This window comes from Megascapheus bottae, chromosome 6 (genome assembly GCF_031878675.1).
Source record: "Megascapheus bottae isolate mThoBot1 chromosome 6, mThoBot2.hap1, whole genome shotgun sequence".
NCBI classification, from domain to species: domain Eukaryota; kingdom Metazoa; phylum Chordata; class Mammalia; order Rodentia; family Geomyidae; genus Megascapheus; species Megascapheus bottae.
This window is the reverse complement of record NC_143514.1, coordinates 73,312,291-73,448,821: the sequence shown is the minus strand read 5'-3', so window position 1 is coordinate 73,448,821 and position 136,531 is coordinate 73,312,291. Positions and strand designations below refer to the sequence as shown.

The 136,531-nt window shown below is 50.2% G+C and overlaps 3 protein-coding genes and 1 pseudogene across 4 annotated transcripts; 2 read left to right on the top strand and 2 right to left on the bottom strand.

The window, feature by feature from the left end:
- Window positions 1-2,118: 2,118 nt before the first annotated feature.
- Window positions 2,119-10,149, bottom strand: LOC150062403 (aflatoxin B1 aldehyde reductase member 2-like). Its single transcript, XM_090335699.1, has 7 exons — window positions 9,825-10,149; window positions 7,210-7,397; window positions 6,915-7,019; window positions 5,252-5,348; window positions 4,916-5,015; window positions 4,437-4,566; window positions 2,119-2,536 (listed from the first exon to the last, which is right to left on the bottom strand). Exons 1-7 carry the CDS (start codon window positions 10,147-10,149, stop codon window positions 2,375-2,377), a joined length of 1,107 nt encoding a protein of 368 aa, XP_090191825.1. The 3' UTR covers window positions 2,119-2,374.
- A 4,967-nt stretch (window positions 10,150-15,116) lies between these two features.
- Window positions 15,117-26,625, top strand: Slc66a1 (solute carrier family 66 member 1). The gene is made up of 7 exons (XM_090335698.1): window positions 15,117-15,294; window positions 21,388-21,517; window positions 22,564-22,651; window positions 23,407-23,603; window positions 23,680-23,772; window positions 24,252-24,437; window positions 25,812-26,625. The coding sequence occupies exons 1-7, from the start codon at window positions 15,131-15,133 to the stop codon at window positions 25,881-25,883; spliced, it is 930 nt and encodes a 309-aa protein (XP_090191824.1). The 5' UTR covers window positions 15,117-15,130; the 3' UTR covers window positions 25,884-26,625.
- A 3,031-nt stretch (window positions 26,626-29,656) lies between these two features.
- Window positions 29,657-132,184, bottom strand: Capzb (capping actin protein of muscle Z-line subunit beta). Of its 2 annotated transcripts, XM_090335696.1 has the most exons (10): window positions 132,029-132,184; window positions 83,618-83,707; window positions 58,878-58,999; window positions 54,524-54,637; window positions 38,250-38,391; window positions 37,788-37,904; window positions 33,064-33,129; window positions 32,448-32,524; window positions 31,151-31,263; window positions 29,831-29,918 (listed from the first exon to the last, which is right to left on the bottom strand). In XM_090335696.1, exons 1-9 carry the CDS (start codon window positions 132,116-132,118, stop codon window positions 31,161-31,163), a joined length of 921 nt encoding a protein of 306 aa, XP_090191822.1. In that variant the 5' UTR covers window positions 132,119-132,184; the 3' UTR covers window positions 29,831-29,918; window positions 31,151-31,160. The 2 variants fall into 2 exon arrangements, with proteins under 2 accessions (XP_090191823.1, XP_090191822.1); XM_090335697.1 differs by lacking the exon at window positions 31,151-31,263 and having other exon boundaries at window positions 29,657-29,918; window positions 132,029-132,163.
- On the top strand, window positions 79,655-79,839 carry LOC150062401 (small ribosomal subunit protein uS14 pseudogene; annotated as a pseudogene).
- Window positions 132,185-136,531: the final 4,347 nt, after the last annotated feature.

Genomic DNA, 136,531 nt, shown 5'->3' with positions numbered 1-136,531 from the left:
ACAAAGCCCTAGGTCCAATTCCACAGTACCATATACACAGAAAAAGCTGGAAGTGGTGCTGTGGCTTAAGTGCCAGAGTGCCAGCTAAAGAACAGTGCCCAAGTTCTGAGTTCGAGCCCACACTGTACTAGTACTGCCACACACAAAAAAGTGTGTAAAGGGGCTGGGAATGTAGGCTAGTGATAGAGTGTTCGCCTTGCATTCACAAAGCCCTAGGTCCAATTCCACAGTACCATATACACAGAAAAAGCTGGAAGTGGTGCTGTGGCTTAAGTGCCAGAGTGCCAGCTAAAGAACAGTGCCCAAGTTCTGAGTTCAAGCCCACACTGTACTAGTACTGCCACACACAAAAAAGTGTGTAAAGGGGCTGGGAATGTAGGCTAGTGATAGAGTGTTCGCCTTGCATTCACAAAGCCCTAGGTCCAATTCCACAGTACCATATACACAGAAAAAGCTGGAAGTGGTGCTGTGGCTTAAGTGCCAGAGTGCCAGCTAAAGAACAGTGCCCAAGTTCTGAGTTCGAGCCCACACTGTACTAGTACTGCCACACACAAAAAAGTGTGTAAAGGGGCTGGGAATGTAGGCTAGTGATAGAGTGTTCGCCTTGCATTCACAAAGCCCTAGGTCCAATTCCACAGTACCATATACACAGAAAAAGCTGGAAGTGGTGCTGTGGCTTAAGTGCCAGAGTGCTAGCCTTGAGCTAGAGTGTCCAAGGACAGGGCCAACCCTTGAGTTGAAGCCCCAGAAGTGGCAAAAAAAAAAAAACTTTGCAAAGATGCCAACAGATATTAGTATATTAATTTTTTTTCATGTGGTACGAAGGAATGGAACTCGGGTCTTCATGATGCTAGGTAAGCACTCTAGGCTAAACTCTGGACCCTTGTATATTAATATTTTCCTGACTCATAAACGAAATAATCTAGAGGAACTTCAAATAACACACCAACAGGGAGATAATGTGTTATTGTATACTTTGCCGGAATGGCAGCCATTTAACACACTAATTCAGAGTAATGCAGCCAATTGGCCACTTTTACTCAAGCTTCGAGGTTCAATGACCTCACAATTACTGTGACATACATACATTTATTTATTTGTTTGTTTGTTTATTTATTTGCCCAGACTGGGTATAGCGAGAAAGAACTGCATTCATCCTTGGAGGAAGAGTATTTCCTCCTCTGATGGTTGCAGTTCTGTGTCTATTGCTGCCTTTTGCAGGCTCTGGAGTGCAGGCAGCTTGTCTGTATTTATGGAAGCAATTCCAGGCACTGCTGAGCACTTACAAGCAGCGGGTCAAAGCTTTTGTACTCTGCTCAAAAAGTTGTTCATGCTGCCCGGCACCAGAGGCTCATGCTGGTAACCCTAGCTGCTCAGGAGGCTGAGATCTGAGGATCCCAGATCCCAACTGGGCAGGAAAGTCAATGAGACCGTGATCTCCAGTTAACCACCAAGTGGAGCTGTGGTTGAAGTGGCAGAGTGCCAGTTACCAGTGAAGAACAGAATCCAGGTGCTGAGTTCACACCCAGGTACAAACAGAAAAAATGCAAATGTACCTCTGCATGACGACATGCGGCCACTCAAATGCTCTCATATTAATTTTACTCCCAAGCCTCAAGAACTCTCCATCCACAAGCCACAGTGAGATCACTTTCCATTAAATACCAGAGAGAATCTGCCCTCACCGCATCAATAAGCAATGCTACTTTCTCAGTTTCTTGTCTCTATTTCCTCCCTTAAGGCACTGTATAGATCAGCACAGAACCATTATTCCAACAGCAACAGTGAGTCAAAGACAAAGGGACAATTACCTAATTCCATTCTAATCACTGAATTTTCATTTTTCAGCAGTTGTCTCATCTCTGAACCTTCAGTGAGGTGATGTTGAATTTGAGAAAATCTACTGCAAGATGTCCAGTGCGTTTCTCCTACTGTGTAGCACTGTGAATTAGGGAGACTGACAACAAGGAAGGAGAGACCCTTGGGGAGGGCGGTGTGCTCCTGAGACCCTCCCACACAATCTTTGCATTCTGGAGCCCAGCTCATGGTTCTACCCCTTTCTTGTGGGTACCCTGGAAGGGTAAGAAACAGGTGGTGAGAATCAGAGAAGAGAAGATATGGTTTACCCCAGGCCCAGGCAGAGGCAGGTCAGGTGTTTGCTTTATTTGGACAGGAAATGCTGGTGTTGGACTTAGTCCCAGTCTTTCTACATTTTGAAGGCAGCTGGGAGCAGGGTCCAAATCTAGAAAAGTACTGTCTGGATAGACACAGAAAAAAAGGGAAAAGAAAGGAAAAGAAAAGATGCTAAATCAGTGTAAGGCAAAGTGTGACCAGAGTGAGAGAATCGGAGAGGCAGCCTGAAGCACGTCATCACCTAGCGGAAGTAGTTGGGACACACATGGGCAACCAGGTGCCAGGCTCGATCAAAGGCTTCCACGACAGCTGGCTCCAGGGGCCCTTGCTCTGTGGCTGCCAAGTTCTGGTCCAGCTGCTCTGGGCTGGACATGCCCAGGATGACTGCATCCCCGTGAGCGGCCTGTATGGGGAAAATAGCCAGATTTCAACCTGTTTCTGCTGCTCAGTGGCTCCGGTTACCTGCCCTGCTGGCCCAGCCCCAGCAAGATCCTCAATCTGTATTTGTATCCTGAGATCCTACATGAATGTTCACCTTGTTCTCCCGTCGGCCCCATCCCCTGATCATCGGCACGGACCTCAGTGACATCTGCCACCCTCTTTAACCTGAGACCAATCTTCACCATGGTCAGAGGAGAGAAAAGCTGTGCTGAGCTGGGAACCATTTGCCGAGCATCATGCACACGGCAGACACTGTGCGACTATCTAAGGCTGAAGTAAGAGAAGCTCCACCAGGAAGATACAGGCCACTGAGAGAAAAGAACACCCATGCTGGGTGCTGCCGGCTCACTCCTGTAGTCCTAGTCACTCAGGAATCTGAGATCTGCGGATCACAGTTCAAAGCTAGCCTGTGCAGGAAAGTCTGTGAGACTCTTATGTCCAATTAACCACCAGAAAACCAATGATGAGGTGGCTCAAAGTGGTAGAGTGCTAGACCTGAGCAAAAAGAGCTCAGGGACAGCTCCCTGGCCCGAGTTCAAGCCCATGACTGACAAAAAAAAGGAAAAAAAAAAGGAATATCCAGATCCCACTAGAGCAGTGAGCCATGGGTTTTAGGTTTAATCCTATAAAATGTTTAGATTTTTGTGCTCTTAATAGCTGTATAAACTCCAGCTTTTTCATCAATAAGAGATGATTGTAACTCCCGAGTTACAATTGCACCACAGTGCCACTTCTGGTTTTCTGATGGTTAACTGGAGATAAGAGTCTCATGGACTTCCATGCCCAAGCTGGCTTTGAACCTCAATCCTCAAATCTTAGCCTCCTGAGGAGCTAGGATTATAGGCATGAGCCACCAATGCCTGCCTTAAAGTCCATATTTTGTTGTTGTTGTTGTTGTTGTTTTTGCCAGTCCTAGGCCTTGAACTCAGAACCTGGACACTGTGCTTGGACTTTCTCAAGGCTAGAGCTCTATTACTTGAGCCATAGCACCACTTCTGGCTTTTATTTCTATGTATGTTGTTCCGAGGAATAGAACCTGGGTCTTTGTGCTGTGAAGCCTCAATTAATTTTGAAGTTTGATGAACTTCAGTAAAAAGTTATTATAAGCAGACCCCACCAGAAAGTTATCCAGACTCACCCCTAGAAGGTCACTCTGAACTAATTCTAAACCAGCAGAGATGGCAGCTTCAAAGGAAATAGTAAATTCTAGACAACTCCCTGGGTAAAAGCCAACCGTAGTGATGAAAGGCTCCGGGATAAGATAACCATTGTGATATCCTGACTAGCTGCCTTGCAGCTCGGCATGTACCCCTAGCATGAGCCAATTAATTCATAAAACATCAACCCTTTGAGCTAACCAAACACTTCCAGCCAAATACCTGCCCACCACTAGCTGCACAAATCAACTTTGAGTATTGTTCTTTGATTTTTCCCGTGGTGTGTCATGATTTGCTCAAACTTGTGACTAAAATTCCAAAACTCTATAAAAACCCTGTACAAAAAGTAGTCAGGACTCTCAATTTAGACCCACTGTGTCTGGGTTGGTTGTGAGTCCAGGCTCAAGCTTGCAATAAAGACTCTTATGCTCTTACATCGGATTCGGCTCCTTGGTGGTCTTTGGGGACCCAGAAATCTGGGCACAACAGTGCTTGCTAGGCAAACACTCTATCACTAGGCTAAAGTCCTGGCCCAAGTCCATGTTTTTAAGACTCATTCTGCACCTGCTACTTCAATACCATCAAGGATCAATGGAAAGGGTGGCTATACAAAGTTCAAGAGAAATATCAGAAGATAACGCTATCTAACAGTCACTATGAGCCTCTTAGAAGGGCAGAAGTTAGCACCCAGTATGGCAAGGCTACCTGCAGCAGGGAGTGGTGGTATATCCACTGCAAAGCAGCCGAGGTCATGCTGGGGGCACTGGAGCCATAGGTGGCCTGCAGGGCCTTCTCCACCAGAGCGATGGCCTTGAAGTGGTCCTCCTTCCAGAAGCTGAGCAGGGAGAGAGAGTTTTTATAGGGATTAAGACCTTGGGTGTCACCAAATTGCTGAGTAGGACTGGTGGAGCCACCCCAAGTTCTTCTGCATGGACTAATATCCTTTCTAGCAAAGCATCTCCTCCTCTAAAGGGCCAGAACCAAGTAGGCTGCCGGCCCCTTCGAGGTGATGTTCTTTTACTTAGTGAAACACAGCGGCTAGCATTGGAGCAAGATTCAGCCAGCACTCCCATCCCAGCAGCAGAATCCTCAGAGGAAAGCTACACCTAGGCAGACTGGAGCTCATTTCACAATAAAGGGGACTCTGCACAGCACCCAGGAGGATGCAGAGCACTGGGGCTCACCGGTTCCTGTAAGTCTCTGCCCAGCTATTCCCGAAGAAGCGGCCCTCGGGCTTCTTGCTGTCCTTGTCCTCGTACTTGTACTTGCCTGTCAGAAGGCCACCTGTGGAGGGTTGGCATCAGAACCCTGCTCAGATCTGTAAGATGCTGGATCCTTCACAGGTCTGGGCTAGGGAAGGGGATCCCCAGGAGGCACAGGGGATTCAGCCCAGCTTCTGGGCAAAGCTCTACCCCTTGCTTCCCAGGGCTATTCCTTCACCAGGCCAGAATTGCTCCCTCCCTCCCAAATCTCCCCACCCATGCCTGCCCGACCAGGGGCTGTGTCCATGCAGCCCATACCAGCCAAAGGGTTGTAGGCGTAGAATCTCAGGCCAAAGTGTCTGAGGCAGGGGAAGAGCTCTGTTTCCACCTGTCGAGTGGTGGCGTTGTACATGCCCTGCAGGGAGGACAGGGTGGACGTGTAAGGGGAAGAGAACCACTCCATCTTTCTCTTTCATAAACAACAACAAAAATTAACAAAACCCAATGACTTTAAGATTTTTTATTGTTGTTGTTTTTTCCAGTCCTGGGCTTGAACTCAAGGCCTGAGCTCTGTCCCTAAGCCTCTCTGTGTTCAAGGTCAACACTCTACCACTTGAGCCACAGTGCCGCTCTCAGCTTTTTTCTGCTTATGTGGTACTATGGAATTGAACCCAGGGTGTCATGCATGCTAGGCAAGCACTCTACCACTAAGATACATTCCCAGTCCTAGATTATGGGAGGCTTAAAGGATCCTTTCGCCTCCATCTTCCAAGTGGTTGACACTATAGGGCCCCACCACTGTACCTGACAGTCTTCTCTTTTGATGTCTGTGCTGAGATCTCAGGATTGCAGTTCAAAGTCAGCCCAGGCACTAATGTCCTTGAGACTCTTATCTCCAATTAACCACTAGAAAACTGGAAGTGGCTCTGTGGCTCAAGGGGTAGGGCAGTAGCCTTGAGCTGAAGAGCTTAGGGACAGAGTCCAGGCAGAGAGTACAAGCCTCATGATCAACCAAAAAAAAAATGAAAGAAAGGAAGGAAGTGCAAGCAAAAGGGGGCGGGAGCTAGGGGCATAGCTCAAATGGTAAAACACCTGTCTAATAAGTACAAAGCCCCGAGTTCAAACTCTAATACTACCCTAAATAAATCCATACTAGCCCAGGACTTCAGCAGTTACTTGTAGTACAGAGTGGGGATGGGGAGGAAGTATCTGGGCCCCAGGAAGGGAAACTGGCCTGGATTCTCATTCTACAAAGTGGGTATAGAGGCTCCATCTACCGGCAAGACACTGACTTACAACCATTAGCCAGTCTAGAAAAAATTTCTGTCATGGAAAACTATTACAGTAACACAGGAGACTAGGGGAAAGTGAAGGAAGGGGTGACGGTGTCCAAAGTGTGCATGCTGTGACTTATGAAATGGTAGCTCCTCTGTATGACATCTGAATAATAACAATAAAATTGTACTTTACATAATATAGGCAACAAGGCTGGATTAGTGGAGCCCTTGGCTAGCATTAGCATGCAGTATGCCCCAGTAAGTTCCAGTAACAAAGAAATAAACCAGAGAGAAAGAAAAACATAATCTAACAATAAAGACAAGTACAATAACCATAGTGTATCACAAGACCTTTCTGAGTACAAGAACGTAACACTCAGAGAACTGGAAGCATCTAGGGCTGGGCTTTCCTGGGAAGAGATGATGGAGTGAGCCCTAAGCACTTCCCCCAGGGACGCAGAGGGCAGATCCAGGCTGAGGTGCAAGTAAGGAGCAAAGCTGTGCACTCAGGCAGCAAGTGGGCAGCTGCCTGCTGGCCAGGATGAAGAACTTTGTCCTCCTCTGAGGTTACCTGGGGGCCGTGCACAGGCTCTGATCAGAGGGGTGGCTGCTCTGTAGAGGGCACAGGATGCAGGCTGGGGAAAAGATCAGCAAAGTTCCAGAGTCCAAGGCCTACGCTTCCTGGCACCCCAGTTATGCCTTACCTGATACACGGTGGGCATAACCCAGCCATTGCTCTTGCAGAGGGCACAGATCTCTGCCACCTCCCAGGAGGCATAATTGGAGAGGCCAAGCTCCACAAACTTGCCCTGCAGGGGAGAGGTGTGGTCACAACCTTGAACAACCAAGGATTCCAGGCAGAGGAGGTGGGAGTGGAGACCCTGGGCTGAGGTGTTCCCAGCTCTGCCCTGGGTGCTCTGCTCCCTCACTCTGCTGGTAGTGTGAGGATGGGAAAAGCAGAGATCTCTCCCTCCCGAAGCTCAGGAGACCCTTTCTCACCTCCTGGTGCAGCTGGTGGCAGGCCCGCAGTGTCTCCTCCACGGGGGTGCTGTGGTCAGGTGCATGTAAGTAGAAGATGTCCACTCTAGAGCACTGCAGCCGCTTCAGTGAGGTCTCCAGCTGGGACCGCAGACTGTCAGCCTTCAGGGAATTTCCCTCCCAAGGGTTAGCCTTGGTGGCAATTTTTACTTGGAGGAAAAATTTAATGATTAGAAGACATATTAGGGCTACTTACTGGCCATGTGACCCTGGTTAAATTACTTAATTTCCCTGAACCTCTATTTCTATAAAATGACAGTGACAAGAACAGAATTGACTGGGTGAAGGTACATCAGGCCTGTAATCCTAGCTACTCAAGAGGCTGATAACTGAGGGCTATAATTCAAAGCCAGCTTGGGCAGAACAAGAGACTTTTATCTCCAATAAATCACTCAAAACCAGAAGTGGTGCTGTGGCTCAAGTGGTGGAGGCAAGAGACATAAGCACAAAGAGGCTCAAGGACAGGCCTTGAGTTCAAGCCCCAGGATTGGCAAAAGGAGAGAGAGAGAGAGAGAGAGAGAGAGAGAGAGAGAGAGAGAGAGAGAGAGAGAGAGAGAGAGAGAGAGAGAGACAGACAGACAGACAGACAGACAGACAGACAGACAGAGACAGAGAGACAGAAAATAAAAAACAAACAAAAAATGGAACTGTACCGAGACAGAAGTCACAGATTTAAATAATGTCTTCAGTGTCAGTTTTCAACACTTACCTCAGTTCCAACCACCATCTTTTGTCATAAAACTGCTAGCTGTGCCCTCCAAGAGCAAACCCCGAGTATCAGGACTTCTACCTGACACCAACTTGCCTCCAGGACATCACCCACAGAAGGCCCGAGAGAGGCCTGAGCCTAACTTTCAAACCAGGGAAGCTTTTAGTAGGAGACTTGGCCCAAGCTGTCTTAGCCAACAGAAGACAGGTAAAGTCACAGAGATAGGACTCTGCTCCAATTCTGAGTTTTCAGAGTGTAGGCAGGTTGCCATAGAACCCGATACAGGAGAAGGATGCACACAGCTCATCCCACAGGCTCCCCAACACCATCCTACTTGCTGTGGACTTGATTGTTCCCGGGTTTTGTCAGAGTCTGAATGGGCTGGCTAGTCTCCTTGGCTGTAGCTCACAGAAGGAACTCAAGAGGGCAGGCCTGCAAGGGGTTGTTCTAACAATGCAGGAAAGGATGCAGGCATCTGACTATGGGCCCTGGCAGTGTCTGAGTTAGAGGCAACTGAGCAAGAGCAGTAGAGTCCCTCCCAGACTCCAGCCTGTACACGCACCCCTCCACTGCAGAGACGCAGGCCCCATGGGAACAGGTGTTCCACCATTCACATGACCTGAGAGTGAGTTAAGACAGCCTTGCCTGTCCCCACAGAGTACAGTTGATGGAGAATGGACTCTGCACTGCTCCTGCAACTCAGATCAGTGTCCTCTCATCATGTGAAGATGGGAAAGAAGTCCATAGTCCCTTCCCGATGGCTCCCAGGCTTTCTTGTGTGAACTTTACCTTGGGTCTGATCGAAGGACTATGGCTCTCTCCACTCAAAGGAAGCAGGGGAGGGTTGAAGAAAAAGTAAATCTGAAACAAAATCTGGCAGCCATGTTTCCCTTTTCACCTGCCACTCAGACCCACCATGTGGTGAATGCAAGACTTGGAGGACTTCTCTACAGATACTGGATGGCAAAGAGGAACAAAGTAACAGGTGACAGCTCCCTCTGGTCCTCTTAAGCCATACCTGCTCCAGTGGGCTCTCCTGCCATACATCACACTGTGTAATGCCAAGTCATGTCTTTGTGCAGGTATGGCCCTACACTCTAAGGCCTATTCTTTTTCTTCTACCTTCCAGCAAACTACTATCAATTCTTTATGACCCAGCTTTGGTCACTGTGCTGCGACTCGCAGCTCCAGTCTTCCCTACCAGACTGAGTTTGTTGGTATTAGATGCTTTTCCTCGCACAGTGCCACGACAAAGCCTGGCACAGAGCAGACACAAAGGTCTTGTCCCATGTCTTCCTATGGCATCCCCAGAGCATTGCAGAGACTTAGTGGTACTTTTTTTTTTGGGGGGGTGCCTATCCTGGGGGCTTGAACTTGGGGCCTGGGTGCTGTCCTTGAGCTTCCTTGCTCAAGGCTAGTGCTCTACTCACTGGAATCCCAGCTCTTACGGTCCTTAGTACTTAGCTGGTGATAAAAGTCTTAAGGACATTTCTGCCCGGACTGGCTTTGAACCGTGATCCTCAGATCGCAGCCTATGGTGTAGCACGGAGTGACAGGTGTGAGGCACCGGTGCCTGGCTCCCAGAGGTACTGTGAAGTCTAGAAACCGGGCTCTTACAGACCAAGGTGAGAAAAAGGTGCCAGGGAGGGAGGGGTCGGGCGCAAGGCGTGCGGGAGGGGGGGCGCCTGGCAGAGGTGTGTTTGAGAGCTAGTGCGCGCGCGCGAGCAGGAGGTGGCAGCGAAGGGTGAGCGCAGGCTGCCGAGGGGGAAGGGGTGGGGAGGGCACCGTCCCGCTGGGCCGGCTCGCCGACGGGGAGGGCGGGTCAAGGTCCCCGGGGCCCGACCGCAGGCGCACGGGCGGCCGTTACCTGTGCAGTCGCCGCTGCCCAGCCCGAGCCCCAGGCCGCCCAGGATGCTCTCGGAGCGGCCGTCGCAGTACATGAAGGCCGTGTCCAGCTCCGTGTGGCCGCGCTCGAGGAAGGCGCGCACCGACGCCGCGCTGGCGGGCGCGTCCATGCGGCGCCCCATCTCCATGGTGCCCAGGATCGTGGCGGGCCGGGCCGGGGCGGCCGAGGCGGCCTGCTGCGGCTGAAGCCCAGACATGGCGAAGCGGTTCGGAGAGCCTGACCGGCCGGGACTCCGAGCACAGCGGACCGCGGCGCGGTTCACCGCTCGTGAAGCAGCGCGCAGCATGGGTACTGCGCATGCGTGCCGGGCGCCGCCACCAGGCGTCCCGCCCACGGATCGGGGGCGGAGCCAGGGATGTAAGGGAGTGAGGTCAAAGAGCAAAGCGCGGCCCGGCGCACACGTGCGGAGCTCTGGCCACGCCTCCAGGGGCCTCCCGCTGAGTCGGCGGCGCGGGGGGCGGAGCCCCGCGGCCCGGGGGCGGGGCGGCGGATCTCGGTCAGCTGACCGCGGCGGGGGACTCAACCCAGAAGCGCGGTTCGCGGAGGGTCTTGGCGCGGTGAGAGTGCGGTGGGCTGGCGACAGACCCGGGGCTGGGGGTCGGGGCCGCCGGAGCTTTCTGCCGCGTCCTCCTGCACCTTCTTCCCACCTCTGCACTGTCCGGGACCCACGTCCCCTCCCGGGGCATGAGATTGTGGGGCGCCCTGCCTGGCCGGGATCGGAGAGCTCAGGGGGTCCCGGGCCTTCCGGGGCAGCCCGTCCGGCGCCTGGGATCTGGGTCCTCTTTGCACCGTGGGTCCCCAACCACGAACGCTGGTCTAGTGAGGGCTTTGTTTTCCTCGGGGCGGGCGAGATGCGGGGCCTCCCCACGCCGGCCCGCGTCCGCCCCGTCATGACCCCTCCGAGCCGGCGGTGCCGCCTGTCTGAGTCACCGGGAGGGAAGGCCTGGAGTGGCTGGATTCCTTCCCCAAGCCGGACGTCCCGGCACACTCTCCGCAGACCTGTGAGGCGGGACCCCTGAGCACTGGCTCCGAGGCCGGGCGCAGCGCCTGGCTTCCTCCTGTGTGCAGGGGGGGGTGGGGGGTCTGTTAGACGTGGGGGGACAGCCGGCGTCCTGGGTCTCGTCCAGTCTGCACTTAACTGGAGGTCACTGTGTGTTTGGGACCCTGGAGGGCTTCTGCCGTCCCCGAATCTCACAAAGCGTCCTGTGATCCCTTAGCTAGGTTATCTCCTTTAACTCTGCAAGCCAGGTCTTGGAGGTGAGGGCCTGCTTGCGTCATTTCCTTCGTGGGTGGATGGAGGCTTCAGACCTGCTTCAGGGCTCCTGACTAACAGGCAACCAGCAGGTTAGCTTGTCTCCTCAGTCCTAGGCCCTGTGTATTTGCAAGTTTCCTTTTCCTTTTTTCTTTTTTGGTATGGCTCTTGCTTCCACTGTGTCCTGCTGTCCCCCCAACATTTTTTTGGTGTGTGTATGTGGTTGTGGGGCTTAAACTCAGGGCCTGGACAGTCACCTTGTGCTCAAGGCTAGCACTCTACCACTTGAACTACAGAGCCACTTTGGCTCTTTTGAGTAGTTTATTGGAGATAAGAATCTGCCCAGTCTAGCTTTGAACCACAATCCTCAGATCTCAGCCTCCTGAGTAGCTAGGATTACAGGCATGAGCCACTGCACCTGGCTTCTCCAACATTTTCTAAACCTTTACTGTGCAGCTGATGTACCTAGAGCCTTTATGTGTCCAACCTGGGTGGGGGGAGGGGTAAGGAGAGAAGAGCCTGTTTAAAGAGCAGTGGTAGCTAAGGTCTTTGGTAGCCTTCTCCAGGTGTGGGACCTAGGGGAGGGGAGGAGGGCAGCAAGTTCTGTCCAGCTGACACTTGCAAGGGCCCTGGGAGAGGGCAAATTAGAACTGGGTCAAATATCTCTTTACTAGGCCTGGATATTCCTGGAGGGCATGGGGGAGACAGCCATGTGCAGACTACCAGGGACCCCCAAAATAATGCTGAAGGCTTGGAGCCAGGAGAGCAGATGAGGAAGTCAAGGATTTTGGACTTTAGTCAGTAGACCCAGGTGGCCTGTTTGGGTGGGAAGCAGCTCCTTGGCTTCACTTGGAATCAAGGAGAGGAGCTGGATGTGCCAGAATCCTTTAAGAAGCTGGAGGAGGGGCCAGGAGTGTAGTCTAGTGGTAGAGAGCCAGGAGTGTAGTCTAGTGTTAGAGAGCTTGGCTAGCATGCATGAAGTCCCAAGTTTGATTCCTCAGTACCACATGCACAGAAAAAAGTCAGAAATGGTGCTGTGGCTCAAGTGGTAGAGCTCTAGCCTTGAGAAAGCCCAAGAACAATGGTCAGGCCCTGAGTTCAAGCCCTAGGACTGTGAAAAAAAAAAAAAAGCTGGAGGAGCTGCTTAAACTTAGAATCCTTGTTTATCTCATTTCCTCACTAACCTGACAAAGAAGGGGTACATGATCAACCATACTGGGATGGCCAAGGCATTGGCTCTCATCTTCTCAACAGTCACTACCACCTGGGTCAGACACTGGGCTAAAAGCTTTATTTTATTTATTTTTAGTGCCTGACGTGGGGGTGAACTCAGGCCCTGGGCATTGTCCCCTAGAGCCTTTTTTTTTTTTTGCTTAAGAGGAGCACTCTATCAACAAAGCCACAGCTCCACTTCCTGCCTCTTGGTGGTTAATTGAAGATAAAATATCTCAAGGACTTCCTTGCATAGGCTGGCTTCAACCTTGATCCCCAGATCTCAGATCCTTGAGTAGCTGGGATTACAAAGCCACCAGTGCCCAGCTAAGAGCTTTATCATATGCATTTCCCTAGGCAGAAATATCATTATTTCGGTTTTATTCACAGACTCAGACAGGCTATCTCCCTTGCCAAAGCCCACTCAGCCTCATTTGTAAAATGGGGACAGTGTTCTTCACCTTGCTGGGGATTTGATGATAGGGACAGCGTGTGTACATGTGCAGACCTGCAGTGGTTTGCTCAAAATCTATGAGAGGAGGAGGTCAAATTAGGGGGTGGCTGCAAAGTAACAAAGGACATACTGAAGTACAGTTCTTACCTGCGTCGTGTGTGAATTGGGGCAGCTTTGAGTATACTCCCCATCTGGGGTCCAGGAGGAAGGAGCTGGATGTGCCAGGGAGAAATGTCCAGGAAGAGCTTTGGATGCCCTGGAGATTCTGCAGTGATCTGGGCATACAGTGCCCACGTCCAGGGCCTCTGTGGGTCATATTAGGGCTAAGCGCCTCAGCTTCCTATGCTTTCACAGGAGCTGAAAAGCTTCCTGTCTCTCCCTCATAGCTGCCACTTCAGCACTTCCATGGCTCCAGCCAGGGCATAACTTTGTGAGGAACTCAGTCCTCCCTCCTCCCCCTCCCCCAGGCACAAGTGGGGACCAAAGTGGCTGGAGCAAGTCCTGGCCTGCTGGAGGAAACCCCCTCTTAGCACAGGGAGAAAGGGGAGGCCAGCTTTGTGCTTGGCCAGAAGCTAGGCAGCTGTGCCAGACCTAGAGAGGTTGTTCACTCCACCCCCACCCCTCACCTCCCCATGGAGACAGAAGTACCTGAGGCTGGGGCATGGCTGTGAGCAGGGATTTGCAGCTCCCTCCTGGGTGTCACTTTGCCTTCCTGTCAGGTGACAACCCCTCCCTCCCCCCAGCAGATCACTTCCTATTCTAGTCTCAGGTTCCTCTCTAGTGTCTCTGCTTCCCAGAGTCCAGGAGAAGATGGGGCTTGTGAATGCATTCCAGGGGCTTGGTACAGAGCTGGTGGAGTGCACTAGTCAGGGGGTAGTGATTCTTGGGGATGAAGATGGTGCCAGCCTGGCTCTCTTTCTCTCTCCTCTCTAGGTGGTCACCTACGCAGTGGCTGCTATCCCCTGTCAATGTGCCTAGGCTCTGGCAGGGTCCTTCTGCCTGCCCCCAGGAAGAGCCATCTTCTGACTAGGTAAAGTGGGTTTTTTTTTTTTGCCAGTCCTGGGCTTCAGCTCAGGGCCTGAGCACTGTCCTTGGACTTTCTCAAGGTTAGAGCTCTACCACTTGAGCCTCAGCACCACTTCTGGCTTTTTTCTATGTATGTGGTACTGAGGAATCGAACCGGGGTCTTCGTGCATGCTAGGCAAGCACTTTAACCACTAGGCCAAAGTCCCGGCCCCCATCTTCTGACTAGGAAAGTGGCTCTGGACTCTTTGCTAAAGACATTCCACCTGAGCTGGGAATGTGGCTTAGTGGTAGAGGGCTTACCTAACATGCACCAAGCCCTGGATTCAATTACTCAGTACCATATAAACAAACAAACAAAAAAGACTGGAAGTAGCACTGTGGCTCAAGTAGTAGAGTGCAAGCCTTGAGTAAAAAACTCAGGGACAATATCACGCCCTTCAAGGTGCAGGATTGGCAACAACTTAAAAAAAGAAAAAGACATTCCACCTGCTTTGTGAGCTCCTAGAAGAATGCTGGCTCCAGAATCTGAATTGGGCAGCCCTGGGGATCCTGTGTGCCAGGAAGTCCCCCTTCCAGTGAGAGCCTCCCAGAATAATAACACTGACAGCAAGAACCAAGCTGGTCACTCAGGATTTAGAACAAAAGATGACTTTGACACCCAGATGATGTGGCTCTCACCTGTTGATCTAGCTACTCAGGAGGCTGAGATCTGAGGATCACAGTTTGAAGCCAGCCACGGCAGGAAGGACTGTGACTCCTATCAACAGTTAACCACCAAAAGCCAGAAGTAGAGCTGTGGCTCAAGTGGTAGAGTACTAGCCTTGAGCACAAAAGCCCAGGGACAGTGCCAAGGCCCTGAGTTCAAGGACACACACATACTCACGATGACGTTGAGGGCCAATCTCATTACTCAGTGACACAGCAGCTACACGAGGGAGGCTATGGTTACCTGCATGGTTCTGATGACCAGGCCCAGGCACTTGAGGCTGAATGACGGCCCAAAGCTAAGTGATAACCAGTGGGGAAGCTGAATGTCCCTGCCCCTGGGGTTGGCCCAAACTCCTTTGGATCTGTGTACTTGGAAGCAGATTTGGTCCCTGTGGGCTAGGACTAAGTCTTGTCCGGTCCAGTAGCTAGGCCAGTGCCTGGTGATGAGGGTGAGGTGAGATCAAGCCAGAATGACCATGGGTAGGAGCTTGGACTCCTAGGGCTGAAGGCCTCCTCTCTTTCTCCCTGTAGAAGGAACCCTCACCTGGCTCAGTACACCAGCACCTTCCTCCCACACAGTCCTCTGCGCTGGGCTGAGACGCTCTCTCTGCAGCCATGGTCTGGAAAAAACTGGGTGCTGGCAACTTCTCCAGATGCCCCAATGGCTCCAGCCTGTGGATCTGGGATGTGTTTGGCGAATGTGCCCAGGACGGCTGGGATCAGGCCAGTGTGTTCCTGGGCTTGGTCTCCATCCTCTGTTTTGCCGCCTCTACTTTCCCGTGAGTACCACTGGGTGCAGGAGCAGGGAGGGGAGCAGGGTGGTGGTCAAGGCTCCAGGGGGGACCTTGGGCCTACATAGGCTCTGGGCCATGTGGCTCCAGACTCCAGTCACTGACTTCTGGTCCACTCAAGGTTGGGCAGGTAGGGGGGAGGGTGCTGTATGGACTCAGCACATGCCAGACTTCCTGCCGGCAACTTGATATGGAAATCATAACTTTTGCTACAGTTTATTAAGTGCCCACTATGTCTCTGGCTTGGAACTACACACGGGCCTACTTTTACTTTCTTGGATCCTTACTGCAGCCTCCCTGAAACAGAGCCAGCTCCTTTTCCTGCTCTGTAGATGAGACAAGTCTGGAATTGTTAAATAACTTGCTCTAATCGGGCACTGGGGGCTCACACCTGTAACCCTAGCTACTTAGGAGATTGAGATCTGAGGATCATGGTTCAAGGTGTTCAGGTAGGAAAGTCCATGAGACTCTTATTTCCAGTTAAACACCAAAACAAAACCCTGAAAGTAGAGCTGTGGCTCAAACTGTAGAGCATGAAAGTATCCAGGCCCTGAGTTCAATCCCCATGACCAACAAAATAAAACCTTGCTGTAGCTTGCGTGGGCTGTAAGGAAGGGGTAGAGGAGTGGGAGGGCTGAGATGTGTCAGACATGGCTTCCGTCCTCCAAACCCAAGGAGAGTCCGGGGTGGACACACAACAGTGTCCACTGAAGAGGGAGCCACAAGGACTTCTTGCAGAGTGGTATAGAGCTCCACCACCTACAAGCTGTTCTCTGCTCTGTGCCTCAGTTTCCTCATCTGTAAATACTACTCCCATCCAGGGATGCTGAGAGCACAGCAGGAAGGAGGAGTGAAAAGGACCTGGTTCCAGGATCTTTGTACAGTGTGTACAGAAGCCTGCATTCTCCATGCTGAGGTCTTGTTCTGTGAAGCAGGGACGAGGGACCTGCTTCTGCCTCTGGGAGGATGCAGTCAAAGGGCTGTGGGCTGGGGCCCCCAACTGGCCAGACCTATTGGGGGAAGCTGCTGTGTTGCTGGACCAGACTCTCTCTGTCCTGTCTGTTCTCCACTGTTCAGAGTGTGTTCTGAGGTGCTTATCTTGTGGGATAATGATAAAGGTTTAATCTAGGACTTAGACCTTGTTTTCTTTTTCTTTTTTCTTTTTTGTCTTTGGAGGCCTGAACTCTGGGGCTGGGCGCTGTCCCTGAGCTCTTCAGCTAAAGGATACTGCCCTACCCCTGGAGCCACAGCCCCACTTTTTCTAGTGATTAATAGGAGAGAAAAGTCTCTTTTTCTTTAGTGACCAGGCAGACTTTGAACCTCGATCTTCAGATCTCAGCCTCCTGAGTAGGTAGGATTACAGGCGTGAGTCACCGAGCCTAGACTGGACATTGTTTTCTTGAGAAATAATTTACACAGGGTACAAGGAACCCACACTGTTCAACTTAATGGTTTTAATTTATCCTGAGTTGTTCATTTTAGAGGGGAAAAAGCTCGAAAGCTCACAAAGAAACCTTTACTGGCTCATGCCTGTAATCTAGCTACTCAGGGGGCTAAGGTCTGAGAATTGTGGTTCAAAGCCAGCCCAGGTAGGAAAAGTCCTTGAGGCTCATTTCCAAAGAACCACCAGAAAACTAGAATTGGAGCTGTGTCTCAAAGTAGTAGAGCTTTAGCCTTGATCAAAAGATCTCAGCCATAGCACCCAGGCCCTGAGGTCAAGCCCCAGGCAAAAAAAGAAAAAGAAAAAAACAAAACAACAACAACAAAAAAACCCCTGTATTCTGACTGGTACCTTTGTCTATAAATTGGCCTATCTAGGACATTATATGACTTTTTTTTTTTTTTTTTTTTTTTTTTTTTTTTTTAACCAGTTCAGGGCTGAACACTGTCTTTGGGCTTTCTCAGAGCTAGAGCTCCATCACTGGAGACACAGCACCACTTCCAGCTTTTTTTCTATGTATATGATACCAAGGAATGGAACCCTGGTCTTCATGCATGCTAGGCAAGCACATTACCTCTAGGCCAAACTCCCAGCCCCTGCGTGATCTTTTTTTTTTTGGGGGGGGGGGGGGCGGGGTCATGGGGCCTGAACTGGTCCTGGGCACTGTCCCTGAGCTCTTCAGTTCAAAGCTACTACCTTGCCTCTTGAAGCACAGCCCACTTCCCATTTTCTACTGATTAATTGGAGATAAGAGTCTCAGGTTCTTTAGTGCCTAGGCTGGCTTTGAACCAAGATTCTCAGATCTCAGCCTCCTGAGTAGCTAGGATTACAGGCGTGAGCCACTGAGTCCCCTGCATGATTCTTTTTTTTTGGGGGGGGGGTCACGGGCTTGAACCCCACCTGGGTGCTATCCCTGAGCTCTTCAGCTCAAAGCTACCACCCTATCTCTGAGCTCTTCAGCTTAAGGTTACTACTACCCTACCCTAGAGCCAAGCCCCACATCCAGTTTTCTAGAGGTTAATTGGAGATAAGAGTCTCAGGTTCTTTTGTACCCTGTTGGCTTTGAACCTTGATCCTCAGATTTCAGCCTCCTGAGTAGCTAGGATTATAGGCTTGAGCCATTGCGTTTGGCTTCCCTGCCAAATGTGGAGATTGAACTCAAGGTCTGGGCATTGTCCTTGGACACTTTTTGCTCAAGGATAGCACTCTGCTACTTGAGCCACAACACTACTTCCAGCCTTTTCTATTTATGTGGTACTGAGGAATCGAACCCAGGGATTTGTGCATGATAGGCGAGAACTCTACCACTAGGATACGCTCACAGACCCCCTGCATGATTTTTTTTTTTTTGGTGGGTCATAGGTGCTTCCCTGAGCTCTTCAGCTCAAGGCCATAGCCCTACCCTTGAGCCAAGCCCCACTTCCCATTTTTTTCTAGAGGTTAATTGGAGATAAGAGTCTCAGGTCCTTTTGTGCCCGAGCTGGCTTTGAACCTTGATCTTCAGATCTCAGCCTCCTGAATAGCTAGGATTACAGGTGTGAGCCATTGAACCCAACTTTGCATGATTCTTATAAATGGAATCTGTGACTTTTGTGACTAGCTTCTTTTATTTAATATAATGGTTTTAAGATTCATACATGATCTAGGCACTTGTGTCCTGTGCCTGTAATCCTAGGAGACTGACTTCTGAGGATTGTAGTTCGAAACTAGCCTGGGTGAAAAAACTCAGGGACAGCACCCAGGCCCTGAGTTCAAGCCCCAAGACCAACAAAAAAATAGGAAGTGCCATTGTGGCTCAGGAGGTAGCGCAGTAGCCTTGAGCTGAAGAGCTCAGGGACAGCGCCCAGGCCCAGTGTTCAAGCCTGATGACCAGCAAAATAAATAATATTTTTTTTTGAGACAGGGTCTTGCATATAGTCCAGACTAGGTTCTCCTGTCTCATCCTGTCAGCTACTAGAATTACAGGTGTGCTATGTGTGGTCTTTTGAGGAACTGCCAGGCTGTTTTTCACATTAGTCATGTCCTTTACTCTCCTCTAGCAGGGTATGTGCTTCACATTCCTTCTGATCCCCTCGAACACTTGCTGCCTTTTTAAATTTTGAAATAGTTGTTTGTGTGGATGGGAAAAGGTGTTTTGTGGCTCTGTCTTCCTGTGAATCACGAAGCTGAGCAGCATTTCATGTGCTGTGGCCTTGTGTATTTTTCCTTTGTCTACTTTTTTTTTTTTGGCCAGATCTGGGGCTTGAACTCAGGGCCTGAGCACTGTCCTTGGACTTTCTCAAGGATAGAGCTCTACCACTTGAGCCACAGCACCATTGCTGGCTTTTTTTCTGTGTATGTGGTACTGAATAATTCATGTATTCTAGGCAAGCACTCTACTACTAGGCCAAACTCTCAGCCTACTTTCAATTGAATTTTTTTTTATTGTTGAGTCATGACAGCTCTTTGTATATTTTAGACACAGCATCCTCTTGTGATAGCTATATGACTTGCAGAATATTTTCTGTTATTTTGTGGGTTCTTTTCATTTTCTTCCCTTTTTTTTTTGACTTAAACTCTGGGCCTGGACGTTGTCCTTGAGCTCTTCAGCTTAAGGCTACGGCTACCACCCTACCCTTGAGCCAAGCCCCACTTCCCGTTTTCTAGAGATTAATTAGAAATAGTCTTTTTTTTTTTTTTTTTTTTTTTTTTTTTTTTTGTGGGTCATCGGGCTTGAACTCAGCCTGGGCACTGTCCTTAAGTTCTTCAGCTCAAGTCTACTCCCCTATCCCTTGGCCTGGGCACTGTCCCTGAGCTCTTCAGCTCTATGCTGTGCCCTACCCTTGAGCCAAGTCTCACTTCTCACTTCTAGTTTTCTAGAGGTTAATTGGAGAAAAGAGTCTCAGGTCTTTTTGTGCCCTGGCTGGCTTTGAACCTTGATTCACAGATCTCAGCCTGGACTAGCTAGGATTACCAGTGTGAGCCACAGTGCCTGGCTTCAAGAGTCTTTTCTAGAGATTAATTAGAGATAAGAGTCTCAAGTCCTTTTGTGCCTAGGCTGGCTTTGAACTGGGATCCTCAAATCTCAGCCTCCTGAGCAGCTAGGATTATAGGCATACACCACCTCGCCAGGTGAGCCTCAGGCATTTGCTCCAAATCGCCTTGTTCCAGGTGGCCAGACAGAACCCAAGTAATAGCGAGGGCAGCTGGCTGCCCACTCCTCCCTAGGACTCGGTGTCCCCTGCGAGGGACATTTGCCTCCTCAGGGCTTGCGGCATGCCAGGCCTCTGCAGGTCACTGAGTCCAGAAGGGACAGGACTGCTGGTGTTCAGAGAGGAGAGAGGAAGATGATACCTGCAGAGCCCAGATGGAGGAAGGCCCATTGGAGGAAATGTCTCCTGAGGTGTGGGAGACGAGGAGAAGTGTCTGGGGGCCCAGGGAGGGGCAGGTGGTTATACAGGGTCCAGCCAGGAGGAAGGGAAAGCAGCCGGGGCAGGGTGGGGTGAGGGGGGCGCCGAGCCTTCGATGCCGAGCATCAAAGGATTCGGATCCTTCTTGAAGAACTGGTACAAGTTTTGACAGTTTCTGGCAAGCTTGGGGGTATTAGAAAGGAGAAGGATCGTGGCTTTGGGGGGGAACCCTTGCATGGAAGCTGGGAAGTAGGTGCAGCTGAGGTGGACACAGAAGAGGAGGTGGGACAGTTGTGTAAAGAGCCCAGGTGATACATGGTACTCTTAGGCTGGCCTTGAACTCATGATCTTTCTGTCTCAGGCTTCTGATTGCCGTGTGTACCATCACACCCAATTTCATGACTTTTTTTTTTCTTCTTCAGTATTGGGGTTTGGACTCATGGGTCTTGTGCTTGCTAGGCAGATGCTTCACCACTGAACCATTCCACCAGCTCTTCCCTTTGTTTTGTGCTGGTGATTTTTGAGATAAGGTCTTGCTTCTTGATTAGGCCTGGGCCTATGTTGGGCTTCCCCTCGTTGCTGGGATGTGCATAGCTGTGTGGTTGTGGGGAGGGGTCTTTTGAACTTTCCTGCCTGGGTTAACCTTAAACTGACAGCCTCTTGATTTCTGACTGCTAGGTTTACAGGCATGAATCCTTAGTGTCCGGCTGTCCCTGAATTCTTTTGCTCAAGGCTAGCACTCTACCACTTGAGCCATACCTCGACTTTCAGCCTTGGTGGTTAAGTAGAGATAAAAGTCTCATGAACTTTTCTGACCAGGCTGGCTTTGAACCTTGATCCTCAGATCTCAGCCTCTGGAGTAGCTAGGATTATAGACGTGAACCACCTGAGTGCTTCATGGACTTTTTAAACAGTTCTAAGAGCCCCGAAGCTGAGCAGGCTGTGGCTGTGCCTTTCTCCTCACCAGTGGCCTCTTTATTTGTAGCAGGGCCACGCCTCGGGGCTACTGATGCTACCACCCTCACCCGAACTCCTAAAAATAGGAAGCCAGGAAATGACACAAAACTAGGACTGTCGTGGGCACAGAAAGGCCTTCCTTAGGGACAGGCTCCCAGACCATCTGCTGTCTATCACGGCCACTGTTCTATGGTTCTTATCTGAGGAAGGTTCCCTTGGGGTGGCTTCATAGTCCCAGGTTCTGATGTTCATTTCCCCCTCTCCCCCCGCTCCCCCAATCCCTCTCTCCCACAGTCAGTACATCAAGGCCTGCAGGACAGGCAACATGGACCAGGCGCTGTCCCTGTGGTTCCTCCTGGGCTGGATTGGCGGAGACTCCTGCAACCTCATTGGCTCCTTCCTTGCTAACCAGCTGCCCCTGCAGGTGAGTGGCGTGGAGGCCAGTGGACAGCTACCACAGCCTTCAGAGTAGCCAGCAGGAGAGGCGAGGCTCCAGATTGCTCACCTGGGGCCTCACACTTCCAGTGTGACAGGAGGCAAACCACGAACCCCTGTCCAAGCCGCAGTTTCTCCATTGCAGTACAAGCACATCAACCCACTGTGTTCTTTCACTTTGAAGGGGGCTGTGAGCGCTTGTTTTCAGGGTATGGAACCTGGGTGCAGGGCCCTGGAGGAGGAAATGAGTTTTTTCCTTCGGATCCTCAGATGGCCTCATTCTCCAGGAAGGCCCTGTCCCCAGTGAGATTGGAAAGTCCTGCCTGCCGTGCCTTGGGGTTCATGGAACCATCATGGAGCCTTGAGTGCCGTTTTGTCCTGACTGGTGGTGCTAGCTGCACATTCCTCGGCTGGATGCCCTATCAGACCACTTGTCCCCCTGTGGGTTCCTTTCAGCTAGGAAGTAGGACCCCTCCACGCTCAGAGAGTGTGATGACTGGGTCAGCTGGCACAGGTCCCCTGGCCCCTCAGCCAGAATGTGGTGCCATCTAACCCGTGGTCCTGGATGGAGCCAGGGATGGCAGCCAGCACCTGGGCCTCTTTTCTTTTTTGCCAGTTGTGGGGCTTGAACTCTGAGCCTGGGTGCTGCCCCTGAGCTCTTGAGCTCAAGGGTAGTGCTCTACCACCTGAACCACTGTGCCACTTCTGGTTTTTCAGGTAGTTAATTGGAGATAAGCATTTCGCAGGCTCTCCCCCCCCCCCCAATCCTGGGGTTTGAACTCAGCCTGGGCACTGTCCTTGGACACTTTTTGCTCAAGGCTAGCATCCTGCCACTGGAACCATGGCCCCATTTCCAGAACCCATGGCTTTGTGCATGTGAGGCGAGCACTGTACCACTAGGCCAAACTCCCAGCCCCTTTCACAGGTTTTTGTGCTTGGGCTGGCTTTGAACCACGGTCTTCAGATCTCAGCCTTCTGACTAGCTAGGATTACAGGTGCAAGCCACCAGTGCCTGGCTCCTCTTTTCTCTTGCAGACCTACACAGCAGTGTATTACGTCCTGGCCGATGTGGTGATGCTGGCCTTGTACTTCCATTACAAGTTCAAGAAACGCCCCTCGCTGTGTGAGTAGGGGGAAGCCTCTCTGGGTCAGGCTCTCTGCTGGCAGTTGTGGGGAGGGAGGCTTAAAAATTGGGAGGAGCTGGGCGCGGTGGCTCATGCCTACAAGCCTAGCTACTCAGGAGGCTGAGATCTGAGGACTGAAGTTCAAAGCCACCCTGGCCACTAAAGAACAAGAGACTCTTATCTGTAATCTCTAGAAAATGGGAAGTGGGGCTGTGGCTGAAGGGGTAGGGCAGTAGCCTTGAGCTGAAGAGCTCAGGGACTGCACCTAGGCCCAGAGTTCAAGCCCCATGACCCACAAAAACAAAACAAAACAAAAAAACTTGGGAGGAAACAAGTTTCCCAGCTGGGTGGTAAACCAAACCTTGGAAAGGCTTTCTCTAAACGCAGGGCCCTGGATAGTGCCTAGCAGGCAGTGAGTTCATCCCAGCTCAGACCACAAGGGGGCTCCACTCACTGCGCTGTCCTTCACCTCTGTGCCTGGCTGGAGAAGCAGGGGCTGAGTCTCACTGGCTACACAGGAGCCTATCGAGGGAATTCAATCAGCATTTCTGGCTTTGGAGCCTCTGTCCTGGCCCCACTGCCCACAGTGATTCAGCTTGGACACCCAGGTGAAGGGCACTGTTGTGGGATTGAAGCTCAGAGAGGTTGGGTCACTTGTCCAAGGCCACACAGCAGTAAGGCTTAGGTAAGGCTTGGGGCTCTAATCCCAGTCTACTGCCATTTAGATACCCAACCTTAGTCTCTCTCCACCCAGTATCTGCGCCCATCAATTCTGTGCTCCTGTTCTTCGCGGGAACAGTGTGCCTTGTGCCTCTGGTCAGCAACACCGGCCCTGTGGCTGTGTCCAGGGAAGGCTTCCGGGGGCGGACACTCCTGTCTGTGGAGCCAGGCAGTTCGGGGCAGTGCGGCTCTCCCCACAGCCCTCCCTGCACGGTCACGTTCCCGTTGGTGGTACGTGGGGGGATAGCGGGGTGGGACCTCCCTGCACGTGGCCCTCCCAGCCCTGAGTGCGCTTGCGCCCCCCCAGCCCTTCACGAAGCAGGAGATCATTGGCTTCGTCATCGGCTCCATCTCCAGCGTGCTGTACCTGCTCTCCCGGCTGCCCCAGATCCGGACCAACGTGAGCCTAGAGCCCGCGGTGGGCCGGGTGGGGTGGAAAGTGGACCCCTCTTTCCAAGCCAGATCCTGCCTCTGGAAACGTCTTGGTCGTGTTTGCCAGCCAGGCTGCATGAGCCCTGCCATGTGTCTAGGAGTCAGAGGTCCGGGGTTCAGGGGTCAGATGAGGAGGTGAAGGATGGGGATGGGGCTTGCTGGGCACTGGGAGTCTGTGAGGGGAGCTTGTTCTTGAGAGCCTGCAGGCAGGTTCTAGGAGAAAGGTTTGCAGTGAGGATGGAGGGCCAGGCCCTGAATGGGGTTGGGTGGTGCGTGTCAGGCCTGTGTCATATGTAATATGCAGTCACACACAGGTATAACCCTGAGTGACAAGAGCCATCCTTTGTTTGTTTGTTTTGTGGGGGCAGGAAGGGGCAGAGGAGTCTCACTGGATAGGGACTGCAGATGAGCTGTCTCGGTCTTTGACCAGACCCCTTCCACCCCCAGTTCATACGGAAGTCTACCCAGGGGATCTCATACTTGCTGTTTGCCTTGGTGATGCTGGGAAACACACTGTACGGGCTGAGTGTGCTGCTCAAGAACCCCGAGGACGGCGAGAGCGAGGGCAGCTACCTGCTGCACCACCTGCCCTGGCTGGTGGGCAGCCTGGGTGTACTGCTGCTGGACACCATTGTATCCTTCAGAGTGGGCAGCACTGACCAGCAGATGGGAAGCCTCTGCCTGTATGTGCCTCAGCATCCACCAACTCCTCCAGCCTCTTGTCCACACACCCATCTATCTGTCCACATAGCCATCCATCCATCCACCCATCTATCCACCCAAACTTCCACCCATCCACCCAGCCATTCATCCATCTATCCACCTATCTGTCCATCGGCCCATCCATCTATCTACATACCCACCTACCCACCTACCCAATCTCCCATCCACCCATCCATTCACCCATCCATCCATCCACCCATCTATCCACCCAAACTTCCACCCATCCACCCATCCACCCAGCCATTCATCCATCTATCCACCTATCTGTCCATCGGCCCATCCATCTATCTACATACCCACCTACCCACCTACCCAATCTCCCATCCACCCATCCATTCACCCATCCATCCATCCACCCATCCATCCATCCATCCATCCATCCACATATCTATTTATAAGCCCATCCATCCATCTACATACCCAGCTATCCACACACCCACCTATCCACCCATCCATTTATCCTTCATCATCTAATCCCTCTATTTATTCACCTATCCATCCAACTTCCCACCTGTTTATCCATCCATTTCTCTATCACCTACCCATCCATCCATCCATCCATCCATCCATTCATTCATTCATTCATTTATCCTTCCATCCAAACTCCCTACCCATTCACCATCCATTCATCGACCTATCATTCATCTCCTACCTATCCACTTATCCAGCCAACTTCCCATCAGTCCCTCTACCTATCTCCCAACTTCCCACCCATCCATCCATCATCTATTCATTTGTCCACCCATTCATCCATCTTATCTAAGAGCATCCACTTCCTATGTGCCAGCACCACCTGGTATCTTGGCTTATCCATCAGTGAGGAGGGCCCAAATGCCCAAGCTTACCTGGGGAAGGCTTAGGTCCAGCTGGGAGTCAGACAGGACACATGGAATTCTCTCTATGCTTTTGTATTTTCATGTGAATTGACAGTCACCGTGTCACTGGGGCAGGGACTCCTGGGCAGTGGCCCAGTGCTCCATAAGTGGTCACTCAGCATCTAGGCAGGACACTATTCAGATCTCATTGGGAGAAAGCAAACATGGCCATAATTTGAGCAGTTGCTGAGTCCCCACCTGCGTAGTGAGAGGAAGATTTAAGCCGCAGTAGCCTGGGTGACAAAGTAAAGGTGGGACCCTCGGGGTGGAGGGACAGCTAGAGTAAGGCTAGGAGGTTGAGGCTGGCCCCCCACAGGTGGAGGGGTGGGAGAGCTGGAGGGCAGGAAGGCCCCCTCCCTCCCCACTCCTAACCCTGTGTGCTTTGTATGGCCTTAACCTGGCCCCTCAGATCTCCATTCAGTTCCTGCTATACAGAAACAGCCCTGCCTCGCCCGAGCATGAACCCCTCCTCCACAGCTGAGCTCCTGGCTGAGTCCTGGACAGTGGGGACCCCCCAAACCTGGCTGCCTCCTGCCTCGCCACAGCCCTCCAGACTGATCAGATGGACTCAGACACAGGAAGGCCTCCAAGGACAAGCCTCTCCAGGGAGCCTGGCAGGACCCCAGGGCGCCCTCTCTGCTACCTCATTCCACCTGCACGTCCTGGGGGCTGGGCCCCTGCCACCACCCAATCCAGACTGTCCCATGGCTCCACACAAACTAGTAAATGGCACCTCCCAGCCCCGAGCCTGCTTCCACTGCTCCTTCCTGGGGTGCTGGCATCCATCTGTGGGTGGACAGCAAGGATCCTGTGTCTACCTGGAGGCCTCGACGGGAGAGGACAGAGTAGCCCCAGTGTGTCATATAGCTCAGCCCAAGTTAGCTCTGGCGGTGCTGGGGGAGAGTGGGGGGGGGGGTTGGCCTCCTGGCGGAGGTGACTGAAGGGGAAAGAGATGGGTGCGGCTTGGCCCTGAACTTAGCTTTCTGGGCCTCGGCTTCTGTGGTCTCCAGACCCTGTTCTGCCCAGTCTCCAGTCTGTGTTTGTGGTATCTGTGCTGTCTTATTCCTTGCTGGCCTGGTCTCGACTCCACGTGCTTCCCTGTAGGACCAGGAACCAGGCCTGTCTCCTGCCCTCAGGACCTTCTGGGTGGCAGAGCCCATTCCTTCCCAGCCTTTCAGGCTTAGTCCACTGCCAGTCAGGACCAATGCCAGGGGAGGGGCTCGCTGCCCTGTGTGTGGTGCTCAGCCTGGGAGGGTCTGGGCACTGAGTGCCAAACCTGGACACTGTCCTCAGCCTGTGCATCCTGTGGGGCCCTGTCTGGCCTCAAAATATAGGCATGCTGATTAAATGAGATATGAGTATGGGCTTATGTACTTCCTGGCTTGGGACCCGAGGGTAAGGCCACAGTAGCTTGAAGTGGGTTACCCATAAGGCAGCTGCCAGTAGAGAACGGGCTAGGTGGCCTGATGTGGCCCTACCACAGCACTGGGCCACGCTGGCTGTGGTAGGTCCACAGGCATCTCTGGTGTCTTTCCCATCTCCTTGGCTCATCTGTCTTGGTCTTGGCAGCAAGACGCCTGTTTCAGTGTGGCCTCAAGGCCTAAAGTGTGGATGGTTTGGTTTCAGGTCCAGGTTCAACTACAGAAACAGAACTCTATGCCTGGAGCCCTCGTTCAAGGTGGGGTGGGGAGCAGAAGCCGGCCTAGGCAGCTCCAGAGGGGCCTGTTATGATGGCTTACATAGGCATTTGAGACATGCAATCCAGGCTGGTCTCAAATTCAGCCTCCTGGGGCCAGGAGTGTGGCCTACTGGTAGAGTGCTTGCCTAGCATGCATGAAGACCCGGGTTCAATTCCTCGGCACTACATACATAGAAAAAAGCCAGAAGTGGTGCTGAGGCTCAAGTGGTAGAGCTCTAGCCTTGAAAAAGTCCAAGGATAGTGCTCAGGCCCTGAGTTCAAGCACTGGACTGGCAAAAAAAATCCAGCTGGGTGCAGTGGCTCACGCCTGTAATTCTAGCTACTCAGGAGGCTGAGATCTGAGGATCATGGTTCAAATTCAGCCCGGGCACAAAGTCCATGAGACTCATCTCCAGTTAACCACCCAAAAGTGGGGCTGTGACTCGAGGAGTAGGGTGGTAGCCTTGAGCTGAAGGGCTCAGAGACAATGCCCAGGCCCAGAGTTCAAGTCCCACGACCACCACCACCAAAAATCCCTGCTCAGTGCCTGGCCTGGAACCCAGAAGACACAGGCTTTGCCTCTCTCAAGTCCCAGGGTCAGGGTGTGGGGCAGGGGAAGCTGACTGCCAGGCTGGTGGGGCATCTCCAACAAGGCAGAAGGCTGAGGCCCAGCAACCCAGTTGGCCTGTGGGCAACTTCTCTCAGGCCCTCCCAGGACAACCAAGACATAACAGCCTCCAGTTCCCTCCTCCTCCAGGAGGGGGCGCAGAGACCCTCCCATGGCACTTTTGCCTCTGCTAGAGGCCCAAGCTACCCAGGATACTGAAATTGGAGGATTACTGTTTGAAGCCAGCTTACATAAGAAAGTGAGGGTTTTTGGGGGTTTTTTTTGGGGGGGGGGTGGTTGTGGGGCTTGAACTCTGGGCCTGGCAGTTGTCCCCGAGTTCTTTAGCTCAAGGCTACCACCTTACCCCTTGAGCTACAGTGCCACTACTGGTTTCCTGGTAGTTAATTGGAGTCTCACAGACTTTAGTGCCCTGACTGGCTGAGTCTTGATCCTCAAATCTCAGCCTCCTAAGTAGCTCGGATTACAGGCGGGAGCCACCACGCACAGCATACAGGTCCTAGTTTATGTTTTTGCATGAGGCAGATGACTCCAGAGGCAGGGGTATATCTCAGGGCTAAGAGTGCAGGCTTAGCTGTTGGGAGTTCACACCAACACCCGCATTCAAATTTCACAAGTGGGTACCAGGAACTGGCTGGACACAAGGACAGCGGCCAGAGCTGGTGGGGTGAGTCCAGGCAGCTTTATTGTGCTCACCTGCCTACTGGCCTCTCTGGATTGTGTGGGTGCAGCGGCAGCCTCTGGGCCCAGCAGCTGGCAGCAGGCACACAGGGCAGGGCTCGGTTTTCCTTTCAGTCCCTGCTTGCCAGAAGTACCTTGGAAAAGTCCTCAGGAAAAGAGAAGGTGTCAGGGCTGCCCTGGACAGAGCCAGTGAGTCTCAGGAGAGAATTAGCCTATAGGGGTGGGGAAGGCCACACAGAAGATGGGACCAAAAAATGAGATGTGCCTGGCACTATAGCTCATGCCTGTAATCCTAGTGACTTGGGAGGTGAAGCTACGTGGCCCGAGGTCCGAGGCATAAAGGGACTAGGTGCCTGGCTCGAGTGGTAGAGTGCTTGCTGTGCTGGCTACAAACCACAGTGCCAAACACAATTATGAGACAGCACCTGCCTATCACCACGCACAAGGCCTTGAAATGGCAGTGGGGGGAAGCAAAGCAAACCTCTTCCTGGTCCTGGCAGGGCTGCAAAGGCTGGGAAGCCCTCACCCCAGCTGGCTGCAGTCCTGGCAGCTCCTGTCCCACGTTGGCCAAGTGTGGGGCTGCAGGGAGAGTTTCCCTCACAACAGGTGGCAGGTCTCGCAGGTAGGTGATGAGCCAAGGTCACGCTGTGTGGGGAGGGAAGGGTAGGCAAGAAAGAACACGAGGCTGGCACTTACTGTGTCCCAGTTTCTTTTTATTTCTTTTTATTCTTTTTTTTCCTTTTTTTTTTTAAGTATGGAGGCTCAAGTATAAGATGTAGATTTTTTTTTTGTTTAAGCTTTACAAAAAAAAAAAACAAAATAAAACAAAAAACTCCTTTTGCATTCCATAAAAATTGACAGAAAAGCACCTGGCCAAAAGAGCAGACAGTCGTCGGCCCCCCTCACTGCGGCCTCCGGGCCAGGCCCCTGCTCAGGGCAGGGCTGAGGGTGCCCCTCTTCCTCCAGAGCGGTCCCTGGCCCCCAGCCCCAACCCCAAGCAACTCCCAAACACACGTGGAACCACATTTCCAGTTTTCGTCTTTCACACACCACAGTTATTTCATAAATTTTTTTGTTTTACATTTTTTACACCAATGTAACAAAAAGGTGAGAGGGAGGGTGCTGACGATGTATTTATGCCTGTAAATGGGGGGAGCCCAGACACACACACGCGCGCGCACACACACACTCACACGCACACACACACACTGCGTTTTTATGGGGACATGGAGTTTCGGTAGCAAAACGTGGTGAGAAGCAGGCCCGGAGCTGGAGGAGGGGCTATGGGTTTATTCTGGGGAGGGGTGGCGCTGTGCGGTTGTTGATGCAGTTGTTATGTGACTGGGAGGAGGGGGGGAGGGCCATGGGAAGGGAGCAGAAAACGAGTTTTCTAAGGAAGGAATCTAGCGAGTGCGTGGCGTGTCCGGCTGGCGCGAGCAGAGGTTTAACACTGCTGCTTTCTCTTCAAAGCCTCCACCAGGTCGTTCTTCAGCGCTTCTTGTTTTGATTTGTCTGCAAAAGTCTGCACAGACCTGTGAGGAGGGAGGAGGGCAGGCGAGTGAGAACTGGGCGAGGCACCCTGCCACGCTGCAAGAGATCTGCTCGTGGCAGCCTCCGGGCCCACCATGGCTGTGGCGTGGGCCCTAAGCCACGCGGTACAGAGAAGCACTACTTGGTCAACAGCCCCTGCCCGCTATCCTCTCCCACCTTCTCCTGCGCAACCTGTCTCACCCAGGGCCTGGCTCCTCATCACACAAGGCCCGCCCGGCAGGCCTGTGCCCGCGTCTGCCGGGCTGCAATGTCGGGGCCACAAGCACAGGCTGCGCTTCCTGTGGGCAGCTCTATCGGCGTGCTCATCAGCCCAGAAAATTCGCTCAGCCTGGACCCAAACGGGGCAGCCCCTGTGCCAAGACCTGGAGTGAGCCGAGATGGTAGAAATACCATGTGTAATATCTAGACGCAGCACCTTCCTCCAATCTACCTCGTCAGCATCCTGGGATTCCTCATCATTCACTTTGTGAACTTAGCCGTGAGCTTGCTAAAGTGTTGGATCATGTTTAGACAGTCTATCAGCAGAGGCGCGAGGAGGCCGGCGAGGGCCTCAAGCTTGATTCATGGTGTAGAAGAGGAGAGCACCAGAAAGAAGAGGGGGAAGAAGCCAGGGGCAACCCCAACTTGGATTCCATTTACCAAGTCCTAGAAGCGGACCCCACCCAGGCTGTTACAGATCTCTGCCCCATCAGGCCCTTGGCTCTGTTCCAAAAAGCAGCTTCCCGCCCATCTCCAGGGATGCTGACGGCTCTCCTCCATCTGTGTGTGTCACAGATGGAGCTCAAATCATGATCCTTAGCCATTGTCAATAAGCAAAGACTGTTTTCCTTTCCACCCGCGTGGCCCTCGGAGGACAGCTGCAGCTCGTTAGGGGGAAGGGGTGCTGTCCCCACAGCATGGACGCTGCCGGGGGGTGAGCACACACAAGCAACCCCGTGGGGGTGGGAGTGTTAGCGCCCTGGCCGGGGCTTCATCGGAGCCAAAGCCCAAACCAGGTATCATCCCCCAGTGCCAAGCACACACTCCACACACGCGTCCGTGTCTGTTACGTGGGGCTGAGGTGACACGTTAATGTGGCTTCTCTACCAGCCACGAGCAGGACAGGGTTAGTGGCGGTTTAAATGGGCACACAGCAGCCACTGGCCAGCATGGTGCCGGCAGGTTGGTGAGTCCTGTTTAGTGGGGGGGGCCTTGCGCCCCGCAGGCGGGGTACCTGGATCGGCTTAGTTATCAGGCTGGATGTAGACCTGGCGCTGGGTGAGCACCTGCGAGAGCTCCCTCTGCAGCTGCTTAAACTTGTGGTTGTCGGGGAGCGCGTCAAGAGATCTACAGAGCGTCCAGAGGACGGAGCGGGAGAAGAGAACAGCGAGGCACAGCCTGACTGCCGGGGCAGAAGAAGCGGTCTACGCTGGTGGTCCTGGTTCTCAGGGATGCCCACCCTAGACCCCAGCAGCTGGCAGGGGCTGAGGCTGGTGTGGGGGGGGGCAGTGTGTGGTGCAGCAGACCCCCCCCACCATGCAGGCCCTGCATGAGGCCCACAGGGCCCTTAGCTGATAAGGGCCAGGGAAGGGGGAGTTAAGGGGCCACCACCACCTCATTTTCAACCTCCTATCTGTCTCCTACACCAATTCACAAGCCAAGGCGACCCCAAATCTGGGCCTTGCCTGTCTGGTCCTGTCCTGAGGTCTGGGTTAGGGAATGGCACCAGGGGCCCCGGCTGCCAAAGGACAGCAACACGCTGGGGCTTCAACAACAGGGCTGGGCTGCAGGATGAGGGAAGCTGAGTGGCCTGGGGTCACTGAGCTCAGAGGCTGACCCTGCTCTGCTTCTCCTGCCCACCAGGACACCATGGGCCGTCACCCACTTTAGCCTCTGCTTGGGGGACATGCAGAACCCAAAGCACAAAATGGCTGGGTGGAACTAACCACCATAGCAGAGGGCAGAGTGGGGCCACAGCACTCCGCTGCTCTGGAGCCTCTGCCAATCAAAGGCCAAGCTCCCATGGGGCAGGGTACTCCCAGACCCCGAAACCAAAGGGTGGGAAGGGTGCCACAGGAAGAGGGGGTGGGTACCAGAGGCTGTGGAGATGAGCGAGTGAAGGAACCCTAAACTACTGAGAATACAAACTACAAATACTAAGTGCTACATCTTGTAAAACTCACATGGCAAGCCTCAGATGTGTGGGGGGGAGGTCACAGAGCCCCATTTAAAGAGTGAAGCTGAGTGGGCCGGGAGTTTGGCCTAGTGGTAGAGTGCCTGCCTAGCATGCACAAAGACCCGAGTTTGATTCCTTGGTACCGCCTACATAAAAATGCCAGAAATGGTGCCGTGGCTCAACTGGTAGTCTAGCCTTGAGAAGCCCAAGGACAGTGCCCAAGCCCTGAGTTCAAGGCCCAAGACTGGCAAAAAAATAAATAAAAAAAAAAAAAAAGATGAAGCTGAGGCGCTTGGACAGAGCCAGGTTTCAAGTTCCTTTTTGGTTCCAGAACTTTGGATTTTTGGTACCTTACCTCAGCCCGTTGACAATATCCTTTGTTTTTCCAAAGTAGATCTCATTCAGCGTACTTCTGATTTTATTTTCCATATCCTGGAAAGGGAGGCCAGTCAGTGAGGAGGGCAAACAGGGGTCCTGGGGCCCACACCCACCTGCCGCCAGCCACCCTGCAGTCCCAGCTGTGGCCACACGGAGGAGACACGTGATTGTTCCTCGCAGCCCAGGCCCCCATGTACAATTTGTGCTGAGCCTTTCCTATGGTCCCTAGGCATGAAGAAAGCCAACACCAAAGGATGGCGGCCAACTCTGAGCGTTACTGGGAGCTGGTCTAAACCACATCACTACCCTCAGCCCGCCACCAACTCTGTGAACAGTTCTGTGAAACCAGAGGACACTTCCCGATTCCCAACTGCGGTGATGGGCAAGGCCTCAGCCCCAGCTCAAGCTGCCAAGGCACGCCAGGCCCGGGACCTGCTTCCGGCTCCACTCCAGTCTCTGTTCACACCGGGTGCGCTGGGGCAGACAGGACTTGACGCTTGCAGAGGGGGCGGTGCCCAGAGCCACACACGGCGGCTTCCTGGGTTGCAGAGGTGCAGTGTGAAGCTGAGCACTGAGTCCTGGGGCCTACTCACCTCTACCAGGCGCCCGATATTGGCTATGTGTGGAGAGCAGTCGCTTACAGTTTCATCTTTCTCCATCTGGTAAAAAACAAAACAAAACAAAACAAAAAACAAACCCAAAAGCTTCACTAAGTCAGAGAAGGCAGCAGCTTCCAGAGAACATGGCCTTTGCTAACAACTGCGGTCCCTACTGGTGGCACGTGGGGCAGGTGCAGCAAGGACACGAAATAATCCAAGTTTCAGGTCACCAACAGCCCAAGGCCTCTTTTCCAGGGCACTCTGCAGGGCCCTGGGGAAGCCGCTGTGTACCTTGTGGGGAGGGACGGCCATCCTTCGCAGAGGAGAAGACTGGGGCCAGGGCCATGAGTGACTGACTGCATGGCACACAGGCAGCCGGGGGCGGGGGGAGTGGAGGAGGGGGGCAGGAGACCCTCAGGAGATGGCACCCTAAGCCCAGGCAAGTCAGCTCTACTCCCGAGGGGGGACATAACAGCCATACCTAACATGGTTCCAGGGATCCTGGGGAATCCCCGTTTTAAAATGTAGTTCTTTGACAAAATCCTTCCTTCCTCCCCCCCTCCCCTCCTCCTCACCAGTACTAGAGGTTAAACTCAGGGCCTCACACGCTGGCTGGAACTTTTCTTTCAGGGCTGGCCCTTCTGCCACTTCAGCTACCCTTCACTTCCTAAATGGAGACTTTATTTTTTAGGAGCGATCCGCCTGTTTTCAAGGGCACCTAGTGCTCACATTACTAAGTCATTGTTGAGATACAATGCTGACACGGGGAAGTAGAAGAATCAGAAGGAAGGCTGGGTGTGGAGGTGCACAGCTGTAAGCTCAGACTGGGGAGCCCAGGCAGGAGTGCTTCCAGGTTGGAGACAGCTTAGACAGGCCAGCGCGGGCTAGTGAGATCATTCCGAGTAACAGCAAAAAGGAAGTGCAAAGAGAAAACCATTATCAGTATGGCCAGAGGCCAGAGCTCAAAATGAGTACAGGCTGGAAGACAAAGCAGAGACTGGGTCGCCATGTGCAGACAGGAGGAAGGAGCCAGGGACAGAGGCTCACCACCCTGGTAAGTGATGTCCGGTGAACTGTCTAGTGCCTGAATCAAGAGGCACCTTCCAACAAAGAGGTGGGAGCTCAGGGACCCCTGGAAGGAGAGAGGCTGGGAGGCAGAGGGGTAGGGGGGTAGGAGGACAGGGAATTTGAGCCCAGGTAAAAGGCTGAGCAGGAGACAGGCCAGGAGCAGGGAGCAGAGAGCCTGGCACCCAGAGGCAGTTTCCATGGTCCCTTTCCCCACACCCCAGCTCCCCTCCGCACCTGGGCAGGGTCCGCTTGCTGGCAATGCTGACCCACCAGAAACAGAACTATTTTTGTAATGCATATATTATTACATCCTTATAAAAGTGGCTGCCAGGAGTAAAACATTTTTATGTTCTGTGGCCACACTGATGTTCCGTAAGGTGGTTCCAATGAGTCTGGAGTCGGCTCAGCCCTGTGTCCCCAGCGGCTGGGATGGAGAGGACGGGGCCAGTCTTCAAGGGGAGGCAGTCTCCCCTGCCGCAAGGCAGCATTTCAAAGCCCTGTGTCTGCTCCCCACCCAGGAGCCAGAAGAGCTGTGGCCAGTGCAGGCCTTTGCTCCCTTGTGTGTGAACTAAGGTACAAATAAGGCAGAGCACTGCCTGGTAGACTGACGGCCTGTCCCTCCTGCCAACACGGCCAGTCCCGAGCCCTTTCATTCCTGGAGGGCTCCTTTACTGTGTTGTAGGCACAAGGCCAGGTTAGGCCAGGATAGAGCAACTGCTGCCACGCAAGAAGTAAAACAGCTTCAAGAAAGGTGGGATTCTTCAGTGCAGGTGAAGTGTGAAACTGTGTGACAACAACAGTGTACAAGAGCACTACGGAAGGGACACCAACTTCAAAAACAGACTTCGTCAACTCAGTGAAGGTTTATCCGGGGAGACTCTAGACTTCTCCTGCAGCTGGATTCCGTCCACACTCTTCACCAGAAAAGCCAAGGACAAACCACCATCCAGGGAGCAGAAGAGGGGGCCCTGCCCAGCTGCACCTGCCTTCTGCCTAGCACTCCTGGCCCCTTTCTCTCCTTCAGGAAGGGCAGCTCTCGCCAGCCTTCCTTCTGGGTCACAGGGGGCCCCGTTCTTAGGGGCCTTGTTTTTCTGGCTCACAGGCCCCCTGGCCCTGCCCACCTTGGAGTCTTGCCCACCTGAAAGGAACCACGGGCTTTGTCTCCTGAGGTGGAGCTGTGGCTCAAATGATAGAGCGCTGGCCTTGAGCAAAAACAGCTCAGGGACAATGCCCAGCCACTGAGTTCAAGTCCCAGGACTGGCCTGACCTATCTGCCTGCTCGGAGCGGGGCCTGTCAGCCACCGGCCTGACGCGCCCGCCCCCCCTCCACCTTCATGGCTAAATATTTAGAATCTGTAAAGAATATCACACCCACATCTGCAGGGCCTCCCCTCCCGAGCCCCCAGATGGTTCCAGGCCCCTGTGCTCTGCTTCTTCGCACACCTCTGCTGCCAGCCAGCAGAAACAACCTCTCTGTGCGGCCTTTCCGCAGTGGGCGCTTGGCAGGGGTGCCAGCCGTCTCCACTCGCTCCACCACCTTCTGGGGGGGGCCTCCACAGCAACCTGCCAATGGCACTCCAAACAGCCCCCACCCTGGCAGAGGAAGAGGGAGGTTCCCCGTCCTCCCTCCCAGCCCCCCGAAGCTGCAGGCCAAGTCAAAACACTTTATCTCCTCCTGGGCTTCCTAACTCCTGTGTCAAGGACAACCTCAGGCAGGGGTAGCCAGAGGCCGCGAGGGTGGGCCGGATGGAGAAGGGAGATCGTGGCAGGGTGTGTCCCGCTAGTGTGTGTGTGTGTGGGGGGGGGGAGCAGGCGTCCATTGCCAGGACCTGGAGGTCGCTCTCTGCACCTGGGCGGGGGAGGAGTAGGCAGGCAAGCCTCTCTGGATGCCGCTGCTGTTGGGGTGCATGCCTGGGGCCACACACAGGCAAGGCCCCCTGGGAGGGCGGGAAGAGCCTGTCCTGGCTGAGCCCACAGCTGGCAAGAACAGTGCTCAACAGCGGGCTGAGGCAGATGGCCCCCGTACACAGCACTTCTGGCCACTGTTGGGGGGGGGGGTGGGAGGGCTAGGAGGTCACAGGAACACCCATGCTGCCCCCAAGCTCTGACCACCCGGCCTCTGCATGTCTCCCAACCCCTCCGGCCCTTCCCTTCTTCTCACTCCACTGTCAGCGTGTCTGCCCCTCCCGGCTTACAGGGGCCCAGGCCAGGCCAGCCGCATCTCCGTGCCTGTCTCCCTTCTGCGAGAAATCCCGCAACTAAATATGGTGGGATAAAAAGAGCGGGCATTGCTGCCTGACAAATCTGGGTTCCAATCTTGAAACTGACTTACTGGTCAAGTCATCACTTAACCAGAGCCTGGGCCCCACCTGTCAGATGGGCAGCGCCGCTCTTCCCGGCCCACAGCCAGCCGTACAACGCTGTATCCCACGCATCCCGCATTCGCTCTCCTTTTCTGGAGGCCCTTCATCTTCCTCCCAAGTCAAACCAGGCATTTTTCCAGGGCTCACCTGGGACCTGTAGCGAAGCCCCTCAACCCTGATTTCCTCTGCTGGCTTAGAAGCCATGTACCATTAATGTAGAGCCATCCATCTCACAGGGCCCTGGGTCCTCAGTGCTACCGTTAGCTGGGTGAGGGCCCAGCCTCAAGAGTAATGGCAGAAGCCCCAGGAGCACAAGGCAACACAAATTAGGTCCTCGGCCCCTGCCAAGGTGTGATGAGGACGGCTGTTCACCTGGCCTGTGCTTGGCTTAGCAGGGCCTCGTGAACCGGCTCTGGAGGTGGGCTGGCAGCTCTCACTGAAACTATTAGGAAGGCGGAGGATTAAGTATTTGTGCAGGTCCCTGTCTACCGGGTGGAATTAGCAGTTTCAAGTGGCCAGGATGCAGGCAGCTGCCTCCAGAAGCAGGCGTGGGGGTTCCCAGCCATGCTGTGCGGGGCTGGGATGCCAGCATGGACAGGCTGGATGGATCTGGTTGCTGAAGGGCAAGGGTTGGCAGGCCTGTTCTGTCTCCAGCAAAGGTCTTTTGTCTACTCAGCAGGATTGGGCTCTGGCCTGGGGTGAGGCTTACACTCTCACCGCCCTACATTTTAACCACATTTAGAACTTCCTGAAGGATTTTATTCGACGGTACATCTTGCTGGGCACTGATGGCTTACACCTGCAATCCTAGCTACTCAGGAAGGTTCAATCTGAGGAGCTCATTTTGAATGCAGTCAGTGCAGGAAAGGTTGGGAGACTCTTACCTCCAATTACCCACCAAAGAGCCTACAGTGGAGTTCTGGCTCAAGTGGTAGAGTACCAGTCCTGAGCTCAGGGACAGTACCCAGGCTCTTGAGTTCAAGCCCAGTGACCAACACATACAGGCATACGTATGTATGTATGTACGTACGTACGTACGCACGCACGCACACACACACACCCCTGGTTGAACCTGGCCATACAGATGGCAAACTCTTATAGCACAGCATGAGCATGGAATGCTCATGAGCCCCCGTGAGGGATAGGACACCCGGCGTGTGTGCTGGCTGGGAAACAACAGGAATGCCGTGAGGCCTTGGACAGTTTGCCTCCGGGCGGGGTAAACTGCAGAGGTGAGCCCTGGGCTGGTGCCGTGGGCCTCTGCTGCTGGCTGAGTGGAAACCGCACCTGTCTGGTGAGGCTGCCTCCGAGGTTCATGGTGCCCGAGCCAGATTTGTTGGTCTGCAGCCACAGCATCACCGTGGAGGTCAACTTGTAATGGGCAGTGCGGCCACTGGACTTCTCCTGAGGGGGATACAATGGAGATCAGAACTTGGGGTCCACCTCAGCCGAGGAGGCTCCTGGGCCTCAGGTGGCCTCTTCAATCTGCAGTCAATCTATCTGCCCCCTTCAAGTCATCACCACAACACCTCCTCCCCTGCAAAACCCCAGAGCTTTTTCATAGGGGTGGAACCTCGACTGTGTGCATCAAGTTCTTTGGGGTTTGGCGGGGTCAGTGGTGAGCACAGCCTTGACTCATCTTTACCCCAAGGGCCTCAGGGATGTGCGGGGTGCCACTCAGCAGGGTCTGTGCCCCTCAGGGGACATGTGGAGGGTCAGAGCTGCACCGTGGGGCATGGGAGACCGTACCTGTACCTCCACCACGTGAATGGAGTCCCAGCAGCCTTTGATCTTCTTTGATCCATCTCCAGCCTTCTTTATGAGAATTACTCCAGCAAAGCCATGATCCAGATCCCAGAGGTAGACAGACGAGACGCCCCCTTCAAAATACCTGCGGGAGACAAGCCCACATGCCCATCAGATGTTAAGTCAACTTGGGACTCGGGCCCCAGGCTACTATTCAGCAACACTGCACACCCACAGGACATATCTGGATGACTGTCTAGGACTAAAGACCAATTGGGGCCACAACAGCCGGCTCATCCTTGGCTGGGAGAGAGTGTGGTACCATCTTGTTTAAGAAGAAAATGTGGACTTAGGGAATCATCAACTTGAGTTTGACCTTTGAGTCCCTGGCTTTGGCTAGCTTAACTAAAGCTCTCTGAACTTTGGCAAGCTCCAGATAAGGATCTAGCACTATAGGACCCACCACAGACAACTGATGGAAGCCATGGCGTCCAGTAATAATCGATGACTGTTCAGTATTTAGCTTTTGGGGAAGCTATCTGACAGGACAAAGGGGAAAATACACAACACGCCCCCTTCTTGCAGACCAGGACTCCTGTGGTGCTATCAAGTGACTAGCAATAAAAACCCAAGCCAGAAATGAAGAAGGATGGGGCCAGGAGTTCGGTAGAGTCCTGCCTACCATGCACAGAGCCCTGGGCTTGATTCCTGGGTACCACAGACACAGAAAAAGCTGGAAGTGGTGCTGTGGCTTAAGTGGTAGAGCGCTAACCTTGAGAAAGTCCAAGGACAGTGCTCACGCCCTGTATAAGCCCCAGGACTGGCAATAAAGAAAAGAAAAAAAAAAAAAAAAGAAATGAAGGGCTAAGCTTGGCAATATGGAAAAGTTCCTAGTTATGACTGAATGGGAGAGGGAAAGGAAAGGCCAGGAGCACAAAAGTCAGTTTATACCTCAACCCATGTTGACAAACAGAGGCTACAGAGCCGAGGCCTCTGAAGTGGTCTCAAACTGGTAACAACTTGGGACCAGCAGTCTCCAAGAGAAAGAAAACCTGCTACTAGCACAGCAGGGCTGCCATGGAACAGGGCAGGAGGGCGGGTACCCTGTGCATAGGGCCTCACTGCTGACATTCCAGAAGGGCAGCTGCAGGGGCACTGTGGACATCGGACATTCGTGGGCCAGTGCCAACTGGCCCTGTGGCAAATTCTGTTCATGGTACACTGACTCAGCTATGATTTGCTAAAAGTGAACCACCAGGGGCTAGTTGTATAAACTTGGGCCCATGAGGATGACATACGAGCTGTAAGGAAGTAGATACTAGGGCCAGGATTGTGGCCTAGAGGTAGAGTGTCTGCCTACCGTGCATGAAGTCCTGGGTTTGACTCCTCAGTACCACATATACAGAAAAGGCCAGAAATGGTGCTGTGACTCAAGTGGTAGAGAATTAAGTGTAAGAAATCTCAGGGACAGCGGCCGGGAATCTGGCCCCGTGGTAGAAATGATTGCCTAGCATGCACGAAGACCCTGGTTCGATTCCTTGGTACCATATACACAGAAAAAGCCAGAGGTGGTGCTGTGGCCATTCTTCCTTGAGCCATAGTGCCACTTCTGTTTTTTTTTCTGGTGATTAATCAGAGGTAAGAGTCTCACCCTGTAATCCTGGGTACCCAGGAGGCTGAGATCTGAGGACCAAGGTTCAAAGCTAAACCAGGCACTAAAGCCTGTGAGACTCTTATCTCCAATTAACCACCAGAAAGTGGTGCTGTAGCTCCAAGTAATAGAGTGCTGGTCTTGAGCGTAGCTCCACAAGGGGGGAAAACCTGCCTTACATCTACCTTAAACCTGTATTTCTTGGTGTGCTAGGACAGGGCTGGGGCTGTGGGAAGCAAGCCTGAAGCCCAGAGCATTTTCTCTCTCGGTGTCCTGCAGTTCAGGAGCCATGGTGTAGTTCCTGTCTGGGGAGCTGGGCTACTGGGAAAAGGCAGGGTTCAGGCTGCCTGGAGAAGAACCTGGAGAAGGCTGGGGGTTCACGGCCCTTGTGAACACCACTGGAGACCACTTCGGATGTGCCAATGGCCTAGGGCTGGTCTCTTCCCTTACGGGTCTGTTTTCTCCAGAGAAACAAAACAACCGCGTGTATGTTTTCTCCAGTGGAACTGGCTGTTACCATGCCAACGCCCCACCCTGTGGCCCTGCTCCCGCTCGGCAGCTTCCTTCTGGCATCCTCAGCTTCCCCTGTGGCCACACCGATCACGTCTCGAGTTTCGAAACGCTGCAAATGAAGGAGGTTCCAACTGCAAGCTAAATGTGAACTCCTTGTGGGTCACTGATCTGCTTCCCAAAATTGAAAAACTTACCGCGAGAGCATAAAAAGAGGGCAATTTAAAAATCAGCCGCAATGCCATAAACCCACATATCCCATAAACCGGAGCTTTCCAAAGTCCTTTCCAGCCCTCGTCCAGACGCCTACATTTTATATGACCCTAGCACGGCAGCAGGGCTGGGTCACGCTGGGCTCTTCACTTGGCACCTGGTCACGAGCACTTTTCTGTGGAGCCCTGTCTATAGCAGCTGGTACAATATTCCACCAGGCAGCATCCTCATTTTTCATGGAGATGCGATGGTGGCAGAGCAGGGGCGCTGCTGCCGGCCCTCACCCGACTGCGTTCTGTATCTGCGTGAACCGGGGTGTGCCCTGGTAAGGTGGGGCAGACATGCCGGGACTTGGTCTCCTCAGGTGTGGCCCAAAGGCCACAACAGTTCAAGAATGGACTTGATTCCAGGCACGGAGAAGGACCTCCAGAGGTGTCAGCGGCCACAAGTCTTCACGTGAAAGCCCAAGACAAAGGAGAGAGGCCAAGCCACTCGAAAGGCTGCTCTGCCCTCTCTCCAAACGTCAGGCACACTGGCACTCACTGTCAGGACAGCTCCTGGATCAGTCAGGCGTGGTGACTGTGGGGTGCACAGACAACCCCCATTACATGGTTTATGGTTTTACTCTGTGCGTGAAGCATTAATTAAAGAGAGACCTCAACAAGTTTCTGAAAATATACTCTTACCTACCGTACTTTGATCATAATGACATGAAACAAGGAAAAAAATCATTTTTATGTGGTTCGCATTTATGAGTTTTTACATAAAGGCTTTTGTGGGTATTTTAAGAATGTGCTAAAATGTTGTTTGAAACCACATGAAGCCATCTGAGGAGTTGCCAGCCAGAACTAACAGCACACACATGGAAGTACTTTAACTGGCCTTTGTATATTTAATGAGTCAAATAGTATTAATGTTGTTTAAATGATAACATGCTATTTCAATAAGGGGGCTCCGCCATCACCAGTGACCCATTCTCGGGTCTCGCATGTCATGGTGAATGAGCCATCAAAGGTGGGCATGCACAGGGCAGCCTCAGAGGATGGAACCTACCCTGCCTGTCCCTCTACCAATGGTGCACCATTCAAACTCTCTCCAGGATGGTTACACAGCTCAGGCGACTGGGCTCAAAAGGGAACAATCAACAGTGGGTAGGGGACCAGGACCACAACACTGGCATTTCTGCTCTGCTGATGTCCAGAGTGAACCCTGCTAACCAGTGCCACAAGCAGCACTGGCAACTCCCGGCAGGCGGATGGACTCTACCAAGAAACCAGTCTGCAAGATTAAATAGATGGGGCCAGACAGGGCCACCTTAGGGGGGGGGGGGAGCACCAAGTCCTGCCTGCTGGTGACAGCATAATGAATATGAATAGGCAGAAACTGGCATTTTGTCACTCAGGGTTACCTCTGCACTAGGTAAGCCAAGAACAAACAAGATTCTCAGATGGGGCTGGCTGTTTGCCAGGACAGTCGATACCAGTCAAGCACCTGGTTGTGTTCCGTCTCTACTACCTGTAAGATCTTTGAAGTCAGTTTGGGCCGTTGCCTGATGTGTCAGTGACTCTCTTCCTAGAGACCTAGGTTATTTCTCTCTGAAAATAACTCGTCCAGTTGAATAATGTTACAGTTATGTGTACAGTCTATGATTTGACCACAGGACTTTAGGGGTTGGAGAAAAAAGGGAACATATACACCTCACATTCAGTGACTTACTCACAAAAGAAGGAAAGAAAATATTTTATGGAATGCCTGAAGCCGCGGCGTGCCTGGACACTCTAGATGGAGACTAGTTTAGGGAATGTGAGCTCTAACTACGACCTATCTAATCCCCAATCCCGGTTAACACCAAGCTCTGGAAGGAACAGGGAGACGAGCCTGGAGCAGCCTTGGAAGCTGGCCTCTATGCCTTCCTTCAGAGGTCTCCTGGATCAGAGGCCAGATTCCAAGTCTGAATACAAAGGCATCTAGCAGGGCATGAGTCCCAGATCATCACCTCCATAGAGAAAGGAGCTAGGTGAGGAGTGTAGCTTAGTACATGTCTAGTGCATGTCTTACATGCATGAAGCCCGGGGTTAGAGTCCACATATACAGACAAATCTGGAAGTGGTGCTGTGGCTCAAGTGGTAGATTGGGGACAGTAGCCAGGCCCTGATTTCAAGCCCTGTGACTAACCAAAAATAAAATAAAGGCTGTCAGTGGCTTATGCCTGAAATCCTAGCTATTCAAGAGGCTGAGATCTGAGAACTGTGGGTCAGCCCAAGCAGGAAAACCCGTGAGATTCTGAAATCCAATTAATCACCAGAACATCGGACGTGGTGCTGTGGCTCAGAGTGAAGCAGCTCAGGGACAGTGCCCAGGCCTTGAGTTGAAGCACCATGATGGACTAAAGTGGGGGTGGAGTGGGGAGAAGAAAAAAAGAACAAACCAAGGCCAGGATAGACCTGCTAAGAGAATGGCTTTTCAGTGCTGGCCGAGAAACAAACTCTGAGGTTCCTGGCTTCTCTCAGACCTGACTGGGCTTGAGCCAGGAGGCACTGGTTACCTGACCTCTGGCCCATGACACCTGCATTGCAGACACAGTGCACAGACCCAGAGGGCTGGGGAAGCCAAATGGATGCTGGATGGGCTTTTCTCTTGCAGCTGGCTTTATTGAATAAACACAAGACATGTTAATTTGGCACCAACATAGGCCTAAAGACCCAGAGTGGTCAGAGGGTGCTTCCCAGATCTGATCCCCCAGGACCAGGGGCTGATCAAGGCCTGAAGTAGAGCTGAGGGCCACAGGGCCATTCTGGACATCTTCAGTCTGCCACATCTCTGCCCACACACTTCTAGCAACAGGAAGTCCTTACGTGCCTTCAGGCAAACACCATTGTTTGGAATAATTCAAAATAGTTTTCTCTGGATCTGAACCTTCTGCCTTCTAGAGACACAGAGCAAGAACACAATGCCCTTTCCTCAGGTGTCCTTTCAGCATCTAAGCTGGCTCATTTAACCTCAACAAATGTTCTTTTCTGATCCTTCCCATTATTCCTCATGAAACAATGTCAAGTCCTTGTCTATACTTTGTTATCTGGAGCATCCTCTAGGTCTTTCAGAAAGCGGAACAGAAAATACCCCTAGGCCCCCTGTAACATCCCCAGCCTCCTGGAGATGCAGTGTGGCAGAAGCTGTTTTGGAGACAGGAATGGAGACACAGGACCTCCTTGGCTCTCTGTGTCACAGGACTCAAGGCGCCTGCATGGCCCTAGGTGGCACGTGTGCGTTCTCATATGCAACCCAGAACTACTTTCTCACACCCAACGCAGTTGGTGAATGGCCCCGCTATAACCTTCCACTCAAATCTGCTAATTATCTTTCTTGCAGACATGGCTTTACCATCTCAGCTTGTCTTGTCTACCTAGGCCACAATGCTTGGAGACCTTTTCTCCTGGGAATGTATGGGGAAGCAGACCACCTCACAAAGCATCACCGAGTTACTGGTTACATGAACCAGCTCTGCACTCCAGAACTCTTCTGCTCTCTCCAGAGCGCGGTGGACACAGCGAGCGCTGCAAGGGAAAGATGGAAGCGGAGCTGGCAGGGTCAGTCTGCCACTTCTATCACCCTGGGGGACCAGAACAGGAATGCTACCCCTTAACTGGTGTGGAGACTGGCTGGGCTTTCAGAGGGAGAGCAGAAAGGACTACATGAGTCAGGCTGCCTGAAATACCAGCTGAGGGGTCCAGATTAAACCTGCCAGTGCAATGGAAATGGCAAAATCTGCCTTTACCAAGCTAGCAGCACTGGCCTCAGCGAATCCAGAGTTGTAAGGTTTTGAGGGTCGCTCTTCTCTTCCTGTCCTTCGGTACAGAGACTGGCTGCTCTACTACTCAGGTCTCAATAGCAGCAAGATGCATGGCCCACTGTCAGGAGGGACACTCTTGCTCTGTAACTGGCACTTAGATAAGGCAGGGGTCTGTACCCAACCAGGAGATGACAACATAGAATTGCTGCCAGGACACTAGGCACTGGGGTTCTGGCCCTAAGACAATACCACTGTCTCTCCTCCAGCCTAGAACAAGAGAATGACTCCCCAGCTACCAGCAGCACCTTGCTTTTCTATCTTTAACATCAAAAGAACACTTAAAAAAAAGAAAAGAAAAAAAAAAAGAGCACATGGTTCCCACAGGTGGGAACAATTCCACTACGCTCTGGAAAAGAGGAAAACCTCCATTTTGCTTGCAGAGGCATCTAAAAGCCAGACACCTCCTGCCAGTACAACTAACATTCCTTTTGCACCCACTGGCTCCAAACAAACCATTGCCAATGGCGCGGGGGTGGGGGTATACTGCCCCCAGGAACAACTCTGCCCAGCGCAGGGCACTGCAAACGGTCAGCAGGGGTTCTCTTTCTTCCTCTGGTTGTGCCAGCTCTGCTCAAAGGCGTAGGTAACTAATAAGTTCACAGACAGGAAGAAGGCAAGAGGCCTAGGTGCCTGCTGGCTTGCGTGAAGTGGTTTTGCTGTGTGCTCGGGGATTGGGGGGGGTCCCCCCCCACAATGGCCTTGATGTGTTCTGAACTGCCCAGGAGGTAACCGGTCAGAAATACAGGCTGCTGCTTGCTAGGAGCCCAGGCCTGTCCCTGAGAACTAGACTTGGTTCCGCACAAATGGAGAAAGAGCAACCCTTGGCAGGAGGCTGGCCATGTCCACGTGGCACCCTGAAACCACCCTGCCTGTGTATATGTGTGGAATCCAGCTGCTTTTACCACGGCTTACAACCTGTGCCCAGAGTCTGCCCACAGACAGAGGACAGGTACTGTGGCAATTCCTTCTGGCATACATAGCTGCAAAGCTCCCCTGAGCATACTGGTTGGTTGGCATAGGTGTGTGCATCTTCAGAGCCTAGATGTGCACATGCAGATGGGCAGCAGTTCTTCGCAGCTTCTCATCACAGCTTTTTTTTGGGGGGGTGGGGGGGAGAGCCATGGGGCTTGAACTCGGCCTGGGTACTGTCCCTGAGCTTTCAGCTCAAGGCTACTGCCCTTCTCCTGGGCCTGGGCGTTGCCCCTGAGCTCAAGGCTATCACCCTACCCTTGAGCCAAGCCTCATTTCCTGTTTTATAGATGTTAAGAGTCTCAGGTCCTTTTGTGCCCTGGCAGGCTTTGAACCTTGATCCTCAGATCTCAGCCTCCTGAGTAGCTAGGATTACAGGCGTGAGCCACCACACCAGGCTAACAGCTTTTGTTTTAAAGGAAAACAATGGCAGCCTCTCTTGGAGTGGTGGTGGTGTAGCCAGCCACCAGCCAGCTCTAGGCTGGTTCCAGGATCTGAAGTATCTGTTTGAAACACTGGGGTGATTCCCCTGTAGACTCCACGTGGAAATGCTGCCAGCCCAAGGAGCCTACCTTGTGAACAAATCAACAACCAAGAGTTCTGGGGCTTCAAAGCCGTCACTGTCAGCCAAAGCTGTCATTTTGTACAACCCAATTGGGGCTCAGGGCTTTGCATACAATCTCACTGTAGGTCAGAAAGGGAATGTACCCAAGTCACAGAACTGAGACGGGGGGAGCTGTGAAGAGATGTGGCTGCTCACTGGGTCCATGCTCTGTTCCCACACCAGGCTGTCAGGTTGTGTGGTGAACAGACTCCGGGAAGGGTTCAGGCTGTAAGTTAAATGCAAGCACAGAAGGCGTCTGAGCAGGCAGCCTGTGGAACTGCTGAACCCCGAGTGTGTCTGTGTGCCACACAGGCACAGAAACAGGGTTTCGGGGGATCAGAGCCCCTGAGGCTCCCCTGCAGGATCAAGTACACAGCGAACTGGTTTTCTATCCCATCCTGTTTTCCATTTAACTTTCCTTTAGCAGATGACAGACAGCACAGGACAAGGCAATGGATCTGCCAGGGCAGGAGTGGGGGTGTGTGTGGGTGGAGGGGTGTCAGTAGGATGCAAGCCTGTCCAGATCCCCCTAAGGGCCCCAGGGGAACTGATGTGTCAGCTGTGAGGGAGGGGCAGAATGGTCCTTGGCCAGCAGGTGGCTTCTTGTCTACCTCCTCATTCAGTTACAATGGTAAAATGGCTCTAGTAGTAGTTAGTGAGGAGGGTGGGGAGAGCCCCCTACCTCATTCTTTTTTGGCCAGTCCTGGAGACTAAACTCAGGGCCCAAGCACTGTCCTTGGGCTTTCTCAAGGCTAGCACTCTACCACTTGAGCCACAGTACCATTTATGGCTTTTTCTGTGCGTCAAAGAAAGAATCCGTGGTATCAAAGAATGGAACGCAGGTCTTTGTGCATGCGAGGCAAGCACTAGGCCAAACTCCTGGCCCCTATCCCCCGGTTCAATCCCCAGTACTGACAAACGAAAATATATAACTGCAGCGAGAAGAGTGGAGCTGATCAGCTGGGGAAGAAAGCAGCTGAGGGAGAAAGTGCCTGGGGAGAAGGCCTGGAGCTTCCAGGCACTAGAGTCACATGGGACAAGGTTCCCCAGAATGAGCTGGACAACCCAGGGAAGCGGTTAGACTTGATACTCAGGGTGTGTTACTGGAACCTCAGACTTCTAGCAGGAAAGAAAGCAGGGAGCCGGCATAAACCACGATATTTGGGTCCTGTGAGCTACTCTTATCAGTGGGAAGCCTCCTGAAATCCAAGTTCCTGGATGTGAGCGGAGGCTGGCCTCGTTAGCTGGCCTTTCCACGGGGCACAAGGCAGACCCACTATCAGCCCTGTCCCTCCCAGCTGCCCCATGGCTGCCCTTAGCCCTAGCTGAGGCCTCTGCCCTTCCTACCCAACACCCACACTGGTTCCTTCTTGCCCTGACTAGACGGGGCAGGCTTTTTTGCCATTTGTTTGTGGCCCAGTCTGCACTCCTCAGCCCTGTTAAGGCAGGAGCCTCATGAGGGAGGCTGGCTCTCACTCCATCATGGCTGCACTCACTTGTGCCACATGCCTGGCAAGTTCTTGGTATAAGTCCATGCAATGACTCATGATCTCTCCCCAGTCACAGCAGGAACCACTTTCCATCTTTCTCCATGTTTCCCTGCAGGTGGTGGCTGGACAGTAAGACCTGAGGCACTGCCTTCCAGAAAGGCCAATGACAACACCACCTGATATCCCACCAACACCAGGGCACCAAGAGCCCCTCATCGCATCACCACAGGAACAGAGAAGGCATCCAGCTTTGGGTGATAATGGGGCCCGAGCAGCCTGGGGTCACCATATGGCTATGAGGAATCAGGGTGGCTGGGCACCAAGACAGCAAGCAGGAAGCCCTCAGCGTGGACTGGGGCGGGCGCAGGGAAGCTGGCGGTTGCAGAGTTACTTGCATTCAAGCTCAAGTCACTTGTGAAGCCAAGGTTCTCCCCATTTCGCAGCCTGGCCTGATCCAGTGTAGGTGCTGGAAACTCCTGCTGGAGGTCCCCACACCTCGGGCCCAGCAAGTTTGCTGGCTTCCCATTCTCTATGAGGCTCCCTCAGACAGGAGCACTGGACATTCATGTCCAGAGGAAGAGACCATCCTCAGGAACCGCGTCAGGAATCCTCGGTCAGGGTTGCTCACATGTCATCAGAACCACTGGACTGAGAGTAGAGGGGGCAGAAACAGTCAAGACTCTAAAATGGCTGCCGATTAGAGTATGGAGTAGGGAAGGGGGAAGGTCCATCTATCCAGAACCCTGGGTCACTCCCACAGAGGCCCGTGGGCTTCTGGGGCTGCCATGGGGATGCCAGCTTGGCCTTGTTTCACTAGGTAAACTTCTTCTAGACAAGCAGAGTTGATTAGAAAAGCTAATTAGAGCTTTTGAAGATTATCTCAGACCCCAAACAAGGAAGAACACAAAGCTCTGTTTCTCAATTCCTTCTCCCTGCCTCCCCCCTAGACTCTGGCCTTCATTAAGTTTTGATTTCAATCAATTGCACACCCACTAAAATTAACTTATAAGGCCAATAAATTGCAACCGCATGTTTGGGATATTATCTGTTCCAAGCCAAAAGCCAGGGATCGCAGAGCGCAAGCAAGATGTCTGGTACAGATGGGAGCGATCTTCTGTGGGGGCGATTGGTGCCGCCCCTCCCCTCAGCTACAACATCTGGTCTTGGGCAGAACAGAACCCAGGCTGACAGAGGCCAGGCAAGACCCAACCTGAGAGCTGGAGCTGGACAGGCTCCTGGCAGGTCAGGATGCTGACCTTGGAGCCTGGCAGCCTTCTGAGTCTCTCCCCCACAGTAAGCAGGCCGTGTTCCTGGAGACGCCACTTCCAGATCCCACCCCAGAAGATGGAGCACTCCGGTCAAGGGATGAGCTTCTGGGCTCTAAGCTGGATCAGGCCCAGAGTTAAGGCAAAGCATCACCTCTGCTAGGAAGGGATGTCGAGAGATCCGGGAGCCGGCTGCCTGAGTGTGCTACCCTTCCCAAATGCCCACCTCAGGCCTCGTGTCTGCCTGACCTACCAATCAGAGGCAGAAACCCTCTCTGGCACTGGGTGAGGGATGAGGACCAAGGCAGCAGGTGGTGGCCGCGGCGGCAGTGCTCTCCCGCAGTCCTAGCACACAGCCAGGACGGCCTGGCCTGCCATCACCTAGGCATTCCCTCCCCTGGGAAAAACACTGCCAGAGTCTTCCTGCACAGGATAGCAAAGAAGATCACCAATAAATGGTGTAGCAGGAGAGCCAGGAGGAGCGGGGGAGCCAGAGCCACATAGGTGGGGGGGACATGGCTCCCCTCTCCCGGCCCGACTTGCCTCCTGCCCTCCTAAGCGGCAAGAGCCACACTACCAACTGCTGGCCCTCGAGGCTGGGGTTGAGAAATGCTGTGCTGGGGTGGGGTGGGGTGCCACATCCCACAGGAGTTACAAGCTAGAGGGCCTGTGCGTAAGCCAACCCCCGCCCCAGCCCACCACTCGGACCAGACTGACTCCATGTGTGGGTGATTAACTCCAGCCCCTGCAAAGTCAAAGCCTGTGCAGATTCAGGATCAAAGCTGGGCCCTGAAGACGATAGAACCAAGTTTTTCCCCCCAGGACGTCACGAGGGGGCTTGTTTCCTTTCATGACAGAGAGCACTCTGGGGAGAGCGTTTCTGGAAGGGCTGATCACATTTCAGCTCTGGGCCTGGCGCTTGTTGCTCTGTTCCCCCACTTATCTTTAAAAAGCTTAAGGAATAGGGACAAGGCTACACGTTTCACAGCAGGCACCCAGGGAAGTCAGCTGGGCCTCACTCACGCCTGCACACCTGCACTGCCAGTGCCTCCCCCAGGTGGGGGAGGCCCGTTTCCATATATGTGTGCATGCCTGCACATATATGTGTGTGTATGTGTGCAATATGTAGCAAATCCAGGATGGCCGTCCCACCATACATGGAGGTTTGGTCCACAAATCTGGCTCCCCAATAAAGTTCTAGGCGGCCTTGTATCCCCCAGAGAGGACTGACACCCCCAAGAGTGGTCTCTGATGAGTGAGTAGTCAAGAGACTCAAACGCAAGCCAAGCAGCCTAAATTCTGCCGTTCACCAGGATCTGAGGCTTCTATGGTAATGAGCATCATGAGACGGCTGAGCTGGGCCAATGTGGATGTGGGGTGGGGTGTTCCACATATGCCCGGCCCCAATCTGGAATAGGCCGTGGGCATGGCCAACGCCCTTACCCTGGGCACTATGTTCTGAAGTGGGTGGCTTTTCAGCCATCCTTCCTTTCTAGCAGTGGTGAGTCTGCCTCAGGATCCAAACATCTCTCACCAAGCCTGGGCCCCTTGTGTGGCAGTCTTGCAGGCCTGAGTTGGATGAACTTCTTCACCACAGGGACCTGAGCCTGTTCACCAGCATGGCTTTGTTCAGAGGGTGACAATAAATGAGTATTTTCATGAGCATGGGTCAATGGCAGGAAGGGTACAAAGGTGAGAGAGACAGGGGCGGGAATGGGGCTATAGCTCTTCCATCCTATGGAACAATCTAGAAAACTCAGTGTCACATCATTAATGGTCAGTGATACTCCAGGACCAAGGCCTTCTAGTCCAAAACTAGAGGGAAAACGGCTCAGGATCCACTATGCCCTCAGGGCACTCTGAAAATGGGAATTTCTAGAAGAGAGCAGAGTAAGGAAAACGATGAAGGAAGCCAGGTGTTGTGGCTTATGCCTTAGATGCTAGCTACTCCATTTGCTGAGATCAGGGGGATCACTGTTTGAGGCTAGCTTAGCCCCCTTCTTTCCCTCCAAAAAGCTAGATGTAGTGAGAGGCACCTGGTTAGCCCAACTATATAGGAAGCATAAATAGGAGGAATTAAGTCCAGGCCAGCCCAAGCAAAATGAGACTAGTAAGCTACCTTGTTTGTAAAAAAAAAAAAAGCCAAAACAAAACAACAAAAAAACCCACCCCAACATCAACAAAAAACACACCAGGCCAGTAGTTCATGCCTTTAATGCTAATTATTAAGGAGGTTGACATCTAAGGATTGTGGTTCAAAGCCAGCGTGGGCAGAAAAGTCTGTGGGACTCTTTATCTCCACTAAATTACCAAAAAAGCTGGAAGTGGAGTTGTGGCTCAAGTGGCAAAGCCCTAGCTTTGGACAAAAAAAGCTCAGGGACAATGCTCAGGCTCTGAGTTTCAAACCCTAGGACCAGCACAAAACAAAACAGAAATAAAAATAAAAACTAGACCCAGGAGTATATCATAGCGGTAAAGTGCTCACCTAGCAAGCACGAAGCTGGGTTCCATTCCTCAGTACCACATAGGCAGAAAAAGCCAGAAGTAGTGCTGTGACTCAAGTGGCAGAGCAAAAAGTGTCCAAGGACTGTGTCCAGGCCCTGTGTTCAAGCCTCATGACTGGAAAAACAAACAAACAAACAAACAAAAAAAACCCCAAACAAACAAAAAAACAGGAACAAAACAAAACAAAACAAAAAAGCTAAAGCAGAAAGAGCTGCAGGCATTGCTTGTGATTCAAGTGTTAAGAGTGCTTAATAAATGCAAGGCCTAGGGTTTAAACCCCAGTTTGACCCCCTAAAAACAAGATCTCCTAAAAACAACTCCCCCCAAACAACATAAAGCAGATTGGTCTTTGTAATTTTTAGCCCAGAGTGGTGAAGCTAATCCCGCTTGAGCCAGCTGGGGAGAGCTCCTCACGGAGCTAACCACTTGGGGCCCCTCTCTGAGTCTCTGCCTCTCCACTTGTGGGTTGGGTTGACAGCTAAGTATGAGAGATTGGGAAAAGTTGTGATGAGCTCTGAGTGACAGTTGAAGTCCTGCCCCTCAGTGTATGGGAAGGATAAGACCAACCAGAACAAGCAGAGCAGAAATCAAACACAAAAGCAGGCTCGCCCTGTGCTGGCCCTAAACACACCATAAAACAACATATCAAGGTTGCTTTATTGTGGAAACAACTCAAATGTTTTTAAGTCTATAAAGATCAGAACCCAACTCTTTACCAAATCAAAACACGCAGCCCAATTAAAACACACACAAACTAAAAGCACTTAATATAGCCTCTGAAGAGGACAAGGGAGTGAGGCCGGTTGCCTCGCTTCTCCAGCTCAGGAGCGGCCCACGTGGCTCTCCCCACGTGGAAACCCAGCATACATATCCACACATGTTCCCTCCCCACTCTCCACTTAACTAGATGCAGGCTTCCTGCGGCCCCTTGAGGAATGCTCAAAGCTACAAAGGGGGCAAAGAGGCTGGGTTGTGATACCCCTCTGTCCACAGAGCACGGGTGCACATACCAGGAGCCGGCCCTCGGCACTGGCCTCCTCTCAACGGCCTTCCCAGCATACGCAGGGTGGCACATCCTTTGTCACACACCAGCCTAACTCACTCACTTGACTGAATGTCTGTAGATGGATCTTGTCCATAGAAGGCCTGTGAAAGCAGAAACCTTGTTGGACACCCACTGTGAACACCTGGCTCAGGGTAGGCTCACAAATGCCTGTCCATTTGTTCTGGACTCTACAGTGAGGGAAGGATGGTTTGACAGCCTGGTTCCATCACATCCTGGTTTGTGAACTTGGTAAGTCACTTGACCTTTCTCATCTGTCCACTCAATCATGCAGGGGCCTGGCCCTTTCACAGGACCATGAATGGGACTGAGAAGACAGCGGGTTCACTCAATGGTCTCTGCTAATTATTAGGGTCATTGTGATTTTAATACCAGCATTATTATTGCAATACAAAACTAATTCCACTTAGGCATTCTTCTTGAATAGCTCATTTATTTGTAGTTGATTTTGTACTAACAAACTATGGTTAGAGTGAAGAACTATTTTTTTGCATGAACAGGGAAAGAACTACTAGGCCAAGTTCAAGAAACAGAACTCTTAAGAGACCTGACTCCTAGCTCTCTGTCTGCATGCCTGTGGTCTTGTGTGAGTCATGGCACTCGTGATGCCTGTGTCATCTGTAAGGGACAAACTGTCTCCCCACAATTTTTGAGAGGATTGGTTAAGGTCACATGATGAGGGACTGAGGACAAGACTGGGTTACTTGGTGAGTCACGCAGGGTTGTTGAAGTGCTCATGGCCCTTTACCAATGGCTTCCCTGAAACATTCTGGTTTCTCTCAGGCTCTGTTTGTGTGTCACACTGAAGAGAGTCCTTTTCTTCCTAAGTCATTTGTGAGACATGTCACAGCAAACTGCTGTGAGCTAGCCTTCTAAGACTAATCCATAGTCTACCCAGTGGAGACCAAAACCTCTTTTCTGACCACAGTTAGTTCCATTACCATTTCTAGGATTTCTATTTTCCTGCCTGCATCCTAGACTTGAGTATGCAAACTACCACTGAGGACCAGATCCTAGGTACCTAAAGGCTCAGTGAGAAGAACAGATAGGCTGGTCTCTGACCTATGATCCTCTAACCTCCACCTCCTGAGTAGCTGAGATTATAGACACAACCACCACCACGAGTGGCCCCTGAGTTTAACTTTTTTTTTTGTTTAATGGGTGTTGGGCCTGGGGCTTGTATCAAGGTATTGTCCCTAAGCACTTTTTTTTTTTTTTTTTTTTTTTTGCTCAAGTGCTCCACTACTTGAGCCATAGCTCTACTTCTGGCTTTTATTTATTTTTTGTGCTTAATTAGAGAGAAGAGTTTCACGGACTTTTGTACCTGTGCTGGCTTAGAATCACAATCCTCAGATCTCAGCCTTCTAAGTAGTTAGGATGAATCCCAGGTGTCTGGATAAGTTTAACATTTTTATATATATATATGTATATATATATAATTTTTTTTATTTTAAAGACTAGCCTGTGGCCTGCAAGGCTTTTCTAGTAGTCTGCCATCCCCAATTCCAGATGGTGGAATTCACATGGAATTAGGACCACATAGTTTAAATTTGCTGCATTTTCAGAACCGAACTTGAGTTAAGATGAGACTGTGTTAGGAAAATGTTTCAGAGGACATGCCTGGTGCCTTTCCTTGAGGGAGGTGACTGCTCTTTCTCATGATATTGGTGATGGAAGGCAGGGAAGCATCTGACAGACTACAAACACTTCTCCTAGTAGGAGCTGGTGTCTTGCCCCAGTCAACTCAGTCTTCAGAAGCACTACTTTGCCTCATCTCACTGAAAGACTGACTCCGCCTTACTTGGCAACCAAGTCTCCGGCAGGGACCCGATCACCAGAGTTGGTTATGAGATGCAGAAAAAAACATAGACATCCAGTGGAGGCAGATCAGCATTAAAGTCCTGGCTCTGCCTCTCACTTTAACCTTTCCATGCCTCAGTGTCCCCATCCGGAAGTCACCACCCTGACAGTACTGGCTATGGTTATGGACACAGTGAGACCTATCTTGTTCCATGACCACACTCTGGGTCGCTAACCAATCAAGGAACAAGTGGCCCCAATCCTGTCACTGGCAGCTCAGATTCAGTCATGGGGGCAGCCACCAAGTCAAAGGGCACAAACCCACAGGTGCTGGGGTATGTGGGGTGAGCAACTCACAGGTCTCGGTACTGGTCAAAGGCATTGTTGGCTTCCACCTCCAGCTTCCTCAGTCGAGCAGAGGGCATGGCCCCATCTTCCAAAGGAGGGTCATACTTGTTACTCCACGGTGACCTGCAGGGAGGAGAGGGGAAGTCTGTGAGTCCCCCCAGGAGGACGTGGCTTGGGCGGTGAGCCCAGGCACCAGCTCTGTGGGACTTCAGAGGCTAAGTTGCTATGCGCACTGCTCACCAGCATGTGATACAGACAGTACCTAAGAGCTACTTCCTTGTACAAAAAAGAAGGCACTATTTGCTGCTCACAGCATGTGGGAAACCTAAAGCTGCTGGTTCTACGCTTAGTCCTCAGGTAACCAAGTCTGCCCACTTCCTCTGGACTCGGAACAGATAAGGAAGCCATAAGAAGGCAGTTCCCAAACGGCTCAGCCCCACTTAGAAATGCAGACTGTACCTGCATGTACACTCAAGCATGGACGTGGGTGCCAGCGCTGGGCCTGAGCCTGTGTCTGCCACCTGGAAGCTTTTGTGTCCACCCTTTGGCAGAACAGCCAGATGCTCTCATGAGTACAGAAATGTTCTGTACCTGTCACAAAGTGGGCGCTGAGCACCTGAAATGTGGCTCCTGTCATTTGCAGAGTCAAAGAGCCAAAGCCAGAATGCCAGGAGCCTTTTCTCCCCACTGGCGTGCTGGCAGTCAGCACAGAACTTCACATGGGACCCCAGGTACACTTAGTGAAGAAGAGGAAGGATGTGACACCCTTGCACCTCCCACTCCATGGAATTCACACCTCACGCGCGTCCTGCCTGGTCTGTGGGAAGGAAGAAGACTGCTGTCTGCCTCGATGATGCCCACTACAGAGTGCCTACAGGCTCTACAGCGTTGTACTAGGCTAACAGATATGGAATTCCATCCTGTTTCTTCTGCTCAGACACAGCATTAAAATAAAAAAAAAAAGTCGCTAGGTGCGGCAGCTCACCCCATAATCCTGACTACTCAAGAGGCTGAGATCTGAGGATCAAGGTTCAAAGATAGCCTGGGCACAAAAAGACCTAAGACTCTTATCTCCAATTAACCTCTAGAAAATGGGAAATAGGGCTTGGCTCAAGGGGAGGGCAATAGCCTTGAGCTGAAGAGCTCAAGGGCAATGCTCAGGCCCAGAGTTCAAGTCCCATGATGGACCTGCACCTCCCTCCCCCCAAATTGACCCAGATGCTAATGACTAAATCCTGTAATCAAAGCTACTCAGGAGGCTGCGATCTGAGAATCACAGTTCAGAATCAATCTGGGCAGGAAAGTCCATGAAACTCTTATCTCCAATAAACTACTCAGAAAAAGCTAGAAGTGCTGTGGCTCTCAAGTGGTAGAGTGTTAGCCTTGGGCAAAAGAAGCTCAGGGACAGAGTGCCCAGGTCCTGATTTCAAGCCCTAGGCACCCCCCACAAAAAAAAAAAAACCCAAAACAAATAAAAACAAGGCTTGTTACCAGATCTAACAAGGAAGATCTGTGGTCACTACTCTCATGTAACTGGGGCTGGCTCTTTCTCTACTGCGGCAAAGGTGCAGAGGCAGAAGCCTGAATACCAACTTTAACTTCTGCCTCCCTACTGCTGCTTCCTGAGACTCCTGGACCCACAGTTCACATCATACCTGGCTCTTATTTATTTACTGCCAGTCCTGGGCTTGAACTCAGAGCCTGAGCACTGTCCTTGGACTTTCTCAAGGCTAGAGCTCTACCACTTGAGCCTCGGCACCAATTCTGGCTTTTTTCTATGTATGTGGTACCGAGGAATCGAACCCGGGTCTTTGTGCATGCTAGGCAAGCAATCAACCACTAGGTCAGACTCCCGGCCCCCACAACTGGCTCTTATTTAAAGGCCACCTGCTGAGACACAAGAATCCATCCTCTTGCAGACTCAGGCCTGGAACTCACATTTCTCCTGGCTCACAGGCGACAGACGGCATTTCAAGTCACTAGTCCTGGAGCCAGGGTAATTGTAGCTGGGGGAAAATCATAACATTACCCAGAATATTCTTAGTGGAAAGGGCACTCAGAACACATTTAAGAGCTTAAATGGAGGCCATTTGAGAAAAGACAGATGGACAGGAACGCTTAGATTTCAAAAGTCAGGCTTTCATTTCCCCAGAAGGCCTTTTGTTTCAGCTAACAGGTCTCAAGCCGTGCTGCTGGCAACCGTCACACCATAAGGATCTTATTTAAGCCAACGATCAAACACAGGATGGAAATGTGTGGAGAAAATCAGAAGACCTTGAAGTCTCAGATCCATAAGGGGAAAGGAAAGACAAGCTTTCTGCCTGATGCTCATGCTCTTCTTCAAAGCTCCCAGAGGCCCCCAGCACCTCAGGAGTGCAGGCAGAGCCCACAGGGCACCCTGGCTGGAGGACCAAGGGAACAAGGCCTAGATAAAGACACGGACACCCCCCCCCACCCTTCTTCCTTAGGCTCCTGTAGAATGACTAGATTGATTGAAGTTTTTGGGGGGTGTGGAGAGGAGGAAATAACGCTGATTGCGCAAAATCCAGCATATCTCTTCCAGGAAAAACCTTCTTGTAAGCCCCAGGCCTGGTGAGGCCATTCTCACTTCCTGGGCCTGACAAAGGACATTTCTGAGGTACTGACTTCTGGGGAGGGTCCCAAGAAGGACTACGCCCACTGGCAACTTGACCTGCCCAGTACTATCACCAGCTGGTACCTCTGCTTAGATCTAAAAGACATTTTAAGTTTAAAGCATCTCTAGAGCAGCAGCTCCCTGAATTCTCTTCACCTCCACCAATGGCCCAAAGCCCTGCAATCATGATCACACCTGTCTCGCCCACACTCCACCCTGGCACATCTCCTGTCCTGCACCCCATTTCTACTCTAGTCTCTGCTCTATTATTGCCTACCTACCTTCTGCTGGCAGGAGGAACAAATACCATTGTAAAATAATGCATAGAGGTAGAGTGCTTGCCTAGCATGCACAAAGACCAGGGGTCCATTCCATAGTATCACATGCATAGAAAAAGCCAGAAGTGGTGCCGTGGCTCAAGTGGTAGAGCCCCAGCCTTAAGAAAAACCCAACGACAGTGCTGAGGCCCTGAGTTCAAGCCTCATGACTGGAAAAAGTCACTATTTAAGCTGGACACTGGTGGCTTATGCCTATAATCCTAGCTATCTAGGAGGCTAAGATCTGAGGATCCCCGCCAGAAGCCAGCCCAGGGCCATGAAACTCATCTCCAATTAGCCAGAGTGGAGCTGTTGCTTAAGCAGTAAAGCACTTGCTTTGAGCAAAAAAGCTAAGGAAAAAAGCTAAGGAATAGCATCCAGGTCCTAAATTTAATCCCCAGTACCAGGACACAGACAAGCATATATACACATAAACATATGCATGTGTGTGTATGTGCACGTGCGCACACACACACATGCATGTGCACATATACAGTCACTATTAAACTTTTTAAATATGTGGCAAGCTCTGTGCTATGCCATCCGGCTTGCCCTATGTGCCATGTCTTTAATTCACTCCAGTAAACCTTAAGCTAGCCTTTAAGGTTCTATGTGCTTTCCTTGCCAGGCTTTTAACATCATCCTCTTATTGCTTCTGAACACCACCAAGCTCATTTTCACCCAGGGTCTTGATTTAAGCCCAGAAAACTCTCCCCTCTAGCCTGATCAGAACAACTTTTGCATTCTGAAGGACACTTGTGGGAGAGCCTTTTGGATCAAACAACAACAGTAACAAAACAAAACAAAAAACCTAACTCAGAACTGGGGACATGGCTCAAGTGATAGAGTATTTACCTAGCAAACCCAAGGCCCTGAGTTCAATCCCTACTACTTTCTCTCTCCGCCCAAAAATCCTAGCTCAGATATCACTTTTAGGAATTACCCTGCTATCTCTAACCACCACTCGCAAGTGCGTTACCCAGAAGCCCTGAACCAGATCTCATAGAGAGGTTATCACTCAGGGAAGGACTAATGCCAACTAGTGCTCAACTTGGTGATGGGAGAGGTGCAGAGGCTGCCAGAGCTGGGTGGAGGACCCTCCCTGGGCACAGGCTGTATTTTGCCTCCACAGGACCACACACATGGCAACAGAGCAGCCATATGCTATCGGCATCCCTCCCTCTCCATTAGGTCCCACAAAAACACCATCACCAATGCTAAGGGAAGTTCTCTCCAAATACCTGCAGGCCTGCCGGATGACCGGTAGAAGGGAGGGAAGAAGAGGAGGAAGATGGAAGGACAAACAGAAAGATGGATGAGTGGCGCATGGGTTTGTCGGAGTCCTGAGGTCTGTGTGCTGCAGAGGCAGGTGGAAATGACTGGTATGGTGGCCTACCGGGCATGAGCTCACCTATACGAATCCCCATCTCTGTTGTAGTCACACAGCAGGTAATCCTTGCCCACCACCTTGTCTCTGGCGATTTTCAGTGGCTGGTCAACAGAAGACAGGAGATCTTCACACAGGCTGGGGACCTGGCAGGAAGAAAAGAACAGGTAAGAAATGTGATTAAAATAACACCTCAGATTCAGTCATCTGAATGGTGGGTAGTATATCTAACATCTGGCTCTTGGTGCCCTGCCAGAATTACAGGCTCGTTCTTCTCTTTCCCCCTATATGTGCCCAACATCACGTGTGGCGCTCTATAAAGAAACCTGGTCTCGGGTTACGGTGGAGCGTGATTTTCAGTGCATCTCTCACCTGGCTGCCAGGGTGGTCCTGTAAGCCTAAGTACGTATGTGCCTGCTATTGGTCTCTGGTGGGCAAAGTACAAGCTCAAGTCCTGAGAAGAAGGCAAACATTTCAAATGCATAGGAATTCCAAGAACTCAAAAGAATAACCCATCCATGCAAGAGAACTCCCACAGGCTCCCATGCTGGGTGGAGTTTCCAGCACTTTCCAGGCCTTTGGCCAAGCATGACCGGGCTGGCTGCAGAGTCGGCTACATCAGCTACAAAGGTAGCTCCTTACCAGCTCTCCACAGCAGAGCTAGGCCAGCTTACCTCTGCAGTCCTGCCCTACCACTAGGGTGGGGGCGGTGGTTGGCAGACTGAACGCTACGGCACGCACCGCCGGTTCCAACCATGGCCCTCCAGTGAACAGGCTGAGGCAGCCTCCTCCAAACTCAAAACATCGCAGTCCCACCAGAATATCCCAGAAAGGGACAGCAGCCCTTTCAAGAATGGATTCCTTTGGGCTTGAGTCATGTCCACAGTCTATGCCTGTGCTGGCTCCTTCTCACCTTGTGGCTTCGTTCGTGGGGGTCCCAACATCTCATTTGCCTGGCAAGGGGCTGCCAATTGCACCAAGCATCCTTCCCAGTGGGGGAAAGGAAACTATATGACTTGGCTTTTCTCTAGTCCACCCTGCCCTCTGGCCATGTCACTGTGAGAACAGGAAAACAAGCCAGGCATGGTGGCTTATGCTTGTAATACTTGCTACGAAGGAGGTGGTGATCAGAGGACAGTGGTTTGAGGTCAGCCTGTGCAAAAAGTTTTCAAGACCCTAACTTGAGGCCGGAAGAGTGGCCTAGGGCTAGAGTGCTCACCTAGCATGCACAAAGACATGGGTTCGATTTCTTGGTACCACATACATAGAAAAAAGGTGAAAGTGATGCTGTAGCTCTAGTGGTAGAGCTCTAGCCTTGAGAAAGCCCAAGGACAGTGCTCAGGCCCTGAGTTAAAGCCCCAGGACTGGCTGCCCCTGCCAAACAAACAAACAAAAAACCTCTATCTCAACCAATAAAGCCTCCCTGACATTCCAGCTAAGCAGAAAGTGTAAATAGGAGGATTGTAGTCTAGACCAGCCCAGGAGAAAAATATAAGACCCTGTTAGATTTAACAAAAGCAAAAAAAAAAAAAAAGGAAAAATCTCTGCCTAACAAGCCCAAGGCCTGAGTTCAAACTCTAGTACTGCAAAACAAAATGAAACCAACAACAGAATTCACAGTACGTCTGGTGGGTGATGAGCTTGCAGTGATTGAACTGCAAAGATAGGGCCAAACAAGGTCCCGCCCACTCTGGGCTGCAGAAACAGCGGTCCTTCAGAGACTGCTCAGGTGAGGAGCAGCAGATCCAGGCTGCTGCGTGGAGTGGCGTCAAACTCAAATCCTAGTGACTTGGAATAACACACATTGTGCTGACCAGACAGTACCCACAGTTTCTCTGGAAGTGGGGGGGGGGGGGTCAGGACTTCACTGACCTCTCTGGCACAAGGGAGCATGGCTCTCCCTCTAGAGGGTAGGAATTGCTGTGTTCTTCCCTGTGACACCTTCAAGCTGGCTTATAGGTGTCCAGGAAAGATAGGCAAAGGAAAATATTAAGACTGGGAGACACACAAACCAGAGGAAGACGGTCACCAGCAACACCCTCCTAACAATAATGGGATTGGGGTGCAGGGCAGTATAGAGGGCTGGTCTAGAATGTGAGAGGCCCTGGGCAAAAGCACATTGCAGGCCAGGCATGAAGTACCCACATTAAATCCTAGCTATTCTAGAAGTAGAGGCAGGGGGATGGCAAGTTCAAGGCTAGCCAAGGGAAAGCTAGTGAGACCTTATCTCAAAAACAAAATTTTAAAAGAAGATAAGGGGCATGGCTCCAGTAGTAGTTCTGCCACTTGCCTGGCATGGGTTCAATTCCCCAGTACTAGACAAAAAAGTGACACTGCATTAGCTCAGCAGCAATGGCACTGTCCTAAATAGCCCTGCTTCTTCAAAGGCTGGGAGAGCAGCAGTAACAGTAGACAAGGGCCAGGCACCGCCCCATCGCGCCTGCCCACTTCACCTCTGATGCTGAGGCAGCTTGGCAGAGTTGTTTTTAAGAAGAGAAGCAAAGAGTTGCCCAAAGCTAAACAGTTGCCAGCCAGCGTCTAAGGAAGGGTACGAAACCGAAAAAACAAAAACAAAACCAAACAACAAAGTGTGGCCTTGCTTTTGCCCACAGCGAATCCTTCCCTGCTATCTAACCCAACAGCTGATCACATGAAAGGAGATACAAATCAGAAGTTTCCGGCCACAGCAAGGTTTGTGTTCATGCTACCATATGGTTCTACTTTGCCTCTTCCTCTTCTCCATTAGTTATTAATGTTGAAAAAAATTGTTCAACCAGAAAAAGAAACTTGAGATGAACCCTTCAGAAAAAGCACAAAAGCCAGACCCGTTCAACACCACAGATAATCTAACCACAGTGCCCTTAAGAAATGCACCCTTATACTTCAGCTTTAAAAAAAAAAAAATGGCCAAATGCACACACTCCACCTTTTGATCTGCCTGCTGGCCAAGAGCCTGTTCCTGCAGAGATAAGAATCGAAAACAGATGAGTAATGTTGGTGAAATCACAGCTGGGAAGGGCCCCCCTCCCCCCACTTTCCACATGTGGGTGTCACCATGCCCATTGGCCAGCAGGGGGCTCTGTCTACAACCTGATCTATTTTCCTAGGCCCCAAACTTCTCTCTAAAAATAAAAGTTGAGGCTGGGTACCAGTGGCTTACACATATATTTCTAGCTACTTATGAGTCTGAGTTCTGAGGATCGAAGCCAGCCTAGGCAAGAAAGTCCATGAGATTCTCATCTCGAATTAACACACAAAAAAACTGGAAATGGAGCTGTGGCTCAAAAGCAGAGAGCTAGCCTTGAGCACAAAAGCTCAGTACCCTGAGCTATGAAAACACTGGCTCAAATCCTGGTCTGTGGTTCCAGCCTCCAGGTTATGGTGGGTTTTTACTCTAGGCAGCACATTGACACAGGTGAATTCAAACAGGGACAAGCTGGCTGCCCAGTCTGGGAGTAGAGAAGGGCTGCAGGAGACTCCTTCACCAGCAGGTGAGGTGGGCACCCTACTGCCGATGGCAGGTAGGAGAGGTGCCCTCATGCAGTGACTCAGTATGGTAGACACAGTCTAAGTGTCAGCCTCTTTCACTTCCTGCAGGCAGTTCTGTGGGGGGCTAAGGCTGTGGAGGTAGAAATTTCTTTGAATCTACTGTGAGGTGTGGCTGCAGGCTCTACCCTGGCCTGTGTCAAGTTTGTTGGGTTGAGTAGCAGCTGATGCACCAAGTAACTTTGAAAGTGAGCTGCTTGAGTGAGCAGAAGAGTCCCAGGTATTAAGATGCATGGCCCCAGGACAATGGCCACATTGACTGGTGGAATTCAGTACCTACTCTGCGGAAAGATGGCACCTCTGGTCCAGCTCGAACAGCTCTGGAGGGTTGGGGCGAGGACTAGCACATATCCTAAACCTCATGCCAGGCTCATCATCCAGGCAAGCTGTCCTGCCCTAGAACAGGCAACTAAAGCCACTCTGACAAAGGGCCTAGCCAGACCAGATTCAAGGGAGCCTGGCATGGGGGCTTCAGGGCTGGGCTCTCCTAAGCTGTGATTAGAGGCTCTGCACCCATCACAGAGCAGAGCTTAGCAAGGCATGAGTCCTTGAGCCTTCCAGAGCCAGGCCCTGGCACCAATCTCCCATATTCCTTCAGATCCACCTCTCTTCTCACCAGCAATCCCAGATCTCAGGGTGTCACTGGATATTAAGACCAGCACAGGCTGTAGTTCTCATTTGCAGACTATAACTTGTAAGATGTAGCATTGACCAAAATATTGTTCAAAAATGTGAGTGAGCCTTACACTGGGCCTCGATGGGGGTTCCGGTGACAGGGTACAATACAAATAAAGCTGGCCAACAAGAGCCGATGCTGCAAAACCATGTTTGACCTGTCAGTTTTCAGTGCTACTCAGAAAAGTGTTTTCACATGCCACTATCACCAAGGAGTTTCTCAAGAAACAATAAGCTGGGCTGGGAGTGTGGAAATGTGGGGTGCTTACCTAGCATGCATAAGGCCCTGAGCTTGATTCCTCAGTACCACATCAACACAAAAGGCTGGAAGTGGTGCCGTGGCTCAAATGGTAGAGTGCTAGCCTTGAGCAAAAGAAGCTCAGAGTTCAAGCCACAGGACTGACAAAAAGAAAGGAAACAATAAGCCTCTGCCCCTCTTTCTCACCTAGGCAAACCCTAGCTACTCCTGAGATAGACAACTGAAGTCTCAGAGTTGCTTTCAGCCATTCATAAGCAGAACTCAAAAGCCTCCTCTTTTGGAGACTCAAAGGCTGGAAGAAGAGCCAAGAAGGGGCAGAATGAGGAGATAGAATCCGAAGTTTACAGTCACTAGGTTTGAGCACAGGCACAACAAGGCCTGCTAATGCTAGCCCTCCCTGAAGGGACTGGTAAGCAAGCAGAGCAGCCTAGTTAACTATTCTCCCGCCAGGGGTTTACCTCATCTCCTGGGTAGACAGAAGTTTTTCTAAGTTGCCAGGATGGCTTTGGAATTGAGAATTGGCCTCGGAGAGCAGAGTATAAGACACTAGCGTCTTACAGTTTACAAGGCAAAAAAGCAAACGTCTTGCATTCAAGCTGAGGGCTGCCCGCAGCCACCATGGCAGGCCCAGGGAATACCTCAACTTGGTCCATCTATTTCTGAGACCACACATCTGGCCTTTTCTAACAAAGTTGGTTGTTTTTTCTGCTAAGACAATATCAGCAAGTAAACAAGGGGACAGGGAAATGCTTTGGGATAAGGAAAGATTTTTGAAATGTAAGGTGTTGTCTTAACTGGATGTTCCAAAATGGAAGAGGAATTAAGACACACCTCAGATTGTTCAAGAAAGCTGTTGAGGGTGTGAGCATGTTTTGAAGAGGAATTAAGATGGTTCAAAAGTAGCAGAGCAGTGTTTGTTTTGAGATTGCTTATACACAGTAAATCTTATCTCAAACTCTTCTAATTGTCACTTTATAACAATGTAAAACTGTATATTGGATATAGCCTGAGTTCCACCAATTTGAGCAGAGGGGAGGGGCTTGCTGCATTGGGGATAAAAAGGGAGCAGCCTGCCAGCTCTAGGTGCCTGCTTGCCAGATGGTTGGCTGGTGATACACGCTTCTGCAGAAGTAAATTTTGCGTGGCTGAGTTCCTTTCCGAGTTGGTATCTTTATTCCTACATGAAAGCCCAACAACCCTAGCGATGCCTAGTGTCAGCCTTGCCACCCCCACGAAAGTCCTTCTATCCCCAACTTTGTCCAACAGGCCCCAGGCTCTCTTTGGAGACAACATGGCCAACTCCCCTCTTCCACACAAAGCTCCAGGGCAGAGGCTGGAGCTCTATGCTCTATTACTGTGCTGCTATGTGTAAAATGAACTATGCAACCTGTGGGCAGGAATGGGAGGGAGAAATTTGGGGAAAGCAAAGGAAGAGGGGGTGACAATGTCCAAAAGAGAAATGTACTCATTACCTGATTTATTAAATGGCAACCCCTTTTAATAACAATAACATATTAAATTTAAAAACAGGGGCTGGGAGTTTGGCCTAGTGGTAGAGTGCTTGCCTAGCATGCACGAAGACCCGGGTTCGATTCTTTGGTACCACATACATAGAAAAAAAAAGCCGGAAATGGTGCTGAGGCTCAAGTGATAGAGCTTTAGCCTTGAGAAAGTCCAAGGACAGTGCTCAGGCCCTGAGCTCAAGCCCAGGACTGGCAACACACACACACACACACACACACACACACACACACTTATTACTAGATGCACTGCTTAAATGTTTATATATATCGTTATTACTTAGTAAGATAAGAATTTGATTTTAAAAAGTACCTTATTAAGATGTAGTCTTTCTCAGATTATCATTATCAACAATAAGGTTAAATATCAGAGATTTCTACATAAAACTTCTCTGAAGACAAAATATACTAAGGTATACTGGAAGGAAGACAAAAAATCACTATTACTAGTTATTTATAATTTCTTCTTTTTGAACATAATGAAGCCTGGAATTATAGCACTTTTCTTGCTTATGGCTAGTGTTCTACCACTTGAGCCATGTCTCCAGGTCAGCCTTTTGTTGGTTAAATAGAGATTAGTTTAGCAGGTTTCAAATCATGAGCTTCCAGGCCTCAGGCCTCAGGCCTCAGCTCCCACCCCCACCTCCTCCCCTCAGGAGCTGGCATACAGGCCTGTGCTACCAGTGCCCAGCTAGCTTTACTTGTTTTCTGGCCCGTCCTGGGGCTTGAATTTGGTGCCTTGGCATTATCTTTGGGCTTTCACTCTATCACTTGAGCCACAGCACCATTTCCAGCTTTTTCTGTATATGTGGTACGGAGGAATCAAACCCAAGGTTTTATGCATGTTAGGAAAGCACTGTACCACTAGGCCACACTCCTGGCCCTTGGCTTTACTCTCGAGTCACCTCAAATCTTTTGGGGAAGCACATAACTCACACACGAGCTAGTCCTTGTCCAAAGGTACATAACTTCACAACATCCTCCACGGCTGGAAGCATAGGTCCGTTTCATTGCCCTGCTGGAGGCAGGCCTATTCTATTCCAAATTGTTATACTTCCAGGTGAAGAAAATGTGTCACAGGCAGAGTAAGTTACGGGTTGGCTATTTTGGTAGACAAGGGGTGGCACCACAACACAATGAAATCTGTACCATCTCCCAAGGGCAAAGCATTCCAGATAAAAGCATCAGCCAAATGGTGGCAGAGGGAAGCATTTAACAAGCTAGGTTTTGGCACCACGAGGTCAGTGTGAACTCAGCTTTTCTCCGAAAACTCTCCCAAGAGGAGAGACCTGACACAGATGCTGGAAAATCAGGTATGGAGGGCTGGGCCTGGTGCATAAACCATGTATATTAAACATGCATGTCTACACTGCAAGTTCAGGATGGAAATCAACGGGCTACTAGGGAAGTGTGCATACAACCAGGGACGTCCAGTAGGGACGACTTGGAAGAGAATGAAGGCCACCTGAATGGGAAGCTAGCAACATGCAGGGAGAGGCTAGGGATGGAGAGGAACTGCTGGCTCCTTACCCCGGGCTGGGGGCGGGGGGTGGAAATGCGTGATGCAGGTGGTACACTAGATTGCGGAACCCATGTGCCAGCCCAGAGTCCAGAAGCATTTGTCCAGACTCTGGGCTGAGGGGGATTTCCACCCAGTGCCCTGCGACCTAGGGACTGGACAGCCTGGAGGGTGTGGCGTGGGAGGCTCACCAGCTCGGGGAGAGGACAGCACACCACAAATCCAGCTACAAAGTCCTGGAGATCTGCATCACACATTCTCCCTAACTTCTCAGGACTACAAGCTTCTTAACGACACCTTCTGGATCCCACTAAGACTTCTGCAGGTGTCTGGCAGGGTGGACGTGGGTAGACCAGCACTGAAGAAGACTCAGAACAAATCGACGGCATGCTTGGAAAGCCATAGAATCCCACAGATTCTTTCTGGTGAATGGTGACAGATCAGGTTTGGTTGCAATTTCACTGAGTCATCCACAGAAATGACCTTCCTACTGCAGCTAATCCTTCCTACTGCAGCTAATGTGTCCCATTAGCTAGGACACAGAATCTGGGGCTCCCCTGTCTCCCCATTTTGCAGTAAAACTCACAATCTGGGGCTCCAGATAAGCTCTCAAGGAACTCAAAAGATCAACAGAAGACCTCTGTGCCACAGACACTGGGCAGGGCAATGAACTGAGTCCAGGAGGAGTAAAGGGGACAGGACATTTGGGCAAGGGCTTCACTATGCCTAAGCCATCATAAAGGTCATTTCAGTTTGGGAATCCTATAGCATCATACACACATGCCAGTAACACAGCTTGAATTCAGGGCCTTGAGGCTTTTTTTACCCATGGCTGTTGCTCTGCTGGAGGTGTTGAGGTACATATATCCCCAGTTCTGACTTTTTGCCAGTTACTCTAAGTCTGGAGTGTTTGTCTGCCAAGGCTGGCTGAGAACCGTGATCCTCAGATCTAGGAGTACAGGTATGAGCCCCCAGCATGTAGCTTCTTACAGCATTTGATTGTCAAGATTTAGTTGACTCATTATCTCTACCATCACCTAGGATATAGCTTTCAGAATAAAAATTTTGAAACATTATTTGTAAAACAGCTAGGTACTCTATCAGCATAAACTAGTCAAGGCCAGGCCCTGCTCCCACCCCACCCCCAACCCACAGTGGGGCAAAACACTGTGAATTACTCATCCCCAGGGCAGAAAGGGGTGGCTCATGACCACACAAGCTTTCTTCAGAGTCCAATTTGAATTCAAAGCTCTTAGGAATTATATTCAGAATCAATCCACCCCTGATGTGGTGTTGATACCTAGAGGGAGTGGCATCTGAAACCCTGGGCTCTACCAGGGGACAGCTCCAAACACTTCTGGCTGCCACTCAGACTCCCCTGATCTGCTCAGCCTGCATTCCTGGCCTTGCTTGAATGTCAGGGGAAGCAGAATGAATATGCCACACTCTCCCAAGTATTTTTAACCAGTCTCTAAAATCAGAGGTGTTCATAGGGCAACCCAGGTGTTCCTTGCCCTGAGTTGGGTAGGAAGGCAGGCTAAGAGGGATTCTCAGAAAGGACAGGCTGCCTGGGTCTTTGGGGAAGTAGATGCTTTCTGCACTTGACTCCTATGCCTTACATTTCTCATTAACCAGAAGGCAGCATCTAACTAAAAGGAACATTCACCAGTCCCTGAAGAACAGGAGCTGTCCACATACTGTTCTCTGGTTTCTGAGTGCGTGTCCAAGAACAGGATCTTTGTTCATTCCTGGGGAACCACAGCTCCCAGTTACAGGCGACAAGGACCAAGACCTGCAACCTCCAACTCAGCCTGACTCTTGCCTGGCTTCAAATTCCTTCCTGGACAGCTGCCCAGGTCCAGAGGACTTGGCTTTCTTACTCATTGTTCCCAGTGCAAGTAAAAAAGGATGCCCTGGTTCTTTGTTCATCTAAGGGCTCTCAAGATGCTCACAAGCAAGGACTGCCTTCCCATGCCATGGCCATGAAATGTAAAAACAAAGAACTAAGAGCAGATTCACAAATCATTCCAGAAACTTAAAAAAAATGATGAAACCTGCCCCAAACAAAAACAAGGGCTTTGCAAACAGACTTGCTGAGTGGTGAACACTTTGGGAAGATGGAATTTTAAACATAAACACAGAAGGGCAGAGACCAGGAGGCAGAGGAGCTCTGCACACAGCCAGGAGGCCTTTTAATTGGGGAAAGATTTACGAAGCCCGGAGAGCAGCAGCAAATCTTGGGAATGGAAAGAATGTGGAAACCAAGGGGTAGTCAGCAAGTTCAATCTGCAAGACACTCTGGCCAAGAACAATGTGTGCAGTCTTAGCGAGCCCCTGCCACCTTTTCTGCAGTCCAGCAAGTCCTTTGGAGGAGCAAGAAAACATCAGTTGGTCTATGCTGGGTGGAAGTAGCACACTCTGCTTGGTGCTTCCAGAGACCACATGCAGGAAAGCACGTGTGTGTGTGTGTGTGTGTGTGTGTGTGTGTGTGTGTGTGTATGCACATGCACGCACACACAACACACACACATGCATGACCCAGGTCTTGAACTCAAGGCCTCATATTCTTGCTTGACTTTTTCAAAACTCATGGCTTTCCAGGTGCGGTGGCTCATGCCTGTCATCCTAGCTACTCAGGAGGCTGAGATCTGAGGATCAAGGTTCAAAGCCAGTCTGGGCACAAAAGGACCTGAGACTCTTATCTCCAACTAAGCTCTAGAAAATTGTGAGGTGGGGCTTGGCTCAGGGTAGGGTGGTAGCCTGAGCTGAAGAGCTCAGGGACAGCACCCAGGCTGAGTTCAAGCCCCATGACCCACCAATCCCCCACCAGCACACACACACACACACAAAAAGAAAAAACAAACAAACCACACATGGCTTATGTTCTATCACTTGAGCCACACCCCTACCTCTGGTTTTCCTGATTAATTAGAGATAGAGTCTTATGGGCTTTTCTGCCCAGACTGGCTTTGAACTGCTATTCTCAGATCTCAGCCTTCTGAGTTGCTAGGCATAACCCACTTGTACCCAGCTCCTCTGGTGTTTTGAGGCAGAAACAGAATTCAGGGAAAGTTAGTGAAGCTGATGCAGATGCTGTGCTTTTTTTGTTCACCCAAGTTCCCATGCAGAGGCAGAGGATCTGTAATGATACAGGAATGACGACGATCCTCCTGGGTGCCCACAGGAGACCCTGTCTGTTCTGACTGCGAGCTGGGAGCAGTACTTCTTCCTGAGTACCCTTCAGACTCCTCCTTCCAGATGTCACAAAGCTCAATGCAATCCAGGGTATACTCTGCTTTAATCTAGTAAATTAACTCTACTTTTGAAGATATCGTAATACTTCCTGCAGTTAAGAGGCCTCTCCTCTACCAAATCTAGGGGAGGAAGATGGGGGAGGGGGCGCAAATCAGGCTGAGTTCCTCTGACAGTGTGTGTGTGTGGGGGGGGTGCTGCCTATGGGTGAGGCAGTGAGGCCCAGGTCAGATGACATCAGCTGGCACTGGCTAAGCCAGTTCAGATCATTCACTGGATTTGATCCTGACGACATGTGGTATTCAGAGGCATGCAAAGTAGGACAAGGGCACACAACTGAGGAGAGCTGGTTTCGCAGGGAGCCCTATGGGTAAAAGTCTGTCTAGAGGCTGACCCATGACTCCACTGATCTAGGGAATGGCAGAAGCACTAATGGCCTAACAAGCCACTCAGGAGGCTTAAGCAGACCCACACCCAGTAAGGATTGTGGGTGAACATGTTTAAGTGTGCCCTCCTGACAGGCAGAACCACTGGTCCCAGGAGCCCACGGCATCTGGGGGGCCTCTTGAATCCCTAGGCTGCCGTTTTTCCACATTACAGGCCCCACTTAAGGCCTGCAGCATCAGGACCCCAGAGATGGAGTGGAGGGCATTGAAGACCCCTGTCACTGGAGGGCCAAGCTCATCCTGCCTGGTGCCCCACTCCTGCCCCCCAGGTATCCGGCCAACATGTCTTCACCCACTCCTCTCGCCAGGAGGGCAAGGCAGGTCATTCTGATGAGCCTGAATGCACCTTCTTTACCAGACCAGTGGAATAGGGCTGGGAAAGGCCATGGGGCTGAGTGGCTCCTGTTGCTAGCCTCTTCCTCTGTCACCTCATGGCACAAAAACTCATACAGCAAGCACACAGTCCCCACCCTCCCCTTCATGACAGCAACTGGCATGGGTCTGCACCGAGTGATTCTCATACTTACCACCGCCCTCTGTGAGCACCAGCCAAACTCACAATTCTTCCCCTGGACCCTGGGCTGCCCAACATTAGGTGCACTTGGACTTGACCTAACTCACGCCCACCTAGCTGCCTTCCACTGCCACCTATCGGGCGGATGCCTGAGTTACACCTCTCGGCTCCAGGAGGCCCCATGGCAGATGGCACAGCCTGGCAGGTCTGGAATGGACTGGAGTCCTCTCCTCCAGAGTACAGTGTGGGAGAGTACCATGTTGCTCCATCCCCACGTTCACCCACCTCAGCACCACCGTCTCCAGGGGCTCAGGAGCCAGCGCCCTTCCCTGCATCTAAGAACACAATGTTACAGCACATTTGGAGGAAGAGTTTTGAGCCAACCCCTTTGAGTGACTCAACACAAAGTCAGGGCTGCTCTGAACACACCCCATGTGGAAGCAGGAAGCTCAGTGAGACAGGTGTAGACATGTGGGTGGAGGGGCGTAAGTGTCTGCTAGACATCTCTCAACGTAGATTCCACACAGTGAGCAGGAGGAAAAAAGTCTATTTGGATGAATGTAATCACTTCCAGCCCTGGGCAAATCTCCTGAAGGGTTTTGTCCTGAACCAGGACTGTTATTTTAGCTTTCAGTCAATAGTAATTTAGTGTCCCAATACATTGCAGAAAGAGGGGAGAGGGAGATTAGCGGTAATTAAATTTCTTCTGTATTTGACTTGGGAGCTCTACTCAGAGCAGCAGCCTGCTGTCAGATACTTAAAGCCTTCATCTGTCAAAACTTCCAACTACCACCTGTAGCTGATTCCAGGCCTAGTGTAAAGGTTTCAATTACATCACAGCCAACGGGCCCACGAGGGCCTGGCTGCATCGGAGCCTGTCATACATCCTCTGTACACAGAGAATCCAGAATGTGCTCAGCAGCTACTGTGAGACTGATTTCAGGAGGTCTGGAAATGCCAACCCCTGCCCATCACAAGGCATCTTACAGGCAGAGTCTGTGTGCGTGTGTGTCTGTGTGTGTACATGATGACTGACTGGCTGTCTAATGAGCCTTAATTGTGAGCTCAAGAGGCCCAGAAGGCAGCAACAGACTGCAAGGGGGCAAACCGCCACCAGTCTAAGATGCTGACCATGTAGTCTAGACTGGCCTCCACTTCCTTTGTGCTGGATCACAAGTGTGCTACCCATATCCTGCTGAAGTTCTGAAATTCCTCTCTGTAAGCAATGCAGACCTCTAGAAACAAGAGGCCCTCCACTCCCAGGGGCAGTGCTGCTGTTCGGCTGTGGCCCCTGGTGGCAGGATCGGTGTCATTACTATGGACTGGCTCCTCCAGCACTACATCTTAGAATAGTAGAAGTGGGAAACCCTTGCAACACGGAGAGGGGAAATCTCCACTAAGTATTGTGACGCAATCTACACTCAGAGCCAGCCACCCACAGGGAGCCTGCGGTGACAAAGAAAAATCAATTCCTGAGGCAGCTGTGACACAGACAGCATGGCAGGAGAGGCTTGAGTCACTCAGGCTGGGCTACCTTTAAATCTCTGTCTCGCCAGATGCAGTGACTCAAGCCTGTAATCCTAGCTACCCAGGAGGCTGAGATCTGAGGACTGCAGTTCAAAGCCAGCTGGGCACTAAAGTCTGAGAGACTCTTATCTCCAATTAACCACCAGAAAAGCAGAAGTGGTGCTGTGGCTCAAGGGGTAGGATGGTAGCCTTGAGCTGAAGAGCTCAGGGACAGTGCCCAGGCCCAGAGTTCAAGCCCCACGACCTGTGAAAGAAGACTAAGCTCATGGTGGGCAGTTTGGTAAGCTAAGTAAGGAAGGGACTCAAACAGTGCCTGGAACACAACAATGATCTGGCAGAAATAGTGGGAGCAGAGGACACTTTGTGCAAGTCTGAGCCACGCAGACAAGCTGTACCCTGCCACTGGCTTTATACAATGCTCCAGGTAGTGCCTGGAGAAAGTAAAGTTGGTAAGATGAAGTGAGAATGCCAGCTGAGGCTAACTGGGACACCAAGGGAGACAGTTTTCTTCCACCCAGTGCTCCTAAGTGCACACCCAAGCCCAGACCAGCAGTCTGGTCAAGAATCAGAAAGAAGCCCGACTCAAGAGTGCATCAGTCCTTGCTTCTTTGGCTAAGAAAAAAAGGGCATTATCAAATAACCAGTTTCCAAGGCTGGGAGTCTGGCCTAGTGGTAGAGTAGCATGCACAAAGCCCTGTTGAATTTCTCCGTACTACATACATAGAAAAGGCTGGAAGTGGTGCTGAGGCTCAATGGTAGAGCTCTAGCCTTGAGAAAGCCCAAGGACAGTGCTCAGGCCCTGAGTTCAAGTCCCAGGACTGGAAAAAAAAACGAATAAACAAAATAAAACAGCCAGTTTCCAATATATGAACACAGTGGCTCTCCACTAGTGGCATTGACAGGCATTTGCTGTATCAGGAGATCCTGCGGGAAGAGGATCACCGCCTATTGGGAAAGACCCTCAGAGGGGCTAAGGGGGCGGGGCAGGGCATCCAGATTACACTGGCAGTGTCAGGAAAGGACTCAGGAATGTGGGGTCAAGGAAGATGGAGAAGAAGTAAGGGGCGAAAGCTCAGTGGGTCAGGAAGGTGAAACAGTAAGGCGGGGAAGGCCTGGAAGCAGAAGCTAGGAGGCTGCAGACAACAGAGGGATCCTGAAGATCTTGGCGGGTGGCCTGGCTGGCATGAAGGAGATAAGGGCAAATGACCTTATCCTTGAACAGTTTTCCTAGTGTCCTCCCCTCCCCAACAGCTCTCAGAGGATCCAACCACTTACTGTGAAGCCAACCCTCACCCCACCACTGTGGGCAACAGTTTCCAGATCAGGATCAAAGCAGGAGAAGATACTGTCATGCAATCAAGAACAGTAGGGCTGGGCACCAGTGGCTCACACCTATAATCCTAGCGGCTCTAGAGGCGGAGATCTGAGGATCGTGGTTCAAAGCCAGCTCAAGCAAGGAAGTCCAGGAGACTCTTATCTCCAATAAACTATCAAGAAAAGAAAAAAGAACCAGAAATGGAGCTGTGGCTCAAGTGGTAGAGAACGAGCCTTGAACAAAAGAAGCCCAAGGCCCTGAGTTCAGGCTCTAGGACACTGACAGACAGACAGACAGACAGACACACACACAGCGCCACCTGGAGCCCACTGGCCAGGGAAGAACAAGAGTGGATGATGTCAGACGAATCCTGAACTTCTTAGAAAGCCTCTGAGCTCCTCAACTTGGCTTTGAGGTGGAAGGCTGCGTCCCTCCCGCTCAGGGTTCCTTCCCTTGACAAGTTCAAGGAGAGCTGTCTACCACCTGACAGCAACCTCATGGGAGACCTAACCTGCCATAGCTGAACTCAGTCTTTGCCACTGTGTATGGGGCACTGTCAGAGTGAAAACAGTCCAGAAGGCTGCTTGGGCAGTAGGGCACAGCCATCAGACTGGTGGCACCCAAGGGTGAGCGAGTTAGTAAAGGACACAGAGACATCACCTAGCACTTACGAAGTGCTGCCCACTGTGCACCTCTTAGCACTCAATCCTCCCATGTTCCATGTATTCCATGTCCTTGCCCTTGTCCTGCAGATGAAGGAAACTGAGGGAGGTGAAGATCTCAAAGCCACAGGGCACGCCACCAAGACAATCTGGTGAGCCTCATTCTTCCCTGACAGTGGCAGGGAGACTGGGCCAGGACAGTCATTGCAAGAGGCTAGGCCTGCGCCCCCCCTCCCCCACCGCCACATGGTCCACACAGGGGGAAACTACAGGACACACACCTGGGGTCACGAGACTTTCCTGGTCACAGAATGGCTGGGAAGGCTGAACACGACAATGATGAAGTTCATTCATAACAAGGCCCACAAGTAAGTCCTTCTAACATATTGTGCTTTTCTTGAAGTTAGTGGGTTTATTGTTGCTTTGGTTTGTTTTTTGTTTTGTGTTGTAACTATGTGTCAGTCCTGAGGCTTTGTCCCTTAGCTTTTTCACTGAAGGCTGGCACTTTACACTGAGCTATACCTCCACCTTCCCCTTTTGGTAGTTATCTGGAGGTAAGAGACTCCCAGACTTTTCTGCCTGAGCTGGCTTCAAACTTTGATCCTCAGATCTTAGTCTCCCCAGTAGGCAGGATCTTAGACATAAGCTACAGGCACCTGGCTACTTTTGTTGTTGTTTTTGTCTTTGGGGAGACAGGACCTCATCTTATAGCCAAGAGAGGTTTCAAACTCATGATCCCCCGACCTCAGCATCCTGTGGGGCTGAGGTTACAGGCTTGCACAAGCATGCCCAGCTAAATGTTTATTTTTCCATGTCATGAAAGAGGATACAGTTAAAGCTAAAATTGAAACCAAAAAACAAGACAAAGAATAATTCCTGTTTTGTACCTTGTAATGTCTGAAATCTCACAGTAATGTGCTGGATGGTTGACTTAAAGGTGATGGGAAATGAACTTTCAAAACCCTCAGCTGTGGAGACTTCTGACCCTGGGGCTGGATGGGCTGCAGGTTTTCAGTTTTCACTGTTCAGGCTGACCTTGCAGGAAGGAGCTAGCTCATCAATCTGGTTCCGTGTTCTCTTTTGCCAGTGCTGGGATCTGCACATGCTCATGGCTGGCTTGCTCTGCTGCTGCCCTACCACTTGGGCCAAAGTGAGATCAAATGAGGGACTACTGTCCTGCTACATACAACAGGGTTCACCGAATTGTGAAGCGTTCCTGCCACATTTATGGAGAACAGGCAGATGAGGGCACCTCAGGAAGCTCCACGTCTTTCTAGGCAAATCTCACCATTTCTTCTTGGTCTGTACAGGTAAAAGCCACCACCTGAACACAAACCTGAGGCTGCCTGGCAAGGAGGCAGGGTCCTCTCCTTGACAACAGGCTGGGGTCAGGAAGGGCCACCATCCCCTCAGGAAAGAAGTACTGGCAGGAGACGGAGGCCAGCTCAGCACCTAAAGCCCACAGTCTGTGCTCTGACTCTCCAGCCTGACTCATAACAGCTGCAGTCATTCAGAAAGCCGGACGCTGGCATGCAAAGGCTCACCACAACTTTCCAAGGATGGAGTTCATTACTGCTGGAGGCCTTTAGCTGGAATGCTTCCCCACCCCAGAAAGGGGGACTGCAGCTGTGTCGTCTGCAGGAAAGCTTAGAACATCCTCAGGAATATCACTGTAACCAGACTGAGAGGGCTGCCAGCTATCACCAATGACCGCCCCACAGACTGCATAGCTCTAGCAGAGCAAGCTTCCTGGGAGAACCTGCTAGAGACGCCAGACACAAAGCCCAAAGGAGCACCCCTAGGGTATCAGAGAATAGGTTCCAGCTTCACAGGACTCCAGAGAAAGCTGGGGTTACTCAGCTCTGAAGACTCCTCTTCAGAGCAGATTCACTGGGGAATGGCCGGTGGTCACAGATCAAGCTGTGGGCTCCAGCCTCTTCTCTGTGGACAGGGAGCTGGGAGTAAAGGCTGTCCTGCTTCCCACATGGCACCTGAACTCACAGGTGTGGGCCACTGCTGACTCAACCCCATCAACTTCTGTGAACTCCCCTACTTACTCGGAGACCTCTTCAGAAAAGTATCTTCAGTAAGTGTTGGAAATACAGGAGGGAAAATGCTGGTTGCAGACTTTTAAATGACGACATCAACAAGGAAGAAACTAACAAGAAAGCCTAATCATTCTAAAACACAGCTCCCAACCCTCAAGATTTCCAAGGGCGGGGGGGGGGTGTCTGAGCATACCTTTACTGCTTGGGAACAAACCTGAATTCTCTGTTTTACTCCACCCAGCTGACACTGGAGAAGGAATGTCCAGATTTTATTGGTTTAACTATGAACAGACTAAAAACTAAATGCTAGTGCTTTACTATTCTATTCATCAATACAAGGAATAAGCTATGAATATCAGCCTAATTTCACCCGTTGATCACAAAAGTGAGTGAGCTGGCTCATGGGCTGCCTTGGGGCCAGCAGGTTCTTAGGCGCCATGCACTCAGTGGCTGAGACGGGAATGTGCCAGGGCGCCCCTGCACTCCAGACCACTGAGCTGCCCCATCCCACTCCCTGCAGGCCACTCAGGAGCCTGGTGTGAGATGCTCACGGTACAGACACTGCGGAGGCTGACACTGCAAAGCTCTGTGCCCAGATGGCCCTTTCTATTTCTGGAGGGCTACTTGGCCCGCTCAAAAGAGGAAATGCTGAAATGACAACCAACCAGATCATCAAGGCACTACAGTAAGCCATCAGGCTGCCTCCACATCTCCACCCAGGCCTGGCCAGGCTGGCAGGCAGCTCTTCCAGCCCAGAGGTCTTTCCTAAGCTTGGGTAAACTCTGGGGACACCCAAGAGCTGAGCCTCTAGGTGATCACAGGAAATGAGGAGGAGATGTGGCTCACCCCTGCAATCCTAGCTACTCAAGGGACTGAAATCTGAGGACTGGTTTAAAATCCAGTCCAGGCACAAAAGTCCTATGAGACTCTTATCTCCACTTAACCACCAGAAAACCAGAAGTGGTACTGTGGCTCAAGTGGTAAAGTGTTAGCCTTGAGCTGAAGAGCTCAGAGACAGTGCCCAGGCCCAGAGTTCAAGCCCCACCACCGACCAAAAAATTTTTAAAAAGTGACCAATGTTTGTAAGCTGTTTCTTACCTTATTAAGAATAGATTTAGGGCTATTTTTTTGATGTGCTCTTAAAAGTAAAAGGACAGATGGCCTGCTGGGTACCAGTCTGTAGAAACAAACTCCTTCCTCAGTTTAGGGCTCAAAATATAACTACGCTGAGAAGTTTCAGCTGGAGCTGCCAGTGTGCAAGGTAAGGACATAAAAGGTCCAAGTTTAGGAAGCCAAGTCAGCATCTTCACATCACATGGTTTTTGGCCCACATGCACATGGGGCTATTTTTGAAATAGCTTAACAACTGGTTTCAGATGGCTTAGTTCTAGCACAATGAGATTAATATGCAATAAAACGATGTTTTGGCCATCTGCAAGGGATGGTCATTTCCCACCAATCAGAATATGCACCATAATCCCAAGAGAGAGCAAAAACTCCTGCTGGAAAGAAAACAGAAAGCTGATCTGGAAACAGTAAGTAAGCTGCCTTGGCCCAGCTGCCCAGAACACACCACATTTCTCTTTAGTACTACTCTGTAATCAGACCACTGGTGGACGGATAAACTCCCTTACAGTGCCCTGGCTTTAAATTCTAAGTGAAGCCATTCCTCTCAGGGGACCAGAACATTCTTACCAGTCTTAAAACCAAAGGCTTACTTTCAAACAACTGTCACCTCTCTCTTCACTGCTTCAGGCAGGTGAGTATTCAAGGACTGACTGGGACAGATCAAAACTGCCCAACGTGCCTGGATTATGAAGCACAGGCCAGAGACGGGGCTTTACACAGATGCAGAGCAGTGTCACAGATTCTCTGAAGTTACAGACACTAAACCTTCGTTTAAGCTTGGGAGCCACAACACGACAGTCAGCCCAGCTCAACATAAACATAACTCTGCAAACTCGGTTAAAAAGGAGGAAAGAACTGCCATTCCTGAACAGAAGAAAAGCAGCAACAAGGAAAGGAAAAACATTTAAAGTAACTAAGGATTGATCACAAGACCCACTGAAAAGGCTGGCCTCGCAGCCCAGTGTGCATGTATTGCACATAGCAAGGACCTGCCAAAGGAGGCAGCCGTTTGTGAGTTGCTGGCTCATGGATATAATCTAGCTGCTCAAGAGCTGAGATCTGAGGATCATAGTTTTAAGCCAGGTCGGAGAGAAAAGTCCAAGAAACTCCATCGCCAACAGGAGGCATGTCTCCTCAAGTAGTAGAGTACAAGTCATGAGTAAAAAAGACTTGAGAATATGAAGTCTTGAGTTCAAGCTGCAGTACCAATTTGCAAACTAGTTTTTGGCCAGGTGTGATGGTTTAGGTTTGTGCCTGTAATCCTAGCTACTCTGGAGGTTGAGATCTAGGGATCACTGTTTGAAGCCAGACTGGGCAGGAAAATTGTTGGGACTCTTACCTCGAATAAACTACCAAAAAGCCAGACAAGGAGCTGTGGCTCAAGTGGTAAATCACTATTCTTGAGCTGAAGAGCTCAGGGACAGCAACCAGGCTAAGAACTCAAGCCCCATGACCAACAACAACAAAAAAAGTATGTTTTTCGTTGTTTTTTTTTTTTTTTTTGGTGGAGAGCAGTCAGTTGTAGAGCCTGAATGCAGGGCTTGGGCAAAGTCCCTGAGCTCTTTCATTCAAGACTAGCACTCTACCACTTTTAAGCCACAGGTCTATTTCTGGTTTAACTTTCCTGCCCAGGCTGGTTTTAACTTCGATCCTCAGATCTCAGCCTCCTGAGTAGTTAGAAGCATAGGCATTAGCCACCAGCACCTGGCCAACCCCCCACCACCCACCTGCCTCTCTCTTTAAGGTACTGGAGGAGTTGGACCTTAGAGCCTTCTGCTTACTAGATAGGTGGTCTACCACTTGAACCTGGCCTCTAGTTCTTTGTATTCTCTCTCTCTCTCTCTCTCTACACACACACACACACACACACACACACACACACACACACACACACACACGCAGGCACGCTCTCGCAAGCACTTTTTTTTTTTTTTTTTTTGCCAATTCTGGCCCTTAAGCTCAGGGCCTGAGCACTGTCCTTGGGCTTCCTCAAGGCAAGAGCTCTACCACATGAGCCACAGCACACTTCCGGCTTTTTTTTCTATGTATATGGTACTGAGGAAGAGCCTGAGTCTTCGTGCATGCTAGGCAAGCACTTTACCACTAGGCCAAACTCCTGGTCCCTGTTTGTTATATTTTGAGTAGCATCTTGTAATTTCGCATGGTCTAGCCTGGACCACAATCCTATTTACACTTCCCATGTAGCCAGGATGATAGGTACACACTGCTACTAGATGAGAGGGGGCTCTTGTCAACGTTTTAATTGGGCTGGCTTTGAATCACTACCCTTCTAATTTGTCTCACAAGTAGCTAGAATTACAAATGTGAGCCGTGGTACCCAGCTCCTATGCTTCACTTACAAAACAAATCAACCTTTTCCTTGTCGGACTATGGAAGCAAGATGGGTGGGTCACCAGCAGCTCTACTGGAATCACCCCTGAAAATGAGCCCAGGGATCTCGCCCTTGCTGCATGTTCTCTAACTGCCATGGTTTGATCGGAAGTATGGGCTCAACATTTGCCGGCAGTGTTTCTGCCAGTATGCAAAGGACATCGGCATCATTCCCTTGGACTAAGTGGACTTGAATGGACTATCTAAGACATCAAGCCCAATGAAAAGCCATATGTGTACATAAAATAAAAATTCATGGGGCCGGGAGTTTGGCCTAGTGGTTAAAGTGCTTGCCTAGCATGCATGAAGACCCGAGTTCGATTCCTCGGTACCACATACATAGAAAAAAGCCAGAAGTGGCACTTAGGCTCAAATGGTAGAATGCTAGCCTTGAGCCGAAGAAATTCAGGAATGGTGCCCAGGCAGAGTTCAAGCCCCAGTACTGGAGAGGGGAAAAATCAGAGTCCCAAGTCCCCAATCCATTCTTGTGAGGATAGCCTGAAGGCTGGCTTCCATACAGCACCCCGCCTCCCATGGGAGGAACCTTTCAAGCCATCCCATTAGCTACGAAGGGAACCAGTAAACCCAAAAGGCCCAGCTCTCAGAAGGGAATTCCCTTCATGTAAATTCCTTTACATTATGTGACTTTAAAGACGGTTTTTAAGGCTGACAATTTAGTTATTTTTCAAACCATCTCCATGTTCTAATATCTTAGATTACTAATGAATTACTAGAACTTGCCCATGGAACAAGTAAACCTGACCCACCATGAAGGCACATCACATTCAATGTCTCGTTGGGTGCGTGATCCTGCCCTTGGGTGTTCGGTGAACTGTGTTGCCAGGTAAGACAGTCACCACTCCTGATGTTCCATGGCCATGCCACCTCCCTGGTTCCTTCCTACAGTCTCAGTGATCTAAAAGGGTGGCCTGGCTGCAAGGCCCCTAAAGGTGGAGTACTAATAACAAACAGAAGGGCAGCTCAATCCTGGGCACACAGTGGGCGTGCAAACCAGCTTTCCATCACTGATAACCTACTTAAAGAGATCCCACTCATCCAGCTCATGGCTCCAGAAACCTCGGTTCACAATCTGCTAGCTCTGTTGTTTCTGGCCTTGTAGAAAGGCAGAACACCATGATGGGTGGTGGTGGAAAAACACCACTTATAGTTCCCCCCATGGAAGCCATGAAAGAGGGGGAGGGGAGGGGAAAAGAGTGGCTGATGTGGCTGTTGTAAGACATCTCTTCCCTCACTCCCTATTGATGCTGTGACTCTCACTCAGCCCAAGGAAAACTGGCCTTTGCAGCCAGGTGTTTTTTTTTTTTTTTTATAAAAGCCTCTAATGTACATCTTGGAAAGATGGAGACATAGGAGGTCCTGGAGGAAACACAGAGCTGTAATGCAATGCTTCAGCTGCAATAAGAACAGAGCAGCCTGTTAAAAACACCAACAGGTCGACAGAAACGTGCTCATCCTTTCTTCATTTTATGTCGGGTTTATTTCTCAAATACAATAATAACTGAATTAGCAAACCAAGTTGCAACTCAGCCAAGTGCACTTTCTTGTTGAGTTTAAAAGGAGATTTGCAAGCTCCTGCAGCTGTGGGGAGCAGGGCCCTGACCACACCTCTAACACTGGCCTGCCTTATCCACACGGGCCACTCACAAATGCCTGAATGAGAACCAGGCAGGGTACTACCAGACCACACTTCTGTGGCACTGCCTTGGAGGATAGCTGAGGGAAAATTAAGGCCCGAAATAAGAGGCATCCAATTCCCTGCAGACGACATTCAACTGTCACACCACACCAAGTTGCTCTGACCAGGGCAGATCGCTCCGCCAGCTGCTGGCCCACCTCACATCTCGTCTAAGGCCACTTTCTATTTAAAAATCAGACCCAGCCAATGTTTAAAACTCAGGCTGTTTCACATAAAAATCCAAATGTTTCTGTCTACCCCAGATGATCTTCCAGCCTCCCACACTCTGCTGAGACTGTCTGGCATAGACCTTTGGGGGATTTTTTTGGTTGGTGGTGGGGCTTAAGGGCCTGGGCGCTGTCCTTGAACACTTTTGCTCACTGAGTCACAGCTCAATAAGAGACTCAATAAGAGAAAGAAGAGTCTTAAGGACGTTCTTGCTCCGGTGGGCATGAAAGCACAACCCTCAGATCTCAGCCTCCTGAGTAGTTAGGACTGCAAGTATGGCCACCAGTGCCCAACCAGACCATCATTCTTACAACCCCCCTTTCTCTTCCCTTCTAAGACCAGACACCTATGTGGGGCTGGCTTTCCTAGCAGAGACACTGACCTCAGGAAACCTCACCTCTTTTCTTCAATAACTACAGGTAACATATAGTAGGTTTATAATTCCTATAGGCTTGATTCTCTCTCTTGCATACCTATTCCTGCCTTGCGGCTGGCTGGGAGTTAGTGTCTCTATATATAAATGTTCTACTGGAAGATGACACTTGTCTCCAGCTATTGTGTGTGTGTGTGTGTGTGTGTGTGTGTGTGTGTGTGTATCTGTCTAAAATCCATTCAAAGGGATTACATAAATCACCATAGCAGATGAATGAGATTTCAGACTCCTACTTAAACCAACATCACTTATGAGCCATGTTTGGCAGCTGATAACCATACACAAAGCACATACAGGACAGAATGGGAAAAACAGAGGCTATGGCTTCCAGACCTGCTAAATGATCTAAGGAAGACAGTCTGTCTCTTGGGGGTCTGAGTTGGTAGTTTTTTTTTCTTTTCAATTTTTTTCTTGTGGTTTTACAGATGTTTTTGAATATTTTAGCATTTCAAGTAATATTTTGGAGCCAGTTAATCTGATGTCTTGTTTTGAGAGAAACAATCCTGAGTATTTAAAACTGTATGGCTGGCCTGGGTGAGGTGGCTCACACCTGTAATCCTAGCTACTCAGAAAGATGAGATCTGAGGATAATGGCTCACAGCCAGCCCAGGCACTAAAGATCTTCAGACTCTTATCTCCAATTAACCACTAGAAAATGGGAAGTGGCCCTGTGCTGAAGTGGTAGGGTGGTAGCCTTGAACTGAAGAGTTCAGGGACAGTGCCCAGGCCCAGAGTTCAAGCCCTATAACTGACAAACAAACAAAACAAAAAAACCCCAAACGGGCCAGGAGTTTAGTCTAGTGGTAGAGTGCTTGCTTAGCATGCATGAAGACCAGATTTGAGTCCTTGGTATCACATACATAGAAAAAGCTGGAAGTGGGGCCGGGAGTTTGGCCTAGTGGTTAAAGTGCTTACCTAGCATGCATGAAGACCTGGGTTCAATTCCTCGGTATCACATACATAGAAAAAAAAGCCAGAAGTGGTGCTGAGGCTCAAGTGGTAGAGCTCTAGCCTTGAGAAAATCCAAGGACAGTGCTCAGGCCCTGAGCTCAAGCCCAGGACTGGCCAAAAAAAAAAAAAAAAGCTGGAAATGGTGCTGTGGCTCAAATGGTAGAGCTCTAGCCTTGAGAAAGCCCAGGGATAGTGTTCAGGCCCTGAGTTCAAGCCCCAGGACTGGCAAAACTAAAAACATAAACAAAACAAAAATCCCAAAACTATGTAAAGGCCTGATGCAGCTATTTTACTGAGTGGCTGCTGGTGAAGTGGCCTTGAACTTGTCTTGTCTTAAAGTGTCCAAGTTTCTAGAAACTGAAGACAAGGTAGCTGGAGTAGATGGAAATGGTTATAGTCAACTTCAGGACTCGGGGAAATTCTAATCAACTTCGTAATGCTTATGTTGGACTTTATCACCACAGATGGCCTCTGGGAAAGGTCCCCATATGAAACTTATCTTCATTATGTGGAAGAAGCTCTCTGCCTGATGCTGAATTCTGGCTACAGAGAGAAAGGTTTCCTATGTTTTGAATTCCGCACGAGAAGAGCTATACAAAAGCAAGTGATTATAAGCCACGGTCCCAAATGAAACCATATGAAGAAGGCACGTACCAGGTCAATCAGGTCACTGAGGTTTTTCTCGATTTGCTGTGGAGGCAGGCGCCTCATTAGGTCCAAGGCACAGTCCAGCTGCTGATCACTCTGGGGGAAGAAAGAGAGTGCTGAAGTCAATACTAAGAATTCTTTCTTAAAAGCATCTCTCTGGTTGCTCCTTGCTCGGGGCATATTCTACAACCCAAGAGTCCCACCATGGGCCTTCACCAAACCTGCATGAGCCAGCCCCTAGTCCTTCAGACCAGCCTCTGCACCAGACCCCAGAGCAAGTAGAGCAGGACACCAGTCTGGCAAGCCCCCTAGTTATCTGCTCAGTAGACCTGATAGCTGCCATGTGCCAGCTCCTGGTTGGTTCTATGGTAAGCAGGCTCTTACAGCTGGTTAGGTTTGCCCAGGCTTGAGCATCACTGCCGGGTAAGATCTTTGAGCTTCACACCACAGATAAACCAGGCAAAGATGGAGCGTTCTATGCTAGGGATAAAAGTGCATCAGTCATTCAAATACAGCCTGGGAAATTTTCTGGGACTCTGTGCAAACAAGACCTGAGCTCGCTCCAGCTGACAATCTGGACAAATTCCAATAGGGAGTCTGGCTGCTGCTGTGCTAGGAAATACAAAGTCCTCCTCTACTGAGGACGACTTTTCAGCATTACACAGTGTGCTTCACTGTAATTTCCTACCTTAATACTTCAACCATAACTATTTACCAAGGGCTACTTGAATCCGGGTCTTCATGTATACTACAGGCAAGCACTCTACCACTAGGCCAAATTCCCAGCCTGGTCTGAGTTCAGGACTTTCTTGAGAGCTCTAAATCAACAAGTCAATGAGTCTCTCATAAAATATACAAAGTAATCCTCAAAACATTGCACTTGGGCAATGCGATACCACCTTTGACTGTTACCACTCAGATCCAGGCCCATTAACCACAAGCAAGCAGTGGGACAAGGACTGCACTCCACATCTACCAAGGCAGAACTAGTTCTCACCAATGTCAATTTCATTCCCAGAATGTCGTGTGCAGAAAGCTGTTTAAAATGAAAAGGCTAGGGGTAGGAAGTTTAGCCCAGTGGTAGAGTGCTTGCCTAGCATGCCCGAAGACCTGGGTTCCATTTCTCAGTACCACAAACACAGAAAAAGCTGAGAGTGGTGCTGTAGCTCAAGTGGTAGAGCTCTAGCCTTGAGAAAGTCCAAGGACAGTGCTCAGGACCTGAGTTCAAGCCCTAGGACTAGCAATAAACAAACAAACAACTAAAATGTAAAAGCTCTTGCCTTACTAGGTAGAGGAGGCTATCAGTGACTATTTATCTTTAGGACATACAATAAACCAGCTTTTCTGCAAAGAAAAGAAAACCTAGCCAAAACACCAAAACCAAATCCCCCAACAGAAACCCTATCACTTGTTTTGCTTAATAAAACATTCCAGCAGCTCCCAGATCTTAATTGGGCCTCACAGGTCTACACCACCACCTGTCAGCCAAGGCCACAGTGACAGGGGTTTGGCTTGCCAGCATGAGAAGGAATTTTAACACCATATCTGGGGCAGAACACAGATAAACTAACTTGACTCTCAGGTCTGTTGTTCATTTAACTTACAACCCTGGACAAGTTTCTCCTCCCCTACTTATTCCACTGGATGGGAATGGCTCTACAGATAAGAATGTAGGCAGGCTAGGCTGGCAACTCACACCTGTAACCTTAGCTACTCAGGAAGCTGAGATCTGAGGATCAAGGTTCAAAGCCAGCCCAGGCAGGAAAATCCGTGAGACTCTTATATCCAATTAACTACTTGAAAACCTGAAGAGGGGCTGTGGCTCAAAGTAATAGAGTGCTAGCCTTGAGCAAAAAAGTTCAGGAACAGTATCTAGGCCCTGAGTTCAAGCCCCATAACTCCCCACCCCCCGAAAATGTATGGAGAATATGTACCACACATAGTAGCTTGTGTTTACTGATTGGGGAATCACATACAATTATACATACAAGTCTTACATATTTGGGAAAAAGCTTTAAATATAGTTTACAGTATCTTCGCTCAACCCAAGCCTGATTTCTCCTACTGTGTTGGGAGTTTGAATCAACCGTTCCACACCTCACAATGGCTAAGTGTTCCCTTGCTTGGACAAGAATGAAACTCTAAATGATTCAACTGAAACTTGTCACACTGTAAAGTAGTGTTTCTCAGCCGGGAGTACTTTCTGGAAGGCAGTCCCTGAGCCCTGTAGGAGATGCAGAGTGCCACATGGAGGGAAAGGGGAAGCTGCCAGTGTTTAGTGAGGAGGGTCACTGATGCCCTAAATGTCCAGCCGTGCATAGGACAGCTTTCCCTCAATGACTGGCACAATTGCTGGACCTGGATACCAAACCTCTGGCAGTCATTTAGGGGTCCCAGTCAAAGGCAAGGCCTGTCTCTAGAAACTGCACGGGCAGAGGAGTGCTGTAGTTACCATTCAGCCCCAAGCACACTCATAGGCCCTTCTGGTCTCTGGAAAATAACTAGACGTTAACCACTTTCTTCAGTTATTACTAAGCCTAGCTAATATGGAACTGTAATTTGGAGCATCTCAGGATTTGGAAGGAATTACATAAAACCCGAGCAGTGTTAGTTAGCCAGGAAAAGAAAGACATACCTTGACCAGAGAGGGCAACTGTGCAAACACGGCATTCGGACCCTCTGTGGAGCCTTCTCACCTCCCAGCTAGCCAAACCATTCTCACCCCAAAGGCCAGCCACAGGCGGCCAGCAGACTGTGCCTCTGGCCAGCACCACACTTTCCCCCAACCATCAAACTCACATTGTGCATTCATCCCAATTAATCTTAATTGGAAATGTTTCACAGCAAATTTCTAGGGCTAAGGATGTTTAACTATCATTAAAGTAGGAAATGACTAAATACTTCCCCTAAGTAAAGCAACATGGGAAAGCTTACTGACAGCTTGTAAAAAGTTAAAATTACAGTTAACTGGAGCCACTCACTGCAAGTCAGCCCAAACCGTAAGGGGTCCAAACAGAAAGAGAACGAAGAAGCACAGATGACTTACAGCCACACGCATCATTTGGGACCCCAGAAATAGGACAATTAGGGTGTGTGTGGGGAAGTCCCCAGAGGTCGACAACCTAGGTAGGATGCAGCCACATTCACAAGAAAGAAGCAATAATGAACTGTTATTTAAGCACAAACATACAGATATATGTGTATGAATGTGTACTTTAACATGGCAGAGCTTTTCCTCTTTTGCTTCAAGCCAAGGGAATAAAGAACACCAAGTCTGGAGGAACAAGGAAGGAAATGACAACAAGCCACCAGTAGGTGACAGTGATGTGGCCCAGGCTTTATACAGAACAGAAGAGCCAGGCCATTCAGGATGTCAGAATGTAATGTTAACAGGTTATTAAGTCAAAACTTACATTACCAAGATGGTTACTGGATGCTCAAGATACTTTTTTTTCTTTTAGGTCCCAGGCTGGAACTCGAACTCAGTAGTACTTGCTGCTTTCACTCACAGGCTAGGCCTCTACCAACCAAGCGACACCTCCAACCCTCACAGTAACTTTTGTTTTTTGGTCGGTAGTGGGATTTGAACTCTGGGCCTGGGCACTGTCCCTGAGCTCATCAGCTCAGGGCTAGCACTCTACCCCTTGAGCCACAGGATACTTCTGGTTTTCTGGTGGTTAATTAGAGATAAGGGTCCCACATGCCCCATCCTTCATTGCAACCACCTTTCTGGATTTGGTCTCATGCAAACCAACAAGTAGGCAGAACAAGTCAACAATTACATACTATGTGCCAACACGGGGTCAGCCTCTGATTATGGCCCACAGCATGAAACTCAGTCCAGAACATTAGAGTACCAACACTCAGATAGGTGCCAGTGGCTCACATCTATAATCTGAGCTACTCAGGAGGCTGAGATCTGAGGATCAAGGTTCAAAGTCAGTTCAGACAGAGAAATCCACAAGACTTATTAGGTCCTCAAAACTGAGGTAAGGGCCAGGTGCAGTGGCTCATGCTTGTAATCCTAGCTACTCAGGAGGCTGAGATCTGAGGTTTGAGGTTCAAAGCCAGCCTGAGCACTAAAGACAGTAGACTCTGATCTCCAATTAACCACTAGAAAACTGTGCAAGGCTACCTGGAGCCTTAAGCTGAAGAGCTCAGGGACAATATCCAGGCTCAGAGTTCAAGCCCCACAATCAACCACTCCCCCCCAAAAAAAGAACCAAGGTATGGCTCTAGTTGTACAGTACCAGGCCTAAGTGAAAAAGACCATTTAGAACACCAGACCTGAGCTGAATTCAAGCCCCAGTTCTACCACAAAAACAAAACAAAATAAAAAAGAACCAATTGTCTATAAATCAGACAACCACAGGGCAGTGTAGTGTGGTCAGTAACAGGACACAAAAGGTCCAAGTACACAGGCGCAACCCAGCACACTGATTTTCCCAGGATTTCCCTCCCTTGTGGTTTACTTTATCCACAAGTTCTATTTATTTTGCGAGCTGTCACCCCTTGACTAAGACAGCTTCTTCAAAATGTCGACTGATTTCAGACATGCTGTTCATAAAATGAGCTTTTCCCCCTTCCACCTCCCACTGGTGGTGTTCTGAATTGAAAAATAAATAGCAGAAGAATGACCATTTCGTTACACCCTGCAGAATTCTCTGCCCATTCAATTCGTCATTCCCTAATTATTTATAGTGTCTCCTAGGTAACAAGGACTGTTTCTGCTGCTGAATGGTGAGCATAAAGTCTTCTTAGAGCTTATGATGCTGTCGAAATCAATAAGGGCAAAGGGCAAAGTCTAAGTCTTTAAGGACATGGAGGAATGTGCAGGGTCAGCTTCCCCACGTCACCCCCAGGTGGCGCCATGAGGAGCCAGCCTTTGCGGTTCATCACCTGAGGCAGAAAATGTTTTTCACTTTTTGCTGGTTTTCCTATACCTTAAAGAAAAGGCACACAAAATGGCTTAAGTTATCCTGTAACAAGTAAAATAATATTAATACAGACAAGAACAATTTTCCAGAAAACAATGGAAGTCAAAATACTATAGAACAAAATGCCCACTGGAAAGTTCAGACATGAGTGTTGGTAAACCATCAGCTTTCAAAGCTGGCCTATTTAACAAACTCCAAGTCCACGTGTAAACCACCAACAAACAGAATACATGTGCTGTCCCATAAAGGGATGTCAGGACTAGAATATGTCCCAGCCTAGGATACGCTCCAGCTTATCCTCGAGCCAAGTGTCCACTAAGTGGTGCCAGGAGCCCCAAGATGTCTCAAGAGCAGGCACAGGAGCCAGGCCTGTGGGAGCTCCTGGGGCCTTTCGGCACACAGCGCACCTGCAGTAGCACAGAAGGAGAGGAAGGAGGATTGCAGAACCCTGTCAGCCAGTGAGCACCACCAGATGTACCCAGCACTGGGCACCTATGCCTGGGGCAAGGGACAGAAGGCTGGATGAGGCCCCAGAAACTCAGGGGAGCTAGGTGGCTCTGGCTTCCAGCAGTTTTCTGTATGTTTCTGTAGTTTAAGTATCTGGGCTGTGTTTTTCACCCTTCTCATCTTTAAAAGTCCCATTTCCAGGAAAGTTTAGGAGCCTTTGCAGATTTTCCCACAGAGAAACAATACTGTGTGTTTAAGGAGGTAAAGTAGGCTGTATTTTCCAAAAATTGCTGTCACTAGCCAGGAGCTGGTGACTCATACCTGCAATCCTAGCTACTTAGGAGACTGAGATCTGAGGATCATGGTTCAAGGCTAGCCCATGCAAGAAAGTTCCAATGATACTCGTCTCTAATAAGCTACCCTAAAACCAGAAATGGAGCCGTGGCTCAAAGTGGTAGAACACTAGCCTTGAGCTAGAGAACTCAGGGACAGCGCCGAAGCCCTGGGTTCAAGCTCCACGAGAGATTTAAACAAATAGCCATAAATAGATAACTAGCTAATTTACCCCAGAACTCACTTGCAGAGAGTCTGTGTGGGGTCGGGGTGTCTTACACCCTTCACTGGAACTGGGAGAGGGAGAGGGCCTGCTTTGACTGTCTCATCACCACTGCACAACTGGTCTCCGTCATATCCACGGCCACAGGACACCTACCGTTTCTGCCCTGCCTGCTGTGTGCACACACTGAAGACCCCAGGAGACCAGGCTGTGCGCAGGTCCACCAAGCCCTAAAGCAAGGCCACAGGCAATCTGTGGACCCTGTAATCCTAGCTACTCGGGAGGCTGAGGATCTCTGAAATAAGATGCCCGAGAGTCCCAGGACCCTCACGAGCTTTGGATGTAACTGCAATAGCGCAAGACCCTATGAGCTGCCAGGCCCGGGCTTGACTCAGCTACAGAAGCTACCAGAAACAATGAGCCCATGGTTCTCTTAAGTGTCAGGTCTTAGGTGATCTTGTTGGACAGCCACAATAAGTGGCACCAAAGGAGCGGAGATGATCCTGGGCAGAAGTGCTAGACAGGCTGGAAAGTCAAGGGCACAGTGGAGAGGATGAAGTGTCACTCTAGAGGTGCAGAAGCCCCAAAGGCCTGGGAGTAGCTCGCTTCCTAGCTGGGCACCTGCTGGAAGGCAGTGCCACACCTTGGCAGGGTGCATGTTTCAGGGATAAACAGTAATTCACACTGCTAGCATTTTACACACCAGCCCCACCTTGCCACAGCGGAACTGGTGACTGGACTCCACGCCATGCTCTGTACGTCAGCAGCACTCCAGAGCCTCAGGCCTGCAGTCTGTGTAGTTCAACCCAAATGGCTGCTTTACAGTCCCCAGAGGGCCAGCGAGCACCAAACTCACAGACACAGAAGGAAACAAGGCTGGAGCCCAAGGCTGACTTAACACACACTTTGTCTAGCCCAACCAGGACTGCTCTCATCATCTGAGACCGGGCAAGCAGCTACTCAAACGCAGCATGTGTTTCCTGCCTGGAATTTGTGCTGGGGGCAATTGGGGAACCATTCAAGGGTGAGGCCCGCCACAACCAGTCTTTGGGTCACTCGGAGACCGTCCATTTGGGGTTAATAAAAGGAAAAGTGCTTCCACAGAAGGACCGCCCTCGGGAGGGCCACAGTGGTGAGAGCAGCACTGACACAAACCACACACCCTCCTGACGCTTTGGTTCCCACAGGAAAATCCATTACTGAGTCAAAGTCACAGTGAGTGACAAGACTTGAACTCAGGACCTCCCACTTGACAGGCAGGTGCTCTGACAATGGAGCCACACCCTCAGGCATTGTTTTGTTGTTATTTTTTCAAGTAAGATTTCAGATTCATGCCAGGGCCAGCCTGGATGGAAATCTTTCTACGTATACTTCCCTTACAGCTCAGATAACAAGCATGTACCACCACATACAGTTTCTTTAATTAGTTGAGAGTTGTTTGTGGTAGTGGTTGTTGTTTGCCTGTGCTAGCTTCTGATCTCTGCTTTTTTTTTTTTTTTTTCCTTTTTGGTGCCAGTCCTGGGCTTGAGCTCAGGGCCCAAGCCCTGTCCTTGGACTTTCTCAAGGCTAGCGCTCTACCACTTGAGCCACAGCACCACTTCCAGCTTTTTTCTATGTATGTGGTACCGAGGAATCAAACCCAGGTCTTTGTGTATGCTGGGCAAGCACTTTAACCACTAGGCCAAACGCCCGGCCCATGATCTCTGCTTCTTAACTAACTAGGATTAGAGAGTTAAGTCACCATCCTCAGCTCAAAGTCCTAACAACTTCTTTTAATCTGAAAAGAGCAATTAATCTCTCTAACATGTATTGAATGGCCCATGTTTTTACAGTGTCAGTGGACACAAGACAGTGGTCCTCATGTAGGTAAGCCATGTCAACCTGGCCTACAGACACCTGTAAAAGTATCCATCCTGTTTGTTTACATTTTCCTGCCCCTTCCGTTAGGCTGTGAGTTACACATCCTCACCTAACACACTGCTTCTAACTGTGCTACAGGGTGAGAAACTTGACAAGAAGGGATGAATCCTGTTTAAAACAAACTCCCACATTCCATGAGCAGGAATAAATCTCAGGCTCAGCCCTCGGGGTCCAGAGGTCCAGACACACACATCATTTCTAAGTACTCTACCATGAATATTTGGAAGTATATGTGCACAGGACTTCACTCAAAGAAACTGAAGATGCTAAAGGCACAGATATGATAGAGTAATAATTATGTGTGCTTTCTCAACTACCTTCCAGGACAGAACTAAGCAAGCAACAATCACCATGCTGCTCTTGGAGCCTCTGTTTTCCTAAAATACTTGGGTCACCCTGCAAGGCCACTGCAAATGGGGTCTGGGCTGCCCTACAGCATCCAGAATCCCCAAAGAGTGGGATTCTCCTGGAGCAGAAAGCTCAGGGCTTCTCTGCCAAGACTTTTGCATAACATTTTTAGGGTGCTCAAGGGCCTGTTCCTCCCTGGCATTCCCCTCATTCGACACAGGTTTTCCATTTAGGCTGCCAGGAGGCTCTAGAAAGGTGGGTGGAGTGTTATTTCGGTTTCTAAGCCATTAAGTACCAACAAAGAAGGGCAGAGTTCACAACACTCACCCTACACAAACCCAGCATCCTAAAGCCAAAAGGAGAGTGAGGGCAAGAGACATTCGTGAGTCTTCCTCCTTGGCATCTGCTGCGCTGTTCACCCAACTTCCTACACTCTGTTTCCTCAGCTATTTCTCAGCCCAGGACATCAGGATGCAGGAATAGCTCCACCACAGAAAGGAACTAGCTCTCCTTTTGCTGGTGTTCCCAATAGAAGCCATTAAAACTATAGAACTCGGGCAGGCCTAGGAGTGGTCTGAGTTGACCTGACACCCTATCCAGTAGTGACATTTCCACTTGCTTGCTCGCCCAGGTGTATTTATTCCAGGGAAAGCTAGCAATCTCCATTGGGCTCTACACCAACGTTACCACAGCAGTCAGTGGATTTTTCCTTTACACAACTATGCAGGAAGTGAACTATCTGAGGTGAGTCACTCAAGGGCTGGAGTCATGCGTGTTCACAGCCCCAATTTCCTAACTGCACAGCACAGGGCACAAGTCACCAAGAGTTGGTGGGGGTGGGGTGGGGAGGTGAGGAGCTATATCTTTCCATGGCACAGCAGATTCTGGACATAGCAAGCAAAGGTTGACCTACGGGTTCCTCTGCCTCCTCTGGACAACAGACACTCTCAGCATGCAGCCAGCGCCCATGCCTCTCTTCAGAGGCTTGAAGATGGATGCAGGTACCAAAATTTAGTCTCCAGCTAGTGCTGTCACAGTGGCTGCCACCTGCTTTCTGAATTTGGAACATCCACAAGGCAATGGGATAGCCTGACACACAGAGCCCACTCAGGTGGTAGCAAAGACACTTTGTGGCTGGCTCTGCTAGACTTCTCTGGCACTGTTCTGGGCCTGGCCAAGAGCCAGCGGGATAAGAGGAAGCATTCTTTGGGGTGTGTCTCACCTATTTACACTTTAAAATACTACTACACTACACTGAAGACCTGCTACACCAAAGAGGACCATGAGGAAACTCAAGGCCCAGACTTGTCTGTAATTCCTTAGACCTACCACGAAACTCCATGGCCAATGGACAGGACATATCCTTCCCTATACACGTCAGTGCTGCTCTTAGTTCAGTAAGTTGAAATGTGTTTTACACCCCTCATAGTACTATCCTGTATAAGATTCTGTTAGAGAATTCATAATGGCGATATTAAGAACAGGTAATGGCTGAGAATGAAGCTGGACGGTAGGTAGGGTGCTAACCATGTACAAAGTGATGAGCGCAATCAGGAGGAAGGGCGTTTATATGCTCTTGATTTCAAACATTGATGTTATAGGGCCAGGAGTTTGGCCTAGTGGTAGAGTGCTTGCCTAGCATGCATGAAGACCCAGGTTCGATTCCTCAGTACCACATACATAGCAAAAAAGCCAGAAGTGGGTATGTGGCTCAAGTGGTAGAGCTCTAGGCCTTGAAGGAAAGCCCAAGGACAGTACTCAGACCCTGAGTTCAAGCCAGGACTGGCCAAAAAAAAAAAGATATGTTTTAACTTTAAAAGTCACCTTAAAGTGAAGCAAAGAATGATGATCACCCTTCTACTTAAGGAAGAAAAAGGTTAGACAATATAAATATTAAAATAGGATATTAACATATTTGATTTGAAATTGAAATAAAGATGAACACTTTGATATATACTTGTTGTTAGACTTGATCATTTTAACAATGTAATAAAGAAAACGTTCATATATTCAAAAGAAAAAAGAAACAAAAGACAAGGCTGGCCTGAGGGTAAGGCTCAGCAGTAGAAAGACACCTAGGGCAAATATAGGGCCCTGGGTTTAAACCCCAGTGCTGCAAACCAACCAAACAATAAAACAACATGGGTTACGCCATACAACATTTCCCATAGCACATGCCAGGCCCCAGGTTCAATCTTTAGTACCATCAAGGGGGTGGGGGAGAGGGGGAAGCAAACCAATTTCTAAAGAGAGAGACAAGAGACATGGCTCAAAGGGTAGAATGCCTGCCTAGCAAGAATGAAGCCCAAAGTCCAGTCCTCAACGTGATTCACTTCAAAAGAGAGAAGGAAAAAAGTAACAATGGCTATGGCCCCAGTGGCATGGGGTGGGGCACACAACCCTAGTTTCACAGGCAAGTTAATAGAAACAGTGTCTTCTCCCAGGCTGGGCAAATCACAGGTTATCCTTCTACTTCCACATTCTGTACTGTCATCTAGGATTATGGACTGATTCTCAACACTGCCACGGGCGGGTGGACTTCTGGAAAACACTGGAGCCTTTTACAGGCAGTTCCTCTCTTCATGGTTCCCTTTACCCTCTAGATCTACAGGCCGATGTCACCTGTGGTCTCATCATCACTGCTTCAAAGATGTCTGCAGCTGCTGCCCCTGCATGATCTTGGCCAGTTTCACCTAACAAGCGACTAATCCCCGCACTCTGCCAACTAGCAGTGAGACACATAATTAGGGGAAATCCGGAGACATGTTCCGTGAATGCCCTACATGCTGTCTGTGTCCACGTCCACAGCACAGGAAATTCACAGCAGCCTTTCTTGAAAGTCAGAGACCAGGCCTCTGTATTCCAAGAAGGAGGTGGAGGTGGAGGAAGGGAGGGAGGAAAGAGCAAGAACAGCACCGCCACCGCCACCACCACCACCACCACCACCACAGCTTTGGAAAAATGACATGTTTACTGGCTAAGAAAAGTAAACTCCCACTGGGGGCCGGAAGCTCATACCTGTGACTCTAGCTACTTAAAAGGCTGAGATCTGAGGATCACAGTTCAAAGCTCGTTTGGGCATGAAAGTCCATGAGACTTATCTCCAGTTGACCACCAGAAAACTAAAGTGGCACTGTGGCTCAAATGGTAGAGCATAAGTCTTGAACTGAAGAACTCAGGGACAGCACCCAAGCCTGGAGTTTAAAACCCCACAACCAACAACAACAACAAAAAGTAAACTTCCTTCTTCAGGGCTTAAGTAGACAATTCACATGGCCTTCTCCCAAACACGTTTACAAGGTGGCCCGCATGCCACCATCTGGACACAGATTCCTCCAATAAAGCATTGCGCACGACTCCCAAAGGCAGGTGGCCAGAAACAGCAATATAGACAGACAAATCTAAATGGGAAAGCAGCAAGATCTAAAGGACCTGGAGAAAACAATAAAACTCCATCAACCCTAACATTTTACCTGGAAGGGGTCAGTACCACTTTCTTACTCATGTCCCATGGAGGCTAGGACACAACATTTAGACATCAAAACCTGTGGGCTGGGCGCTAGTGGCTCATACCACTCAGGAGGCTGAGATCTGAAGACCACTGCTCAAATCCAGTCTGCGTGGGAAAGTCCCTGAAACTCTTATCTCCGGAAGTGGTAGAACACTAGCCTTGAGTGAAAAAGCTAAAGGATAGCACCCAGGCCCTGAGTTCAAGCCCCATGACTGACCAAAAAAAAAAAAAAAAAGTCTCTCAGATTTGTCTGCCTGGGCTGACTTTGAACTGCAGTCCTCAGATCTCAGCCTCCTAAGCAGCTAGGGTTACAGGCATGAGCCACTGGTGCCTGGCTCAGGGTATCTTTTCAATACATGTATATAAATATATACATATAAGCCGGGTGCAGTAGCTCACACCTGTAATCCTAGCTACTCAGGGGGCCGAGATCTAAGGATCAAGGTTCAAAGTCAGCCTGGGAACAAAAGGATCTGAGACTCTGGCTCAAGGGTAGAGCAGTAGCCTTGAGCTGAAGAGCTCAAGGTCCGCACTCAGACTGAGTTCAAGCCCCATGACTCACCAAAAAAAAAAAAAAAATGTACACATGTATTGACTGGTCTATCAATTTTTAAACCTAAGACAGACTGCCTTGCAGATATCTGCAGTTGGCAGAAAGGACTCGAGACAGAGCATAGTTTTGAGCTGGCACTTGGTCATTTCCTGGTGGAGGTCTAAACAAAACTTTTATCTTCCTGTTCCTTCATACACTCATAATAACATACATTTTTTAAGGTGTTGGGGTTTGAACTCAAGGCTTTCTTTGCATTCACTAGGTAAACACTCTACCACCTGAGTCAGATCTCAGCCTGGTATCCATCCTGGGGATTGTTAGAAGGCAATTCAGAAAGTGTGAGTCAAAAAGCTAGCATTTCCTAACAATAGAACACAGTGCTGTGGGCCTCCTCTCTCTCAGAACATCATTGCCCAGGGACAGGACTGCCAAGGTCCCAGAGGAGCTGAGACACAGGGCTGTCCTGGGCTGGTTCATGTCGCCTGAAAACATGCATAAGGGTAGCTATGCACAAAGGCCAGAAACAAGTCAGGAGGCCAATCCTCTTTGGTAACTTTAAGCCCAGCTAACAGTTTCCTTAGAGCTTGAGAAAACCTTGCCAACAGGAAGGACACACTTACAGAGGCCCAGAGCCCTCTCCTGTCTACCCTCAGCTCAATGCTAGAGGTCAAGAACATTAAGTAAGGAGCTTTGCATCGTTCACTGGCCAAAATGAATCAAGGAAAAGGACTCGGCAAGTTTCTACTCCAAAATACCATTTTGCTGGGGCCAGGACTTTGGCCTAGGGGTAGAGTGTTTGCTTAGCATGCACCTAGCCTTGAGAAAAGCCCCAGGACAGTGCTCAGACTCCGAGTACAAGCCCCACGACTGGCACAACAACAAAAATAACAACAAAAAGTCATATATATATATATATATATCCCAAAGCCAGCACTGGCTAAATTGACTATTCCCAAGTCTCACTCAGCTGCCATCTGACAGAGGTCTTGCAAAAGGCGGCACCCCACAACTCCCGCTAACAGCCTGGCACTCAGCAGGTTGCCAGGCATAGGCTTCAACTCTCAACTTAGGAAAAGTGGCAAACGCTTTTAAGTTACCATCCTAAAGTACTTTATATGGCAATATCTTGTTTGATCTTTATTGTTTAGCATGTCTGGGTTTTGGTGCTAGAGATAGAACTCGAGGGCACTTACCCATGGACCACTCCTACCACTGAGCTGCAACTCAGCCTCTTTAAAAACAACAACAACAGGCCGGGAGTTTGGCCTAGTGGTTAAAGTGCTTGCCTAGTATGCATGAAGACCCGGGTTCGATTCCTCGGTACCACATACATAGAAAAAAGCCGGAAGTGGTGCTGAGGCTCAAGTGGTAGAGCTCTAGCCTTGAGAAAGTCCAAGGACAGTGCTCAGGCCCTGAGCCCAAGCCCAGGACTGGCAAAAAAAACAACAACAACAACAACAACAAACCCAGGGAAGCCAGGCACAGTGGCTCGTGTCTATAGTCCTAACTCAGGAGGCTGAGATCTGAAGATCAAGGCTTAAAGCCAGCCCAAGCACTTAAGTCAGTGAGACTCTTTATCTCCAATTAACTACCAGAAAACTGGAAGTGGTGCTGTGGCTCAAGGGGTAGCGTGGTAGCCTTGAGCTAAAGAGCTCAGGGAAAGCACTCTGGCCCAGAATTCAAGTCCCACAACGGACAAAAAAAGGGGGGGTTGACCCCCATACTGAAAACAGAAAAAGCTTAATGGTGTGTTGGTATAAAGTTTCAGAGGTCGATTACAGACACAGTGGTAGACTAGGGTTCAAAGGCAGGTGCATGTACCCCAAAGCCTGTGTACCCAGTCTCTCTACATATCCTGGCAGCAGCAGGGCCACCTGCTGCCCCATGCGCTGTGCCAAAATCCTCTGCCATCACTTGGTCACACTACTCAGTGCTAGTTTGCACACAGCACTCTAGCTGAGGAACAGACTTGAGACAGGCGCAATGTATATTCAAATCCTAACCCAGCGAGCCTCACATTTCCCCTCCTGTAAGATGAAGACTGATGGGCTGCGCTCTGAGGAATCTGGCACATCAGTCACTGCTTTACAAACTCCATGAAGAGGAAGGGAAGATATAAAGCCTCACATTTCCAAACAAAGGCCTTTCTGGCCTTCTGCCCACTTCTAGGAAACAGGGCTGGACTCTGTCCACCACAGCACAGCCAAGACCGTGTGTACCCAGGAAGATTGCAGGGCCAAAAACAAAACTATATATGTGCTTTGCTGGGTGCTGATGGCTCATGTCTGTAATCCTAGCTACCTAGAGATCTGAGGATCAAAGCAAGCCAGGCAGGAAAGTCCTTGAGATTCTTACCTCCAATTAACCACCAAAAAACCACATGTGGAGCTGTAGCTCAAAATACTAAAGCACTATCCCTGAGCTTTTTTCAGGCCCAGGCCTGAGTTCAAGCCCCACAACTCTCCCCAGCACCCCCCCCCCGCCACCAAATAAAAAATACAGGAGTCGGTGCAGTGGCTTACACCTGTAATCCTAGCTGCTCAGGAGGCTGAGATCTGAAGATCAAGGTTCAAAGCCAGCCCAGGCACAAAAGACCTTGAGACTCTCATCTCCAACTAATCAGTAGAAAATGAGAAGTGTGGCTGTGGCTCCATGGATAGGGCGGTAGCCTCGAGCTGAAGAGCTTAGGGACAACACCCAGACCCAGGGACAGGGCAGCAGCCTTGAGCTAAAGAGCCCAGGGACAGTGCCCAGGCCCAGAGTTCAAGCCCCAAGCCCCACAAAATACACACACACACACACACACACACACACACACACACACACACACAGAGGAGACCTTGGCTCAGCTGGAAAGGACATAGAGAGAGAGAGAGAGAGAGAGAGAGAGAGAGAGAGAGAGACACACACACACACACACACACACACACACACACACACACACACACACACACACACACACACACACACACACACAGAGGGAAGACCTCGGCTGGAAAGGAGGAAGGCCAGTATGGCCATCCTCTATAAATCTAGTCACTCAGTTTCTCAGTGACTTTTTCTAACTTACGGCCATACAAATCCAATGTCTAATAGCTTTCATTAGAAACAAATGGCCTTGGCTAGGGATTCTGGCTAGGGATGTAGCTCAGTGTATAATGTTCTTGCCTTATGTACACAAAGATACACAAGTATCTGATTCTTAAACTAGCTCAAAGGCTGAGTTATTGCCACCCTAATCACCACCCACTTGTACATTTCTCATTTACAAGTGAACAGGACAGTGGAGGAGGCCACAAAGAGAAAAAACAAAGTTGATCACAGGAGATGTGGGATGGGGACCCTGCAAATTTCCAAGGGAGAAAATAAATGGCAGCATCAGTTGCTTCCCTGTCTGTCTCCTGGTCCTGTGAAAGAATGGAGTTGAGCAGCCCAAGGGGTATGTGTGCCTTCTGCGAAGTCTATGGGAAGGAGGCAAAGCCAGAAGGGCACACAGAATAGCACAGGGAGCAGCCAAGCTGGGAGACACACCTCTCCAGACCACCTGAGACCCAGGGAAGAGGAACAAACCTTATACCAGGACCGCCTCCAAACCGCGGAAGAGCTTCATGACACAAAGAGAAAACATCTTCGCTTTGCCAACTTTTTTTATACTTAGCTCCTAAGTTCCACGACCAAAACTAACAGAGGCACCGCAGGAGAGCTCAGGAAGCAGAGGGGGATGTTTTGCTAAGCTCTTTCCTCCAACAAGAAGGTAGAAATCAATTCACTCTCCCCTTCGAACCCTGCAATCCCTAGAGAGCGCTAAGTGTTCACATGACCTACAAATGCTCAGCTTTCCAGCAGAGCCCAGACAGGGAACCATTATCCATCCAAGTACTGTTCTTACCTCCCACCCCTCCCACAGCAGGGACGGGGCGGGCACATGTGCAGGGGTCAGCTCTTCACTTAAAGGATCGTGGGAATGGGATGGAAGGCCTGGCGGTAGCCCTGCCAGCTGAAAGAAGGACTGAGGGAGAGGGAGTCTGGGAAAGCCAGGACTGTAGGCTGGGACCCAGGAGGCAGGGAGGCTGGCCTTCATCACTAGGGCAAGTCACTAAGGATCCCACCACCCGCCCTGGGCAAGCAAGCATGTGCAGCTTTGAAGGGCTTCCACGAGACAGGAGTGCACGTGCTGCACCCAGCTTCAGGAAGTGGTGCAAATGCGCAAAGCCATACAAAGGAAGTATCCCCAAGAGACCACTGTGGCTGCCCCATTCTGAGTGAGGAACCCAATGCCACAGGGCCCTGAGGCCTCCTAGCTATGTGTCCTGGCCATGTCCTGTGCTGCTGCCCTGACACAGCACTTAAGAACCCAGTACTGGGCCAGGGACCCACAGGTAGACGCTGCTTCCACACCCAGGAGAGGTGCTGGGAGGCGGGGCTCCAGTATTTTGCTCCACCCTTCACCAGGGGCCAATGGTCCTGGCTGCTTCCTGGTCATCAGCCTGCCCTGGCTTTCTTTTGCTTTCCCTTAGGTCCTCTGGCTAAGGACAATGCTGAGCTCATTCTCATGGAAGATTAAATCCAGAGCAAGGGGCAAGGGAAGGAATCCGTTTCCAATCCATGATGGAAAGCATGCGCTGCTCTCCTGTGGTCTAAGAATGACAAGAGTTCCACCCTGTCACAAGGAGCTACAGATACAGTGGCACATTCCAGACATAAGCTGACTGTCCAAAGAAGCCTGCTGATGTGGGCTAGCCCACCAGAGATAGGGAGCTAAGTCAGAACAGCCACAGTCTCAGGACTATCCTACTTGTGCCCATTTCATCTCCTTCTTACACCACACACTGTCTGTATTCATCTAGACAAAGACAGCATCAGCTCATAAGATCTTTGATTTAAGAGGCCTTTTGTACATTCTTTATGGCAGTACTAGGGTTTTGGATCCAGGGCTTTGCTCTTACTAGACAGGTTTTTTACCTCGATTTACGCTTTCAGCCTTTTTGTTTGTTTGTTTTGGTTTTGGTTTCCAGGTAAGGTCTCACGTTTCAGCTCAGGGCCAACCTCCATTGAGATACTGTCTTCCTCACAGCTATGATCACAGGTAGGAAACACAATACGGATTAAGATGAGGGTCTCAAATAAATTTTTGCAACTCCCTGGCTTGCTGCCACTTGGTGTGGTCTCTCCACAGTGAAAGACTAGGGAAGGGCGCTGTGCAGAACGAATGGCAACCCTTCATCCAAAGCAAGAGCTGTCGTGTCTGCACACCGGTGATCACTGTCACTAAGGCCCCCTGGGAACTCACCCTTAACACACTATTACACTAAAACTCCTGGTTCCCCTGGAAAATACATATGACAAGCAGGGCTAAAAACTTAAGAGCTCATCCTGCATTTCTTGTCCCAGCCAGATCCTAGAGGGAGGGTACACAGGCTCCTCCTGCTGGAGGACTTTGGGGGGGCAGCAGTGTGTGAATGGGGTGGCTTCAGGAACACAACACTACCTGGGACTCAGCCTTGTGGCCAGCCCAGTACAGGGCAAGAAAAGTCTCAAAGACAGATAGGGAGCCCTGCTAGCCGGGTGAAGGGTTGGTTCAGCACATGCAACTTCATTTATAGGCCACAGGGGGGTGGCAATGGGCACAGCACACACCAGACCCACTGGACGTGGGGCCAACTTTACAACTAACTCCTGGGGTAAAGCTAGGTTAGGGGGACAAAAATGAGGGGTATGGGGCAGAACACAGGGTCATCAAGCTGCTTGAAAGCACCCAGGAAGTGCTGGGTTGGAGTGTTGGAAGTGGACCTGAGGCTCAAATGGTAGACTGCTAACCTGGGGCAAAAATAAAATTCAGGGAGAGTGCCCAGGCCCTGAATTTAAGTCCCACGACAAGGACGCACACAAATCACTACACTACCTCAGGTGTCCCTGATGGTGGAATTCTACTGTGGGGGTATTATAATGGGTCTGTACTATTTTTTAATGTACTCTGTGGGTAGAAGCAGGATGATTATGTGTTCAAGGCCAACCTGGGCTACATAGGGAGACTGTCTCCATGATGTGATTCAAGCCAACTCAGGCTGGGAAGGATAAAAGCAGGAAGAGATGAAACAAGACTTGCTATGAAGGACGATTTTGGGCAACAGATAAAGTGTGTGGGGGGGGGGAGACGGTATGTTCAGAATTTCTCATAATAGAAATGTTGTTTTACTGGCTATGCTGGAGATTGAACTAAGATCCTTGAGCACACTGCCACTAAGCTCTGCAACACTCTCAGCTAAAAGAAAGGTTTTAAAAACTGTAGAGGCAACACTTCTACCCCCCTACATGGAGCCCAGCTCTCTCTTGTTCCCAGGTGAGATGGCAGACTGCTTACTGGACATCAGACAACTCGAGTCCACTCAGTTCTGGAAGCCCTCCAAGAGCACAAAAATACCCTTCATGCAGCTCTGCAGCCACTCTGCTGCTCTGAAGGACTCAACATGGGGTCCTCAAAAAACATGGCCTAGTGGTAGAGTACATGTCTAGCATGCATGAAGCCCTAGGTTCGATTCCTTGGTACCACATACATAGAAAAAGCCAGAAGTGGTGCTGTGGCTCAAGTAGTAGATAGAATGCTAGCCTTCAGAAAACCCAAGGACAGTGCCAAGGCCCTGAGTTCAAACCCAGGACTGGCATGTGCATAAACATGCGTACACACACACACACACACACACACACACACACACACGAGGCCTTTCTCACAGGAAGCTTTCCTCCTTGCTGCTTGTAGACACCTGGGCGTCTCTAGCTGGGTCTGTGCTGCTGCTGGCTGTGGCTTGGCTGCTTTGGACACTGTGAAATAGAACTTCTTTGCATAGTGGGACTACACTGCCTCCAGTGAGAGGCTTTCATTATCCACTCTCTTCTGTCAGCACCAGAAGAACCAACATGGAGAACACAGGCCTGCTTTAACATCATCCAGAGTTAAGGGGAAAACTGACATCCTTTTCTACAATGATGAATGTATATGCATGTGTGTGTATGTCTTAGTACTGGCACTGGAACTCACAGCCTCATGCTCTCACAGGGCTTCTTCCCCTTTCTACCACATGCCTCCATTTCCAGGTTTTTGCTAGGTACTTAGAGGTAAAAGTTTCTTCCTAGGCTTGCTTCAATCTCCATCCTAGATCTCAGCTTCATGGATTTTAACGTTAGTTCTTATTTTGTGATAATAAGGCACCATATAATAGAACCACAATAAAAGCATCTGACCTAGGACCCCTTTGTCTGAGGAGATCAAAGAATATTTTGGAGATGATGGCAAATAGCTCCAGGGTGCCTGGCACTTCACAGGCAAGCAAGCGGAGGTGTCAAGACCAGGTGGCCTCACCCAGGGGCCAGGTAGATGCCCTCCCACAGTCAAGTTCAGAGTGCACCAGGCCTGGCCCAGCCTTTCGTGCCTGAAGCAACTGGCCCGGTAAGAGCATTTCCCCATTGGAAAGGGCTGCTGGGATTGGCCTTGCCTGGTAACAAGTTCACATGTCCTGTCCCCAGGAAGTTACTCGTAATTCATTTCCAATGTTGCAGATACCTGCCTCCCTCATCTGGTGACACCTCAGACTTGAATCTGTTTCAGCAGACCCTTTTAATATTACTCAACTGCTGGACTCCAGTGGCTCGTGCTATCATCCTAGCTACTCAAGAGGCTGAGATCTGAGGATCGTGCTTCAAAGTCAGCCCCGAAGGAAAGTAAATGAGAATTCTTTTTTTTTTTTTTTTTGCCAATCCTGGGCTTGAGCTCAGGGCCTGAGCACTGTCCTTGGACTTTCTCAAGGCTAGAGCTCTACCACTTGAGCCTCAGCACCACTTCCGGCTTTTTTCTATGTATGTGGTACCAAGGAATCGAACCTGGGTCTTCATGCATGCTAGGCAAGCACTTTAACCACTAGGCCAAACTCCCAGCCCCTCCATGAGAATTCTTATCTCTAATTAACCACCAAAAAAGCCAAGTTCAAGGCCCATGACCCACAAAAAAAAAAAAAAAATTAGTAAGTTGCTTTCCTGACACTCTCCTTAGTCCACATAGTACAATCTCCCCAGCTGTCTCCTCTCTGACTCACAACCAAACCTGGCTACAGTCTAGACTGGACCAAAGCAGAGCTGTATCTTACCCTCCTGTACCCACGTGGGGTCCATTCCCAGGCCTCCACAGCTGGCTCACTTCCAAGCTGCCTGGTGACCAGGCCACCTTCATGCCCTGCTTGGCAAGAACCTAAGGAGTAGCCCACCACCCCTGGAGGACAGCAGCTGCAGTGTGACATGTTATCCTGACCTCTTATATCTACAACATCACTCATCCTGGATTCCATGTGGACCCTGTCACTTTTTCTCATTCCTTCCCTACCCGTCGCCCTTCCTGCAAGTTACTGTTTGGCACTGATGGCACTTGGTCCCCTCCTGCCTGCCCTTCCTCTCCCGTCAGAGCCGATGCACTTGTCGCTTTGCCAGGCTCTGGGTCAAACCCTCTTAGGCTCACCTGAGCCTGGGTGGGAGAACCTTACATTATAGATCTATCTGGCACTGGAAGAAACCAAGAGTTAAAAGCAACCATGTGCAGGCTGCAGGGGTGAGAGGAAGTGGCAACCACTTCCCCCCTCTCCCCTGCCCCTCTGACCAGCTCCCATCTGAGACAGGTGGTTCTCCAAGTACTTTTCCTTTGCAGGTAGACCCCCAGCAGCCACCAGACCACAGAACCCTGACCCTGGAGACCACAAGACTGACAGTACAAAGCACACCGGATATCCTGAGTGGCACTGAAAGGTCACACTCGCCAAGGCAGTAAGAGCAAAGTGGGGTCCCGGTGCTTGGAAGCTCTGGTGACAGCCAGCTAAGGAAATGCACTGGGATCCACAGAGTTGACAATGGATCTGAGAACAGGAGCAGGAATCTTAACAGCCAACCATGAGTCCCTGACTAAAGGTGTCAGTGCACGAAGCCTGTCTCTGTTGCAGACAGCAAAAGCAGTTCTCAAGGTGTGTTTTGGCATGTCTATCCAATGGCGCAGTTGAAACAGCTCATAGTAGCTACACAAACACTGGCTCTCAGTGATATAAACTCTATCTTTTAACTCTCCAATCCTCATACCATGCCTACAAGATGGCATCTACTATTAGTCCCACTCCACAGGGGAGGGGACTGAAACACTGAGAGAGAACTTTCCAAAGATCACACACCTGATATGAGGCAGAATAGCTGATTTAACTGTCCTTCCCTGCTGTCCTGCCATCATAATATTAAGATGTTACATATGTATATTATTCATAAATGTAAGCACACACATTTAAGTGCCAGTAGCTCATGCTTGTAATTCTAGCTACATGGAAGGCTGGGAGTGAAAGGACTGTAGTTTGAGGCCAGCCTGAGCAACATTATTTGTGTAATCCCTCTCAACCTATAGCCTGTGTCCTAAGGCACAAGAGAAGCAGAGATAGAGAGGAAAATGGTTCAAAGTCAGCATGAACAGAGATTCTGTCTTCACGGAGGAGAGACGTATGCAGTGGCTCATGTCTGTTATCCCAGGAATGATGAATTAGGTGGATCACAGCCCAGGTACTTGTCTGGCAGTAAGCTGAGACTGTCTCAAAAATGCACCAATTCCACAGGTGCCAGTGGCTCATGCCCATAATACTAACTACACAGGAGGCTGGGCTCTCAGGATTGTAATTTGAAGTAAGCCTGGGTAAGGAAAGTCTATGGGAGTCCAACCAAGAAAACAGATGTGGAGATGTGGTTCAAGTGGTAAAGCCTTAAACAAAAAGCTCAAGAACAGCAGCGAGGCCTGAGTTCAAACCCCTCTCCCTCCTTACACACTTGCACACTTACACACACACAATTGTTTTTTGTTTTGTTTTTTCTGTCTTTGCCAATCCTGGGCTTGAGCTCAGGGCCTGAGCACTGTCTTTGGATTTTCTCAAGGCTAGAGCTCTTCTACTTGAGCCTCAGCACCACTTCCAGCTTTTTTTCTATGTATGTGGTACCAAGGAATCAAACCCACATTTTTTTTTTAAGTTGGTTGTGAGGCTTGAACTCTGGGCTGGGTACTGTCCCTGAGCTCTTCAGCTCAAGGCTACCATGCTACCCCTTGAGCCACAGCCCCACTTCCCATTTTCTAGTGGTTAATTGGAGATGAGAGTCTCATCAACCACACTCTTCAGATCTCAACCTCCTGAGTAGCTAGGATTACAGGCATGAACCACCACACCCAGCTAAAAATTTAAAAGTATAAACTCAACTATGCAGAGAAACTGTTACTGCTGCTCTCCTGACTACCAGCAACCTCAGCAGTGAGGTTGTCCAGAAATGCTGAGTTCCCATGGACTCCCTAAGAAAAACCCCACAGGTCCTGGGGACAAGAATTATAGAATGGAGTGATTGGGAGCAGAGGACCAAAATGGAGGCGGATTGGGAAAGAAAGACATGGATGAGAGCAGAAGTCACGGGGACACTGTCACAGAGAGCCCTGCTCCCCCCTAAGTGGAAATGGACAGTCTTATCACTGGGCTAAACCTCCCAAGCAGGCTGATGGGGTCAGTGGGCACAGTGCCATGGCATGTGCTTTAGCTTAGGGCCCTGGGCACCCTCAACAGAGCTGTGAGAGGAAGCCACCATTCCACTCTCCAGTGACCCGGGGCTGCTCAGTGACAAGGCTGGGGCCAGAGTACGAGCGGGGCGCTGTTAGCACAAGGTGCATCCCAGGCCATGGCTGCCCCCATGATTCCAATGGCACAAGAGCGCTCTGTCCAATTCATGCCCAACAACAAACTCAGGATCCTCACCCAGGCCTCAGAGCTACGATGCACTCAGCAGCTGGCATTTCCTAGGCGGCGCTCGCTATGTGGAAGCAGTGACACTGGGCATTCGAGTTGTTTTATCATTGTTCTTTCTCTCCATCCCTTATCCGAGGGACCACATTCATCTATGACCACACCAGCCCCAGCCTCCAGCTCTCCACACCTTGGTCAGAACACTCTCTCCAAGACTCAAACCTGACCCACCCTCACTTCTAAGATAACCTAAGATAAAGACAAACCTTCTGGGGTGGGAGAAAGGAGCCCCAGACACCTCCATCTCCTGAAGCCTGGGTGGGCCTCGGTGAGCTCCAGTGAGCTCCTTCTGCAGGGCTGCGACTCCCACTGCTCAAGCGTAACCCCCATTCCATCGCTGTCAGAAGGCTCTGTCACCCAGGATTTACTGAGTCTGCTTCTTACTATGCCAAGAGCCAACAGATACAGAGCCCTCACTGGATCCAGGCTGGGTGCCCCAGGAAGGCTGTGTGCATAAACGCTTCCCCAGACAACGCTGTGGCCACTGAAGAGAAGGGTCAAGGATAGGACCTGTGAACTCAGCCCCACCCTCCTCTGCTCCTGCCCATAGCTTTCCAGAGTCCCAAATCCCAGACTCATCCCCAGACTAGGCAGGATCCGGGAAGCTTCAGCTAGGAAAGCTCTGGGAAGGCGAGCAAGAGAGAATGGCACCAGCTTTGCCACAGTCCACCAGGGGGAATGAAATGGTATATCTCACCTAAACTACCCCAGAGCAAGGCTGTACCATACGATACTTCCACTTAGCACCAAAGAGAGATGAGCAATGGTAAGTCCAAGTATATAAAAATACTGATTTATACTGGAAAGTCACCAGCTATTAACCAACTGCGTGCCACACATATGCACACATCCCCTACGTGATCCTTACAATACTGAGGTGCTTGACTGCCTTCACTGGCTACTGTGGAAGCTGAAGCTGTGATTCCAGAGGACCTGTGGTGGGCACACTGCTGGTACACAGAAAACCAGGCTCTCGTTGATACTAACAGTTTCACTAACTGACTCAGTGCCACTGACACAGGTCTGCCCAAATATCTCCAAAGTACTATTTATGAGGCAGTGCTGTAGTAAGGCATCAGCAGAGCCATCTCTAGATGCCACAGCAGGGAAATGTCTGTACTGTCCCTCTCTCTAGATGTTCTCAATGCCACGCACACAGCGGCACCCTCTGATGAGAATCTGCAGGTGTCAGCAGAAATTAAAGGAAAGTAAGTTTTGGTAACAGGGAGGAGAAGGGGCTGAGCAATGAGTTAAAGCTGAAGTCAAAGGGCATCTGTCCTGCAAAGAGGAAGCCAGACTGCAGACCAAGCAGCTAGGAGGAGGAGGATGGGAACAGGACTGGTGGCTCAGGAGCTGCCAAGCAATCACAAGCAGCCTGGCCAAGGACAGGAGTGCAGGGCAAGGTTTGGGCCTGACCCAGCATCACCTGGAGGCGGTTAGCACCTCCGGTCCAGTGAGTGGCAAGGGTAATCAGGCCCAGAGGAAACAAATGTCCATTGAAGAAACACAAGGGAGTAGGGAGCCAGTGGCTAATGCCTGTAATCCTGGGCTACTCAGGAGGCTGAGCTCTTGGGATCATGGTTCAAAGCCAGCCTTGTAGAAAGTCCCTAAGACTCTTATCTCTGTTAAACTACTCAGGAAAAGCAAGAAGTGGCACATGATAGAGCACTAGCCTTGACCACAAAGAAGCTCAGGGACAGAGCCCAGACCCAGAGTTCAAACCCCAGGACTGATACACCTCCCCCCGCTCCCCAAAAAATTATACATATATACATACATACATATGTGTACACACACACACACACACACACACACACACACACACACACGACTGGAAGTATAGCTCAGCAGGATAGTACATGCTTGCTTAGCATGCATGAGACCCTGAGATCAATCCCCAGCATGAAGTGGGGAAGAGCAATGAGGGGAAAAAGGAGGAGGGGGAGAAAGGAGTAGAGGGAGGTGGAGAAAAGGCCCAACCCTGCTGAGTGTATTATAGCATAGTCTAGTATATAAAATATTCACACCAGCAATGGCTATTTATCTGTGTATTTCCCCCGCCTATCACCACAGATTATGGTGATAATCTGTTGCCGTTTTTTAACTGGAAAAAAAATAAATTAAGCTGGACAAGAGGACAATTTGAAAGCCAGATGCTGGGGGCTCACACCTATAATCTTAGCTACTCAGGAGGGTCACAGTTCAAGCCAGCCCAGACAGGAGAGCCTGTGAGACTATTATCGCCAACTAACCAGCAAAAGAGCAGAAGCAGGGTTGTGTGGTTCAAGGGCTAGAGTGCCAGCCTTGAGCACAAAAGGTAAGGGACAGCACCCAGGCCTTGAGTTCAAGCCCTAGTACTGGTACATGCGCGTGGCACACATACACACAAAGGACAATTTGAAGGAAGGCTTCTGTGTGCCACTTGGTGGGTCTAACAAGCAAGCCTGGCTCACTTACTGACCCTCAGGTGCCTCCTCTGGCTGGTCCCATGGCTCCTTGACTTACGATTTAAGTTATCCTGCCACACTGGTAGTTACAGCAGGTAGAAAACCAGGACAAGTGTCCTCCTGCCTGCCAGCCCTGCCACATCCACCCCTTAGCCTAGCTGGCTTACTATAGGCTGGCCACTGTGGCCTTCAGATTTGCAATTACACTCAAAGTCAGGAACAGAAGAGAAAACGCCTTGTTGGTTTCTAGTCTTTCGGACCAACTCCCAGATCCACCACGCCACGCCAGCACACAGAGGCTACTTTTTTCCACTAAGGAAGAATTTACCATCTCAGAGCAAGCTATTTTTTTTTCTTTTTCTTTTTGTTTGCCAGTCCTAGGCTTGAGTGCAGGGCCTGAGCACTGTCCTTGGACTTTCCCCAAGTCTAGTGTTCTACCCTGAGCCACCGCACCACTTCCGGCTTTTTCTATGTATGTGGTACCGAGGAATCGAACCTGGGTCTTCGTGCATGCTAGGCAGGCACTCTACCACTAGGCCAAACTCCTGGCCGTCAGAGCAAGCTATTTATGTGGAAAAAATTAAAAACCAACTCCCAGTACTTTGTAGGATTTATATACACACAAGCGTCTGCAGCTACAGACATGGAGCAAACACAGGGAAACAGAGAAGGCTTGCGAGGTGGGTGGGAGGTCTGTGGTGTAGGCTTCCTCTCAAGAACTGAAGCAGTCCTCGCCAGCCTCCAGCCCCACAGCGGAAGGGACATCTTCTCACTTTCCTCAGGAATACACCAAAACACACCCTGATTGGAGATGAAGCGGAAGTCTGGGTGGCCACATCGAAGCCATCCTGCCGCCTTTCCAGAGGTGACCAGCACTGACAAGACCAGAGAGGAGGTCCGGCTACTCTAGGACACAGAGCTTCTTTTACTGCTCAGACTGAGGCCAAGTGCAAGCTGTGCTACACGAGAAAGGTCTCCTTAGAACAAAAGGAACCTTACATCTGAGGGCCCAGGATACTCACACCCTGAGCCACCCTGGTCCCCTCAGAGGCCCAGAATACCTTTCAGCTTGACTTTAAGTCTGGCAAGGTTAGGGGCTTCATGGACCTTGGCATCAAGAGCCGGTGCTTGGTGACCAGAGGTGCTAACCTAGGAAGACTGGTGTGATCACCCACAGAGAAAGACACCCAGCTCTTTTGTGCTGCAAGTGAAAGAGGCCACCAGTCACTGCTTTGTCACCCAATACTTTCATTGACAAAGACAACAAACCATGGTTCTCCTCCCCAAGGAAAGGAATTTGCCTCACTATTGCTAGACACACACACACACACACACACACACAACAGAGGGGACAGTGATCTCACCTGGAAAGGCCTTTGTTCTTAATATGGCCGGATTCTAAGTGAGTACTATTGAAACATCTTCAGTTTCAGGTCTGGAAACGAGCTCTGCATGCACATGCGCGCAAACATACACACATATGATACAATTTCCGGTTTCATACGGAGGCTGCCACACGAACACGGTTCCAGCAACAGTGGCCTCAAGATCCTAGGCCTGGGCTCCTTTACTGCAGCAGGTAAACCGGGGCCACAGGACACAGAGCCACCCTCACTGCTGCACGACCCTGTGTATCTCACTAACACCCCAGCCCACCAGGACGTCCTCAGGCTGCACACCATCCACTGAGAAAAGGGAAAAGTGGAAGGAAAGACAGTGTGGCACTTCCAACAATGAGAAAGCAGTCACTGTCCTCCAGGTCACAGAAGGCAGGGCACAAACAAACAAGAGCCACCACTCCTTCCCAGAAATGGAAAGGAATAATGACCATTTTCTAGACTACTATGTCAAAGATTCCTTCAGACCGGTGTGGATGAGGGGTAGTGATGAAAGAGGGTGAGAATACCTCAACATACACAGTATGAACATGTCAAAAAGTGTTCAAGGACAGTGCCCAGGCCCTGAGTTCAAGCCCCAGGACTGAACCCCCCTCCCCCCAAAAAATCCTCTTGCATAGCTAATTGATGATCAAAAACAAAAAGTACAAAACTTTAAAAAAATAAATTCAACTCTAGGCAGGGATAGGGAAGAGGGGCTCAGCCTCCAAAAGTTCCAAAGAAAGGCTTTCTCTTGTTAGAACTGAAACAGCAGGCAAAGGCAAGCTAACCAAAGGCCAATGGAGTCATGCACAAAAGGAGGGGCACTGGGATTATTTTAATTTCCTGAGGTCTCCGGCTAATTAGGCTCTCTACCCAAATGTAATGTGACACAAATTTCAGCAGAATTCACAGAGCAGTTGAAAGTAGATGAAGCCAGGCACGATGGCTCACATCTATAATCCTAGCTACTCAGGAGGCTGAGATCTAAGGATCCTGGTTCAAAGCCAGCTTGAGTAGGAAAATCCATGAGACTTCTTCAATAACAACCAAAAATTCAGAAGTGGAGAGTATGGTTCAAGGGGTTGAACACCAACCTTGAATGAAAAAGCCACACTAGAGCAAAAGGCCTGGAGTTTAAGAGTTTAAGCTCCGGGGTACTAAACAATATGAGACTCTTCTCTCCAATTAACCTTTAGAAAATGGCTCAGGGGTAGGGTGGTAGTCTTGAGCTGAAGAGCTTAGGAACAACACCAAGGCCCAGAGTTCAAGCCCCAGAACCCACAGGAGGGGGGGGGGAGAGAAGAGAAGAGAAGAGAAGAGAAGAGAAGAGAAGAGAAGAGAAGAGAAGAGAAGAGAAGAGAAGAGAAGAGAAGAGGAGGGGAAGGGAGGAGAGGGGAGGGGGGAGGAGAGGGGAGGAGAGGGGAGGAGAAGGGAGGGGAGGGGAGGAGAGGGGAGGAGAGGAGAGGAGAGGAGAGGAGAGGAGAGGAGAGGAGAGGAGAGGAGAGGAGAGGAGAGGAGAGGAGAGGAGAGAAGTCAAGTCACAGGGCCCAAAGGAATTCAGAGAAAGCCCATGGCACTTGCTTCTGTCTCCATCCATACTAATTGGGCACCTCTGATTCCTCAAGGGGAGGCACCCAGAGGAAGCTGGAGTCCACAGAGCACCACAGGCTCTTCCTTACAACACTTCTGACAATCCTGTCACCTGTGCAGGCATGCATACAAGCACAGCTCAAAGGTGGGAGGAGATGGTATCCAGTACAACATCACCTGGACTGACACATGGACAGGAAGACTCAATCTTGCAAACCAAAGACATGCAAATAAATACAAGAATGATACTGCTTATTAAATGAAGAACAAAGACAACAAAACAAAAACGACAATAACATTATAAAGTGGCATGATACTTTTGTTGAGTTATGGCATTGCTCCGAGTTTAGGTAATACGATTACTTCTGCTCACTCCCCTTAGGAGAGATGCAGATAGAGGAAGCTGCATATGGGACTTCAGTCATGTAAGACTTTGGTGATGCAAAAGCTCCAGCAACAGAGAAGCCAGGAGCTCTCTCATCCTATGGACTCCCAGCAGAGCTGAGCAAGAATGGTCACAAAACATTTCCCAGCATGCAGTCAGTCTCAGGTCATAGTGATTCTTAAAAAGGAAGACAGAGCCAGCATGGGTGACTCACACCTACAATCCTAGCTACTCAGGAGGCTGATCTGAGGATTGAGGTTTGAAGCTAGCCAGAGGAAAGTCTGTGATACTCTTACCTCCAATTCATCACCAAAAAGCAAGAAAGGGAGCTATGGCTCAAGTGGTAGAGTGCTAGCCTTGAACAAGAAAGCTCAGAGACAGAGCCCACACCCTTAGTTCAAAAGCCTTAGGACCAACACTATTAAAAACTTAAAAAAAATAAAAATAAAAAAAATAAAAGAGTGTAATCATAGCTACTCAGGAAGCTGACATCTGAGGATCAAGGTCCAAAGCCAGCCCAGGCAGGAAAAGTCCCTGACACTCTTATCTCCAATTAACTACCAGAAAACCAGAAGTGGCATTGAGGTTCAAGGGGTAGGGTAGTTGCCTTAAGCTGAAGAGCTCAGGGATAAGGCCCAGGCCCAGAGTTCAAGTCCCACAACCAACAAAAGAAAAAAGGGGGGCGGGGCAGGAAACCATATGTGGTCAAGAAACTCATTATTACAAATCAGACTATTTCAAGTATTTTTCCCTCCATGACCCAAACTTTCCATAATGAAGCTTTATTGAATTGAACCATAGGTATGATACTGCTAATGGTCAACATTTTTTTGGCTACAAAAATGTTTTGGCTTCAACCTAATATTTTCATAATTAAAGTTTTAGTAACTTCAGTTTTTCACAGCTTTCCTTATTGCACGGACCAGCACTCTTTAATATGAAGAATTTGCGCACGCACATGTGGGCACATGTTCATACTCGGAGCTCTAGCCTTGAGAAAGCCTAAGGATAGTGCTCAGGCCCTGAGTTCAAGCCCCAGGACTGGTATATTAGTACATGCTCAAAAAATACCTATAGAAAGTGTATCACATGCTAAGAGATCTGAGAGGAATCGGGAAAGTTATGTATTTCCACAATACTTAAGAATAGTATGGCTTTTGTTGCCAGAAAAAACATTTAGAAGATTAAAGCATTTAATCTAAGGAAGTAGTAGACCTCCTTAAGACTTTTTTGGGGTTTTTTTTGCCAGTCCTGGGCTTGAACTCAGGGCCTCCTTGGGCTTTCTCAATGCTAGAACTCTACCACTTGAGCAATAGCTTGGCTTTTTCTATATATGTGGTACCAAAGGATTGAACCCAGGGCTTCGTGCATGCTAGGCAAGCACTCCACCACTTGCCCAAATCTCCTGGCCCCCCAAATAGTATTTGCCTATTTACCTAATCTGGCTTAAAATAAAAACAGAAAGGGTGAGCAAATACAGTCAATATATTCAACGTATCTATGTAAAAATGAAACCATGCAAACTGAAGGTGTGGACAGGATTGAGAAAGATGAAGGAGAATAATGGAAGGGGAGACATTGATCAAGATGCATAACTGTGTGCATAACCTGACTTGTTGAACTGAAAACCCTCTGTATGACTACTTAAATATAGCAACTTGGCTTAATAAATAAAAACAGGCTGGGCGAGGTGGCCCATGCCTGTAATCCTAGCTACTCAGAAGGCTGAGACCTGAGGATCCCGGTTTAAAGCCAGTCCGGGCACTAAAGACTGCACAAAAATCTTACCTCCAGGGGCTGGGAGCTTGGCCTAGTGGTTAAAGTGCTTGCCTAGCATGCATGAAGACCCGGGTTCGATTCCTTGGTACCACATATATAGAAAAAAGCTGGAAGTGGTGCTGAGGCTCAAGTGGTAGAGCTCTAGCCTTGAAAAAGTCCAAGGACAGTGCTCAGGCCCTCAGCTCAAGCCCAGGACTGGCAAAAAAAAAAAAAAAATCTTACCTCCAACTAATCACTAGAAAGGGGAAAGTGGCGCTGTGGCCCCAGGGGTAGGGTGGTAGCATTGAGCTGAAGAGCTCAGGGACAGTGCCCAGGCCCAGAAGTTCAAGCATCACGACCCACAACAACAACAACAAGGGAAAAAAAAGTAAGGAGTCCAAGACTGGGCACAGTAGTGTGTACCTATGGTGTCAGAGTGCTGAGATAGGACAATCACTATGGCGCAAAACATAGTAGTTAAGACCTGGTCTAAGAAAAACAAGACATTATAAGATGCAAGCTGGTTGGGCCGGGAATGTGGCCTAGTGGTAAAGTGCTTGCCTAGCATGCACAAAACTCTGGGTTCTAGTCCTTGATACCATATATATACATGGCTTGAAATGGGACTGTGGCTCAAGTGGTAGAGCACTAGACTTGAGCACAGAGAGGTTTAGGAACAGTGCCCAGGCTGAGGTCAAGCCCAAGACTAGCAAAAAAAAAAAAAGAGGCAAGCTGGTGCTAAGTAAAATGTCTTAATGATTATGTAAATCTGAACTGTAAATCTTTACTCAGGAATATATGCCTGGAATGAGTGTGTAAGCTAATGGTAAGGGGGGAGAATGTGGCTTGGTCAAAAGGATCTTTCAAGACCTTGTGACCTACCCTTTCCTTTATAAAGTTCAGGAAAAACAGAAAGGTCACTTTGTTTCATTTCTCCTCCATTAGGTTTAAGAAAACAAAACAAAACAAATCCCTAGCCCTACAAAGTGGCTTGTACTGAACTTTCCTATTTGAATTAGAGTGTAACACAAAAAGAGGTGGGGGGGACAAAAAAGAACAATCAGGCAGAACAGTCAGGTGTGGTGGCAGATGCCTGTAATCCCAGCACTCTAGAGACTAAGGCAGGAGGATTCTGCATTCAAGGCTAATCTAAACTAGACAAGAGACTGCCTCAAAATGAGGGTGGGGGGGAGACAGATCCAGTCGAATGGTATTCCTCTATGGTTCTGACTTGGAATTATTATTTATCTTATTGGGATTTTTGTTTTTGTTGGTTGGTTGAATTTTTTGCTGTTTTGTCCAGGGGCTTAAACTCAGGTCCCAAGTGCTATCCCTGAAGCTTCTGTCTCAAGGCTAGTCCACCACTTTAGCCACAGCTCCACTGCCAGCTTTTGACAGTTAAACTAGAGATAAAGGGACTGATTTTCCTGCCCAGGGCTGGCTTTGAACTGTGATTCTCAGAGTAGCTAAGATACAGGCATGAGCTACTGGCGCCTGACTTTGTTTGGCTAGAGAGAGTCTCTATGCAGTCCTGGCTAGTCTGGAGCCCACAAACCCTCCCATCAGCCTCCTGAGCATGGAGGTCTTCATGCCTAGCTTAGAGTGACTTTTAGGGGAAAGGGTGCAGGTTTTAAATCTGGATGATGCCTCTGAGCTTTTTTTTTTTTGCTCAAAGCTAGCACTCCACCATTTAAGCCATAGCTCCACTTCTGGCTTTTTTTGGTGGTTAATTGGAGATAAGACACCCCAGACTTTCCTCCTCAGATTTTTAGCCTCCCAAGTAGCTAGGATTACAGGAATGAGCCACTGGCGCCTGGCATTTTTTTTTTAATTAAGCCAATTAATTCCTCAGTGAGTCACCTTTCATTTGGATCTGTATTGGTCAATACCGAAGCCACTAGGAATGTGGTCTTTAAACTTAAAGTCTATTAAAACTGTGTGCTCTGTTCCTCAATCACACCAGTCATATTTCAAGCATCCAAAGCTAGATGTGGCTACCACATAACACAGAGGACAAAGAGATCTCAGCATAGGACACTGGATAAGCCTGTGAGATGAGGCAGGTTATTGATGGACCTGGCCCCCCTCCATCCCACCCAAGCTTATGTAGCCTAAGCCAACCATCTTTGCACCATGTACAAGCATATCTCAGCCAGGTCAGGAGAGCAATGTCCTGGGCTCTACAGCCCCAAGACTGCTGTGAAGATAGTCTTCCCATTAGCCCTGATATCTAGGCCAGATGAAACCCTGAAACCCTTCCCCTGAACCACAGTAATTAAGATGTCACAAGCAGACTCTTTTCTCTCAGTGCCATGCTTTCTGCCAGCTCTTGTTCACAGGAGCCCAAATTACTAAGACAGCTTTGGCTGGAAGCACAAGTTAGGTATCTAAAACAACCACATTGGGCTCCCACCTCTGTTTCCACACCTGCACCAGAGACTGGGAACTGGAGCCCAGAATCACTGCAGGGCAACCTGCCTCATTTTGCCCAACTTCAGAGGCCTACTCAAGAACAGAGCCTCAGCCAGGCACTGGTGGCTTAGATCTGAAGATCACGGTTCAAAGCCAGGCCACCATAAGAATGTCTGTGAGGCTTTTATGTCCAATTAACCACCAGAAAACCAGAAGTAGCACTGTGGCTCAAAGTAGAACAGAAGCCTTGAGCTGAAGAGCTCAAGGACAGCAGCACCCAGGTCCAGAGTTCAAGCCCCATGATCGACCAAAAAAAAAAAAAAAGAAAGAAAGAAAGAAAGCAAGAAAGAAAAGAATGGAGCCTTATTCACAACTACATGGGGGTCTCCAGAACCCCCATGTCATTGGAGCCAGACCCACTCCCAGAGGGAGCAGCACATGCCCGTCTTACAGCAGGAAGAAAGGGGCTCTCCAACCTCCTCATCACTCACTGGAAAAAGCCTCACATCCCCATTGAGCTAATGCTTCTCCCAAGCCTCTCCCCGACAAAGAAGCCAGAATATGTATAAGAGCCAGGCCTGGTGAGCCAAGCATAGGGGCCCAATCTTTTATCCTCCACCTTGGAGGCTAAGGAGGAAGGATTAGGGCTGGAGGACAGCTTGGGACTCACAACACCTATACCAAGAAAAAAAAAAAAAAGTCAGGTGCCAGTGACTCATACCTATAATCCTAGATATTCATCCACAAGGCTAAGATCTGAGGCCTGACTGGGTAGGAAAGTCTGTGAGAATCTTATCTCCAGTAAGTCACAAGAAAATGGGAAGTGGAGCTAAGGCTCAAAGTCTTGAGCAAAAGAATTCAAGTTCAGCACACCGGTCCTGCATTGAAGCCCCAACCACAGACAAGACCAAAAAAAAAAAAAAAATCCTATTCACATCTTAACTTTATCTGAGATAGTATATAGCCTAGGTATATACTTGTCTAGCCTTAGCCTCTCAGGTGCTGAGATTAAAGGTGTGTACCACCACACCCAGATTTAAATCTTATTTAAAGCACCACCATTGTAACTAGTTCTATCTATGAGAACTAGATGGGCCAAGCTTCTAGGCACATATTATATGCAGGTTCTATTATTTCCAAATTTGTCTACTTGGTAGTTTATTTTTAACTTCAAAACCAATACAGTTGGTACCCTGGTATCCAAGGAGGACCAGTTCCAGAACCACCCACGTCCCCACCCCATCCCCACAAGCAGCCTTTATAGAACACAGTGCAGAACTTGCATGTATCCTAAGTACATGCTCCCCTACACTCCAAATATCTGTAAATGGCCTATATTATCCAATACAACAGCTATTGTGCTGTACTGTTGAACAAGAGATCAAAGTGTTACCGATTCAACACAAATTGAGTATGATTTAACAAAAATCAAAAAATGTTATACCTTATAGGTTTAACACAAACCCAGTTTTCTTTCAATTATTTTTGGTTCACAGTTGGTTGGATCCATGAGTGAAGAGCCCACAAACACAAAGGACTGAATAATCCTTTCTCAGTCAGCATTCAGATACTCAGGAGCAAGAACTCGAGTTCTCCAGCCTCATTTCAAGCCCTAGAATAGGCGTTTACACCCATACACACTCCCATACACAGCACATTTTAGTAAAAAGGTCACCTTCTATCTTAGCTTGGCTAGAACCATGGATCAGATTGAAGAAGTGAAGCTGGCTAGGCAGGGAGGTCCTGGTCAGCTCAGGGGACCTGGAAGACACACCAGGCAGAGGCCTACTGAGCTTTGCTATGCCTGGGAAGGATGCAGAGTGAGAAAACACCTCTTTGCCCTCAGCCTCAGGCCTTATCCTCGACATGGATCTCAAAACAGGAAGTGGGAGAGGGAGGCAAATGCACAGACCCTACAGCTAGCAGCAGGGAAAGGGGCTCTTGGGCCACATCTAATTCTCCCTCTAGCCCCCAGGTAACGCTGCACACAGCACATCACACAACTCAGCCTGACTTTAATGCTTACTCAGTGCTAGGGCAAACATTTCTCAGGCTGACATTCCATGTAACCTGAGCCTAACCCATTGCTGTTCGTCCTCCACTTTCTCCAGCCCTGTGCTGCTGTATCCACATCTTGCAGGCACACGGCAGCAAACTGGGAGCTTCAACCACTGGCAATCTAGATGCTCAGCACAGGTCTACCAGGAAGATTCTCAACACCATGTTGGAAAGATGGAGAAGCTTAAAGACCCAAGCCTGCCTGAGCTCCCACAAGAGTCATCAACTCTCAGTGTGGAACCCAGACTCTCACAGGCTAGACACTGGGCCCCAATCCACTGCCTTAGTGGCCACAGTGGGTCCCTGAACAAGCCCCATGCCTCATGCAAGCAACGTAATTCCATGATATGGAAGAGGCAAAGGGCAAAGGCTCCTGAAGTCAGAGTAACTGGGCATAAGCCCTGACTCAGCCACTTATTAGCAATTTAGGTAAAGTCTCTATAATTACAATTCTCATGTACATAAATTGATAGGACTGCACACTTAGGAAAATACAGGTAAGTGAACAGGACAATGCAGGTACACTGACGTGCAGAGTAGTAAGTACTCTTCGCTGACTGTGCCAACACTTCTCCCAACACAAAGCCTGACACCTGACACATGAAAATCACAACCTCACCAGATCTTTTTCCTTAAAAGGAAGGCTTAAGGCCCAAGCCCCACAAATCACCCTGGCTCACCACACAAAGCAACAGGACTTGAGGGGCCCACATTTACCCTATATCCACATCCTGCCAACTGGTCACGTGGCAGAGGGGCCTCCCTAGGGCTACGGCAACCAGTTCTTGTCTGATTTCAATAAATGGTTTCTCCAACAATGAAGATGCACTGAACCAATAGCATGGAATCCCGACAAAAGCAGAATCCTGGGGATCTCCAGATCGCTTCTGCATGCTCTCCATCAACCCAAGGGACTGAGAATGTGTATTAGTGGTAAGAGTGCTTGCCTAGCATGCATGAAGCCCTGGGTTCTATTCCTCAGTAGCACATAAACAGAAAAGGACTAGAAGTGATGCTGTGGTTCAAGTAGATAAGAATGCTTGCCTTAAGCAAAAGAAGCTCAAAGACAGTGCTCCCCAGGCCCTGGATTCAAGCCCCAGGACTGGCAAAATGTAAACAAACAAACAAAACTACACAAAGCTAGAAAAAAGGACTCTGAATGTTACCTCCATAAAGAAATGATCATAGCCAGGCGCAGTGGCTCACGCCTGTAACCCTAGCTGCTCAGGAGACTGAGATCTGAGGACTGCAGTTCAAAGCCAGCCAGGGCACCAAGAGTGTGAGACCCTTACCTCCAATTAACCACTAGAAAACTGGAAGTGGCACTGGTGCTCAGGGCATAGGGGGGTAGCCTTGAGCGGAAGAGCTCAGGATGCCCAGGCCCTAGGGCAGGGCTGCAGCCTTGAGCTGAAGAGCTCAGACACAGCACCTAGGCCCAGAGTTCAAGCCCCTTGATGGAAAAAAGAAAAAAATTAATTACAATGTTTAAGTAGCTATACTTAACCTAACAACATTACACATTGTACCTAAGTAACATCACACCCCAAAAAGTATATACAACTATTTTTTTGGCCAGTCCTGGGGCTTGAACTCAGGCACCATGCACTGTCCCTGAGCTTCTCTTGCTCAAGGCTAGCAATCTACCACTTGAGCCACAGCGCCACTTCCAGCCTTTTTCTGTTTATGTGGCGCTGAGGAATTGAAGCCAGGGCCTCGGGCATGCTAGGCAAGCACTCTACCATTAAGCTAAATTCCCAGACCAAGATGTTTGTTCTTTTATCCAGAAACGAGGCTAAGGCTCAGACTGAGGAAGGGGTGAGTTCATCAACAGCCACGGGTAGGTGTGGGTCCCAAATACACTTCTCACAATCCTGCTGTACCCAGGCCACCTTCTTGCCATTCTATTCTTCTTCTACCTTCTTCATCTTACCTCTTTATACATCTAAGCCCCAATACTCACATGGCTTAAAATCAATTGCATGCCATCAAATGAAATAGTAATCCTGAGTCAAAGAAATCTAAATCTGAGGCAGCTTACAAATGCAACATAGTTCAGCAGAAGCTAATCTGCCTCCTTCAGGAAAAAAAAAAGAAAATAGACCAGAAGATAAGCATAGTGCCCAAGGGGAGGAGGGTTAGCTGGGAGAAGTGGCTGTTAGCACAGCAACTGAGTCCCCTCAAAGGCTGTGGTACCAAGCACAAATCCATGCCAAGGCTGGCTACTCACACTCAGAAAATGAGAAATTAAGCCATTTTTCCCCCAAAAGAGTGGCTTGTATTATAACCTGGAACAAAAGCCCTACTTCAAACAGCTTGCTCTGGGCACAGGTGCATGCCCTCCCTAGAAGACCGAGTACACACTCCCCCCAACAGAGGCAAAGGAGTGCCCACACGTGTGTCCCTTCTGAGTCTAATACCATGCTAAGAGGCCATGCCGCTACTATTACCCTGTGCCTGGCTTTACATATATTGACTTACTAAAGCCTGTCCGGAGGAGCTTTTCCTTCATACTTTGGGGTGCTGGGGATAGCACCTGGGACCTCATTCATTAGGCAGGCACCCTTCCTCCAAGCTAGAGCCCCAGCCAGAAATAGCTACAACGGCAAAAGAAAAAGGTGGAATTGGTGCTGTGACAAGTGGTAGAACGTTAGCCTTGAGCAAAAGCAGCTCACAAGACAGGGCCCAGGCCGAGTCCAAGCCTCAGGACTGACAGCAGAGAGAAAAAGGAAGAAGGAAAGAGGAAGGGCAGGGCAGAGCTGTCTTTTTTTTTTTCCTTACTTTTTTTTTTTTTTTTTTTTTTGCCAGTCCTGGGCTTGAGCTCAGGGCCTGAGCCCTGTCCTTGGGCTTTCTCAAGGCTAGAGCACTACCAGTTGAGCCTCAGTACCACTTCTGGCTTTTTTCTATGTTTGTGGTACCGAGGAATCGAACCCGGGTCTTCATGCATGCTAGGCAAGCACTCTATCACTAGGCCAAACTCCCAGCCCCAGAGCTGTATTTTCTATCAAAGTGTATGGCTTTAGTGGAGCGCAGTGGCTCACTCCTGTTATCCTAGCTACTCAGGAGGCTGAGATCTGGGGATCAAGGTTCAAAGCCAGCCCGGGCACAAAAGGACCTGAGAATTTTATCTCCAATTAACCTCTAGAAAAGGGGAAGTGGGGCTTAGCTCAAAGGTAGGGCAGTAGCCATGAGCTGAAGAGCTCAGAGACAAAGCCCAGGATGAATTGAAGCCCCATGACCGCCCTCCCCCACAAAAAAGCTCCTGCTTTAAAGACCAGGTGTAGCCAGGCGCTGGATTACACCTGCAATCCTAGCTACATAGGAGGTTGAGATCTGAGAATAAAGGTTCAAAGCCCGGGTATGAAAGTCTGTGAGACTCTTATTTCCAAATTAACCACCAGAAAACTGAAAATGATGCTGTGGCTCAAAGTGGTAGAATGCTGGAGGGACAGCACCCAGACCCTGAGTTCAAGCCCCATGACCAAAAAAAAAAAAGGACCAGGTGCTGGTGGTTCATGCCTGTAATCCTAGCTACCAGAAGGTTAAGATCTGGGTACTGCAGTTCAAAGCCAGCTGGGCAAGAAAGTGAGTGAGACTCATTTCCAATTAACCACCAGGAAACTGGAAGTAAAAGCTGTGGTTCTAAGTGCTTAGCCTTGAGCAAAAGTGCTCAGGGAAAATGTCCAGGCCCTGGCTGAAGCCCTAAGACTGACCAAAAAGAAAAAAAGTTCCCACACTGGCTCCGTGGCTAGGTTTCAGTTAAGAGAAAACTGCCTTGGGATAAAGAAGAAATGTAAGGTTTTGTCTTAAACTGGATTCTTTGTGAGATGAAAGTAAGACATATCTCAGATTATTCAAGAATTAGCAGAGGGTGCATGTATGTATCTTTTGAGTTTGCTTGTGTTGTTAGTTATTTCAAAGTCATCCTATGTAAGTACATTTTATCCCATTCAAACTAGCCAATCACGAGCAGATCTGTGAGCTCAACCAATCTGAGCCAGAGGGGCAGGGCCTGCTGCGTAAGGATAAACAGGGGGGCGGCCTGCTGGCTCTGTGTGCTGGCTTGCCAGGCTTTTGGGCTGATGCTGGACCCTTTTGCAGAAGTAAATGTTTTGCTGTGAGAATTCTTTACTTCGAAGTCTATTGTTGTGACTCCAATTGCTCTTGGAGAGCATATTTATAACACTATGGTGCAGAGGCCTCCCTTTAGGCAGGAATTTACAGCACTCCTATTTATCAATAGATTCCTTCCTAAAGACAAGAAACCACTGATCGGGCTGGCCAAGGCAGCCAACTCAACCCACCCAGGTCATTTAACACTGGACTGCTCACGTGGCTTTTCCTCAGAACAGGAAAAAGCCAACACAACCAAAGCTTTTCAACCAACAGTCCTCAATAAGGGGCGGCCACTCTGAGTCAACATGCCACAGGCATTCACTTCCGTCACAGGGAGAAGCCAGGCATAAAGGCACTCTGGCACACAGACCTCGTACTGGTCCTACCACCACCCGGCACCCTCTGGCTGTTGGCTAAGACATCACAAACATTTGCACGTGGCTTACATAGTTCCAAATACTTTTATTTCAACAACCTGAATCAAAAATCAAACATAGTCCCAGGCCTCCTCAAACACTTGGGGGGTGGACTTATAGGGACCTCTCAGCCTGTTTCCTCACTATAAAGTGGGGAGTTTGGCCTAGTGGTAGAGTGCTTGCCTAGCATGCATGAAGACCCGGGTTCGATTCCTCGGTACCACATGCATAGAAAAAAGCTGGAAGTGGTGCTGAGGCTCAAGTGGTAGAGCTCCAGCCTTGAGAAAGTCTAAGGACAGTGCTCAGGCCCTGAGCTCAAGCCCAGGACTGGCAAAGAAAAAAAAAGTGGCCAGCCAAATCCTATCAGCAAGAGCTTTGGAGTGGGTCTAGGTCTGCAAGGCATTTTCCATGTGATCACAGACCACAAAACACACTGGTCAAGAATGGTCTGCAGGGCCTGGAGTGTGGTCTAATACTAGACTGCTTGCCTAGCATGCACAAAGCTGTGGGTTCAATTCTTTGGTACCACATAGAAAAGGCTGGAACTGGTGCTGTGGCTCAAGAGGTAGAGATTACACCTTTAATCCCAGCTATTCAGGAAGCTGAAATATGAGGACTGTAATTTGAAGTCAGCCCAGACAGAAAAGTCTACTAGACTCTTATCTCTAACTACTCCAAATAAGGCAAAGTGGAGTGGTGGCTCAAGTGATAGAACACTAGCCTTGAGCAAATTAATCTCAGGGAGAGGGCCCAGGCCCTGAGGTCAAGTCCCAGGACTACCAGCCATTTAAAAAAATGATGTGCTCGGGCAGGATGGTCCCCTAAGATTTTATCACCTGGAGATACCAGGGTCACCTTTGTGTGGTGAATGCATGGTTATGTCTGCACACAAACGGACGCACCAAAAAACATACTTCACTTGGTGACAGCTAAGTTTCCAAATCTGAAGACCAATACTGCTAAGTGACAGGAGCTCACACCTACAGTCCTACTCGGGAGGCCAAGATCTAAGGATCCCAGTCTGGTTCAGAGACAACCTGCAGTCTCTTATCTTCCTTTAAGCAGGAAAAAGGGAAAAGTGGAGGGAGGCTCCAGTGGCAGAACACGAGCCCAGCGAAGCCCTGAGTTCAAGTCCTAGTACTGGCATGCTCATGCACACACACACAAAGAGATCAATCAGATAATGGTTTCAGAGCTGATTTTTTTTTTTTTTTTTGGTCCATCCTGGGGTTTGGATTCTGGGCCTGGGCTCTGTCTCTGAGCTCTTCAGCTCAAGGCTATGGCCCTACCCCTGGGCCTGGGCATTGTCCCTGAGCTCTTCAGCTGCTGCCCTACCCCTGGAGTCACAGTTCCACTATCCTATCCTTATCTCCAGTTATCCTATCCTATCTTATAGGATAACTGGAGACAATTCTCCGGTCTTTAATGCCCTAGGGCTTTAAATTTGATCCTCAGATCTCAGCCTCCTGAGTAGCTAGGATTATAGGGGTGCGCCATCGGCTTCAGAGCTGATGTTAACTAGAGGGTACAGTCAGCTGAAGAAGAGGAAGCTTGAGAGAACAGCTGTAGCGGAAGTTCAGGGTCAAAGCTAGAGATGACAGAGAAACTGCCTCAATAAGCACCTCTGTAAAAACGGAGGACAGAAAAGACTGAGCTGGCATTTTTACCACTCTAGGGTTTCTCCAGACTGGCCTATAATAAGGCTGCAAACCCTGAGCCAGGGCTCCACCTCCCAGGGTCTCTGAAAAAGATCTAGTCCTGGGCTGGGAGTTTGGCCTAGTGGTAGAGTGCTTGCCTAGCATGCACGAAGACCTGGGTTCAATTCCTCAGTACCACATACATAGAAAAAAGCCGGAAGTGGTGCTGTGGCTCAAGTGGTAGAGCTAGAGCCTTGAGAAAGTCCAAGGACAGTGCTCAGGCCCTGAGCTCAAGCCCAGGACTGGAAAAAAAAAAGATCTAGTCCTTCCCTCCAAAGCAAGGTTGGGAGGTTAAGTGAAACACGAGCCATCAACTATCCACGTTAACAAAACCACAAACGCCCACACTTCTCTTGCAATACCCAGTGCCAGGCATGCATACCCTTCCTGTATTACACTTCCATAGGCAGTCAGCCCTCACAATTGCCCCTATATGGGACCAGAGGAACAGTACATCTGGCTGATGTAAGAAGGCAGGAGGAGTGCAATGGGGGTAGGGGGTCAGAGAGTCTCCAGACTAGTTTGCAAAGATGTCCCGCACAGATGAACTGGTGGCAGGAGGTGAAGGTGAGGTGAGCAAGGCTGCCTCTGCCCCAGGATGTGGACTCCACATGTTGCCTTTGCCCTGGTCACAGGCTCTGTCAGAATCAAGATACATGCCCTCTCCTGCTTTTAAGCCTGAAAGATGTAGATGGTAGGTCTCCAGGGCTGTAGGACAGGTGTCCCTGAAGCATCCTGACCAGTTGGTCCTGGAGTCAGGCTACCCCAAGAACGTCTTGGCTCCCCATGTATGTGGAATATTAAAACTCAGGCAAGAACTCCCAGCCTGTCATTCTTACAGCCACCCTGCAAAGCATCCCTCCACAGAATGGAGGTCTCAGGCACTCCAGTTGTGTGCCCAGAGATTGAGCTATGGCGTGCAGACTGGATCTAGTGCCACTGGCAGGTCCCCAGATGAATGACAGCTAATCATTGGCTAACCAGGCTGAAATCTTGCTTCAGTTTAAACAGAATACCAAGGGTCTGCAGACACCACTATCTGCCCAGAAATAGCTGTGTGTCGTCAGTGATAAGTCCAAATCCATGCGCTGGGAAGCTCTGGGGGAAGACGCTCCCCTGACCCACAGCTGTGGTAAACCTCAACGTCTCCTTCTGCCTCCCAATCTTGATCAGCCACCCCTCCTTTTCTGCACCCACAGGAAAGTGGGGGGCCAGGACCCTCATGACTTGGGCTGATGCCCACTAATGTCCATCTCCCTGCCTCCATCTCTTGTCACCTCCCAGTCCTTCCTGTACACCATAGCCAGAGGACTCTTCCTAAAATACCACCACTGCCAGCCTCCTCAAATTGCTACCTACCCTGTCAAAAACGCTGCAGGCTCCATACTGTCACAGACCAAATGCAAACTCCTTAGCTTAGCAACTCAGGCGTCCTGCAACCACGCCCAAGATGGAGCACCTCTGTCCTCTAACTCACTGGCTGACCTGGTCTACACTGACCACTCAGTGCACCACGCCCTCTCCACCCAAGCCACCGAGATCCCAAGCTGGCTGTGGACTGGGAGGTCTGAGAAGGAACCTGAATCACGCTGCTCAGTGAACACACATCAGCCTCTGTCAAGTCTCTTCCAGTGTGATTTCCTTCTGCTGCCGTGGTCCCCTCCCCCTCCTGGGGTAGAGATCAGAGACTGTGGCTTCTATGTATATCCCCCACACTGGGGCAGGCAGAGCAAGACAAGTAATAGCCACAGCTACCATTACTGTGTACCAGGCACTGGGTGGAGCCTAACAAAACCTTCCTCTTTTTCCTGGTCTCCCTCTACACTGTTATCCTCACGCTGTGCATGGAGGAGATGAGGGTCAGGAAAGACGGGGACCTCACTTTTAAGGTCCTGCACCAACTGACGGGCAAAAGTTAATCCACATAAGCTCCACTCCAAAGCCCATCTTCTGTGGGGCAGGCAGTGAAAGAAAGAAAAAGGCATCCTCCTGCCACTCTCCTCACCCCCTTACTCAATGGTTCAGTGAAGACTTCCTCTGGCCAAAACAAGGTGCAGCAGACGAGCCACGCTGTTCCAGCCTGGAAGGCAAGTAAGGTGACTCCAGCAGCACCAACAAGGCTCCCAGAGAACAGCACTGTCCCCCAAGGACACACATTCTCCCTTCAACATACAGCCCAAAGCCTTGCACACTGCAAAGTGGCATCAGCAGGTAATAAGAGGTGGAGACAAGGAGTTCAGCCGGCCCTGCAGTCATGAAATCCAATTCTTTCAGAGTTATACAGGGGCTAATCACATGTCCCTATGCACCTCATCTTATGCAATTATATGCTAGATAATGTTCCAAGCATCTGGCCTGTATTATCTCATTTAACCCTCCTGAGGAGGAAGTGCTCTAAATCTAAGGTGCTACCCTGCCTCCTGCCCAAGCCGAATGTTCCTCACTGGGCTGCCACAGGCACTTCCAAGGAGCACAGCTTCTAGCTCAGTGCTTAGCACATGGTTAGTGCCCACACAGACGTTAAGTCTCCACCTCCTCAGGCTGAAACACGAATCTCCCGTACCAGCGGGGCTGGATGGCTCAGTTTCTAAGGACCCAAGTGACGTACAGAGGAGTTAAGAAGCTGCAAGGCATAGAGATTTCCTTCTTGAAGACTTGTTTCTTAAACATGACATTTGAAATATGATGTAAAAATCAATGTTAGTAAATTCTTTAATAAAAAAAATTAAATTAAAAAGAAGATGATGATGCAAGGCCAGCCACTCGCATCAGTTACTAGACTCCCAAAGCTTTCCACTCCTCCTTCCTAAGCTTCAGCCCTGGGGCTGGACCACGCAAGCTCAAGTCAGAGGGAGAGAGCCAGGCTGGCAGGGCAGCATTATGGGGTTGCACAGCGGTAGGAGAACCTCCTATGTGCAGAGGAGTGGGTTACAAGCCCCCGCACCTATCTGGCACTGCAATGATGGGCATGAGGGCAGGCATCCCTCAAGGCCTAGGGGTGCAGCTGGTCACAGGCCTCTCACAGGCCTCCCCCACACCTGTGTGCTTGCAGTTGCTTTTCTCGCTGAAACTTCAGGGAAGACTGACATGTCTACCCACTGCCAACGGAAGCTGGGAAGGTGTTGGCTCTCATAAACAAGAAAATTATTATATATAAAGGCTTAGTGGAAAAATGCTAGCCTAGCATGCATGAAGCCCTGGGTTCGATTCCTCAGTACCACATACTCCAAAATGGCTGGAAGTGGTGCTGTGGCTTAAGTGACAGGGCACTAACCTTGAGCAAAAAGTGTCCAAGGACAGTGCCCAGGCCCCAAATTCAATCCCCAGGATTAGCAAATTAAGAAAAAAAAAGGGGGGTGGGCTGCATCTGCCTAAGAGTGAGCCTGCATAGCCAGGCAGGCAGATGTCTGAACAGTTGCCCTGCCACTGAGTTCCTGTGCTGTCTGTCCAGTCTTCTGTCCTTTGCCCTTTCCCCAAGAATGTAAAAATATAAGTCTTCTATTAATAGAAAAGGCCTAAGGCATGTCTTATCAGCTCCTTCATCTCAAACTATTGATCTTTGGCTACTTTTCTTCAAGTATTCTACCCAAGAGTCCAGTTGGATTTAAAGAACAGGGCAGTTGAATTGTGTAGTTTATCTACTCAAGGAATCCACCAAGACACATTAGTGCCAACTCTATTATTTAATCTGGTAACAATGTAAGGTGCCTCTCTTGTCAGCTCTGGTGAGACAAAGCTACCTGAGAGCCAGAGACAACTGAGGGGTCTTCTCCCCACTCTTCGCTGCTACAAGCCCCAACATCGAGCACCAGAATAGTAATCCCTAAATGAGAAGCTAAAACTACATTAGGAAAAGTGCTTTGAAATTGTGAAGCACTTAGGGACAGTAGTAACATTATTACCTAAGAGAAGGCAAATAAATTCCATTTGTCTAAGCATTCCTAACAGGGAAGGTGAAACTGACTCCACAAAAGCATGCTCTTGGCCATGCTCTTGGCTGGTGCGTTGGCTCCCGCCTGTAATCCTAGCTACTCAGGAGGCTGAGATCTGAGGATCAAGGTTCAAAGCCAGCCCAGGCCCAGGACCTAAGACTCTATTCCCAATTAATCTCTAGAAAACAGGAAGTGGGGCTTGGCCCAGGGTAGGATGGTAGCCTTGAGGTAAAGAGCTCAGGGACAGTGCCCAGGCCCAGTTCAAACCCCATGACTCACATAAAAAAGAAAGAAAGAAAGGAAGGGAGGGAGGGAAGGGGGGGAAGAACTAACTTGGGATTGGAGTTTGGCCTAGTGGCAGAGTGCTTGCCTGGCATGCACGAAGACCTAGGTTTGATTTCTTGGTACCACATATATAGAAAAAAAGCCGGAAGTGGTGCTGTGGCTCAAGTGGTATAGCTCTAGCCTTGAGAAAGCCCAAGGACAGTGCTCAGGCCCTGAGTTAAAGCCCCAGGACTGGCAAGTAAATCAATCAATCAATAAATAAATAAATAGAAAGAAAGTACTTGGGGGCCAGTGGTCTAGGAACTAAGGGGCTCGCACCTCTAATCCTAGCTACTTAGGAGGCTAAGACCTGAGGATCATGCAGTTTGAAGGGGGAGAAGAGGTGTGAAGACTTATCTCCAATTAGCAACCAAAAAACTAGAATTGAGGCCAGGCACCAAGCTCACACCTGTAATCCTAGCTACTCAGGAGGCTGAGATCTGAGGGCGTGGTTCAAAGCCAGCCAGGGCACTAAAGACTGTGAGATTCTTATCTCCATTTAATCACTAGAAAAAATGGGAAGTGGGGCCATGGCTCAAGGGTAGGGCAGTAGCCTTGAGCCAAGAGCTCAGGGACAACACCTAGGCCTAGGTGGTAGCCTTGGGGAGGGGGGAGGGGGACTCAGGGAGAGCACCCAGGCCCAGAGTTCAAGCTAAGAAGTGAAACTGTGGTAAGAGTGTCAGCCTTGAACAAAGAAAAGAACTAAGGGTCAGCACCCAGACTGTGAGTTCAAGTCCCAATACCAGTACAAAAAAAAGAGAGGCCAGGAGCATGGCCTAATGGTAGAGGGCTCCCTTAGCATGCACAAAGCCCCAGGTTCAATTCCTTTTTAATGCATACATGGAAAAAGCCACAAGTGGCACTGTGGCTCAAGTGGCAGAGTGCTAGCCTTGAGCAAAAAAGTGTCCAAGGACAGTGCCAAGGCCCTGAGTTAAAGCCCCAGGACTGGCAAAAAAAGGACTTAGGACTGTGGGGAATGAGCTATAAACCAGCTGGCTCAATTAACAAACAGACACAACCAGAGACCACAGTAAACTAATTCATTTCCTCTTTTTTTCTTTCCTTTTTTCTTTGAGACAGGATCTCAGTATATCACTATATTACCCAGGCTGGCCTCGAACTTGCAATCCTCCTGCTTGTTCCTTGATGGGAAGAGTATGGCACTGTGCCACTTCAGTCCCAGGTGCTGTTCTAGTCCCTATATATAGAGCCTTGGAAAACAATTCAAAACCCTTGCTCTGTCAAAGAGCTCAAGCCAAGCCAGGCAAGGTGGCTCACACTTAAAATCCTAGCTATTCAGGAGGCTGAGTTCAAGGATCACAGTTCAAAGCTAGCCCAGGCACAAGACACTAAAGACCCAAAGACTCATCTCCAAATAAGCACTAGAAAATGGAAGTGGCTCTGTGGCTCAATGGGTAGGGCGGTAGCCTTGAGCTGAAGAGCTCAGGGACAGCACCTAGGCCCAGATTTCAAAAAAATAAGCTATTGTTCTCACCATACTACTATTCTATTTCACTTTTTTGGGGGAAGGGGGGGCAGCTTGAACTCGGCCTGGGCACTTGTCCCTGAGCTCTTGAGCTCAAGCTATTGCTGTACACACAGAGTCACAGAGCCACTTCCGGTTTTCTAGTGGTGTTAACTGGAGATAGGAGTCTCATGGACTTTTTGTGCTTAGGCTGGCTTTAAACCTCAATCCTCAGATCTCAGCCTCCTGAGTAGCTAGGATGAGTCAACAGCACCCGGGCACTATTTCACTATTAAACAAGAGTTCCTACGCAAAGCATCTAGCACAGAACCCATGGGCCATAAACACCGCACCTTCCTACTGTTGGAGCATCCTATTTATTGTGCTTTTTAAACAGTATCATTATACCTTCAAACAGACCAGCATCTAGACAGCAATGCAGTCTAGAGATGGCCAGATGTGTTCTTACTGACCTGCAGTGGATCTCCCATCCATGCAGCAGTATCTAGAAGATACTGTACCTCCCCCCCCATCATCTTATCCACCTATCAAATGCCCAGCAAACACCTTCAAGACTTGGTGGGTATGAAGTGAGCTCATCAGATGAAGCAGCGTGTCGAGCAGACAGCATCTTCTCCATCCCTTCCTGTCTTTTCAGAATGCCCCAGTGAGAGCCACACTGAGGACGCCGGGAGGCCTTAGGTGTCATGTGCTCTTCCTGGGTCATTCCTGTCACTTTCCATCACATGTCCTTTCATACCTGAAGAGCTGCCCTGGGCAACCCCAACCGGCTGCTCCACTCATCCTCCTCTGCTTTTGCCCTGAGCACACACTTACAAAACTTCAGCCAAAACTGTCACAGAGAAATGATTCTCTGTTCAAGCTGGGGCCTACGCCTAAAACCACTATAGAAATCTTCCAGTATTAATTATTAAAAACTTTGTACTCACTATCCAGAAAGCATCTAAACTAGTCACCCTTGTTCAGCATCCCTTGATTAAACAAGGAACTGGGATTCCTCAAAAACCATCTAGGGCTCAAAGTTCACAAGCAAACATCTGGCAGTCCTGCAAAGGTGCCTGCACAAGGCAGAAATGCAGCAGGTGGCCTATGCTCTCATAGGGCATTCGCCAAAGTCTTTTTGACCTAGTGGGGCTGGAGTCTGCTCTCCCACCTAGATGGCAGACCCTTGTAGAAGGTCCCAAAGTGGACGCTGTGGGGAGACTTGAGTGGGTAAGAGGAACCATCTCAGGCTTGTCTAGTCCCTTCCTTCATTACCAAAACAAAGGCCACTAGCAGCCTGGCCTTCCACTTCTCACCTGATCGGAAACACCTCCATAATCTGCAGTTCCAACCTTCACAAGCTGACAGTTCAGGGGGAAAGGGAGGCTGCGCCTTCTTGGGTGCATCCTGTCCAGGCCATATGTTGTTGGGGCTCTGAGCCTGGTGGCACCCCCAAGGCAGAGGCCTCACAAGAGCAATTGTGCGTTCATCTCGGTGATCCTCACTGCTCAGCTCGCAGGGCAGCTGGGAGGCCCTGCGCGGTGGCTGCTCCGGGCACGCAGATGCCCGCCCTCTCCTCCCCGGCTCGCTCCCTTGCTCGCTCCCAGGCGTCCTCCCCAGAAAGGGCAACTCTGGAGCTTGAGAAGGCACAGCACCCCGACCACCCCCACCCAGCGGGAGCCGCTCCCCTGCTTCCCGGAGGGCGCGCCCTAGGTACAGGGGAGGGAGGGGGCACGAGTCGTGGTCAGGACTGGCCACGGGATGGTGATGGAGGGCAGGGCCAGACTGGGCTGGGCGGACTGACGCAGACTGCGCTCAAAGTGTGACAAGTCCCGGGCCCCCGACGGCGGGGGGCCGAGGGCCGGGAGTTGTCGGCGGGGGAGGGGGACGGCGGAGCAGAACTGTAGACTCAGGACCCCCAAAGGCAGGCAAGGCGGGGGAGCGGGACTAAATCCTAACGGAGGCCACAGAGGAGGGGTCGTCCGAGGTCCAGGCGAGGCCGCGGAGAGGGGAAGGGAGTTTGGAGACCTGGGGGCCTAGCCTGGGCCAGGATGGAAACGGCGGCCTAGCCGGGACCATGGAGACGCAGGAAGAAGACCTAGCTGAACCACCAAGAGGAAGCGGGGGACCACGCCGGGGGGACGGCAGCGGGGTGCAGGGCCTGGCCCAGGAGGTCCAGGGGTCCAGGCTGGGTTCTGGAGGAGACCAGCCTGGATGCGGAAGGGGGAGAGGGGGGCTCCAGCCGGAGGCAGGGGCGGAGGCAGGGGCCGAGGCGGGGGTCAGAGCCCATCCGGACGGCCCGCGGCCCCCCCTGGAACCCGAGCGGTGGCGTCCACCTAGGGTCTGGGACCCCGCCCCTCCCCCACCCTCCCCCTACCCTCCCCCGAGTCCCCCCCTTCCCCAGGCCGGGGGTCGGTGGGGGAAGGGGACGCGAGCTCCAGCAGGGTTGCGGGGCCAGGGCCGCGGGGCCTTTACCATGGTGGTGGTGGCGGCGGCGGTCCCGGTCCCGGCGTCGGTGACTCTCCCCCCCGCAGCAGGGCCCAGCGCTTCCACTTCCCCGGGTGCCCAGGAGTGAACATCCGGGTCAGCGCCCCCCTCCCCCCGCGCCGGGCTGCCGCCACCTTCCTTCTCCGCCCCGGCCGAGCCCGGCCCGCCCCCCACGCCGCCAGCTCCCGGCCAATGAGCGCGCGGGGCTGCGGCGATCGCCAAGTATGGAGCGCGGCTCGGGGGGCGGAGCTCCGAGTGGGGAAGTGGGGCGGAGCCCGAGCTGGGGGCGGGGATCTGGTTGGGGGCGGGGCCTGCGCGGGCGGGCCGGCGCTGCCCGACGCCGCTCGGAGGCCCGGGGGGGATGCAGGGGGCGTGGGCTGGGGCGCAGCGCGGGTCCTAGAGCCCTCCGTCTGCCCCGACTCCCGGCTCGCTACTCCGAGGCGTCCCGAGAGCTCGGAGAAGGTGACTCGTCCGTCCACGCCCCACACGGAGCGTTTGCCTGCCCCGGACCGGAACTGCGATGTGCGGATCGCGGCCTGGCCAGGCCGGGCCCGACCCAGCCCAGCCCCACGGCGAGGGAGACCGCAGCCCGCGGGAGCCCGGCCTGAAGTCTCCGCGAGGCCGCCTGCCGCCGGTGGGGAACTGGAGCTTCTCCCTGCCTCCCGCTCAGGCCTGGGGACCCGGAGAGCCTGGGGCGGGCAGCACGCGTTCGTGGAGTCCGGGCTGTGTCCCAGGCTCAGTGGTAGGAACCAAAGTTGATAAGCCTGGCTCCCTGTGACCAGCTAGTGGTGAGGTGACCCAGGTTACAAAAAAAAAAATTAGAAAACTAAGTTCAGTAAATGCTGCGACTTTTGCATACTCTAAAATCTGATAGAGCATCGGCCCATTGGCCCGATGGGTTTGTCTCCACAGTGACTCAAAAATTTCCTCTCTCTATAACCAACACATTGGCTGAACTTTGTCTAGAACCAGGATTGCAAGTCCTGTTGTTAATGCCTACCTTCCTGGGCTGGCCCACCCTCTGCTTAGACTTTTAAACCAGGTCACTTGGGCAACCTGAATAAAAGACAGGAATTCGGAGCCAGCAGTTTTTTTGTTTTTTTGTTTTTTTTTTTTATCACGGTAGAGTACTTGTCTAACAGGAAGACCTGTGTTTGATTCCTCAGTACTACATACACAGAGAAAGCCAGAAGTGAAACGGTGGCTCAAGTGACAAGCGCACTAGACTTGAGCAAAAAGTGTGCAAGGACAGTGTCCAGGCCCTGAGTTCAAGCCCCACGACTGGCAAAAAAAAAAAGGAATTATGCCCATGGTCCAGCCCCTGGGCTACACATTGGAGCTCTAGGTGGAATCCAAGCTTGCACCTATAGCCATAGCAAATAAGGATGCAGGCAATACCCACAAGAATGGTATAGTCCAGTATTACAGAAGTTCAAAAAGGGAGGGGCATTTAGGAAGTTGTTACTCAGTAAATATTTATTATGCAGCTATGTGATCATGTGATCAAGCTCTCTATCAGGACTAGGGAGTACAACGGAAGCAAAACAATGTATATTGATGTGGAGCTTTGGGAAGCTGAGTATAGAACCTAGTACTTACTGCATGCTAGGCAGGCACTCAGTGTGAAGCTTGAAGGCTGTCCCAGAGAACATCGCTCTCAAGTAAAGATTGTGGGGCTGGGGTTTGCTAGAGTGCTTGCCTAGCATGCAGGAAGGACCCAGGTTCAATTCCTAGGGAAACACATAGAAAAAGCCAGAAGTGGTGGTATGGCTTAAGTGGTAGAGCTCTAGCCTTGAGAAAGCCCAAGGACGAGTGTGCTCAGGCCCAGAGTTCAAGCCCCAGGACTGACAAAAAATAATAAAATAAATATTGTACCCAGTGATTAGAGATGTGGAGAAACCAGGAGGGGTGGGCAAGTAGCCAGGCTAGCAAAGTGGGGCCATATTTTGAAGGATGGTTAAGGAAGAAGACAAGATAAGACAAATGAAGGAAAGGTAGAAAGCAGAGGGACACACACAGACTACAGCAAAGGCAGAAGGAAAGAAACCCCTGATGTCAGACCCCGGCCAATATGACCTACATGACATGGAATGCAGCAACTGTGAGTCAGGCTCAAAAAGGATGGCGGGGCTGCTGTGTTCTGAGTGGACTGTAGGATAGAAATCAGCCAGGTGCCCCTAGCTCACACCTGTAATCCTAAACCTGTAATCCTCAGGGGACTGAGATCTGAGAATCACTACTAGAAGCTAGCTCTGGCAGGAAAAGTCTGTCAAATTCTTCTTTCAGTAGAGCTGTGGCTCAAGTGATAGTGTGCCAACCCTGAACAAAAGCTGTCATCAGCAGCACTGGAATTTGAACCCAGGGCCTTGCAGTTAACCAGGCAGGGAGCTGTACCACTTGAGCCATGCTTCCATGTCCCTGATTGCCCTGATGATGTTCAAGACAATCTAAGCCAGCCCAGCTTGTGATCCTCCTACTTAATTCCTTTGTTGCTAGGGTAACAGGAACTCACTCACTCACCAAGCCACTGAGTAAGATAAATGTCTCAAGGACATTTATGCCCAACCTGGCCTCCAACCTCTCCCCCAAACTGCCCTCCAAGTGACTATGATTACAGGCTTGAGACACCACACTCAACAGAAAGCTACTGCTATATGTCAAGCATTTGTATTCCTTTAAAAAAAATTGACAAGGGCTGGGAATGTGGCTTAGTGATAGAATGGTTGCCTAGCATGCATGAAGCCCTAGATTTGATTCCTTAGTATTACATAAACAGAAAAAGCCAGAAGTGGTGTTCAAGTAATAGAGTGCTAGCCTTGTGCAAAAGAAGCTCAGAAACAGTGCCTAGGCCCTGAGTTCAAGCCCCAGGATTAGCAAAAAAAAAAAAAGTGTTGTCAAAGTGCTTCTTACATATGGATTCTGTTAAGCACTTCACAAATATCAATTTATGGAATCCTCATCTCAAAGCCCAAGATCATGTAGCAAAAACATGAAGGTGATTTAGACCAGGGTAATAGTATGCATGGGAGGCAAAAAACAACTGTGCTCCCTAATGTATTTCTGATACATCCCTGGTAGCATGAGAAGTAGGAAAGGATCCAGAACTGGCTGAGGATTTTAGTGCTTTTTTTTTTTTGTATGGATATTGGGAGTTGATCTCAGAATCTGGTTGTTGTCCCTTAGTTCTCTTCTTCAATCCCGCCCCCCAATTCAAGGCTAGCACTCTACCACTTGAGCCACACCAACTCTCAGATTTGTCTCCCTAGGCTGGCTTTGAATGGTGAGCCTCAGATCCCAGCCTCCCAAGTAGCTAGTATTACAGGCCCAAGCCA

Excerpts from the sequence above, each read along its gene's own strand:
- LOC150062403 (XM_090335699.1), bottom strand. The coding sequence starts at position 10,149 with ATGCTGCGCGCTGCTTCACGAGCGGTGAACCGCGCCGCGGTCCGCTGT. Across the intron at positions 7,398-9,824 it reads GGGCAGCGGCGACTGCACAG|TAAAAATTGCCACCAAGGCT; the intron begins GTAACGGCCGCC and ends TTTTCCTCCAAG. Across the intron at positions 2,537-4,436 it reads ACCACCACTCCCTGCTGCAG|GCCGCTCACGGGGATGCAGT; the intron begins GTAGCCTTGCCA and ends TTCCCCATACAG.
- Slc66a1 (XM_090335698.1), top strand. The coding sequence starts at position 15,131 with ATGGTCTGGAAAAAACTGGGTGCTGGCAACTTCTCCAGATGCCCCAAT. Across the intron at positions 23,604-23,679 it reads CGGTCACGTTCCCGTTGGTG|CCCTTCACGAAGCAGGAGAT; the intron begins GTACGTGGGGGG and ends GCGCCCCCCCAG. Across the intron at positions 24,438-25,811 it reads TACTGCTGCTGGACACCATT|ATCTCCATTCAGTTCCTGCT; the intron begins GTATCCTTCAGA and ends CTGGCCCCTCAG.
- Capzb (XM_090335696.1), bottom strand. The coding sequence starts at position 132,118 with ATGCACCCAAGAAGGCGCAGCCTCCCTTTCCCCCTGAACTGTCAGCTT. Across the intron at positions 59,000-83,617 it reads TCAGTGACCTGATTGACCTG|GTCCCCAGCCTGTGTGAAGA; the intron begins GTACGTGCCTTC and ends TCTTCCTGCCAG. Across the intron at positions 54,638-58,877 it reads AGAGATGGGGATTCGTATAG|GTCACCGTGGAGTAACAAGT; the intron begins GTGAGCTCATGC and ends TCCTCCCTGCAG.